This window comes from Ornithorhynchus anatinus, chromosome X1 (assembly GCF_004115215.2).
Source record: "Ornithorhynchus anatinus isolate Pmale09 chromosome X1, mOrnAna1.pri.v4, whole genome shotgun sequence".
NCBI classification, from domain to species: domain Eukaryota; kingdom Metazoa; phylum Chordata; class Mammalia; order Monotremata; family Ornithorhynchidae; genus Ornithorhynchus; species Ornithorhynchus anatinus.
In genome coordinates, this window is record NC_041749.1 from 27205894 (window position 1) to 27339576 (window position 133683).

At 47.0% G+C, this 133683-nt stretch overlaps 2 protein-coding genes across 6 annotated transcripts in view; both read left to right on the plus strand.

Annotated features, from left to right (window-relative positions):
- C1QTNF2 (C1q and TNF related 2) overlaps window positions 1-7972 on the plus strand; it is an 11113-nt gene extending 3141 nt beyond the window's left edge. For both annotated transcript variants that reach the window (XM_007655277.3, XM_007655276.3), the window contains exons 2-3: window positions 3702-3953; window positions 6663-7972. In XM_007655277.3, coding sequence (XP_007653467.1) covers window positions 3710-3953; window positions 6663-7276 — 858 coding nt within the window. In that variant the 5' untranslated portion in view covers window positions 3702-3709 and the 3' untranslated portion in view covers window positions 7277-7972. The remainder of the gene's footprint in view (window positions 1-3701; window positions 3954-6662) is intronic.
- Window positions 7973-22148: 14176 nt separating this feature from the next.
- Window positions 22149-66567, plus strand: CCNJL (cyclin J like). Of its 4 annotated transcripts, XM_007655278.4 has the most exons (7): window positions 22149-22189; window positions 24131-24229; window positions 31576-31686; window positions 48438-48648; window positions 61941-62240; window positions 62652-62811; window positions 64157-66567. In XM_007655278.4, exons 1-7 carry the CDS (start codon window positions 22187-22189, stop codon window positions 64602-64604), a joined length of 1332 nt encoding a protein of 443 aa, XP_007653468.2. In that variant the 5' UTR covers window positions 22149-22186; the 3' UTR covers window positions 64605-66567. The 4 variants fall into 4 exon arrangements, with proteins under 4 accessions (XP_007653468.2, XP_028908046.1, XP_028908049.1 ...); XM_029052213.2 differs by lacking the exon at window positions 22149-22189 and having other exon boundaries at window positions 24068-24229; XM_029052216.1 differs by lacking the exons at window positions 22149-22189; window positions 24131-24229 and adding an exon at window positions 30706-30896.
- Window positions 66568-133683: the final 67116 nt, after the last annotated feature.

The window sequence follows — 133683 nt, forward strand, 5'->3', positions numbered from 1 at the left end:
GGATAAATGAAAGTTGATCACGTGTACACAACGACGCTCTCAACTTTCTCCCATTCAGGCCACCGGCTGACACACCGACACCAGCTGACACATTGACCCGGTGCTTAATGCAGTGCCTCGGTGGTTAGTACGGTGCCTCAGCGCTTAATAATAATAATGTTGGTATTAAGCGCTTACTATGTGCAGAGCACTGTTCTAAGAGCTGGGGTAGATACAGGGTAATCAGGTTGTCCCACGTGAGGCTCACAGTTAATCCCCATTTTACAGATGAGGCAACTGAGGCACAGAGAAGTTAAGTGACTTGCCCACAGTCATACAGCTGACAAGTGGCAGAGCTGGGATTCGAACCCATGATGTCTGACTCCCAAGCCCAGGCTCTTTCCACTGAGCCACGCTGCTTCTCAGCTATGGTGCCTTGCACATAGTAAGCGCTTACCAAATGCCATTATTCTTTTTACTATCCCAGCTACTACAACCCATTCTGTCCCCCATTCTACCACCTAGCTCTCACATTGGAGTGGTGGATGGAGTTCATTCCAAGCGCTTAGTACAGTGCTCTGCACATAGTAAGCGCTCAATAAATACTATTGAATGAAATACTATTGAGTGAGAAGAGTGGCCATTTGTCCAGCTTTACACAATCCAGTTCTCCCCTGGCCTGTCCCCTTTCTGGTAGGGGACAGGACCTAATGCTTTTTTGTCAGATATTAAGCTATGAACCACCAAGCCTCTCCTTCCCCACGGCAGCTCCTGCTACCCAATCCCGCAGTTCCAGGCACTAGAGTTTATGTGGGCCTGATGGGACTCGGGTACGGGGATGGGGCAGGCATCACCTCAGAAAATACTCTCAGATAGGGCAAGTTTCTGACTTATTTCTGCAAAGTGGCTTCCGTGGCACTGTCACGTTCCACCGTGTGTCTGGCGGATGTGTGGAAAGCCCCACGCGTCACCTTGTCCCATATCCATTAGGCCCATTAGTATGGCCCCCCCATCTGAAAACTGTGGCCTACTTAAGTGTTAAACGAGGTGATAACATGAGTCTGGAGCCCCAGGCAGACCAGAGATCCTTGCGTTCTCCACCCTCCCGACTACCCATCACCCAACAACACCCTAGCAGGTTTGGAAGAAAACTGTGGCCTCCGCTCCTTGGCTTTTGAGAACAATTCCCCAGCTCAGCCAGGAGGCCCTCAGTGTCTCTCAGGCCTCCCCTAAAACCACCGGCACCTTTGCGTGTCCAGCTCTGGCACGACTCTCCTCTGAGGTCCCAAAGAAACAACTGTGTGGATCTCTTTGGGAAGAACTGGTTTGCAAGGAAGGGCCAAAGCAAGGAGGCAAGCTGAAGCTATGGTTTCTTTGCTTTTCCATTTATGTGGCGGGGATTCTCCAACCCTCTTATGACTCCCCTTTTCCCCATCCCCTACACCAGCTGACCACTGACCAGTCGTGTCCCAGGCAGAGCCTCCACTATAGCTGAATCTACAGGGAAAGGGAGGTGATAAAAGGGTCCTTCAGGTATTTAGCACAGTGTGAAAATTGGCCGTGCCCACCCTGCAGGCTCCCAAGGGCACCAACATGTTTCCTGAAATTCCCATTCAAACTCATGCCCCTGAGAATCCATCACTCAGCTCTGGCAACAACTCGGGGTCAGTGAGGTCTTTCCACTTCCTTCTCAATTCTGGGGCTTAATAGAGGTCAGTGCAAGTGTGAATCCATGACAAGTTTCTCTATTAGATTTTAAGTGAAGCATCGTGTCCTCTCTCTTCTTCAAGAAATTCTGGACAGAGAAGGAGTAGCATTTATTGAAAGCCCACTGGGTTCAGTGCACCATACTAAAGTCTCTTGGGAAATTCAAATGACAAAATGATGCATTCCCTGCTCGTAAGGAACTCACACACTAACAGAAGAGGCAAACAGACAAGTTTACCACAAAAAAAGATAAAAAAATAAATAATCGAAGTGTACTTGAATGTTAAAGGGGAGGAAATAAGTACGTTTGAGCTAGAATTGGCCAAAGAGATATATTGCAGAGGGTGTTGGGAAATTAATCAGAGAAAGCTTGTGGATGGAAGTGCAATTTTAAGAAGGATTTGAACGTGGAGAGAGCTGCCATCTGTCCAATTTGAGCGGGAGGGAGTTCCAAGCCCGGGGAAGAGTGTGAGTGAGGAGATGAAAGCCGGAAAGTCTCAAGCAAGGCAAGGCCAGAAGGTTGGCTTGGGAGAAATCAAGACAGCGAAGACAGCACACAAGAAGTACTCAATAAATACCATTGATTGATTGAATGACGGAATCTTAAGTAGCCAACAACCTGCTTAGGGGGTGGGGCCTGTTGGGCTACTGTTCCTCCTCCTGGTTCCCATCTGGATCTCTCCTTTTTCTCTTTTTAGTCAAATGAAACTTTTCTGATCCTTGTTCGGTCTGCAGCCTGGCTTTCTGCCAGCAGTAGACACCTGGAAGAAAAGGAGGCGGCAGGAGGAGGCCTTGAGCAAGATTAGGAAATGGATCTAGCACAGTCTGGAGGGAATGAAAGAGGAATGGGGGCTGGGCCGAAAAGGAAGTTCCCACAGGAGGAAATGGAGAGGCCAAGCTCAAAGACAAAGAATGTCCCTGATCGTCTGCCAGCTCAAGCAGCTGGGAAGAGATGACCGAAAGGGAGAAGGCCTCAAGATCCTGCCACCGAGTCATAAAGGAACTTCTTGTCAGAATCCTACCACTGAGCCACAGGTAGCCGTCAGAGGTGGTCTCTGGCCTCTCCTCAGAATGGGGGAGGGACAAAAGAAAAGCCTTGAAACCCTCTCGGAAGATTGCTGCCTTTTTGGCAGATGAGCAAGAAGGGAATTTGAAACAGGGAGGAGAAAGAAAGATGCAGGGAGAGAGATTATTTTTTATCATAGGTATTTATTAAGCATTTGAAATGGGCCAAGTGCTGAGATTCACAATACCATGTGTCTGAATAGGGCTTGGGTAGTTCCAGTGTGCTTTCGCATTAGCCGTCTCATTTTAGGCTCACAGCAGTCCTTGAAAGATAGGTATTATGATCCCCATTTTACAGATGGTAAAACTGAGATACAGAGGGATGAAAAGATCTATTCCGACTCATACTGCAAGCCGGGACAGGGCTGGGATTGGAACCCAAGCCTCCTGACTCCCAGAACCGTGCCTTTTCTATTAGACACCATTGCCTCCATACATATCCCTGGCCCACAAAGGAGCTCACAATCTCAGCAGGGGAGGATAGAGACATAGAGCGATAAGAATTCAAAGTTAAAGTTCGGAAATCAAAATATCAACAGTACCATATGGGAAGTAAACAATATTTAGAGAGTGTGATCCAGCCCCACCTCCGGGAGGAGCAGGGTGAGGGGCCTGAGTGGTCAACTAGCCCAATAATGGCATTACTTGTGGTATTTGTTAATTGCTTATTCTATGCCAAGCCTAGCACAAAGAACTGGGGTAGATACAAGATACAGACACAGTCCCAGTCCCACTTGGAGCTCACAGTTTAAGAAAGAGGGTGAACAGGTACAATGCCTACTTTTTCTGGTGAGGAAATTGAGGCAGAGAGAACTTAAGTGACTCACTCAAGGTCACCCAGCAGGCAAGTGCGAAAGCTATGATTAGAACCAGGATCCTCTGACTCCCAAGCCATTAAGCCGCACTGCTTCCCATGCTGATACTTTCAACTTCTTTTCCTCTGTTGACAGGTGGTGCCATGATCGTGTGGGTGTTCCTAGCCTGGCTCGGTCCATGTGCCGCCAACCAGCTCCTCGGTGCCTTTGCCAAAGGGGACTTCCAGAAGGGCTCCCCACAGCTCGTCTGCAGCATGCCGGGGCCTCAAGGTCCCCCTGGCCTGCCAGGGGCACCGGGGCTTTCTGGGATGGTGGGCCGGATGGGCTTCCCAGGCAAAGATGGGCAGGATGGAAAAGACGGGGACAGGGGTGAGAATGGAGAAGAAGGTGAGTGAGCGACTGCCAACAGAGCAGACCTATTACCAATCCCTGTCCTCAGCTTGAGGAGGAGTGAGTCGGGGAGACAAAGACCCAAAAGGGAAGGCCCCGGGTCCTGTACCCTTCACTCACACCACTCACACTCCCTTCCCCGTCTCCTTTCCTCTCCCCTCTCTCCATTCCCCAGTGACTCCAGGGTGCATTGGGATCCCCGTTTTAAAATGGAGGCAGTTGAACTTGGTTCCAGCCCATTCCCCAGGATCCCAGAGGACAGTGGAGCTGGGGACTGGGATGCATCAGTGTCCCTAGAGTGGAAGGGCTTGGGGAGGACCCGGTCACAGCCCCAGTCCCGAGTCTGGTTTGATTTAGGAAGATGTCGCTGTGAATGGCCACTGTGAAAGACAGAATGCTGGGCTGGTAGGACCGTCCCAGGAGTGGCACTACTTGTGGGCCGATTTCTCCTGTGAATTCCTAGAAGCAACTTGTGCCAACCAATCAATTGTGCCTACTATGTGCAGAGCATTAGTCTAAATGTTTAGGAGAGTACTACAAAAATGAGAGTGCATGCTTTGCTCCTTTAATGCCAACCTACACACTATACCTCCATCTCATCTGTGTCTACCTAGCCCTAACCTTTGTTCACACTCTGGCTGAAACTCCTCTCCCTTCGTGTCTGACAGACCACCGTTCTGTTCATCTTCAAATCCCTACTAAAATCATATCTCCTCTAAGAGATCTTCCCTTACCAACTCTGTTTTACTGTACTCTCCCAAGCACTTAGTACTGTGCTCTGCACTCCGTAAGCACTCAATAAATATGATTGATTGATTGATTAACCTCTCATTTTCCATCCTATTCCCCCGTCCACTGCATCTCTTATGCACTTGAATCTGTACCTCTTAAGCACTTTGTTATGTATCTTATATAACCTTACACTCTACCGCTTCCCCCATCTGTAATTTTCATGCCTTTGTACCCCACTATATTCCAAGCTCCTTATGGACAGGCAATGTGTCTACCAACTCTTTTGCACTTCACTCTCCTAAGCACTTAGTACAGTGCTCTGCACAGAGTAATGGCTCAATAAATGCCATTGGACTGAAGGGATACAGTTCCTGCTCTCAAGAGCTTACAATCTAAAGGGGACCTGAGGCAAATGAAAGGGTCTCGGGCTAAGCTGAGCTGGGCTATGTCTCAGCCCTGGTGTAGGGCCCCAAATGCTCAGGACTTTTTATTATGGTCACCCAAAGATATTATAAAAGTGAAGGTAGGGGAAACACTTCAGAAGTTGCTAAAATGGCTAGAAATAATAATAACGGTATTTGTTAAGCACTTACTATGTGCCAAGCACTGTTCTAAAAAAGCCACCTGAGAGTTCCCCTCTCTGAAGGAAAACTCATATGCTTAAGTACCAGGTACCTAGCTAGTGCCTCTCCCAAATTCTTGGTACAGTGCTCTGCACATAGTAAGTGCTCAATAAGTACCATTGATTAACTGCCTCCACCTGGAACACCAACCAATCTCAGGTCACCGTTGGGAATAGGGGATTCGTTTTCTGGTGGGAAGAATCCCCTCAGTCATTCTAAGAAAATTGGGACCGAGAAATTCCGGGGAAAGGACAAAGGAGAAAGGTTCTCCACATTGAGGTCTGGAGGCTAGGCTCCTTAAGGAAAGTATATACTCTCCAAGTGCATAGTACAGTGCTCTGCACAAAGTAAGTATTCAATAAATACCATTGATGAGGAGGAGGAGGAGGAGGAGGTGGAGTGTTCAATAAATACCATTGATGATGAGGAGGAGGAGGAGGGAAAACTTCTACCCCTGAGTGAGGAAACATTCCGAACATGTGGAAGGAAGGATCCTTAGGTGACAACTTGAAACCTAGGATTCCCCGAGAGAGGCTGAAGGGACTGGACCAGCCAAACAGGTGGGCCAGGATCCTCGCAGGACTGTAAAGGTTCTGGGCTAGAGGACGGGAAAGAGGTTTGTCAGCCAGCCACAGGGTGGTATGGTGGTGGCATTGGTGAAGGGTCGGGGTTTGCTTGGTGGCGGTCCCTCCTACTTCCCCGGTCCTGGGCCCCGCGGAGGCTGTCTGGATTCTGAGCCCTCCTGCAGTGACTTTAGGGCCTATTTCTGCCAGAAGAAGGGCTAAGGAGATGCCAGGCTAACCCACTATCTTTGTCAATCCCTTTAGCGATGGATCTTAGGGGAAACAGTGAAAATTCCTTTCAACTTCTGAAGAGCAAGTATCACTCAATTAGGAGGATTCACTGAGGGCTTCCTATCGTCAGCATAAATTTGTCTTAGGGTTCCAGATAGGAATAATCTTCCCATTTTACAAATGAGGACCCAAAGCTTACCAGCAGGCTCTGGCATACTCCGGTCCAGACCCTGAATCCTCCCATTCTGATGCAGCTTAGACTCGAATCCAGGTCTGGAATCGGAGTGCCTGGTGAATCAGGCTTTCTAGCCACTTTGGATGACTGCTTAGTGGTATTTTCTCCTGAGTGTCTCATGCTGTGGAGCTCAGCGCAGAGCTCTCTCCACCGTTGCTCAAGCACTAACCTGTAATAAGAGCTTAGTACGGTGCAAGTGCTTAGCACAAGGGTCCACACACAGTAAGCGCTCAATAAATATTGAATCAATGAATAGCCATACTCCTCCTCCTCCTCCAGCTTCCATCCACTCCAGGCTGCTCACTCCGTCCTTACGTTCCAGGTGTACCAGGGCGAACGGGAAACCCGGGGAAGCCGGGGCCGAAGGGGAAGGCCGGGGCCATCGGCAGAGCCGGCCCACGAGGACCTAAGGGCCTCCGGGGGAATCCAGGCCGGAATGGAGCTGCCGGGAAGAAAGGGCCCAAAGGGAAGAAGGGAGAGACGGGGCTGCCCGGCCGCTGCAGCTGTGGGGCCGCCCGGGCCAGATCCGCCTTCTCGGTGGCCGTCACCAAGAGCTACCCCCGCGAGAGGCTGCCCATCAAGTTCGACAAGATCCTGATGAATGAGGGCGGCCACTACAACGTATCCAGTGGCAAGTTCGTCTGCGGCCTGCCTGGGATCTACTACTTCACCTACGACATCACGCTGGCAAACAAGCACCTGGCCATCGGGCTGGTGCACAACGGGCAGTACCGCATCCGGACTTTCGACGCCAACACCGGCAACCACGACGTGGCCTCGGGCTCTACCATCCTCTCCCTGAAGGAGGGGGATGAGGTCTGGCTGCAGATCTTCTACTCCGAGCAGAACGGCCTCTTCTACGATCCTTACTGGACCGACAGCCTGTTCACTGGCTTCCTCATCTACGCCGACCAGGAAGATCCCAACGAAGTGTAGGAGGAAAGTGGGCGTGCACTGGGGGAGAGGGAAATGGGATGGGATGGGAGCCTTGGAAACTCTGCTTCCAGAGAGGGAATGATCCTCCCACCAGTCACTGCCTGGGATGGAAGGATTGCCGGTTCTCGCTCCCAGAGCCCTAATCATTAGAGAGATGATCGTCTCCCCGTTCCCTGAACCTTCCAGAAGCTTCCAACCTGTCTCCAGCTACAGGACTACTTGCTCTACCTTTCCATGGACCCTGGTCAGACTGTGGTACACCAGCGATTTGGCACTTTTTGGAAGTCAGAGTCAACCACCGTGCAGTTGCCGTTTAACGAACACTCGTTGCTCTCTGCTTGCCGGCCAGGTGTCATCTCTGTCCACCACGAGGCTTTCCACGCCTGGCTCCCCCTGCTTCGGAGGTGGAGTTGGTGAAAGGGATCATTCTGGGGCGGAGAGAGAAGAGTCTGCAGTGCACAGGCCTGCTCTCGCTTCCTCATTTCTCCTGGTCTGTACTTGATACTTGCAAATCCAGAACTTTTGAAAAAAAGCAAATGTGTTCTGGAATAGGGATGTTTTCATCCCACAGTCTGTTCCAAGGTTGTAAAGAACAGATCCAGATCTGGGGAGCATGCTCAGAGTGGGAGTTTTTAGGATGGGTATGGTGGGGTTGGGGTAGAGGGGAATAAATATTGCACTATTATGTGTGGCCTATTTGTGTCTGTATATCATCCTTATTTACCCTAATCCTTCCATCCCTGTATTCGACTTTCCCCATCCCTCTCTGTCCTCCTTTTTGTCCCTTTCAGTCTGTATGCCCCCACCTTTCTTCCCCTGCCCTTTTTCTTCCTCTCTCCTTCTAGCTTTTCCTCCACTTTCTCTCCCCCCCTTCTTTCCCTCACCCTCTCTCTCTCATCCCCTACTTTCCCTTCCCCTCTTTTTCTTCTCTCTCTTTCCCTCCCCTTTCTCTCTTTCCCTTCCCTCTCTCTCTCCCTCCCCCCTTTCTCTCTCCCTCTCTCTTTCCTTCCCCTTTCTCTTTTTCTCTCCTCTACTTCTGCATACCTCCAACTCTATCTTTCTATTTTACTTGCCTTTTTACCCATCCCATCCCCTGTCTCAAAAATCTGGTCACCTTATCTTGTGTGCCTTTTAATTAGCCAGGCTGCTTCCAGGTAAACACTCCCCAACAGTTCTCCAATTCCCCCTTTCCTTCTTTAGATAGGGAAATGCAGTGCACCTTGAAACTTGTTCCCTTTGTTCTTTCTGCATCCAGAAGCAACCAGAGAATCACACTGCACTTTATCCCCAAAGGGCAATGGTTCTCAAACTGCAGTTACTAAGCTTTTTTTTTTTGCATAGGAGGAAGAATGGGCTCTTCCCATTCCTCTTAATTATGCTCACGGAAGTGTTAACTTTTCTGTTACTATTGTTTGTGTTCTTCCTTCCCCTCCCTGAGAGGTTTAACCCTTCCAGTTTTATTCTCCACCCCCTCCTCTCTTTCCTTTCCTCCCCTCAATCTACTGGGTCAGTCAGTCAGTGGCATTTATTGAGTGCATCTTCTCTTCTCTGCACTGGCAGTGAGGAATAGATCACTAAATGAAAGCAACCAAACCTTCAAGATTGGGTAAAATATGTAAATGCAAAAACAAGACAAGGAAACTATATGGAGAGACTGCTGAAATGCCATCCGCGATCCTGAGGCAGAACTTGGGGCAAAGATTAGTGATACTGTATCCAGTTTACTGGGTGCTAGGAGTAATCGTATTTTTTAATAGTCTTTATTAAGCACTTACTATGGGCAAAACAATGGGCTAAGCACGGGTGAAGAATTCACAGGTGAGAATTAAACATGGTCCTTGGCACTCAAGGGACTCACAATCTCTCTCTGCCACGGCCAGACGGGTATGGACTGGTCCTGGAGATCTGTAAAATCAAAGAAATATTATGAGTCCAGCCAGGCTTCATGACCATACTAAATAAAGTACAACCCAGATGATGCCTTAGCTCAATAAAAAGGAATTGGAAGGAGATCTAAGTTGTATTGTACTCTCTCACATGCTTTAGTACAGTCCTCTGCACACAGTGTTTAATAAATAGGGTTGATTGATTGCTCAGGCTCTCCAGGCATCCCTCTGAGTATTACCTGTGTGCTCAGTGATTGATCATTGAAAAAAAAAATGAATTGGAGGCTTATTGGGCCTTTATCCAAGAAATAGAACAGGACATCTTGCTCTTTGAATGCAGCGTGGCCTAATGGAAAGAACATGGGTCTGGAAGACGACCTGAGTTCTAATCCTGGCTCTGCCACTTGCCTGCTTTGTGACCTTGGCAAGTCACTTCACTTTTCTGTGACTCAGATTCCTCAGCTGTAAAGTGAGCCCTCCTGTTTAGACTGATCCCCAGGTGGGAGAGGCACTGTGTCCCATCCGATTATCTTGCTTAGAACAGTGTTTGGGAATTAATCATATGTATTGAGTGTTTATTTTGTGCAGAGCACTGTACTAAGCACTTCAGAGAGTACAATATTACAGAGTTGATAGATATGTTCCTTGCCCACAATGAGGACATAGCAAGCACTTAACAAATACTCCCAGGATGTTATTAACCAAAATATCTCACTTCCAGCCCAGTTACCTTCCAAAATAGCCCAAATGAAGAGTCCTGCGGGTCAGGAGGTTGTCTCTTCTTGCTTGCCTTCAGTCAGTAGAGACTCAAGAGATGTGTAACTCCACCTACACCCTACCACTGCCGCTAACCTTGGGGTTGTGGTCTCTTCAGTGCTTTTTTCTCCCAAGGACCACATATCCATGTGTGAAACCAATAGGTGAACCATTGATTCATGACAGTATAGTCTCATTGATTATAATATTTCTGGTATTTGCTAAGCACTTACTGTGTGCCAAGCACTGTGCTAAGTATTGGAGTAGATAGAAAACAAGCAGAATGGATGGACAGAGTCCCTCTTCCCAGGGGCCTCACAGCCTAAGTAATAGGAAGGATGATAAATAGATATCGAACTCCCATTTTATAGATGAGTAAACACAGCAGGTAAGTGGCAGAACTGGGATTAATCTACTCTCTCAAAAAAAAACAAACCAGTTTCCTCTTCATTTAATTAGCCCTATCATTTATTTCCACATCCTTCTCAGCTCAGCCCAGGATGACCAGCGTGGCTAGTGGAAATAGCAGTGATTTGGGAGTCGGAGGACATGGGTTCTAATCCCAACTCTGCCACTTGTCTGCTATGCGACCTTGGGCAAGCTAGTTAACTTCTCTCTGCCTCAGTTACCTTATCTGTAAAATGGGGATTAAGACTGTGAGCCCCACGTGGGACAACCCGATTACCCTTTATCTACCCCAGCGCTTAGAACAGTGCTCTGCACGTAGTAAGCACTTAACAAACACCAACATTATTATCTTCTAAACATATCACTTTCCTCACGTGACCACATGTCTTTATTAGGACAGGAAACTTCTCTCTGCCTCTGCCTCAGTTACCTTATCTTTAAAATGGGGATTAAGACTGTGAGCCCCACGTGGAACAACCTGATTACCTTATATCTACCCCAGTGCTTAGAACAGCACTTAGCACATGGTAAGCACTAAACAAATGCCATAATAATGATTATTATGACCACTGACAGCACTCAATCAATCAATCAATTACTGGTAGGTATTGAGCACTTATTGTGTGCAGAGCACTGTACTAAGCGCTTGGAATGTACAATTCAGTAATAATGTCGATATTTGTTAAGCGCTTACTATGTTCATTCAATAGTATTTATTGAGCGCTTACTATGTGCAGAGCACTGTACTAAGCACTTGGAATGGACAAATCGGTACCAGATAGAGACAGTCAGAGCACTGTTCTAAGCGCTGGTGTAGATAGATACAGGGCAATCAGGTTGTCCCAAATGAGGCTCACAGTCTTCATCCCCATTTTACAGATGAGGTAACTGAGGCCCAGAGAAGTAAAGTGACTTGCCCACAGTCACACAGCTGACAAGCGGCAGAGCTGGAATTTGAACCCATGACCTCTGACTCCCAAGCCCGGGCTCTTTCCACTGAGCCACGCTGCTTCTCTAATATAAGAGACTACTGGGAATTGAGAGGAATGTGACATAAACATTATGCTGGGCACACAGTGTAAAGCGGTGATGTCACACGTGTCATTTTGCAGAAGTAAACCAAATTCCCAAGCCTCGATTGTTTCTCCATGGGGAACCCCCATCCTCTAGACTGTGGGCAGGGAACGTGTCTGCCAACTGACATATTGTACTCTCCCAAGCTTAATACAGTGCTCTGCTCACAATAAGCGCTCAATAAATACGATTGATTGACCTCTGATCTTCTCTCCTGGGCCACAGGTCTTTGCATTCCTCTCTCGGTCGGCATGAGTAGGGGGATGTCTTCCGAGCAGCTGAATTTGATGAGAGGAACCAAGGTGGAGGGAGGCTGGGATCTGAAAATACCAATCCTGGACTTCAAGGCCTCTGGTGCCATTAGAGAAGCAGCGTGGCTCAGTAGAAAGAGCCCGGGCTTGGGAGTCAGAGGTCATGGGTTCGAATCCCGCCTCTGCCACTTGTTAGCTGCGTGACTGTGGGCAAGTCACTTCATTTCTCTGTGCCTCAGTGTCCTCGTCTGGAAAATGGGGATTAAGACTGGGAGCCTCAGGTGGGGCAACCTGATTACCCTGTATCTACCCCAGCGCTTAGAACGGTGTTCTGCACATAGTAAGCGCTTAACAAATTTTAGTAAGCGCTTAACAGATACCAACACTGAATGTGGGTTGCCTTTCCCTGTTAGCAAACCCTCGGCTCTTTTTTCTTCCCTGTCCTCACTCTTTCCTGCAGAGGGGGTGCTTTTCCCACTCAAAATATCTACGCACAGTAAGGAGCATTTGGCCCTCAGCATACGCCCTCCTCCTCTTTTTCTACCGCTTTCTTGCCTTCTCTTTGGATTTGCAAAATCCAACACATAGATTTCTGGTAAACGAGCCTGTATACCGCTTGGGAAAGGAAAGCAGAGGAAAAAAAAAAACTACCAGAAAAACTACCATTCTAAATTAAATCATGACTCTTTCCGGGGGTATGCTATTTTAGAGACTGTGCAATTATTATTAATAATAATGATAATCGTATTTAATAATAATAATGGTGGTATTTGTTGAGGGCTTAGTATGTGCAGAGCACTGTTTTAAGTGCTGGGATAGATACAGGGTAATCAGGTTGTCCCACGTGAGGCTCACAGTTAATCCCCATTTTACAGATGAGGTCACTGAGGCACAGAGAAGAGAAGTGACTTGCCCACAGTCACCCAGCTGACAAGTGGCAGAGCAGGGATTCGAAACCCATGACCTCTGACTCCCAGGCCCGGGCTCTTTCCACTTAAGCACTTACTATGTGCCAGGCACTGTACTAAGCTCTGGGGTAGATACAAGCAAATCAGGTTGGAAACAGTCCCTGTCCCACGTAGGGTTCACAGTCTCAATCAAGCAGTGTATTTTTGGAGAATCCAGAAGGATAGCAAGTTACGGTACTAAGAATCCATTAAATGGATGTAGTTTAGGCATCTGTAGCTTAGGGGTGACACGGTGACCATTTCTCAGGCATAGTTTAAAAAGGAGACTGAAATTTTGAAACTTCATAAATTCATGTATATCTGCAGATTTGGTCAGCGATTCTCATCTTTGCAATCTGTCACAGAGCATTTCCAGATTTTGTTTATTCTAATGACAAATTAGCCAAATAGCTTTGATTAATTTGTCTTTAGAATAAACAAAATCTAACTGGTCATTAGAATAAACAAAATCTATCTTCTATCAAATAATTTTGATAGAAGAAGGAGGGAGGATCACATGGTTTTCCCCTGAGCTAGTCGGTTTCAATTAAAGGTGTAAACCCGCTGCTTTCCTGGTGTTCTCACCAAAGATGCTAAGGCAGGTATTTCAGGGTTTGTTTGAGCTGTTTTCTTTTTTTTCCTCTGCTTTCCTTTCCCACGGCCATTTCTCACGTAGATTACTGTCTTGGCAGACTCACAGGGCTCTCTCAAGTAGAAAAGTGAACATATTGTGAATGTCAAAAGGACAGGTCACAACAACAGAAAATAGGTTTGCAATCTGTTCCTTGTATTAACCGAGGTATAGAAGTATGGGTGTGCTACACCCATACAAACTCATACCCCTCCCTGCTCGGTGACTTTTTCAATGTGCTTCTCTCCAGAGAACTCCCCCTTGAAGGAGTCTTACCAGAAAGGCCTTAAGGACAGCTCTCTAAGCCCTCATTTAAAAAAAAAATTAAATACCTTCCTTAGTTTCGCTGCCAACTGCTGAACAGCTGGGATGATTTTATTTTCTTGAGCAGCAGATGGGTTTCGGAGGGCCTGGGCAAACTACAACCTGCTATAAAGCTAGGGGAAATCTAGTCCACCTAGGCAGCTTTGGAAAGAGTCAGCCCCGCTATAAAATTAAGGAAACACCAACCTTCCCTTGAAGCTGGGATTCAGAGCTCCAGTTTCCTTTCTCCAGGTTTAGATTCAGATAGATGAGGTGCTAATCGAAAAGGAAACAACTCTGCACAGCTCTGATTTCCAGCGTTCCTGCTCACGTTCCGGGTGAATTTACAGAATCCTCTTTCGGTCAAAGGGAGAGGCCTTTGAGAGCCATGACGGATAAGCCCAGCATAATTTTAGTGCCTCTCTGGCTGCACCTTTGGGCCCTCCTCAGTCCTGCCAGTCCGTCAGCCGGCCGTAGCTCAAAGGACCTCAGTTGTCTAACTGCTTTTCTGTCTACCCTATGAGATCAGCCCGAAGGGAAAGTCAGAGGAGTTTAATTCATTTGTGGATGGGCAACTGTGGAACAAATTTCACTCTGGGGAGGCAGAAGTTTGAAGTGGTGACCGGCCTTGATCTACACCCCCGGCTCCGGCCCATCCCTGCCCGACGGCTGCCCACTTCCTCCTCCTGACCCCACCTTCCCCGAGGCTCTTTGGAATTTTCATTCCCTGCATCTCCCAGAGGTGAATCTGGAGCTCCCAAACCCACCCCTCCTTCATCCCTATAATCTCCCTGTCCCTAGATCCCACCAGACTGCCCACACGTGGATGGCCCGGGACCTCCCCTGCCAGACTTTTCATTTTTTTAACTTGCCACACCACCTGTTCCTTCCCTGTCTTACTTGGGATGAGGGGCCGAGAGTGAGGGAGGAGACCTGAGATATCCCCCACCACCACCCCAATCTATCCATCAATCAGTGGTATTTATTGAGTGCTTACTTTGTGTGTGGGTGAACTGGGAGAGGATAGTGAACTAAGCACTTGGGAGAATGCAATAGAGTGGGTAGACATGATCCCTGCCCTCAAGTTTAGAGTCAGAGAAGAGCTTGGCACGTTGCAGGTGAGAGGCAAATTTCCCGTACTTTCGGAGACATCACTTAACCACGTTGTGATTTCGTTTCTTCATCTGGGATACAGTATAACTCTTTTGCCAAACTAGCTCCACATAGAGTCATAGAACTGGAAAGGACCACAAGGGATTGGACTAGTCAGTTAATCTCTCTTTGCCTCAGTCTCCTCATCTGTAAAATGGGGCTTCAATACCTGTTCTCCCTCCTACTTAAGGGACGGGGAGAAGCTCCCAGCAACTTTCCAGCACCTAGAACAGTGCTTTGCACATAATAAGCCCTTAACAAATACCATCATTATTATAGAGAGCTAGACGTCTGGCCAGTGGATGCTGCAGAGAGTTGCGAAAGGTAGAAACCCCTTGAGACTGAAGACACCTGAATAAGCTTCTCAGTCCCCATCTTCTAAGGAGTACCGGGCCACTGTCGTGCTTAGACTAAAATACTGAAGCAGTTTTGTGGTCCCCCTGCATGCAAATTTCAATCTATTATTGCATAATAATGTCACCAGGAATTTTCTAACTGCAGATTCTCTGACTCCTGGCCTCTTTTTAACCTAGTATCTTTGTCAGCTTCTCAGAAAAGCTGGTCCAAGTGTTATCCCGTTGATCTGAGGGACAGCCATCCAAATGTTTCCAACCCCAAGTAGGTTTAGACAGAGAGGATGGGCTGTACGAACATTTACAGTCCAGTTTAGAGCCCTCTTCCTGTTCATTGTCTGCTGAGGGGGCTGGGAGGAACAGAGCCTTTGATGTTATGCCGGCTCCTGGTTTAGGGAACTCACTGCCTCCAACCAATTGTTTGTGTTACCTATATTTGTTCAAAGCAGCCCTGCCCAGGCTTCATATACCAAGAGGAAACCAGGGCAGCTCTTCCCTAAGTAGAACTACCGAGGTGTTATGGTGCGGAGTGTTAGCTGGGGATTTGGACGATCCCCTGCAGTGGCACTGTGTTACATGACCTCAGTGTGGAAGTCCTAGAGCTGGATGAGAGGAGGCTCAGGCTGCCCATGGGTCAACCAGTCCATCAATACCATTTCTTAAGCACTCTCTGCATTCAAAGTCCTGAACTAAGTGCTAAAGGAAGTTCTCCGGAAATGCTCCTCAGCATCAATCAATCAAACACATTTATTGGGAGCTTACTATGTGTGGAGCAGCGTAGAAGTGAATCTAACAGTAAGTAAGTAGAGTTGGTAGACCTATTCCCTGCCCACCACGAGCTTAAAGTCAGAAGCCCCCTTGGTGCCTGAGCAGCCTCAGACAAGGGATGTAATAATAATAATAACAATAATAGCATGTGTTAAGTGCTTACTAGGGGTTAAGCACCTTACTAAGTGCTGGAGTAGTTACAAGATAATTAGATTGCACATGGTGCTCACAGTCCAAGTAAGAGGGAGAACAGGCATTAAATCCCCATTTTGCGATTGAGGGAACTGAGGCACAGAGAAGATAAGGGACTTGCCCAGAGGATTTGCTAGTACTGATAGGGCAGGGGGCTAGAAAATAAACCCTACAATACCTATTTTAGGCTGCGAATATAGAAAAGACTTCCTCTCAGGAGAGATTAATCACATGGTTGAAATCCTACCCTCAGTAACATCTTGGTTACTAGGAAGTAGTGTGGCCTAGTGGAAAGAGCCCGGACCTGGAGTTCAGAGGATTTAGGTTCTATTCCCGGATCCATAACATACCTGCTGTGTGACTTTGGGCAAGACACTTAACTACTCTGTACCTCAGGTGCCTCATCTGCATAATGAAGATTCAATGCCTGTTTTCCCTCTTACTTAGGCTGCAAGCACCCTGTGGGACCTGATTATCTAGTACCTACCCCAGCTGTTCGGTAGAGTGCTTGGCACATAGTGAGCACTAAACAAATTCCCCCGATTAGACTGTAAGCCCGTCAAACGGCAGGGGCTGTCTCTATCTGTTGCCGACTTGTTCATTCCAAGCTCTTAGTACAGTGCTCTGCACATAGTAAGCGCTCAATAAATACTATTGAATGAATGAATGAATGAATGAATGAAATGCAACAATTATTATTTTAATCACTGAATACAGTGGAAGCATTGTAATACAGTTGAATACAGCGGAAGCAATAGGATATTGTAAATATGCAAAAGGGAAGGACAGAGGAAAACCCCTCCTCTATAGTATAATAGAGTCAACCTTTCCTTCAACACCTTTTCCATCTTTTAAGACACTTTAAAAGAGAGTATTTTTCTGAGGGTGCTCCTAAACTGATCCAGCTTTTTCCGATTAATAAATGAAAATGTAGATTTGCAGTAAATCTAACATGGGAAATGGGTCAAGCACAGAAACGGGCATAGAAAGCCACATGATGGAGAAACATAAAGCTAAATACAACTTTGCAGAAGTATATACCCAAAGCTTAAGTACTAGGGAGAGGATGAAGAAGAAAAAGAAGAAATACAGCTCTCTTGTAGAAAGAGTCAGGGCCAGTTAAAGGTGGTAAGGAACTGAGGCAGTTTTTTTTTTCAAGATGGTATTTGTTAAGCGCTAGCTCACCTCCTCCAAGAGGACTTCCCCGACTTAGCTCCCCCCCTTCCCCCTTCACCTCCCCCTCATCTGAGCCTCCTTTCCCTCTGCTCCCCCTCCCCACCTCACCCTCTGCCTCTCTACCTCCCCCTTCCCCTTCCCTCAGCAATGTCCTCATTTGTATATATTAATTACCCTATTTATTCTGTTAATGAGATGTACATCCCCTTGATTCTATTTATCATGATAATATAGTCTTGTTTTTGTTTTGTTCTGTTTTACTTTGCTGTCTGTCTCCCCAGATTAGACTGTGAGCCATCATTGGGCCGGGAGTGTCTCTATCTGTTGCCGAATTGTCCATTCCAAGTGCTTAGTACAGTGCTCTGCACATAGTAAGCGTTCAATAAATCAGAGAAGCGGCGTGGCTCAGTGGAAAGAGCATGGGCTTTGGAGTCAGAGGTCATGAGTTCAAATCCCGGATCCGCCACTTGTCAGCTGTGTGACTGTGGGCAAGTCACTTAACTTCTCTGTGCCTCAGTTACCTCATCTGTAAAATGGGGATTAAGACTGTGAGCCCCACGTGGGACAACCTGATTCCCTTGTGTCTACCCCAGCGCTTAGAACAGTGCTTGGCACATAGTAAGCGCTTAATAAATGCCAACATTATTATTATTATTACTATTGAATGAATGTGACAGGCACTATTCTAAGCACTGAAGTAGATACAAGATAATCAGGTTGGACGCAGTCCCTGTCCCACAGTAGGGCTCACAGCCTTAATCCCCATTTTACAGATGAGGGAACTGGGGCACCAAGAAGTTAACTGACTTGTCCAAGGTCACCGCAGACAAGTGGTGGAGCCAGGATTAGAACCCAGGCTCTTCTGACTCCCAGGCTCACTTGCTATCCACTAGGCTACGTTGCTCCCTCTGGGTGCACTGTCAAGGGTGTGGGACCAGAGGTTGAGAAGGCCCTTCCCAAAGGGAAGCAGTTCCTTTGTAAACTCCAAGACTGCATCAACCCTACTGCCAATTGATCAATTTGTCCTTTTAATCTGTCCTCTTGACTCTTCACTTCCCAAACCCCGCTCTCACCCTCTTAACATTCAAACACTAATTTTAGTCTCCGTTACTTTCCCAGCTATAATATATCCTAGTGTCTGTCTCTCATACTCACTGTACCGTCCTTGAGGGCCGAGTTCATATCTAATAATAATAATAATAATGATGTTGATATTTGTTAAGCTCTTACTATGTGCAGAGCACTGTTCTAAGCACTGGGGTAGATACAGGGTAATCAGGTTGTCCCACATGGGCTCACAGTCTTAATCCCCATTTTACAGATGAGGTAACTGAGGCACAGAGAAGTTAAGTGACTGGCCCACAGTCACTCTTCTTTGGCCCTTTTTATGTGGCTCGTGGGATCCTTCCTTTCTTATTTTTTCCAGGCTGCTTTGAGATGCTCTGGCAAAGTGGGACTCATTAAAGTATTTAGCAAATTTGGAAATGCCTGCACCTGACTCTGGAGCCATAAATTAGACTTACAACTTCTAGAAGTTAAATCCATTCGATGTTCTCTCTAAGAAGATGAATCCTCTCTAGACAAGCAGCCAGCACACTGGTCTGGGCGAGTTTTTTTGTTTTGATTTTTTAAGGGCTTTTGTTAAGCACTTACTATGTGCCAGGCACAGATGAGGAGGTAACTGAGGCAGAGAGGTTAAGTGACTTGCCCACAGTCATACAGCTGACACGTGTCAGAGCGGGGTTTCGGACTCATGACCTCTGACTCCCAAGCCCTTGTTCTTTCCACTGAGCCAAGCTGCTTCTCTATTATCTAATTCCGTCGGTCACATTCATTGAGTGTTTAGAGCCTGGGCTTCGGAGTCAGAGGTCATGGGTTCGACTCCCGGCTCTGCCACTTGTCAGCTCTGTGACTGTGGGCAAGTCACTTAACTTCTCTGGGCCTCAGTTACCTCATCTGTACAATGGGGATTAAAACTGTGAGCCCCACGTGGGACAATCTGATCACCCTGTATCCCCCCAGCGCTTAGAACAGTGCTTTGCACATAGTAAGCGCTTAACAAATACCACCATTATTATTATTATATGCAGACCACTACTAAGCGGTTGGGAGAGTACAATATAACAGAGTTGGTAGATGGCTCGTTGTAAGCCCACAACAGAGTTTACATTCCGGAGGGGGAAACACTGTACCTTGGCAAGCGCTGCAGATAGTTAGCTCTCAATAAAAAACGATTTGAACGACTGATGGTTTGAAAAGGGACAGGGGAAGAGGAAAGCAACAGATCCGGAGCAAGGAGGAGGGCCCCTTGGAGAAATGCTGCCAATAAACCCCTGTATAAAGTCACTTTGGTATGCTGCTTGTGTCTGCAGCATACCATGGTGATGTCATAAAGAAAGGGAGGGGCAGTACATTTTTTCCTGCCTCAGTGAAATGCCTGAAGCTGACCCTGATGGAGTGAGTGCTTGTCTCTAGTACTGAACTAGTAGAAAGTCACTATGCCAGCAGCACACCAGAGTGATATCATAGAGAAGCAGCGTGGCTCAGTGGAAAGAGCCCGAGCTTGGGAGTCAGATCATGGGTTCGAATCCCCGCTCTGCCACTTGGCAGCTGGGTGACTTTGGGCAAGCCACTTCTCTGGGCCTCAGTGACCTCATCTGTAAAATGGGGATTAACTGTGAGCCTCAGTTCACTGATTCCCCTGTATCTCCCCCAGCTCTTAGAACAGTGCTCTGCACATAGTAAGCGCTTAACAAATACCAACATTATTATTATTATTATTATCATAACGAAAGGGAAGGACATTACATTTTTCCCTGCCTCAGGGAAATGTCTGTCGCTGACCCTGGTGAAGTAAGCGCTCTACTCTGATACCATAGATCGGTTAGTGTTCTGTTATTTTGTCAGAGAGAGAAGCTCCTGGAGGGGAGGCATTTTTTATCTAGCACCTTTCAATGGATGGTTCTTAATGAACACGTTTCGGAGAGAGACGGTGAAAAGGGGGCTAAGTGATTCTTAATGAACACGTTTTGGAGAGAGACGGTGACAAAGGGGGCTAAGTGATTCTTAATGAACACGTTTTGGAGAGAGACGGTGACAAAGGGGCTAAGTGATTCTCTGTCAGGCCCAAGGGTGAGTCATTGAAAGGAAAATCAGTCGATCCTATTTATTTGCTCATTCGATTGCTTTTTATTGAAGCAGTGTGGCTCAGTGGAAAGAGCCTGGGCTTCGGAGTCAGAGGTCATGGGTTCGACTCCCAGCTCTGCCACTTGTCAGCTGTGTGACTGTGGGCAAGTCACTTGACTTCTCTATGCCTCAGTTACCTCATCTGTAAAATGGGGAATAACTGTGACCCTCACGTGGGACAATCTGATTACCCTGTATCTACCCCAGCGCTTAGAACAGTGCTCTGCACATAGTAAGCGCTTAACAAATACCAACATTATTGAGTGCTTACGGCGTGCAAAGCACTGTACTAAGCGCTTAGAGAGAATACACTATAACAGAGTCAGTAGACACGTTCCCGGCCCACATAGGATTTACGGTAAATTACGATTATGTGCCCAATATGAAAATCCAAGTGCAAGGGCGAGTGGAAGAAGAGGAAATGAGGGGAAGAACCTATTCCACTTTATCCAGTGAAAATAGTGCTCTTCTAGAGAGAAAAGAAATGAGGCAAGGCAGATGGTTGGGAAGAGATGATGGGAGGGCACTGAGCCTCCAGAGATTTGAATAAGACATTTGAGGCCATATGACCCCCCCCCCCCAGCACCTACTTATGAAGAAGCTTTACTAATCATTTGCGAATTTAGGAAGAAATGAATCACACCCCCTCCCTGCCCTCAAGGAATTTAGAGGAAAAACAAACAGAAAAATGTAACAATTTGAGCATCCACAGGAATTGAGTGCTGTAGCGCAGAATAAAGCGTAAAGAAAATTAGGACTTGCCCATGAGGAACTGCCAGATGAAAGAAGGAAGGCAAAATCCTCACAGTCTGAGTCTCTTTGTGCTAGTTTGGAGTTTACATGTAAAATCAGGGCGAAGCATTCACAATGCAGTGGGGAAATTGGTGAGATAGCGGCAGAAAAGAGATCGGAATAAATGTTGCCTTAACTATAATGGCATTTGTTAAATGCTTACTATGTGCCAAGCACTGTACTAAGCACTAGGTGGATACAAGCAAATCGGGTTGATTACGGTCCCTGTCCCAAGTGGGACAATCAATCCCCATTTTACAGATGAGGAAAATGAGGCACAGAGAAGTGAAGTGACTTGCCCAAGGTCATACAGCAGACTTGTTAGTGCTGAGAAAGTCATTACTGTTTTCCTTGGCTTTTCAGTGGGTTTGTCCATTTTGAAATGGATTCCCAACACTCCAAGTTGTGACAATCCAACAACAGCCACCCTCAGTACTTTCATATTCATACCCACCCTCACACTTAAGTATATATATTGCTGTTCAATCGCCATTCAGTTATTTATTCTATTTCACCGTGAGATACTCATATTACTATGGTTTTTTTTTTTTGCTCTTTTTTTTGTTCCCACTAATTGTAATTTTTTTTTAATTTACCTCTCTACTGGAATGAAAGCTCCTGGGGGGTCTTTGCTTCTACTGTACTCTCTCAGGTGCTTCGTACAGGGCTTTGCTCAATAAATAGTATTTTTTTTTTAATGGTATTTATTTAGTGCTTACTCTCTGCCTAAGAGAACTACACTAAGAGCTGGGGCAGATACACGATAATCTGTTTGGACATAGTACATGTCCCATCATGGGGCTTCCAGTCTTAATCCCCATTTTACAGATGAAGTAACTGAGATGCAGAAAAGTTAAGTGATTTGCCCAAGGTCACACAGTAGACACGTGGCAGATTAGAGGTCCCTTGACTCCCAGCCTCGTGCTCTTTCCATTAGGCAACACTGATCCTCAGTTGGGGATGGTTAATGAGTGTAACTTTGTTGTTGCAGGAGTCCGCCTTCTTAAATTGTGCCAGCGTTGGGAAGAACCCGAGATGGTGTGAGATCCTAGAAACAATTCCTTTTGAGATTTTTTCCAGAATTAATAATAATAATAATAATAATGTTGGTATTTGTTAAGCGCTTAGTATGTGCAGAGCACTGTTCTAAGCGCTGGGGTAGACAAAGGGGAATCAGGTTGTCCGACGTGGGGCGCACAGTCTTAATCCCCATTTTACAGATGAGGTAACTGAGGCCCAGAGAAGTTAAGTGACTTGCCCACAGTCACACAGCTGACAAGCGGCTGAGCCAGGATTCGAACCCATGACCTCTGACTCCAAAGCCCGGGCTCTTTCCACTGACCCACACTGCTTCTCCCATAATAATGTTGGTATTTGTTAAGTGCTTACTATGTGCAGAGCACTGTTCTAAGCGCTGGGGTAGACACAGGGGAATGAGGTTGTCCCACGTAGGGCTCACAGTCTTAATCCCCATTTTACAGATGAGGGAAGTGAGGCACAGAGAAGTGAAGTGACAGAGGGATCAATTCTTTAATACCCCCCACACTGCCACTACTCCACTGGCTAAAACATGACAATTGCCTCATCAGACTTCTGGAGGCAGACTGGATGATTGCACAAATATAATAATTATGGTATTTTTTAAGCGCTTTCTATGTGCAGAGCACTGTTCTAAGCGCTGGGGTAGATACAGGGTAATCAGATTGTCCCACATGGGGCTCATTCATTCATTCAATAGTATTTATTGAGCGCTTACTATGTGCAGAGCACTGTACTAAGCGCTTGAAATGTACAATTCGGCAACAGATAGAGACAATCCCTGCCCACATTTTTCACATTTTTTAATCCCCATTTTTACAGATGAGGTAACCGAGTCACAGAGAAGTGAAGTGACTTGCCCAAGGTCACACAGCAGACGAGTGGCGGAGCCGGGATTAGAACCCACGCCTTCTGACTACCAAGCCCGGGCTCTTTCCACTGAGCTATGCTGCTTCTCAAATATAACAAACAGGTGACAGAATCACAATATGTTAAAGTACTCCCATGAATATTAGAGGCATACCAAGTGATCATTTACAGAGCTATACGTAAGTGATAAGAAGTATTCAGCGTGAGTGGAATAATAATAATTATAGTATTTATTAAGCACTCACTGCATGCAGAGCTATGAACCAAGTATGCAGAGGGAGAGCAGAAACATAATATATTAGAGATTAATCCGGGGTGAAGAGCCCGGCTCTCGGACTAAGGAGACTTGGGTTCTAGCCCTGCCTCTACAAGCAGGGAAGTGTCTGCCAGAGCTTTTTCATCAGGGGTGAAGCCTTCTGACTGAAGAACCACTTTGGGCTTGCCTCAAGATGGACAGGTCCAGCGAGGTATGATGAAAAATAATAATAATTCTCATTATGGCACTTGTGAAGCGCTTGCTATGCGCCAAACTGGCTTAACTGGGCGGTGAAGACCACAGCGGCCACCAAATCTGCCTGCCGGATTAGGATGCTATTCCCCCCCCCACAGCACTTAGCTCAGTGGAAAGAGCACGGGCTTGGGAGTCAGAAGTTATGGGTTCGATCCTGGCTCTGCCACTTGTCAGCTGTGTGACTGTGGGCAAGTCACTTAACTTCTCCGTGCCTCAGTGACCTCATCTGTAAAATGGGGATTAAAACTGGGAGCCTCACCTGGGGCAACCTGATTATCCTGTATCTCCCCCAGCGCTTAGAACAGTGCTCTTCAGATAATAAGCGCTTAACAAATGCCAACATTATTATTATTATTATCAGCCCTGTTGCTGCAGTCGCTTGGGTTTCAGATAGGTCCTGCATTTCAAGAAGTGGTGCACCTCGTAATCTGCCATAGCCTCGTTGCACTGTTACCGGGCCATTACAGTCCAAGCCCCTATGGGAACACGACTAACTGCCAGGGACGGGAGAGCGTGAGCACCAACTGCTTTCACTAGAATTCATTTCTCGGTCCCAAAAGATCAGGACAAAGGCTCGTCCGTCATTCGCAATGGGAGACTCCAGACTTGAAGACAAGCAGAGGCCCCCACAGTTCCTGCGTCGCTGGCGAAAGGCACAGGTGAAGCAATCACTTGAGGGTAGAGATAATAATGTGGGTATTTGTTAAGTGCTTACTATGTGCAGAGCACTGTTCTAAGCGCTGGGGTAGATACAGGGTAATCAGGTTGTCCCACATGAGGCTCACAGTGTTAATCCCCATTTTTACAGATGAGGTAACCGAGGCACAGAGAAGTGATTTGCCCACACTCACACAGCTGACAGGCGGCAGAGCCGGGATTCGAACCCATGACCTCTGATTCCCAAGCCCGTGCAGTCATCGACTGGGATGGGTTTGATGGGGATAGATTAGATGACTCTCAAACTCCTTGCAGCCCAAGGATCCTGTAATAGGCTCCTGCCTAGTGATGTGAAACTTAGGGTGATGCCTAAATTGTAGTCCAGTTACACGGTGTAGTCAGTGACAGGGGGAAAACAAGGGAGCAGAACCATATTATCCTCTCCCAAGCGCTTACTACAGTGCCCTGCACCCAGTAAGCGCTTCATAAATGCGATTGATTGATTCGTGTGGATTCAACCTAACAATCTAACAGCCGAAGGATGGGTGGGATCGACCTCGGCATCTAGTCACCTGGCACAATTCACAAAAGATTTGAGAAAAGGAGCTGGGTATCCTCTATTCCACGAGATCACTTTGGCTGCAATAAAAATGATCAAGGAGAAGATGAAACTCAAGGAAAGGGAGTGGTTTGCACATACTTGAATACATATTCACAGCTCATTACAGAGCAACATTAGAACTTCAGTGCCAACACCCTGGTTTTAACACCAGGAATTCAATTAATTCGCACCATTTGTAGGTGGTAGATACTTGAAATCTCACTGAAGTGTGCTAATAATAGATCTGCAGCATGACACGGGACAACTCTTTAGAATCTGGAGTTGCAAAAGTACATTTAAATTTGTGAAATATATTACATATTTAATTGGAAAGATGTAGCGATGCATCAAGAAGCGGAGTGTTAGAAACTTCCGTAGTTTCTTTTTCCTTTAAAATGAGACAATTCCCAATAAAACCAAACACTCAACTGTCAGAGTTGGGTGGGGGGGTGGGGAGGGGGAATCCCTTTGAAAAAGATATGGTTTAGGGAAATGAGAATGCAAACTAGCTGTGAATGATGAAGCTTTTTATCCCTTCACTGCTTCTTTTGTTAAGAGCTGTTCATTATAGCTGGAGTGTGGGGAAATGAAGTTGCTTCCAGAAAAACCCAACTAATCTAAAAAGTTCTCCAAATACAACTGTATATATAATAGACACAGAAGCAAATGCTTCAAAATTAAGGCTTTAATTCAAGTTCCATTATAAACTAATTCAACTTTATGATTAGAATGGATCTTTCCCTACTGGGTGTTCATTTGTAATGACAGGGAATCCAGTAATTCCTTTATTTGCAAAAAAAAAAAAAAAATGACAAAAACACATACGTTCATTCATTCATTCAATAGTATTTATTGAGCCCTTGCTATGTGCAGAGCACTGTACTAACCGCTTGGAATGAACAATTAATTATATATATATATATAACAAATATATATAACAATTATATATATATATGTATATATATAAACACAATATAAGGATAAAGAGACTTTCAGGGACTCTCTGAACCGAATGCATATAGATGACTAACATTTAGAAACAGACCATCTGGCACAAAGGAAAATCAGTTCAACCCTTTATATCTGTCTTCTTAATTAGTGTGTAAGTTGATTGCAGGGAATGGTCACTTCTTTGCAGTAGACAGACTAAAACTAGATTGTAAACTCACTGTGTTCAGGGAACACGTCTACCGACTCTGTTATATTGTACACACTCAAGCGTTTGGTACAGTTCTATGCAGGCGGTAAAGCTCAACAAATATAATTGATTGTACACGCTTCTAAGTGGTTAGAACAGCGCATCACACCTAAAGGGCTCTCAAATATACTACTATTTAATAATCCCTGACCCTTCCCATAGAACCCTTCTGTCTATTGCAAAAGCAAGTGAGCTTGTTCTTGGCATCCTAAAAGATTACCTTTTACTTAATTCATAGGCTTATAACTGGGTCGATTACCAAATAGTGTTATCTTGCTATTATAGCACTAACAAGATGAATGTATCTGTCGGAGAGGTTTAGGATAGGCAGCCCCACCTTCAGCACTAAATTCCCATCCTCAGCATATGTACCTTTATTTATTTTCATTTGTATATTCATTTCATTTGTAATTTATTTGTAATTTCATTTGTATATTATTTCATTTGTAATGATCTATTCAGCGATTTCATACGGATGCATTACTTTCTGTTATATCCTTGTCCTTCCTCTTGCTCCCACTATTTGAAATGTGTTTTGTCCGGCTGTCCACCTCGTTATAATATTCATTCATTCATTCAATAGTATTTATTGAGAGCTTACTATGTGCAGAGCACTGTACTAAGCGCTTGGAATGTGCAAATCGCTAACAGAGACAGTCCCTGCCCTTTGACGGGCTTACAGTCTAATCGGGGGAATAATAATGTTGGCATTTGGCTTACTATGTGCAGAGCACTGTGCTAAGCGCTGGGGGAGATACAGGGTAATCAGGTTGTCCCCATGTGAGGCTCCCATTCTTAATCCCCATTTTACAGATGAGGTAACTGAGGCACAGAGAAGTTCAGTCCCCAAAGTCACGCAGCTGAGAAGTGGCAGAGCAGAGATTCGAACCCATGACCTCTGACTCCCAAGGCCGGGCTCTTTCCACTGAGCCACGCTGCTTCTCTAATGTGTTCCTTTGCTTCTAGTCTCGCAGCCCCTTAATAGTGTTTCATCCTCAATAGGTGCTCAATAAACTACCTTGGGGATCCGTGCAAGTTTTGGGTGTCCAATCAATCATAGTATGCATTGAATGCCTATAGAGTACTGTATTAAGCATTGAGAAGCAGTGTGCTCCAATGGAAGGAGCATGAGCCTGGGAGTCAGAGGAGTCAGATGTACCTATCTATAATTCTATCCATTTAAAATTAATGCCTGTTTACTTGTTTTGATGTGTATATATCTATAATTCCATTTTTTCCGTATTGGTGGGCAGGGATTGTCTCTATCTGTTGCCGAATTATAGATTCCAAGCGCTTAGTACAGTGCTGTGCACATAGTAAGCGCTCAATAAATACTACAGAATGAATGCTATTGATACGCGTTCAATGTTTTGATGTCTGTCTCCCCCTGCTTTTAGACTGTGAGCCCGTTGTGGGCAGGGATTGTCTCTCTTTGTTGCCAAATTCTACTTTCCAAGCGCTTAGTACAGTGATCTGCACACAGTAAATATGATTGAATGAACGGATGAATGACTCGCTTGGTGGCAAGAGCACGGGCTTGGGAGTCAGACGTCATGGGTTCTAATCCTGACTCTGCCACTTGTCAGCTGTGTGACTTTGGGCAAGTCACTTCACTTCTCTGCACCTCCGTTACCTTATTTGTAAATTGGATTAAGACTTTGAGCCCCACGTGGGACAACCTGATTCCCCTGTAACCACCCCAGCGCTTAGAACGGTGCTTGGCACATAGCGCTTAACAATTACCATCATTATTATTATTATTAATCCTTGCTCCACTACTTATTGCCTGTGTGACCTCGAGGAAGGCACTTTACTTCTCCGTGTCATTACCTCATCTGTAAAATGGGGTTTCAGGCTGTGAGCCCCGTGCGGAATGGGGATTGTGTCCACTCTGCTGATCTTGTATCTACCCGGGCGTTTAGTACAGTGCTTAACCAATACCGCCATTATTAATATTCTACCAGCTCTTAGAACGGTGCTTGGTACATAGCGAGCATTTAAGAAATACCATCATTATTATTATTATTATTTGGCAAAGTTCAGTAGCGGTAGAGGAGACCAACCTCGCCCTCAAATCTATGGTTCACAACGGAAAGGGACAAACACGGAATCACTAAAGCAGCGCGGTTTAGTGGAAAGAGCTCGGACTTGGGAGTCAGAGGTCGTGGGTTCTAATTCCAGCTCCGCCACTGGTCAGCTGAATGACCTTGGGCCAGCCACTTCACTTCTATGGGCCTCAGTGACCTCATCTGTCAAATGGGCATGAAGAGTGCCAACCCCACGTGGGACAACCTGATGACCTTGCATCTGCCCCAGCGCTTAGAAGGGTGCTTGGCACATAGGAAGCGCTTAACAAATACCACCATCATTAGAGAAGCAGCGAGGCTCGGTGGAAAGAGCATGGGCTTGGGAGTCAGAGGTCATGGGTTCTAATCCCCACTCTGCCGCTTGTCAACTGTGTTCATTCATTCATTCATTTATTCATTCAATAGTATTTATTGAGCTCTTATTATTGAGCACTGTACTAAGCGCGTGGAATGGACAATTGGGCAACAGATAGAGTGACGGGCTCACAGTCTAGCTGTGTGACTTTGGGCAAGTCACTTCACTTCTCTGTGCCTCAGTGACTTCATCTGTCAAATGGGGATGAAGGCCGTGAGCCCTACGTGGGACAACCTGATGACCTTGTACCTTCCCCAGCGCTTAGAACAGCGCTTAACAAATACCATCAGTATTAGAGAAGCAGCGTGGCTCAGTGGAAAGAGCACGGGTTTGACTGTCAGAGGTCATGGGTTCTAATCCCGGCCGTGCCGCATGTCAGCCGTGTTCATTCATTCATTTATCCATTCCATAGTGTGCTTACTATGTGCAGAGCACTGGACTAAGCGTGTGGAATGGACAATTGGGCAACAGATAGAGGCCATCCCTGCCCAGTGACGGGTTCACAGTCTAGCTGTGTGACTTTGGGTAAGTCACTTCACTTCTCCAGGCCTCAAGCGATCTCATCTGTCAAATGGGGATGAAGACTGCCAGCCCCATATGGGACACGCTGATGACCTTGTATCCCCCCGCACCCCGGCGCTTAGAACAGTGCTTGGCACATAGCGCTTCACAAATACCATCATTATGATAGGGAGGAAAGGAGTCTCCTAGGAAATCGAAGGGCTGAAATGGGTCGTCCGTCCTCCCTCCCCTTGAAAGACTCGGGGCAAACGGGGAAGCCCTTCGCGGATAATCCAACTCTCTCGGAGGGGGAAGCTGCACGTGTAAGGGAGGGCCGCTTCGCAGCTGCCTTTGCTCCTTGCTCCGTACGACGAGGTGCGGGACGGTCCTTGCTCCGCACGACGAGGGGCGGAGGGTCCTTGCCCCGCACGACGAGGTGCGGACGGTCCTTGCCCCGCACGATGAGGTGCGGAAGGTCCTCGCCTCGCACGACGAGGTGCGGGACGGTCCTTGCAGGGCACAACGAGGTGCGGACGGTCCTCGCCCCGCACAATGAGGTGCGGAAGGTCCTCGCCTCGCACGACGAGGTGCGGGACGGTCCTTGCCAGGCACAACGAGGTGCGGACGGTCCTTGCTCCGCACGACGAGGTGCGGACGGTCCTTGCCCCGCATAATGAGGTGCGGAAGGTCCTTGCCTGGCACGACGAGGTGCGGACGGTCCTTGCCCCGCACAACGAGGTGCGGGACGGTCCTTGCCAGGCACAACGAGGTGCGGACGGTCCTCGCCCCGCACGACGAGGTGCGGAACGGTCCTTGCCAGGCACGACGAGGTGCGGGACGGTCCTCGCCCCGCACGACGAGGAGCGGACGGTCCTTGCAAGGCACAACGAGGTGTGAACGAGGCAGCTGGAGAATGTAGAAAAGGGACAGGGCAGGAGCCCGGCCGGCCGGGACGGGAGCGGCTGAATGGTAAGCGGCTGGGGGGGCTGGCTGGGGGGGCCCGGGGGGGGCCGGGGGCAAAGACTACAAACCCCAGGTGCCCCCGGGGCCCGGGCGCGCGGCGCATGCGCCCCCCCCCCGGCCGGTCCCCGGCGTTGTAGCAGCAGCAGCAGCAGCAGCAGGAGGAGGAGGAGGAGGAGGAGGCGGTGGAGGCGGCGGCCGCGTCGGGCGCCGTGCGCGTTGTGCGGGGAGCGGAGCGGGGCGGGGCGGGGGCCGGGCCGGAGGGCGGGGGCTCCTCGGGCCGGCGGCGGCCCCGGCCAGGCCGCTCCGACCCCCGACCCCCGACCCCCGACCCACCGCCCGCCCTCCCTCCCTCCGGCCCGGGGATGCCCGACTTGGGTCCCGGCTCCCCGGCCGGGCTGCGCCCCTAGGACAAAGGCTGCCGGCCGGAGCCCTGCCGGAGCCCCCACCTAACGGACCTGCCCTCCTCCTCCTCCCCCTCCACCTCTTCCTCTCCTCCTTTTCTTCCCTCTCCCCCTTCTCCCCCTCCTCCTCCTCCTCTTCTTCCCTCTCCTCCTCCTTTTCCCTCTCCTCCTCCTCTTCCCTGTCCCCCTCCTCTTCTTCCCTCTCCTCTTCCTCTTCCCTGTCCTCCTCCTCTTCTTCCCTCTCCTCTTCCTCCTCCCTGTCCTCCTCTTCTTCCCTGTCCTACTCCTCTTCCCTCTCCTCCTCCTCTTCTTCCCCGACCTCCTCCTCCTCCTCCTCTTCCCTGTCCTCCTCTTCTTCCCTGTCCTCCTCTTCTTCCTTCTCCTCTTCCCTCTCCTTCTCTTCCCTCTCCTCTTCCTCCTCCCTCTCCTCCTCCTCCCCCTTCTCCCCGATGCAACTTTGAAAAGCTCAGGTCAGACGCCGGCTGGAAAACTCCCCTTCCCTCTCCTCCTCCTCCTCCTCTTCCCTCTCCTCCTCCTCCCCGATGCAACTTTGAAAAGCTCAGGTCAGACGCCGGCTGGAAAACTCCCCTTCCCTCTCCCCTCCCCCGCACCCCTCCCACCCCCAGCCCGGGTCTGCCCAAGGAGGGAAGGTGCGGGTCGGGGGGTGGGGGGTGGGGGGGGGACCGGTGGGCTCTCGGACTTTCCAAGCGCTTGGTCCAGTGCTCTGCACATAGTAAGCGCTCAATAAATACCATTGAATAAATGAATGACCTCCTGTCCTTCTCCCCTCGGAGCGCACCGTCCTAGCGCTCTTTTTGCAAAGTGACTTCCTTTTAATAATAATAATGTCGGTACCTGTTCTGCCTCCTACTTAGGCTGTGATCTGGCCCTGCTACAGCAGGAGTAATAATAATAACGGTGGTGGTTAAGCGCTTGCTATGTGCCGGACACTGTTCTGAGCGCTGGGGGAGATCCAAGGTAATGAGGTTCCACGTGGGACTCTCAGTCTTCGGCCCCATTTTCAGATGAGGTCACCGAGGCCCAGAGAAGTGAAGCGACTTGTCCAAAGTCACCCAGCGGACCCGTGGCGGAGTGTGGATTCGAACCCATGACCTCCGACTCCCGAGCCCCGGTTCTTTCAACTGAGCCCCGAAGGCATGACCTCCTGTCCCTCTCTCCCCTTCTCCCCTCGGGGCGCACCTTCCTAAGGCCCTTTTTGCGAAGTGACTCTCTTTTTCCCAGGTCCACCCCGACAGCTCTTCGGTCGACCTTGGAACGGGGAAAGCGAGAATGGAAGAGTCGTGGTGGGAAGGTCTTCTTGCATCGGATATCCACTCCGCACTGAGAGGGAAGGTAAGAGGGAAGCTCTTTTGCATCATTCCTCTTCTCTCATCAGGGTCCAGTGCCTGCTGGAAATAGGACTCCTGGATTCTGTCCCCTTTCATTCTTTCATTCGGTAGTATTTATTGAGCACTTACTCTGCGGAGCACTGTACTGAGCGCTTGGAATGGACCGTTCGGCAACAGACAGATAGAGAAGATAGAGAAGACAGATAGACAGATAGAGAAGCAGCGTGGCTCAGTGGAAAGAGCACGGGCTTTGGAGTCAGAGGTCACGGGTTCAAATCCCAGCTCGGCCATTTGTCAGCTGTGTGACTATGGGCAAGTCACTTCACTTCTCGGTGCCTCAGTTACCTCATCTGTAAAATGGGGATTAAGACTGTGAGCCCCACGTGGGACAACCTCATTCCCCTGTGTCTACCCCAGCGCTTAGAACAGTGCTCGGCACATAGTAAGCGCTTAACAAATACCAACATTATTATAGAGACCGGCCCGGTGACGGGCTCACGGTCTAAATAATAATAATGATGGTGTTTGTTAAGTGCTTACTATGTGCCAAGCGCTGTTGTCAGCGCTGGGGGGGAATACGAGGTGATCAGGTTGTCCCACGTGGGGCGCCCAGTCTTAATCCCCATTTTACAGATGAGGTAACTGAGGCACAGAGAAGTTAAGTGACTTGCCCGCAGTCACACAGCTGACAAGTGGAGGAGCCGGGATTAGAACCCATGATCTCTGACTCCCAAGTCTGTGTTCTTTCCACCGAGCTAAGTGCTGTGGGGGGGAATAGCACTTCCCTAGCGCTGCTTCTCTAAATGGAGGCGACAGGCAACAAAGCAAAACTGAACAAAACAAGAGAACATCGAGATAAATAGAACACACCTCATTAACACAAAAAAAACTGACCCCTCCCTCCCCCCCAAAGTTTTCTTCTCTTCTGCTTACCCGGAGTTATTAAGCAGTCTCCTCTCCTGCTATTCTTGCTGTCCTCCACCCTTCTGATCAGAGAGTGTTTCTTGAGGCAACTCAGATTGTCCACCTTACAAGTGACCTCCTTCTCTAATCTGTATGCCTTTTCTAGTCATGTGACATTTAGAATTAAAAGAAAAAATAATAACATCACCGTGGGACTTGTAGCCCTCTTGGACGTTTGCCATGCGGGATTGAAGCCACACCCACGCATTTACCTACTAGCCAGTTAAGTCGAAACCAAAGACTGGGATCTCTTTGGGGGGCAAGATATCTAGACCTTAATGAAGAAAACAAAACCCTGTAGCGTGTTGTTGATTTCCTAGAGGTGGCAAAGGTGAGTGTCAGTCCACCGGAAAGCAAACAGGAAGGAATTTGCAGCAAGATGAAATCCGTCCTCCCCTAAAGAAGTTCTTATCAGAATTAGGAAAGTTAGAATGCCGGGAGCATGCCAGAAATACCTGCCTGCTCTTGTCCCACATTTAAAAGTTGTCAGTGATTGGAGGGATTCTTCGTGCTTGATGTTATTCAGTTATTTAGTGATTCAGAAAGGAGAAATCAAATCAACTCACGGCAGAAATTTGATTACCAAAAATCACGTTTCAAAACATGTTTAAAATGTTTTGCTATTTCGGGATGCAGATTAACCTTATTTGGTGGAAGGAACCAATTCCAAACTTATTTTTTCCCCATTAAGGGGTAATCGTAATACCATTAGAGATTATTAGTATACTAGCTTTCCTTTCTGTTTGCTTGTAGTAGATTTATTAAGTTCATTGTGGGCAGAGCACTGTACTAAGCACTGGGAGAGCTTACTTAGGTGGGAATTAGGTGCCTGTCCCTCCTGGAGGCTGACGATCTAAAAGTGTAAGTGGGCAGAAGGGATTGGACACAGCCTGGAGTGAAGAAATATTAGCATACAAGACGAAAAATACACAAAATAGATGCAGCACTTCAGCAGGGATGGAGAAGTGCACGTGGCAGGAGGGATGACGATGGTAGCCTTGGTGTTTTTTTTTTCGACGGGGATGGAGGTGTCTGAGCGCTGGAGCAACTTGTTTATCTCCAGCCCAGTGTGCCCGGAGAGTGCCGGGAGCCAGGACCCTCAGTTTAGTTTGGCGCTTTGTTATCACTGGTAACAATTATACTTTAAACATCCTCCCAGCTGATCCATGAAGAAAACATTTTTCCTTTAGGTGATTTTTATAAAAAGAGATTGTGGAGGCTGTGTGCTTGGAGATATTTAAAGAGTGATTAAAAGTGATAAAGAGTAAAACCATCTGGATGGTTTTAGGCAGTGCCTACCTGAATGATGGATGGGCGCCGGACCAGATGTTGGATAGTACCTATCCGACCCATGGTCATCTCCCAGTCCCACCACATTGGTTATGGAGCAAAAGTTGGGAGGAATGAAAAGACAGAATTGATTGTTTCTACCAACTTGTTATAGTATACTTTCCCATGTCCTTATTAATTCAGTGCTCTGCACACATTAGTTGCTCAGAATGGTCAGCAGGGAGGCTGAAGTAATAATCAAGGCGAGATAGGATCAGGGTAGTAGGAAAGGAGAGGAAAGGGTGGATTTTAGCGATTGTTGTGTAGATAGCCGACAGAATCCGGTGGCAGATTAAATATGTGAGTTAAATGAGAGAGATGAGTCGAGGATAAGACCAAGAAAGACAGGGAGGACAGGTATTACGGCGGCGGGACATCCAAATAGGCATGTCCTGAAGGCAGGAGGAAAGGCTCCTCCTCCTGCAGAGGAGGAGGAAGATCAGGGCTGGAGGTGTAGATTTGGGAATCATCTCCATAAGAGTTGGTAGTTGAGGTTTTTTTGTCTTGTTTTTGATGGCATTTGTTAAGCACTTACTATGTGCCAAGCACTATTCTAAGCACTGGGGTAGATACAAGGTAATCAAGTTGCCCCACGTGGGGCTCACAGTCTTAATCCCCATTTTACAAAAGAGGTAACTGAGGCACAGAGAAGTTGGCTTGCCCCAAGTCACACAGCTCATAAGTGGCAGGGCCAGGATTAGAACCCACGACCTCTGACCCCCAAACCAGTGCTCTTTCCACTAAGCCAAGTGCCAGGCACTGGATTAAACACTGGAGTAAATACAAGATCATCGGGTTGGACCCAATCCCTGTCCCGTCCCACATGGGGCTCAGTGTCTTAATCCTCATTTGTTAAGTGTCTTGCCCAAGGTCACAGAAGACGAGTGGCGGAGGCAGGATTAGAACCCAGATCTTCTGACCCCCAGGTCCATGCATTTTCCACTAGGCAACACTGCTTCTCAATCCCGGCCAGGCGGTGAGGCCACGCTGCTTCTCATAGTTGAAGCTCTGGGAGCGAATGAGTTTTTCAAGGGAGTGGGTGTAGAGGGTGAATAAAAGAGGACCCACAACTGAGCCTTGAGGGACTCCCACAGTTAGCGAGTGGGAGGCAGAGGAAGAGCCCGGGAAAGAGTTGGAGAATGAGCGGTCAGAGAGATAGAAGTCAGCAATTGATAGGAGGAGACCCAAGAGAGGATAGGGGAACGGATGATTTAAGGAGAGAGTTGAACATCTGAAAGAACCAGTAAGGGTAATAGGCATGGGAATCTGTAAGGATGGAGAAATAACATGGCCGGGTTAAAGAGGGTTGAAGCAGGAGATGATGAATTTGAGATGGACAAGGTCAGCCTGATATCTGGATTTCTGCCAGCAGCGCTCATGCACAGGATCAAAGGAAATGGATTATGGAGGCGAGCCAAGGCTATGGGTTAGTGGGACAAGATGGGCGAAGGGATAGGAGAGCAAGTGAGGTCAGGAGAGAGGATGGTGGTGCTGGTGTCAGTGTGTGTTTCAAGGGGAGGTCGTTACTAAATATTGACTTGAAAAAATTGGTGTGGATCAATAGGTCCAGAGGTCTTTGTGGGGGAACTGGACAGATGCTTTGGCTAAAAAAAATGCTTTGGGCTAAAAAAAACATTTTCCTCATATTTAAAAAACAAATGAAATGAGGTCTTTTGGTGGGGGGAAAGTGGAAGGAAGGGGATGGGTGAGAGAGAAGGCAGCTGAGGAGGTTGTAGTCATTTAGAGGGATTTCAGAGTTGGTTAGGGAAGAGACTGTACTAGAAATGATGAGATGAAGTGTGTGGCCAAGTTGGTGGTGAATTGGAGGGACAGTTAGAGACCCCAGTGTGGGTGATTGGTGGGGTTCGCTTGCTTAGGAAAATGCCTGCTTCCAGGAAGGACTAGTATTTACATCATAACCGATCTGAGCTGTTCTGGGCAGGTGATTATTAGTATGGACCAGGAGTATTAGGTATATTTTCCTGGAATCAAAATGTATTGCCAAAGGGCACCACAGGGTACATTTCCTCATTTAAACAGTGTCGGAAGTACTGTCCCCACCAGTGCTGATTTTCACCTACTGAATCAATTTTGAAAGAAGAATAGAGAAAGACTTTCCATGTTCTTTATTTCATTTGTTTTTTAAATATGAGGAAAACTTCTTCTTTTTTTTTTTAGCCCAAAGCATTCTCTTAAAGATGGAAGAGAGAACCAGTCAGTTTAGAGCCTCCACACCTGTGATTTGTGATCAGAAAGTCTTTTCTGCCACTTGGCAGCTGTGTGACTATGGGCAAGTCACTTCACTTCTCTCTGCCTCATCTGCCTCAGTTCCCTCATCTGTAAAATGGTGGGACAACCTGATGACCCTGTGTCTACCCCAGCGCTTAGAACAGTGCTCTGCACATAGTGAGCGCTTAACAAATACCAACATTATTATTATTATTTTATCAGGGTAGTTTTTCTGGATGTTCTCTTTTTCCCCCACAAGGAGCTGAGGCATTTGGCTTGTTTTGGTACAACAGTGCTTGTGTACCGGAGGTTAACTGGTTTCATATCTGGGGAGTGTGGGTGCTACCTACATTGTGGGTGCTGCCCTGTGTGAGTTTGCACTTTAGTGGGTAAGCAGAATAGCTTACTAATGAGCTTTTAATATAGGACTCAAAGATAAGCCAATAGCTTCATAAGAAGCAGCTTTCCCTTCTCTATGCATCAGTTATTTTCCTCACTTGGAAAATAATTAATGTCTCATGGTATCAGGCAAAAAAATGTATTGCCTATCAGCACAAGGTTTGCTTTGGATTAGCCTGTGTTGGGATTATAGTCTCTCTCTCCATTTCTCTCTTTCTTTCTCTCTCTCTCTCTATCTATAACATATATAATATATTCCTATATACTTCTCTCTCTATATAACTATATTCTCAAATGATTTATTCCATCAGTTATTTGCTAATATGTTTTCCTGTACAACCGTTGAAAGGCCAACGCTTTTAACCTTTAAAAGAAACATGAAGGTCTGGATATAAGCAAATTCTGAAGACCTGAGGATGTCCAGATCTGGGTGAAATATCAAAAGGGAACCAGATCATTTTTGAGCTATCATCAGGTCACAAAGTCATCCATAGATCCATGATTGTATTGTCAGTCCATACAGTAATGCCAAACATTAATGCGGATTGGATATAGATAATCGTTTTTACGTCCAGACGGATTCACTTTTGAGTAAAGTTATTGGTGCCTACAAAATGCTGCTCTGCAGCTCTATAAATTATGTAATCAATAAGTTTGGTTGATTGATGAGGTAATCCAATAGCAGTGTTTTCAAGAAAGTACCAAGTCAATAGTACCCTTCTCCCGCTTTCTGTCCAGAGTTCTTAATGAAGATGCTGTTGGGGAAGAGCTGGGCTAAGCATTATCAGGACAAGATAGATTAGACACAGTGTCTGTCTCACAAAGGACTCAAGATGTAAGAGGCAGAGAGAACTGGTATTTAATCGTCGTGTTACAGATGAGGAAACCGAGGCCCAGAGGGATTAAGTGACTTGCCCAAAGTCACACAGCAGCTGATGGGACTGGAACCCCAGTCTTCTGGTCTTTTTATTAGACCACACTGCTCATTTGTCAACACCTTTAAATGATGTACAATCATTTGCATGGCTTGTTTTGTGTGGGCCTCTAGGGCTCAGTCATCTGCTTACAGTAAATCTTGAATGACTATTTGCAGGAGTTTGGGTGATGTGTCATCACGTAGGAAGTTAGTGTCAAAGCTTTATTTAGAACTTAGGTCTTGATTCTCCAGTCCGGAGTTTATTAATTGCTTATGCTTATTGAGTGCCTTCTGTGTGCACAGTACCGTACTAAATGCCTAGGAGAGAACAACAGAAGAAGACATGACTCCTGCCCAATCAGTGGCATAGTATTTATTGAGCACTGACTCTTTGCAGAGCACTCTTGGGAGAGCACAATAGAGTAAGTAGACCAGCGGGGGAAAGGAGACAACATAAAAAATGCACAAATTGCAAGGAATACTCATAGTAGGATGTGTACCGAAGTTCATGGGAGCTGCCATTCCCCCTTGACATCAGAACCCATCCAGCCTTCTCCACTGTAAGGGAGAGAGCGAAGTGACGATGGATCATCAGCCTCTGTAGGATGCTGGGGCTGGGCTGGCTGTGGTTGCTGTTGAACACTTGAGGTGCCCATCGCTATAGACATGTTTTATCCTCAAGAGGAAGTGTGAGATTACAGATGGTGGGGATGGGGATTGGAACTAGTGAGGTAGATTTGGGGGAAATCATCCACATAGAGGAAGTAGCCCAAACTGTGGGAGAGGATGAGCTTTCCTAGGGAGCGAGTGTCAAATGAGACAAGTAGGAGACCCAGAACAGAGTCTTCAGGGACATTCACATCTGTGGGATGAGAGGAAGAAGAGAGCCAAAGAAGGTGCTAACTTTTTACTTAGGGTGCAGGAATTAGGAGGGGGTGCAAACTGAGACAGGGTAGGATAATCACCATCTTTTACATCTTTTTTAACAGTGATTGGAAATTTGGGTCTTGATAGACCTAGGATGAGCGGGTCAGGGAGTCCGCCTCTGGGGATTAAGACTGAACCCCACGTGAGACACCCTGATCACCTTGTGTCCCCCCCCCCCCCAGTGCTTAGAACAGTGCTTTGCATGTAGTAAGCGCTTAACAAACACCATCATTATTATAAAATTCTGGGGGCCAATCACTCCCACGGAGAAGACCCAGTGAGAGGCTAGAGGCAGGAGGAAAACCAGGAGAGGGCTGCAGTAGTGAAACCTAGATTAGATAGCCTCACCAAGAGGTGGGTGGGAGTGATCCAAGGTGCCAAAGTTCACTTTCATGTCATCTCTCATCTAGAGTGGAAAAAGCCAAGCACGTGAATTTGCTGTCCTCGTTTGACGGCTTGATGAGGAATGTTGTGGAAGCTGCTTCTTGGCCAAGTTTCCCAAGCTGTGCTGTGGGCCAGAAACATCTGGGTCCGTCATTGAGCTGCTCAGTACACTTGCACTTGATTTGATCGTCCCTCTTGTTCAACTTGTGGGTTTTCCTGTGGGTGGGGGAAGCAGGCCAACAGTTCTTTCACCACAGTGCTAGAGAGATGCATTGTTGTGCTTTAAGAGAAAAACCTTACCACAGGCAGCAATGCCATTAAGAACTAGGGAGAAGGGGACCAGAGGAAAATCCCATGGACTCTAAAAGATGTAAAGGGATTTAGTGAGTTTAATTAGTGATGTCGTAGATTGTATCTGCCTGGCTGAGTGCTTGCTTGTAGGTCTGAATGTATCTTGGACCGTGCAGTCCCTCTCTCTCTCTCTCTGTGTTTTTCTCCTTTATTCCCCTCTTTGCCTGTCTTTTTGAAGCAACAAGGGTCAGCGCTAGGGCAGAGTTTCCTGAGATGCTCCGATTGGCGTAATGGTTTATTTTGTAATCGAATCCTCCAAAGGTGGATCTTAATTGCCCTGAGGAGGGCACTCCTTGCAGGTGGCTATGCTGGCAGAGCTTCTGCTTTTATCCATAAAACAAATAACCCTTCTGAAGGCTTAGTTCTGAGGGAATGGAATGATTTTTCATATTAGTGCCTCCTCTCAGGGCCTGACCCCTCAAGAGAGGAGAGTTTCGCAGCCCTGTCAGGTATTCACTAACATTGGCAGAGCTTTACCACTGGTAGAGAGGGATCATTTTTATCTTTTCTCAAAATAATGAACCAGATTGTCTTCTGAGCCTTAGGCATTTCTCGGGAGTAAGTTAGGTCACAGTCACTCTTCTGACCTTAAAGTGGCCCGTGAATGCCCTGCAGTCACCCGGAACGTTTAAAATCCTGACAGTGATGTTTTACATGCTTCCTTCATACTTCCTTCCTTCATAAATGCTTGTCTCTTGAGGTACCTAACTTACTATTAGAGGGTATAGAATGCATGGGAGAGTGAAATTTTTTACCACATGCCCTAAGACTCCCAGAGCCCTACAATTCACTGCTGTGCGGGAGAAAACCATGGTACAATCCCTGTGAGATGATCAACACGTCTTTCTTCCCATACCTCAAGTTTCTCTAGTACTAGTATCAAATAACACTATTATTATTATCTAGCCTCCTTCCTGGGATGTTAGGAAATGAGTGAGTGAGTCTGTAGGGAAAGACAGACATAGGTGTCCTTGAAAGTTCAAGCCATCCGCTCTTAAACTGTAAACTGTAGGTAGGGAACACATCTACCAACTCTGTTGTATTAGAGTCGCCCAAGCATTTACTACTTGGTTTGTTTTGTTGTCTGTCTCCCCCCATCTAGACGGTGAGCCCGTTGTTGGGTAGGTATTGTCTCCATCTTTGGTCGAATTGTACTTTCCAAGCGCTTAGTACAGTGTTCTCTGCAAACAGTAAACGCTCAATATGGTGGAAGGAATGAATGAATTTAGTACAGTGTTCTGCACAAAGTAAGGACTCAATATCGCTGATTGATTTTGTTTACTTCTGCTTTGGCAATCTAGTAGGTCTCTGTTTTTGAGCCACTAGAGATATTCCTCGCTGTCAGATTAAGATGGGAATTTGTATTAAGGAGAGAAGGTCAGAAATGAGAACACTACTATCCTGTAAGAGCTGGAAAGTGCTTGGTCTGGTTCCAGGGCTCAGATGCCCGAGTGTATTTTCTATCAGACTGAATGTCAAAGAAAACGGAAGACTTGAGTCAACCAGTCTTGCTCATGGGTTTTAGGTACAATCTATCTAGAGGTGCTGTTGTTTACATCCTCTAAGGCTGGGCTTCCCTGAGTGTGATCTGGGACATGGTGGTCACTGTTTCCGGCCCCCCCAGGCTGTGGTGGTGTCCTGCATTTCTGCACCTACTCCTAGTAGGGGAAGGACGGGAAGTGCCCTGTGCCTTTCCTCACTCTAAAGGGCATCTCCTGTTGCTCCTTTGGGAGAAGCCCCGGGTTAATTCTGTAGAGGAGGTGGGTCATTATTTGGGGAATGCAGAATTTACAGAGAACCATACCCTCCCCGCCCCCCAGCTGCTTCACTGGTAGTTTAGTCCCTGAAGTATAGGAACTTTAAACCGTTAGCAGATGAACCAAAATGTACATGGGGAGTGGGTCTGTGTAGTTTTTAGTTGCTGGTAGAGATCACTCTGTCTTTCTAATGTTGAAATGGGGTCTTCATTCTTAGCCACAGATGTGACTTCCTCCTCCCTTATGTGGCAATCATAATTAGGTCTTCTGGGAATTCAGATGGGAGGAAGAAGAGGGGAGTTGCATGTATTTTGCAATGTGCCCATGGAGGATTTTAACCCAAGATGGGTTAGCTTTTTCCTACCTTTAATCTGAAAGTTTCCACATCCTGTTGGTCATTGCATAGAGTATTTCTTCATATCTTGTTTCTTTCTGGTCTGTGACTTCTTTTGCAAATCCAGCCCAGATAATTTGCCAACTCTTTGTTTTTACTGTAATCTGGATGGTTTATAAAGTGGCTCAGAGAAGAGCTCCAGTGTGAAGGAGCAAGCAAGGGATGAAGGTGGTGGGGGAAGCCTATGGGGAGAGTCCTGGTGAAGGGTCAGAAGCCCGTTGCTTGCCTCTTGTTGCCGGATCAGAAGTCCGATGGTGGCTTATGGTTGGGCAGCCAGGAGACTGCTTCTAATCAGCACTGTTTCTCAGGTTTTCTTCTAAGATGCTGCCTAAGCAATTCCCATTTGCAATGCACTATACCTTGAGCTAGTTCCTCCACACTGTATGTCATTTGACTTGTCCGTTCACTTAGGAGAGGGTTTTGGCCCATGGTGTGCAGCTAATCTATACTCCAACTGTGTGGCAGGGGACCCACCATCCCTGGAAAACATGGGTGGAAGATGGATTGGCAAAACAACCGATCCTACAGAGGACGGTATTTATCGAGCACTTACTCTGTGTAGAAAAATGTAAAAAGTGCTGGCAAGAGTGCAACACAACAGAGTTGATAAGGGGTTCACAGTCTAAATTGGGTAGGAGGATTTAATACGTATTTTACAGATGAGGTAAATGAGGCATAGGGAAGTTAAGTGACTTGTCCATAGTCACAGGGCAAGTTGTCAGCAAAACTGGGATTAGAACCGAGGTTCTTTGACTCCCAGGCCCGTCCTCTTTCCACTAGGCCATGCTACTTCTAAATCTTTGTCATCTTTGACTCGGCTCTCTCGTTCACCCCACACATCCAATCCGTCACCAAAACCTGCCGGCCTCACCTTTATATCGCCAAGATCCGCCCTTTCCTCTCCACCCAAACGGCTATTTTACTGTTACGGCCTCTCATAATATCCCGGCTGGATTATTGTGTCAGCCTTCTCTCTGATCTCCCTTCCTCCTCTCTCTCCCCGCTCCAGTCTATTCTTCACTCCGCTGCCCAGCTCATCTTCCTGCAGAAACGTTCAGGGCATGTCACTCCCCTTTTTAAAAACCTCCAGTGGTTGCCAATCAACCTCAGCACGAAACAAAAACTTCTCACTCTAGGCTTCAAGGCTCTCCATCACCTTGCCCCCTCCTCCCTCTCCTCCCTTCTCTCTTTCTCCTGCCCACCCCGCACGCTCTGCTCCTCTGCCGCCCACCTCCTCACCGTGCCCCGTTCTCGCCTATCCCGCCGTCGCCCCCCGGGCCACGTCCTCCCGCGGTCCTGGAATGCCCTCCCTCCTCACCTCCGCCAAACTAATTCTCTTCCCCTCTTCAAAACCCTACTTAGAGCTCACCTCCTCCAAGAGGCCTCCTCCAAGTGGCCTTCCCAGACTGAGCTTCCCCTTTTCCCTCTGCTCCCTCTGCTCCCCTTCTACCCCCCCCCACCTCCCCTTAGCTAAGCCCTCTTTTCCCCCCCTTTCCCTCTGCTCCTCCCCCCTCCCTTCCCCTCAGCACTGTGCTCGTCCGCTCAACTGTATATATTTTCATTACCCTATTTATTTTGTTAATGAGATGTACATCACCTTGATTCTATTTATTTGCTATTGTTTTAATGAGATGTTCATCCCCTTGATTCTATTTATTGCTATTGTTTTTGTCTGTCTCCCCCGATTAGACTGTAAGCCCGTCACAGGGCAGGGACTGTCTCTATCTGTTAGGGACTGTCTCTATCTGTTACCGATTTGTACGTTCCAAGAGCTTAGTACAGTGGTCTGCACATAGTAAGCGCTCAATAAATACTATTGAATCTTTGGGAACTTTCACAAAGAGAGCAGAGATGTGCTTAGGAGGAGAAGTTCTTATTTGCACCTGATGTCTCTGAATGTCCAGGTAAGGCAGTAGTTCCATTACTAAATCCTGAGCTCCATCAACAATTCCAGTTTGGAGAACCAGAACTTACCAGTGTGTCACCAGCTCTCAACTGTGTGACCAGTGACTTGGCCACTTCAGTCGAGGTCTACCTTGGCCAATGTCCATAATGCCCTCTCTGAGGAGCTCAGATGTGCTCAGATGTGCCCAGTTTGCCCCTTTGATGGGCGATTTGGGGAACTTCAAGTAGATGGCAGAGTACGGCCTCAGGGGAACTGAGGCACAAAGTGGGTATCCAGTGGTTCGGGCTTGGGCCACTCAGAGAGTCAAGACAAGAGCTGGGGATAATTTCCATAGTGCCAAGTTGGCTGGCCTGGGTGTCCCAACCTTGTGATGTTACAATTAGCTGCTGCATTGCGGGTGAACCCCCATTCCTTCATTCTCTCCAATTCACAGGAGGTGGAGAGTAGGGAGAGAGCATTGGCCAGGGCCTAACTTCCATTTGGGGAAGGAGAGAGTAAGTCACATTCTCCCTCCCCCAAAAACATGTAAGGGCAGAAGCTGCTTCTTCCATTGTCCTTGTTCATGTTGGGGTTGGAGCACCAGCCCCAGGTGGGTTGTAATTTCCTGGTCTTCAACTGCCTTTCAAGCACTTAGCCATTAAAATAATCCTCCCTCTGCTTAGGTCCAGTCAGACAAAGCTTTCAGATGGCTGCAAATGTGTTTCTGGAAGGAGAAAAGCTTTCCGGAGGGAGCCCCACCCCTTTTACCTTTAAAGCGTTGCCTGCTGCCTGTTTTTTTCATTGGTTTTTAACCAAAAACCGATTTCTTGAATTTATATAGAACTTTTATGGTTCCTCATCAACCCAGTGAGGCTGGTATCCCCTTTTGTAGATTAAGAAACTGAAGCCCAGAGAAGTTAAGTGACTTGCCTAAAGTCTTAAGGTCACAGTGGTGATTAGATCCTGGCCTTCAGAGTATTTATTGAGTGCTTTCTGGGTACAGAGCATTGTACTAAGCATTGGGGAGAGTTCAAAACAATAGAATTGATAGATGCCACCTTTGCCCATATGAATATTTCAGTCTACATTACTGAGCACTCCATAAAAGGAAGCACTGTGGCCTCATGGATAGAGCAAGGGCCTGAGAGTAAGAATGATCAGGGATCTAATCCCAGCTTCTCCACTTGGCTTCTTTGTGACCTTGGACAAGTCACTTCACTTTCTGTTCCTCCTTACCTCATCTGTAAAATGGAGATTAAGACTGTGATCCCCATGTGGGACATGGACTGTGTCCAAGCTGATTACCTTATATCTACTCCAACTCCAGTTCTGGGGTCTTGTCTTGTTTAATGCTGTCGAGTCGTATCCGACCCATAACTTCATGGACACATCTCTCCCAGAACGCCCCATCTCTATCTGCAATCGAGTTCTGGGTTAGATACAAGATAATCAGGTCCCACTGTCTAAGTAGGAGGGAGAACAAAGCTGGGATTAGAATTCAGATCCTCTGACCCCCAGACCCATACTCTTTTGCATTTAGGCCACACTACTTCCCACAGCAATCAGTAGAGAAATATCACTGATTGAGTAATTTATCAGTTCAAGAAGGATGAAGGGCTGAGGTTAGGTGTTCTTGCCATGACAATAACTAGTTTCCAACAGGGCCTGGGACAGAGTTGCTGCCTTCCAGAGCCCCCATCTCCGGCACACTTGGCAGTGCAGTCCTGCTCGTCACTTATCCAAGCTCGACTGTGCTACTCCTCTCTTGTTTTTTTGTCAGTTTCGCTGCCCATTTCCACCCATGGGGATAGTAAACTTACTACAAACCACCCACGCACTTCGTTCCTCTAATACTAACCTTCTCGCTGTACCTCAATTTCGTTTATCTTGCCACTGACCTCTTGCCCACATCCTACCTCTGGCCTGAAACGCCCTCTCTCTTCTTATCAGACAGGTAATTGCTATGCTCCACTTCAAAGACTTATTGAAGGCACATCTCCTCCAAGAAGCCTTCCCTAAGCCCTCCTTTTTGCTCCCACTCACTTCTGCGTTGACCTGACTTGCTCCCTTCATTCATCCTTCCCCTCATCCCCAAAACAAATATGTATATATCTGTAATTTATTTATGCATATATAAATAACATATTTATCTCTCCCCATCTATACTGTGAGCTCATTGTGGGCAGGGAATGTCTCTGTTGTACTCTCCAAAGCGCTTAGTATAATGCTTTGCACACAGTAAACACTAATAAATATGAATGAATAAATCCTTTTTAGTAACCCTGGAAAGGGATATGTTGGAAAGGAACTTATGCAAGCAAATTATTGAGCTGGGCACTTAAAGAATAACAACAACAAAAAAAACCTCACAAATTGGACACAGCCTATACCTTCTAGTAGCTCACAATCTATGGGAAAGGGATCGTAGGAAGATTTAACACTTCAGCATTATGCATGTAAAAATTAAAAATTAATAACGGTAAAAACAGTCAAACTAGGGCCACTGGATGAGGATGTGCTGGCCACCTCTATAGAATTATAGTAGACAGATTTTTTCCCCGCTAATAATAATAATAGCTGGTAATCAGGTTGTTCACTGTCTCTGTCCTACATGGGGCTCACAGTGTAAGATGGGAGGGAGAACAGATGCTGAATCCTATGTTACAGATGAGGAAACTGAGGTACAGAGAAGTTAAGTGACTTAATAATGGTGGTATTTGTTAAGCGCTTACTATGTGCCAAGCAGGTCACAGAGCAGGCAAGTGACAGACCAGGGATCAGAACCCTTCAACCCAGTTTCTAGTAAAATTGCTAGAGTTCATCTAAGTAACTGATGGCTCAAATGAGATTTTGGAAGTATGTGCATCGCCAAAACTATCCTCTCCAAGACTTTCATTGCCAGAGGCAGGGCACTGTTGGCTGAGAGTTGAAATACATCCCGACAGGCTGTTTTGATGCTTACCTGCCAGCCCTGGGTGTGTTTCCTTCCTTGGTGTTGCCAGGGCCAAGGGAGTGTCCAGCGTGGTAGTAGAAGAAAGCAGAGCCCAGGGACATCAAAGTCGAAAGGCAGAAGCTCCAGTTCCTTCTTGCCTTCAAAGGAAAGGGCATGAGGACCAGGTCGAGAGAGAAAAAGGGGATTTAAGTCTCTAATAAAGTACCTTGGATTTCTAAAGCGTTTTTGTTTTTCCATAGCTCTTTCACATTACTTATCTCATTTTGTCTACCCAACTATCACTGTGAGTTCGAGGGGCAGGTTTTATTATCTCCATTGAGGAACCTGAGGTTCAGAAAAGTCATGACGTACCTGTGGCCCCACAGCAAGCCAGTGATAGAACTGGGACAAAAACTAGGCCCGGTGGGTCCCAGCCTCATGCCCTTTTCACTGGGCCTCTGTGTCTCGGAACCTGGGGGTTTACCCAGCGTGAGCCACTGCACCCTTGACTTTAATATGAGGGTTTTTAAACACCTCATGAATCTCCAAGCCAACGAGCAAACGTTGGGAAACTTTGCCTCCAACCACTATATCGGAGGAATCGTGATGCCCAAAGGTTGTTTGGCTGGAGTTCTGGCAAGGAGCGGCAGGCAGGTGCCACGACCAGGATTGATTGTGTTTTAACCATTTTAACCATAAGCTGCTGTTGGCTGCTGATCTTAGCTAAGCAGTCTGTGCCATTCTAAAAGCAGCATGGCCTGGTGGAAAAAGCATGGTCCTGGGAGACAGAGGACATGGGTTCTAATCCCAGCTCCACCACCGGCTCCTGTGTGCCCTTGGGCAAGTCACTAAACTTCTTTACCTCAGTTACATAATCTTTAAAGTAGGCATTAAGACTGTGAGCCCTATGTCGGACAGGGACTGTGTATGAAGTGTCCCAACATGCTCAGCTTGTATCTGCCCCAGCAGACAGGGACTGTGTACAAAGTGTCCAACGTGCTTAGCTTGTATCTGCCCTAGCGCTTCATACAGTGCCAGGCACAAAGTAAGTACTTGAAAAATGCCATTTTCAAAAAGCATTTTGGTGGCGTTCTCGAACGTTTGGAAGCCCAGGGTCCTACAGACTTGCCAGAAGATGCAGTAAGCTTGCTTTAGGTTTCATGTGAAAATCAAATATAAACCCGTATGTGATGTATCATCTTAATGGTATTTATTGAACACTTCCTGTGTGCAGAGCACTGAACTGACAGCTTGAGAGAGTATACTATAACAGGGTTGATAGGCTGGATATTCGCTGTCCATAGTGAGTTTACAGTCTATAAGGGAGGATGGACATTAATAGGGAGGCTAAGATTCTGAAGTATGATATTTCGACACATGAAAACTCTGCCAAGAAACCAGGCTTTGAGGTCATCTTTGGACACTTTTCTTACCTCACTTCCCCTTTTGTGCTCTCCCTGTAGGAGAAATCCTTTCTCTTCCACTTGTTTGTCTTTCACTTTGAAAATCTGGGCGCTGTAACTCACAATACAGTCGACGTTGAGCAGTGAACGTATGGTTATCGGCTTATGGAAATATTGGGCCTCCAGGTGCTCACCGGGCCAGGTGGCCAGTGTAGGTTCAGGCTTTTGGGTCCTAACTGGGTAAATAACTAGGTAACTAGAAAACTGGGTAAATCACTGCTCACTGTTGGCTTCATAGCTCTCCATCACCTTGCCCCCTCCTAACTCACTTCCTTCTACAGCCCAGTCCATACACTCTGCTGCTCTGGTGCTAACCTTCTTACTGTGCCTAGTTATCGCCTGTCCTCCTGTCGACCCTTGACCTGGAAGACCCTCCCTCCTCAAATCCGCCTAACTAGTACACTTCCCCCACTTCAAAGCCCTACTGAAAGCTCATCTACTCCAAGAGGCCTTCCTGGACTAAGTCCCCCTTTTCTTCTGCTCCCCATCCCCTCCCCACATTGCCCCCGCTCCCTCCCTCTGCTCTCCCCCCCCCCGCCGCACATCACTTATGTGTATACATGTACACATTTATAATTCTATTTTATTAATGATTTGTATATATGTATAATTCTATTTATATTGATGCCTGTTTACTTGTTTTGATGTCTGCCTCCCTGTTCTAGACTGGGAGCCTGTTGTGGGCAGGGATTGTCTGTTTCTTGCGGGATTGTACTTTCCAAGAGCTTAGTATAGTGCTCTGCACACAGTAAGTGCTCAATAAATACGATTGAATGACTGAATGAAATCCCGACTCTAACCTTTTGCCTATTGTCTCCCCTTCTAGGAGCTGAAGTTGCCCGTGTACAGAGCCCGCTCCCCGCTTATTGGGATGCGCCGCTATTTTGCCGACCTCTTGGCTCTGCTCAGCAATCACTGCCAGCTATGCCCCACAGCTCGGCACCTGGCAGTCTACTTGCTAGACCTCTTCATGGATCACTACGACGTGACAACCAAGCAGCTGCACACCGTGGCCATGGCCTGTCTCTTGCTCGCAAGTAAGTGGATGCGCTCATTTGGGCAGAGCAATGGGCCCCAAATATAGTGACCTGCTCCTTTGAGTGTTTAATTCCAGCTGCACCTTTCAGAGAGAACCTCAAATCACTTTATAGGACAGTGGCTAGACAGGCTTTGGAACCTTGTTTGGAGCCATTTCTCATGCACATTGTGGAGAGCGGGAGACAATTGTGTCAAAGGGATGATTGGTTTAGATTTGGGGAGGTGGGGGTGGCCACATGTCACTTAATGAGCAGTACCATAAGGATCTGTAACTTGTTAGTTTTTTTACATGTAACTGGAAGGAGAAATGTTGTGGGATAGAGATGAGAAACACTTGTGACTTTTATCTCCCTCTAAATCCCTCTAAATTACTTTCAAAAGTTAGGATGCGTGCATGCTGTGGGGAATTCTGAGCCAAAAGGTTTTACTCGAAAGTGGTAAATGGATCTTCCAACTTCATTATTGGTGGCCCCTCTTTCCCAGCATACTAATATATTTTTATTACCCTATTTATTTTGTTAATGACGTGTACATCCCCTTGATTCTATTTATCGTGATAATGGGGTCTTGTTTTTGTCCGTCTGTCTCCCCCAATTAGACTGTGAGCCTGTCATTGGGTGGGGATTGTCTCTATCTGTTGCCGAATTGCATATTCCAAGCGCTTAGTACAGTGCTGTGCAGATAGTAAGCGCTCACTAAATACTATTGAATGAATGAAAAATGAAATAAGTTTGTCTTGAAATAAGTGTCGGTGAATTGGGACTCCTTAGTTTCTTGGTAATGTAGTGCTCTGCAGATAGTAAGTGCTCAGTAAAATTGATTGATTGGTGTGAAAGCATCCCATAGTGCATTTTGGATATATAGCCACATGTGCTGAGCCCCAACGATTGCTATGGTTTTGTATTCCTGGCCCCAAATCAGTAGTATTTATTGAGCACCTTAGTGTGTGAAGAGCACTGACCTAAGTGCTTGTGGAATTATAATAGAATTAGTAGTCATGATCCAGGCCCTCAAGGAACTACAATCTAGTTGACCAGGTGGCAATAGTCAAGAGGACAAGTTTTCTTAACTGTCTGCCTGCCTGACTGCCTGCCTGCCAGCTAAGACAGCAAATGGTAATTGCATCTCCAGTGATCTGGAGCAAAACTTGTGCCACAGCTGTCAGCCGGAGAGACTTACAGAGAGATTAAATGTTCTCTTTTGCTCTTGCTCTCTCTCCTGTGTTTGCACTTTCTTTTCCTTGCACTCGCTCTCTTCTGTTCTCTCTCTTGGGAGTGTGCCGTGCCCTTCGCTTAAGGAAAAAAAGAACAAAACCCAAAAAAGCCGCCCTTGGCCTGTCCATATTAACATTTGATTCCCTGAATTCATGTAGGCTAATGGAGGAGGCTTTCAGTCACTTCCCAGATGTCCAATGCCGAAGCCTTTCCCCCTCACCTCTACACCTCTATACCTCTATACATGTACTCAGATGCATCCATTTTTCACTTCATATCAGATCGGCCCTGACTTGGCTGAGTTTAAAAGACTGATTTGCTGATGATCGATGGTTTTGCACATTCTGCAAAACCTCAGCCCTAGTAAGAAATGTCCGTTGAATGGGGCAGAAACACGGCTGTGGTGTGTCAGCCCGGCCCCGTGGGCCTTCCTTCAGGAGTGTGCCTGGGCCTAATCTTTTTTTGACATGAGGAGGGGTGGTGGGGGGAGGCACCCTCCCTAAATGAGAGGCAGACAGAGAGTGCACATGGCTCAGGAAAGAGCAGCGCTGCCTTAGGCAGTATAACTGACTTTTCAGGACACCTGCCATATGCTGCTATTGCCCAGTGAGAGAAAAGCTTCCATGGCAGCCCTGAAATCCCTTTCAGCCGTTTTTTTTTTTCCCTTCCTTAAGCTGCTCCACCACCAAGTGGGTGACAAGCTATTGACTGTTCAGTTTTAGTGAATTCACCTTACTCTTTTATCAAAAATAACAGTCCTTGTTTGGCTCCAAACTCTGTAGACCCAGCACGGACTGACCCAGAAGCCCTCATGATCATTTTCAAGCCACCTTGAAAGGTTTTTTCTCTTGTTTTTCCATGAAACGGGCTTTTTGTTCACCTAAATGAGCGGAGAATCTCCCTTTTATGAAAGTGATTGCGTTTCTGTTACAGACGTTCAAGATTGTGTCTGCAGGGATGAGCTCAGGCAAGAGGGTCAGATTAGAAACTCCCCAGCTGTTCCTGGTGTAACTTCTCCAGGACCAGGTCTTCCCTGCCAGTTGCCTGGTTGAAGATGAAACCAGCTGCTTTTTTTTTCCCCTCCCATTCCTAATTGTATACTCAGAGGCATCCATTTTTCACTTCATATGAGATCAGCCCTGACTCGATTGAGTTTTAAAGACTGGTTTGCTGATGACAGATGCTTTTGTAACTTCCCCAGTACCTCACCTCAAAAAGGGCAGACAAAGACACTCCCTGACTGAGATCGTCCAGGGAGGTCAGGAACTGGAGGCCTTTTACATTTGGTGTTCCTGGGGCCCAGAGTAGTGCTCTGCACGCACGCACACACACACACACACACACACACACTCTCTCTCCCCCTCTCTGTCATTCCCACCGCTGATGGTTTTTTCAAAGACCTTAAGAAAGAAGAACTGGCCCACATAACCGTTCTCCCATTGGTGGCCTTCATGGCCATTCTGAAGGGAACACTTTAGCCACAGTTTTGCCCTGGATAATAGAGAGCTTTTTTACGGGAATTCCCAAAGGTCGCAGAGAGGTCTGGGCCTTGAGGAATGATGAGCTATCTCCCCAGGAAGGGAAAAAGGAAATGAAGGAAAGCCACCCGAGGTTCAGCGTGGCTGGATAAGCAGTGAACAAGAAGTTCAGAGGCCCAGCAGAAGAGATTGCCGCCTCAGGGTGAAAGTGTGTGTGTGGACTGTGAGCCAAAGCCACATCATTTGATTCTGACCAAGAGAGAACTAAAGGCTGCATATGGTATGTTATTTATGATATAGGGCGATGACCACCTAAACACACTTCCTTTGGGTAGGGCCTAAACTTCATCTTACACAGTGGGAAAGAGAGCAGTCATGTGTGCAGATGGCTTGTAAACAGTGAGGTCAGTGTGCATCATACTAATGTTCAGGGAGACTGGCCCTTGTCTGTTTGGGTATCCTTGGGGAAGAGAGAAACTGAGCTTGTGAGACTTCTGTCTTTTTTGGAAAATCGTCTTTCTGAACTGCTCATATACTGTGGTGTTTTTCTCTACTGTTTACTTCTATTCATCTCCATCTTTTTTCTCAAGTCTCTTCCTGTTATTTTATCATCCACTTAAGAGGTCTTGCTCAGCGTTGTGTTTTGCATTTCCTCTTTCCACTGGCCTTCTAGTACCTGGATTGCCCTTTCTGTCAATCATTGACTCTGGCTGAGCTGCAGTTTTACAGAAAGTGGAAAACATTTCATGAAAAAACAACCAAAGGCCAAGTCAGAAATTAAAAGAAAATCAAGGGCTGATCCATTAAAAATATTTTCCCTTCTGACTTTTACAGTTAACCGATAAAGAGCTGATCTCTATTTTACTTTGAATGATAATGGCAATGGCAGTAATGATGGAAAATGAAGTGAAAGAGTTTCAAAATATTTGCCATGCTATGGGTGCTTGCTCTCAGAAAGTGATGGTTGTGATAATATTTATTGAGTGTTTACCCAGTGCACTGTACCAAGTACTTGGGGGAAGTACCACAGAATTCCCTGCCCGTAGGGACCTTTGCACTAATGGGAGAGACAGACATTAAAATATATGCAAATAAATAGTAACCTGGGATGTCTTCAAGACCACCTCTTCCTTTGCCTCTATACCATGCAGCTCTTGCAAGAGCTAAATAGACCGGATCTTTTTTGCGGTTAGTCAACTGCTCCTACTAGCAGATGAGCCTTGAGGGAGTCTTTAAAGTTAATTTGGGAAGCTATTACAGTAGATAGGCAGGGGTGGGCACATCCCAGATGGAGTGATCTGTGGGTCTCATGCCTTTTTCCTTGTTTCCCCTCCCCTTCCCACTGCCTTTTCTGCAGTGTGGAACGAGCCTCTAGCACTGGGCCTCCTGAGCTCAACTTGATATATGCCCTGCTGTTCTGCTCTGGCTTGAACGTGTGCTTGCAAAATGGCAAGCATCCGCGCTAACTGCGCTTTAATGGCCCCTTAAGTAGGGAATGGATGGCCCTTTCTCTCTCCCAGACACCGAGATTCCCATAAAAGTTATTGCCTTTCTGCCTGCTGTACCTTACAGGCTCTTTCTACCACTGTTCTGTGTGGCGATTGAGGAAGGTGCTGCCGAGTTCTTCATGACAACTCCATATACTCCAGTTTGTTTTAAGGCCTTGTGTGCAACCTTAATCTCCCTCTGGTAGACAGAGATGAGCACATGCATCTTCCCGACTTGGGGAGTTAGGTGGGGCTCACTTTTTATGGAGAGTTGAAGGTGGCCCTGCCTCCACTCAGATCCAGGAACACCCCTCAGCAATGTGCCCTTTGTGAACTATTCATTACCACGCTGTGAATTTCGATAGTCAAAGCATTCAAGCACCTAATTCTAATTTGGAACCAAACTTGAGTCCCATCCGTCAACCTTGGGCATTTCTCAAAGCCAAACTGTTCCTCAGACTTCTGCCAGTTAAAAATCCAACCCAGTTTTTCAGATAATTTCAGGAGGGGGAGAGAATGGCCTCCTGCAAGGAAAAACAGGAAGAAAGTTTAAGTAGAAGATGAAAAATTGCAGATTGCAGTAGTATTGCCATATCAGGCTGGCAAAGGAAGCCATCCCTCCCTTCCCGCACTGTGTCCACACATGCAGGCATACACAGATAACACAGGAATGTAGCTTATGCACTGTATGGTAATGAATTGTTGAAGAATTTGGGGGTGGGTTTTTTTCCCCTTTCTTTCCTGTAAGGTTCTCAGCAGATTGGCAGCTTCAAATCTCCTTTGGGGGGATTTTGCTTGAAATGCCTCGAGTATCTTACCAAAATGGAAACTCTAGTTTGTGGGTTTTGCTTTTAGTAAACAATAGCATGGGAGTCCTGTACATTAACGTGCCTGGACTCTTAGCTCAGAATGCTTATTTACATCATAATGTTTTCTCAATCCAGAATTACAAACATGAAAAACAGAATAGATTTTTGAGCTAATCTTTTTTCATTTTGAGAGTGGTTGGAGTGGTTATGTCTGCTCCTTTTTTAAAATGGTATTTGTCAAGTGCCTAATATGTACCTATGATAATCAGGTGTGACACAGTCCATGTCCTTCATGGTGCTCTTAGCCTTAATCCCTACTTTACAGATGTGGTACTGAGGCACAGAGAAGCTAAGTGATGCCCAAGGCCACACAACAGACAAATGGCAGAGCCGATATTAAGGCTTAGGGAAGGCTTTTATAGGCCTGAGCACAGAGAAGAATCAGTCACAATCTCAGAGTGGATGGGCAGGAAAAGGCACTGGACCAGTTCTTCACAGGGATGACCCATGGCTGGTTGGAATAAGAGCCACTCTTAAGCCCAAATGGCTGTCAGCTCCACTCAGAATCTGAATGGTAGTAGGGAAAGGGACTCTTTTCACTTCACCATTGGACTTATCTTTCCTCTACTGGACTCTCCCAAGTACTTAGTACAGTTCCTGACCCCCAGTAGGTACTTGGTAGGCTCTGGATTGATTGATTAGCACAGTGCCCTCAATAGATACTGTTGTTATTGTTGTTATTAATAGTTTATTATTCATTATTATTAACAATAATACTACCAGTAAGTATTGTTAATAATAATAATTGTGGTATTTAAGTGCTTACTACATGTCAAGAAGCACTGTCTAAGCACATGTCTAAGCACTGCAGTAGTTAAAAGATAATCAGGTTGGACATAGTCCCTGACCCTAATAGGGCTCACAATCTAAATCCTCATTTTACAGATGAGGAAGTTGAGACACAGAGAACTTAAATGACTTGCTCAAGGTCAGAGCAGACAAGTGGCTGGTTGGAATTAGAACCCAGGTCCTTCTGACTCTTAGGCCTGTGCTCTATCCACTAGGTTGTGGCAACTGTGACAGGACACAATTTGGACAAAGACAGGAAACACATAGTTATGTAGTGGCCTCAGAGTACCAGAAAAAGAGGGCTTTTCCCCAGGTTTATAAATCACCTGACTTTACCTCCATGTGACCTTCTGAGCACTCAAGTTGGTTTGAGAGGCAGAGACCTCCCAGAATGCCACTATTCAAGGAATTTTGATATTTATTTATTTTGTAAGTTTTGGGGTCTGGATAAACCTCGAGAAATGATTAAACTCCCAACAGACACGTGCCACGTCAGTGTGCCGTTGTCTCCAGAAATCCACTTTATGATTTGTAGCCGTTTCATGTAACTCCAACTCTGACATGGTGACTGGAATTCAGGAGCAGAATGTGGGTCGAGTTCAATGCTGCAGTTAGTGTGGGCCCAGAGTTTGAGCAAAAACAAAGTTCCCAGTAAGAGCCTCAGTGTCATGCTGACTTGGATTTCATTTTCTGGATTACCTACTTAAAAAAGGTGAACCATGGTGTCCTACTTTGGGAAAAAAGTTAAGCGTGATGTAAACGGGAGCAACCTCTGCCTCTTATCAATCATTTTTGTGGCAGTATCAATCATAGGCACATGGATCTATCCAGATCCCCTGGTGCCAGACACATCTATGCTGCAATAGCTTGGCTCTAAAGCGAAGGGTTGCCCAATTTCCCCCGTCCCCTCTCTCCCCCTCTTACTTTGTGCTTGTACAGGGAGAAATAAATGTTTGCCGGCAAATAACTCCCTCGAACTTGTGCCAAGTCCACAGAGCCATTCTTTGTGCAAATGCATCCTCCAGACTAATCCCTGGGGAATTACTTATGTTAATGGATCAGTTACAGTATACTTCTCCTGACCTCTCAGTGACCTGAGCCTAATGAGCCCCTCTAAGACAGGAAGCGACAAAGAGCTTCTCAGGAAGCCAGGCAAAGTTGGAAGGCAGCCCAGGGCACCGATGCCTTTCTCCCAAGCCCACTGCTTTTGGGATTTTTAGAATTTTCTGCATTTCGCAGTTGGAGGCAGAGGAGGCTCTGTTTTTGGATGCAGACCTTCTCTTCAGATTTTCCCAGCGTGGTACAGTTGGTCTCACATTTCCTTCCCGTGATACGCAAATATGTTTCAAACTCTGTGCTCAGAAAAAACCTGGGAACTTTAAGAAAGACCTCTGATCCGAAGGTGATTTGTGACCGAATTAGGGCCCCTAATCTCCATGGCTTAGAGGGACATTTTTCTAATATCACACTCCCACTGCAGAATGGAAATCAACTCCTGCTTTTTGGCAAGTGAGTTTGCCTACCGAGGGTGTCACTCATCTGCCTTGCCCCACTTCCTAGTCAGTAATAGTCATGGTCCTCATCAGTATTTATTGAGCACATCCCACATGGTGGAGAGCATTGAACTAGGCACTTGGGAAAGATGTGCTGCCCTCCAGTCAATCAATCAGTGGTATTTATTGATTGCTATCTTGTGCAGAACACTGTACTAAGCGCTTGGCACTGTACTGAGCCTCCAAGAACTTGAAGTCTCATGACAGAGACAGGCCCAAATCTTAAGAAACAAACAGAGAAGTTGAATAAATTAAATAAATAAATCCATATGTGATGAATGCTTAGAGGCTGAGAGGACGATATGAAGGGGAGGTGGTGATCTGCAAGGAGAATATTCTTGCAGGAAGTGGATTTTTAGGAAAGCCTTGACCTTAGAAATGGGAGTTACTTTGTGTCCTTGGAAAAGGAATGTCAGGGTTGGGTAAGTTGAAGTGTCAGTTATACTTTTCACTTTGTGCCAAACCAGAGGTTTCTTTACATCAAGCAAAATCTTTCTGATGCTTCAAAGCATGGCTTATTATTATTTTTTCATGGTTTGGAGTCATTTTGGCATTCGTTGATGTTCCTTCCCCTTTGCCTTCAAACACACCCAATACCTCCCCATCCTAAATAAACAAAACAAAAAAACAACAAAAAAAAAAACCCTTTTCTGGATCCCACTGTACCCAATCATTTGATCTCCAGCTTTACCTCATATTCTTGTTCTGATACCCATTCCAAAAACCTCATATGGGCTCTGGACACTTGCACAGACCTGTACTTACTGCCTCTCATTCTCCATTGCTGTTTCTGTCCTCTTCATCCCACAGAGATGACTCACTTGGGGGACCTTGACTCCCTGCTTGGCCAAGTCAATCAGGCTGTATTTTAGGACCTCAATTCTCCTCAAGCTGTCTGCTCTAATTGTTTTTTTGGAGACCATTCTATCCTGTTACAGCTCTGAGATCCTGTATCTCACTCCCTGACTTCTCTTTTCATTTTACACTCCTTTCTCTGCATAGCTGATCCACTACCACCTGTGAGCAGATGATTCATTCCTAAATCTACCCCCTTTCTAGCTCGCTTATCTGCAGTCTTGGATTTTCTCATGGCCAAGGGCATCGCCAGATAGATTGCCACTCCTCTCCAGCGACTCAAGCACCATATTACCTGAACTGAGCTCCACACCATTGGGAAATCTAGATTGTAAATTTGTTTTGGGCAGGGAGTGTGGGGGGAATGTAATAATAATAATGTTGGTATTTGTTAAGCCCTTACTATGTGCAGAGCACAGTTCTAAGCGCTGGGGTAGATTCAGGGTAATCAAGTTGTCCCACGTGAGGCTCACAGTTAATCCCATTTTACAGATGAAGTAACTGAGGCACAGAGACGTGAAGTGACTTGCCCATAGTCACACAGCTGACAAGTGGCAGAGCTCAGAGTCGAACTCATGACCTCTGACTCCGAAGCCCAGGCTCTTTCCACTGAACAATGCTGCTTCCCCACGTGTAATAAATACCACTGATTGACTGAAGACCCCGAGCATCAGGGACCACTCATTTCTCCTTTATTAGGACAGTGTTTTTCACACAGTAGATGACACATTCCTTAACCAGTGAAATAGAATCAGGTAAAGGATAAAATGACCAAGGCAAAATGCAAAATAGAAAAGTAGAAGAAGCATCAATTAGGTTATAGGAGAGATTCTCCTTAGGCAGAAGAAAGAGTGGTCTTTGCCATCTGTGAAATGGAGATTACAAAAGATAAGCGGGGCCATGGGCCAGCCCAGGGAGGGAGCTACTCATGTGGCTGGCAGTGTAGCAGAGGGAGGAAATATTGGAAAGAAATGTAATAAAACAAAGGACAGCAATAAGTACAAAAATCTCCAAATTGCCAAGGAAGGAGCCAATACCCTCCCAAGTGCTAAGTACAGTGCTCTGCACACCGTAAATGTTCAGTAATGTTCAGTGCTCAACCACTGTTCAGTACCATTGATTGATCCATTACTGCTGCACGGGGCATTTCCTCTCAACCCCTCCTAACCCCCACCCCCCCACCCCAATCAACTGTAATTATTGGAGCCCTTTGGAGTACTGCTAAAGAGTTGGTAGACTCAATCCCTGCCGAGATGAAGCAGGTAGGGGTGAGCAACAGAATTTAAAGATAAGTGGTGAGGGGGTGGGGTGAGTGTCTCTCAGCTTAGAGTTAAGGACTAGATCTTAGTCATGGAGCATATGATTCTCAGGTCTTTATAAGGCTTTCAGAATGGGGTCTTTTTATCAATGATTCATTGGTGTCAGAATAGACCTTGTATGTTTGCATTTAACTCAGTGCTTAGTGTAGGGTTTGGTAAATGTGAAATAAATATTATGAGTAGCCAGAAGGACCTGTCCTTTCATCTTTACGTAGAGCTCCGCACTACCAGATCCTTAGAGAAAGTCTTAAGCATTTAAAACAAATCAGTATTAGATGGTTAAGATTCTCACTCTTGGGTCAAAGACATTATTGTCTCCTGCTTAGAAGCCAGCGACTTCTACCTGACTACCTGACTTTTTGTGCAAATTATCTTCTGCATGTCAGTGTTTCTCTCAGCCCAGTGACAAAACAGTAAACCTAGTTCACACATCTGAAGATTTATTTTGGTTTCCTCTCTTCCCCCCACACCCTCAGCTTTCTGCTCTTGCTTCACATTGCAGTGCCCAAAGGAAGAAGTAATTAGCATCAGAAAGGGGTCCTTTTCAAGCCCTATGCTGCAAAAGAAAAACCAAGCAGACCCCATTTCAGATTCTAGGTTCTGTGTGACTCTTGGGCCTCCTTCAAAGGGGAGGGAAGTGGGGAGAGGCAGTGGGAAGCACCATTTTAACAAGTGTCTCCAAATCCTCGTGGTCAGTTCTCCGGGACTGCAGATTCCCAATTGCCGTCTGGGAAGAGATAAGTAAGTGCTTGGATCTTAGGAACAAAGGCAAAATGTTGTCTCTGTAGTGTTTCTTTATTCTTAACCTTTGTCTCCCCTTGTTTCCCTCCTCCTCCGGTTTATTATGGGCATTATATTGCTGGAGGCCATATGGTTATTGCAGCTCATTGCAATTCAAGCAGCAAAGCAACATTGAACCATTCAAACTGTTTGAGGGGAAGGGACACAAGGTGGGTTGTTTTAGAGTTGCCTTCTTCCCCCAGGTTCAATGGGAGGGGCAGTTTTCCTTTTTGAAAATTGCTACATGTAGCGAGAACATACAAAGAATTTCTAATCCTGAGTGTTAGTTGGTGAATTGTTTCCTTCTGTGCCCTCCCCACCCCGGAAAAAAAAAAAGAAAGCAATAGTGAAAAGCTAGAGCTGAAAGCAGTCCATTCAGTCTCTTCCCCCAAAATTCCAAAACTAAGTCAAACCAACTCAAAGAATAGTTCCTTCGGTGTAATCGTGAGTGCTCTGCATTTGCCCATGGCAGTGGGTAACAGGTTCACATTAAATATGTTTAACTGTCTGCTACAGCCTCGCATTTATAAAGCTAGTTCACTGATGTGTGGCAGGTTGTGTCAGCGGGTTTCTGGTCCCAGGGCATTGATGATTGGCTGGAGGGTCTGGGGCCAGTCAAGACTGGCCCTGGTACCATTGTTTTTCTGGAGTAGTGGGCAGTTGATGGTTTTTCTGCACTTCCTGGTGACAAGGAGAAAGAATTTTCCCTGCCTCTGTTATCTGTGTGTGGATGGAAGATAAGGCTCAGACCTTCAAGTGGTGGGATTTATGTAGCCAGGACAATGAGGTGGCCACTTTTGCGTGTGCAAAAGAGCGTGCTGGGAGTGTGCAAATCCTGAGCAATTATAAATAGAACTTACTTCAGGCCACACTGATCTTAAAGGGAAATGAGCTGAAATAGGAGCCAAAGCGGGGGCCTTGTTGGTGAGAGCTCAAATTTATACAGCCCACTGGGTTATTCCTCTGCACCAAATTCCTCTCCTAAATAATCATGATATTTATTAAGCACTTGCTATATGCCATGCACTGTGCTAAGCACTAAGATAGGTCTAATACAATCTCATCTTGCAACTTGCAACTTTATCTTTCCTAAAAGAAAGTTAGAAGAAAGCCCCTGACATAGATCAGGCACTGGGATTGCTCAGTGAGGTCAGGGAGGAGGATAATCCATGTCAATTCTGGGGCCCATGCTGCAGAGGGGTTGTGTCAAGTGGTGGGTAAATCCCATCAGCCCCAACCAGCTGAAACAGCTGCCAGTTGCAACCTCTGCCTTCAGGACATATAGACAGAACCTGACTCCTGTTCCTTGCTATTCCTGTTGTCCGACATCTCCCAGGACCTTCCTGGACCACTCCCATCTGCAGCTGTTTTGAGGGATGCCTTGAAAACACAGAAGCAACTGTCAAACAGGGTGGCGGTGTGTGTATGTGTGTGTGGGGGGGGAGAGTAATAGAGGAAGGGGAAGATTACCAGGAAGGGAGGGGGTGAGTGTGCTTGCTGAGCCAAAATCCTATACCCAGCTAAAAGCAATCTCCCAGAACCCCTACCCGGATGTGATCGAAGCTTTCCCAGTGAGAATTTGTTCTTTGAAGTTGTTTACCTTGTGGAAGAAGAACTTCTGCCTCATAGTCTTGTGGTGACCAGGTCCTGACTGGTCCTCTTCCTCCTATTCTAGGAAGAAAAGTCAAGAAGGCATTGTCCTTGACTCCTCCCTCTCTTTAAACACTCTTATTCGGGTGTGTCATCTAATCCTAATCCTATCTGTTTTGCCTCCGCAACATTTCCAATATCTGCCAATTCCTTACTGACCTAACCGAGCTGCCTCTTCATTCGTGCAGGCACTTGTGACCCGGTTTGACTACTGTATCAACCTCCTCCCTGCTCTTTTTTTTTGATTAACAGTATTTGTTACGTGTTTACTGTGCCAGGCACTATGTATGCTAGGCCAGGCCCAGCTATTTAGAAGTTCAGGGAAAGTCCGTGTCCCATGTGGGGCTCACAATCTTACAGATGAGGTAACTGAAGCACAAGGAAAATGACTTTCCCAAGGTCGGAGACCAGACAAGTGCCAGAGCCCAGGATTAGAACCCAGGTCCTCTGACTCCCCAGCTTGTACTCTATCCACTAGGCCATGCTGCTTTCATCTGTTTGCCTCCAGTCTTTCCCCTTGCCAGTCTTCTTGGTTTATGCTCATCGTTAAGTACTTGAAGAAGAAATGAAAACTTAGCTACAGGCCAAATGAACCACTGTGGACTTTGAAGTATTAGGTTAATATTTTAATGTCACAAAATGTTGTCCTGGTGATTCAGAATCTTTTCTTTTTCCAACCCTCCTGTGGTCTTCCATCATTCCCCAAGACCCCCAACCACTCCAAAGTGTTCTCTTCCTCAGTTTTGCCACAGGGTGTTGGTCTCCCCTGGTAGACTGTAAGCTCCTTATGGGTAGGGACTACCAACTCTATTTTATTGTACTTTGCCAAGTGCATAGTACAGTGCTCTGCACAGAGTAAACGGTCAGTAGATACCATTGACTGATCGATTGTGTATATATTGCGGCAAAACCTTAAACAGACCCGGGTTGCGGTGGGAGGTGCGAATCAATCCGAACACCAGGAGTTGGCAGAGTCCTTTTGCTCACGAGGAGCGTACTCTAGAATTAGTTTTTACTCCCTCCAAAGTGCCTAACTTGCTGCTAAACCACTGGGACAGTCGTGTTCAGCTTGGAGCACAGGGTTTCACGCACACTCTGTAAATTCATGTCGTGTCTAAATGCTTCATTAGTAAGATGCATAAGGCTGGGAAGGATCTCTAGAAGTCATCTAAGCCATTCCCCTGTCGCCAGGCCGATGTGCAACCCAAAGCCTGCACCTCCACCCCCTACGCTATACTTCCGGTGACAGGTCGTGCACTGATGTGTCTTCCTTTTCTCTGTTTTGCTGCTACCTCAGGCAAATTTGAAGAGAAGGAGGACAAAGTGCCGAAGCTGGAGCAGATGAACAGCCTGGGCTTCATGTGCAGCCACCACCTCATGCTGAGCAAGAAGGATCTCCTGCAGACCGAGCTGCTGCTCCTGGAGGCGTTCGGCTGGAACCTGTGCCTGCCCACCCCAGCCCACTACATTGACTACTACCTCATGGCCTCTGTCAGCAAAAAAGACCTCTGCAACGGCTGGCCCATCACCTCCGTCGCCAAAACCAAAGCGTTCCTGGAGAAGTACACCCACTATTTCCTCGAGGTCTCCCTTCAAGGTAAGGCCCGGAGGAGGGGGCGGAAGGAAGAGGCAAGCTTACTTACTGGTAGGGGAGGGGAGAAATGCTACCTCTAATTGATGCTAGAGCCTGGCTTAGGACAGAAGATCCAGGGCCGGACCCTATTTCCAAGGCGGGGTGCAGGTCAGGGCACACATGGATCACTCAGTACTATTTATTAAGTACTTAGTACAGTGGTCTGTAAACAGTAAGTGCTCAATAAATACCGTTGATTGATCGATTTGGGACAGGGAGTGAGTAGTACTTTGGATCTCCTCCACTTAGTACTTTGGATCTGTTGCCGAATTGTCCATTCCAAGCACTTAGTACAGTGCTCTGCACATAGTAAGCACTCAATAAATACTATTGAATGAATGAATGAATCTCCTCAACATGGCTACTCTCTTTCAGATCACATTTTCCTCAGCTTCCCTCCATCCCTGGTGGCCGCCGCCTGCGTTGGAGCCTCTCGAGTCTGCCTACAGATTTCCCCGTCCTGGACACAAGACCTTGAAAGAATAACAAACTACTCCTGGGACCATCTCAACTCTTGCGCTGATATGATGCTCGCGTAAGGCCGCTCTACATTGTTCTTTTTAAATGGTATTTGTTAAATAGCAATAATGGTATTTGTTAAGCGCTTACTATACGCTAAGCATTGTTCTAAGCGCTGGGGTAAATACGAGGTCACCAGCTTGTCCCACAGTCTTCTTCACCATTTTCCAGATGAGGTAACTGAGGCGCAGAAGTTAAGTGACTTGTCCAAAGTCACATAGCTGATAGGTGACAGAGCCGGGATTAGAACCTAAGACCTCTAACTCCCAAGCCTATGCTCTTTCCACTAAGCCCTGTGCCAGGCACTGGATTAAGCGCCAGGGCAAACAAAAGATTAGCAGTTGGACACAGTCCCTGTTCCACATGGGGCTCATAGTCTTAATCCTCATTTTGTGGATGAGGTAATTGAAGTACAGAGAAGTGAAGTATCTTGTCCAAGGTCACGCAGAAGACGAGTGGTAGAGCCAGGCTTAGAGCCAGGTCTCTGCGTTTTCCACTAGGTCATTCTGCTTCTCAAACCTGGTCGGGGGTGAGAGATCTCTCACCAGCAGAGGCTTTTCTCTCTGACCGTGGTCTAGGTTGCCTTTCCTGCCTTCCAGCTTTTCTGCCCATGAAGCCACGTGGGCCCAGTACCACCCTCCCTAGCTTGCTTTGTATTCTCCCCACCGCTTTCCGCTCCACTGGGCAGATAGCCTCGAGCTGACTACACTGCCATAGTCTCTTGTTGGAAACAGTACTGCTGTTCTCATAAAGGGGTTTTAAGTGAGTTGCAGATTATAATAGAAATGTGATACTTTTCAGTTTAATTTCTTCTCCTATTTCCTCCTTGTGGCGAAAGACCTTTGACTGTATATTCTGAGGATAGAATAGAAGGATTCAAACTGCCAACTGGAAAGTTGAATGCTGAGATGGGGATGTGATTTAGAGATCCAGATCATGCAAGAAAGAGATTCACGGTTGCCCATTGGGTTTGCAAGGTGGTAGGCTCCAAAGTGACACATGCAGTCAGCAGAAGGATCTGAAGGCAGAAATAGCCAATACAGTAGAGTTGGTAGACACAATCGTTGCCCTCAAGGAGTCCAGTGGGCGCAAGGATCTACCCCGACCCTAATGATGAGGGAGAGTGTGTGTGAGATCCTGTAATGGTGGAGGCCTCGATGGAAAGCATCCGTCGGCTCCTGGTGCATCCTGAGCACATCCTTTCTTGGGGCGAGCCTTCTCCAGGGGTGCTGGCTCCCTCCATGTAATGGGCTCTTTCAGGATCAGATCGAGGTCTCTTCCATCCCTAGGAGTGTGGGTTCCTATGCACGGAGTCCAGTGGAAGCGATTTTTCCTCACTGGGGTCTTTTCTCCCCTCCCAGGGCCTATGAGAGTGACATCAAAGAGGCAAGCAAAGCGAAGAGCCAGCCCGGGGGCCTGCAGCCCCAGATGGTGCTGTCGAGCCCGCACCAGCCTCCGACGCAAGTGCTGTTCCAGCAGCCCCCCTACCCGCCGCTGGCCCAACAGCCGGCCACCCTGTCCCAGTTCCAGGGCCCCGTCCAGGACCTGTGCTCAGCCTACCGTGACTCCCTGCAGACCCACAGGTCCCGGGGCCTCATCTCGGGGAGCACCGGCACCAGCACCTCCTTGCACTCTTACTCCGCTCTGCCAGCCGGGATACAGCCCGCGCTGCGGACTCTACCCCTCCAGGGCCCGATCACCATGCAGGTCACCATCGCCGCCGAGCCCAGGCACTGCCTCTCCTTGAGCTACGGGGGCAGCTATTTCAGCGGACACCACTCTTACCCCACAGGATGTTTTGACAGATGATAGACTAGCAAGAGGACAAAATATCGAAGATCTGGGTCTGGACCGAGGGGGAGGGAGGGAAGAGGGCTCTGGAGGTGAATAAATAGAGTGCTGACTATCTGATAATAAGTGTGAGAGAATTGATGACTCTTGCAGGGGAGGGAGGCACGGGGAGAGGGAGGGAGGGAGCCCTCCTCCGGACTGAAAAAGGGGAATACGTAGAATCACCGAGTATTGGAATTTTGCCCTTCTACAAACATGGAGACTTGGAAAAGAGTGACGAAGATTGCAATGACATACCTCACCAAGAACGTTCCTCTCTAGAGCGACTCTTGCGAACCGTCGGCCGAGGGGGCGGGTTTGCCAGCGCCTTCCGGACCCTGGACTCCGTTTCATCAAGGTGACTCAGCGTCGATGGACAGATGCCCTGGGACGGAGGGGCTTTTGGTTCAAGAACATTTTCAGTTTTAGCATTGAAGGGATTCTGATGCTCATGGCAGCTATGTCACTGTAAACCACTGTTGGAAAGGATTTTTATACTGAAGTTTCCTTGATCCCCTTTGGGAAGGCCAAGGAAAAATGGTGCTGTCCTATCCTGGACATAAAATCACAGAGCGCAAAAGCTATATTTAAAGAACAAAAACACAAAGACACATCGCATTGCCTGACTTGCGGCCGGGTGGAAGATCTTGGTCTCTATGCCTTTGTCAAGCTAAAATTTAACTCTGCCTTTCGATTTCTAAGACTGAGATGCTGCTGTCTCCTTAAGTGACTTAGCTTTTGTTCAGTAAGATTTCTTGTTTACAAGCTGTATCAGGGATTTACTATTACTTGAAGAATTCTGAGGATAATTTTTATATATGTTGGAGGGCTCCCTGTCCCCTTCCACTAAGTATTTTGGACTTACTGTGTCTCACGTCCTACCTAGTAAAAATTGATGACGAAAATTGTTTTTAGTAAGAAGAAAAAGGGAACCTAATGTGAAGTTAGGAAGTGTCACTTTCTCCTGAGCTTGCAGTACCAGATGGCTCATACATTTGTGTTTTAAACCTTGTTAACCTTTCAACTCCCCCTGTAAGTAGCTGTAACAGAGAGATGGTTGAACAGTAGCAAAAGGAGGCTAATCTTTTTCTTCCTCATTCAGTGGCTTGGTTAAAGTGTGGCAGAATTTGGGTGTTTTGTGTTGGTGGGTTGTTTTTTTTATCGCCATAACTGAACGGCAGGATAACTTGGGAGAATGGTAAAAATTCATATTGGGTTAGGATGGAAAATGAAACACTTGATATGTAAGCAATTGGTAAGATTGAAAGCCAGTATTTGAGGTGTCTGCAGCTAAAGGGTTCTCAGGATGACAAAGTATAAACAAGGTGCAATATGTTTTTACTCTGACTTTGTGGCACAGTCTCTGTGGTTGGGGTTTCTGTTTTTTTGTGTGTTGTTTTTTTTTGCATTGGGCAACTTTGTGATATTTTTAAGAGAATTGTTTTAAGCAAGGAATCCGTGGCTTAAAACAAAACAGTTTTCTAAGGCTGCAGTAAACTGAACCTCCTTTACAATGTTGTATTTTGCAACCAGGAGCTCTATTAAATTTGAAGATGCTAGTGCCCTTACTGTTAGAAGGTGAAGTTCAACAGAATCACAGACACAAATCTGAAAAGCAAAGGAAACCTTACAACTTTCGAAGGTAAACAGGCTGCCATTTCTCAAACAAAAATAGCTTTAGGAAACTTAGCATTTAGTGTTTTTTTAATTATTATTATTCTGTCTTATTTGTATTTATGTGTTTGGACTCCTTGCTGTTATACTTAATGCCTGCTGCAACACACGAGCCACTGAGGCTGGCATATATTGAGAGTTATGTGGAGTCCCTGTTTGAACATCTTACAGCAGGCCTTGTTCACCCTCCTTTGGGTAAACTGTGTCCAAGTTGGTACCCGCTGCTATCCTATGCAGGATGTTCCCCAATAAACAGATAACCCATGTTTTCATGTCTATGCTGTCTTTATCTAGAGCTTCTCTTGCTAGGCATGGGAAGAGTCCTCTTGCTGTTTTATTGAAACTGTATTTTGAGTCCTTCAGGTCCCAGAACAAGTTCAGGCTATCTGAATTTTCATCGTGGAAAGCCTCCCCAGCCTCGGCCGATACTTGAGGTGATCTCTGAGCTATAAACCCAGTTTTTGCAGGCCTGAAAGAACAGTAGTCACTGCTCAACCTGAGCCTCATCTTGGCCCTAACTGGGTTTTTCCCAGCAAAGGAGAGGCTGCTGGCCTAGAGAGGAGAGAGAGAGGGTCATAAGAATTGTGGTGGTTTTTAAGCACTAATTAGTCGAGCACGGAACTAAGTGTGGGGGTAGATGTGAGCTAATCAGATTAGATACAGTCCCTCTCCTGCACGGGTCTCACAGACTGAAAGCAAGAACAGGTACTGAAGCCTTGTTTTCCAGAACTTTGGCCCAGAGAGGTTGACTTGCCCAAGTTCACTCAAGAGGCAGAGCTGGGATTAAACCTAGGTCCTCTGGCTCCCAGCCTTGAGCCTTTTCTGCCAGGCCACAGTGGTTTATGGTGGCAGAAAGGGAAGGAGGACCAGGGGGTAAGGGTGAGGGCCCTGGAGCCGGGGAGGGAAGAGCAGAAGCACACTGAAGATAATGAAGTTCTGGCTTTGTGGGATGAATGGAAGAGCTCATGGGTTTCTTGTTGTTTTTGGTTTTTTAACAGTTTTTGTTAAAGGCACTGTGCTGAGTGCTGGGGTAGATACAAGCTATTCAGGTTGGACATTGTCCATGTCCCACAAGTGGTTCACAATCTTAATTTTACAGACTCTGTAGATGAAATAACCGCGGCACTGAGAAATTAAAGTGATTTGCCCAAGGTCACGCAGCAGACAAGTCACAGAGCTGGGATTAGAATCCAGTTGCTTCTGACTCCCAGACCCATGCTCTATCCATTAGGCCATGCTGCTTCTCCATGTGGAAAAAGAGGGGAGAGGGCTAGGAAATGTAGACATAAATTGACAAGGTAATCAGCTGAAATCTGGCGGAGAAGCAGCCAAAGCTATAAAGCCGGGAGCCCCATGTGGGATGTGGACTGTCTTCAACCTGATTATCTCACATTGATCCCACACTTAGTACAGTGTCTGGCACAGAGTAAGTGCTTAACAAATGCCATTAAAAAGAATTCAGATTGAGGACACATGTGAACATGGCGTGGGGTAAGGGTAGAAGGTGGTGGACAGTCAGCTAGGGTGGAGAGGGGCAGCACGCTCTGTGGCAAACCAAGCCCTGGTCAGCAATAATACGTCGGTTTCCTATAGCACTTTTATTGCTAAAGCACTCTTACATTAACCCTGTAGATGTAACAACCCTTTGAGGTAGAGTGGGCATTTATTATCCATTATTTATTATTATTTATTTATTTATTATCCATTTTTACAGATGGGGAATCTGAGGGAATCTGGGGAATCTTCTCTTTAACAGAGAAGTTAAAGTGACTGGACCATGATCACAAGGCAGGTTAGCGGCCCCGCTCAGACCCGCACTGAGGTCTTCCGACTCCGAGTACCCGGGGCCCATTGGATGCAGGCCGCTACCTGGGCCCCGGTGCCAAGTTCCCAAGGACTTTACAATCTCGGGTTTCTTTCCCATCAATCAATTAATCTTATTGCTCTCAGTCCCCTCACCCTTCCTGACTCTAGCTCCGCTGGTAGCCACTGAGCAGGAAGGCTTTGCCTCCTCTTTGGTCAGCAGCTGTCTGCCGAGGCACTCGGCCCCCTCCCGCCCCCGCCTCCCCCTCTGAAGGGTCCCGTTGAACGTGACATCCATTACGGAGATGGGCTAATAAAAGTCTGGCATTGTCCTCCCCCTCTGCCACTGCCGATTTACAGAATAGAAACTGATTCCAGCTTAGGGCCCAGAACACGCTTGCCAGCAGCCAAATGAATAGCTTCCTGGGCACCTGCTATGCTGCTAATATAATTGAAAGCTCCATCCGCATCTTATTTGCTTCAAATTCGGTTCTCTGGCCAGCCTCTGGTCTCTCGGGCTGTCCCCTAAATTAGTATTCCTCTAAATAATGCTCCTCCAGCCTCTGGACTGTTGCTTGGACAGTCGTGGCCATTGCCGTGACCTTGGAGAATGCCGTTTCCGCTGGAGGATGAGGTTAGGCAGCGAAGGCAGTTGTCCCTGGTTTTTATTTACACTGCAGGGTCGCAGATCGCTCAGGGGGGGCTCGTGTTTCCTGGCTTTTTATATAAATATTTTCTCGGCCATTTTTCCCAAGGAAAGCGACTTCCAGGACACTCCTCACTCCATATGAAAGCCCGAGTGGAGCAAAAAATACAGGGCTTGTGTAACCCCATGTGTACTACCGTCAGCGAGGTCACTTTGCATCTCTGTAGCATACCAGCCAGAAAGCCGTGGGGATGAGAGTGCTGGGCTGCTTCTCTAGTGTTCCAGCAGGAAAAAGTGGGATTTCAGAACCACAGTAAGTTAAATTCCGAATCTACCAGACGAGCGCGGATATCTCGTAAAAGCCTGGATAATCGAATTTCTCGGTTGCCCAAGGTCTGCATAATAATAAGAATAATGTTGGTATTTGTTAAGCGCTTCCTATGTGCCGCGCACTGTTCTAAGCGCTGGGGTAGGTAGGTTGTCGCCCGTGGGGCTCACAGTCTTCACATTTGACAGATGAGGTCACTGAGGCCTAGTGAAGTGACTTGCGCAAGGTCACACAGCTGACAGGCACCTAAGCTTGTTGTGGACAGGGAGCGTGTCTACCAACTCTGTTATAGTGAGAGTTGTGTACAGTGCTCCGCACAGAGTAAGCACTCAATAAATGTGAGGGTTTTACTCTAGCTCGAATCCCTCCCAGCACTGCAGACTACCGAATGCAGCGAGTGGGCAGTAATAGTGCACCATCTACTGGTCAAAGTGGGAACATCTGGTCCTGTCCTATGGAGCGCTTACTTTGTGCAAAGCACTGTACTGAGCGCCTGGGAGGGTACAATGCAACAACAAGCCGACACATTCCCTGCCCACGACGAGCTCACAGTCTAGAGGGGGAGACAGATAGTAATACCCATAAATAAATTCGTTACAAACATATACAGGGTTAATAATAATAATGTTGGTATTTGTTAAGCGCTTACTATATGCCGAGCACTGTTCTAAGCGCTGGGGTAGATACGGGGTAATCAGGTTGTCCCACGTGAGGCTCACAATCTTAATCCCCCTTTTAATAATAATAATAATAATAATAATGTTGGTATTTGTTAAGCGCTTACTATGTGCCGAGCACTGTTTTAAGCGCTGGGTGAGATACAAGGTCATCAGATTGTCCCACATGGGGCTCACAGTCTTCACCCCTATTTTACAGATGAGGTCACTGAGGCCCAGAGAAGTGAAGTGACTTGCCCAAGGTCACACAATGGACAAGCAGCAGAGAGGGGATTAGAACCCATGACCTCTGACTCCCAAGCCCGGGCTCTTTCCACTAAGCCACGCTGCTTCTCATTACATACAGATGAGGGAACTGAGGCCCAGAGAAGTGAAGCGACTTAACCAAAGTCTCACAGCTGACAGGTGGCGGAACTGGGGTTAGAACCCATGACCTCTGATTCCTAAGCCTGGGCTTTTTCCACTGAGCCACGCAGTTGCATCGTTTGTCCAGCTTTATCACAAGTAGTTCCATTTTCAGCTGACCTATGCCCTCTGTCCAGTTGCTTCTATGTGTGATTTTAGAATTTTAAAGGTTGAAAGCAGAGTGACCTAGTGGATAAAACACAGGCCCAGGAGTCAGAATGAACTGGCTCTAATCCTGGCTCTGCCAGTTGTCTGCTTGCTGGGTGACCTTGGACAAGTCACTTAACTTCTCCTTGCCTCAGTTACCTCATCTGTAAAATGGGCATCAAACTTGAGCCCTAAGTGGGATAGGGACTGTGTCCAACCTGATTACCATATGTCTACCCTAGTGCTTAGAACAGTGTGGGGCACGTTAATAGGCACTTAACAAATGCCATAAAATATATATTTTTTTAAAGTTATCCCTTCCTCGTCCCCACACTACTCCATGATCTTGCTGCTGAGTGCAGTGGTTCCAACACAGCCTTAGGGCTGATATGGCTCCAAGAAGAAAACGCAGCCCATCTGGTGTAAGTGCTTAGTGTGGGAAGCAGGGGATCGTTCCCCCTGAAGAAGCGCAAACATTGGCCCGATTCGGAATTTCTTCCAAAAAATGGTACCTGTGGTTCCCTGTGGTTCTGGCGTGACACATGTAATACATGCATCTCCTTGTCCAGAATTTGTAAGGTCCTTCAGTGGCCACCCTAGGCATAGGGATCCAGCTCCTTTCTGATCTCCAACTTCCTGTCTTTCCCCATTTCAGTCTGTACTTCACTCTGCTGCCCAGATTATCTTTCTACAGAAACACTCTGGGCATGGCACCCCCCTCCTCGAAAATCTCCAGGCCTATCAACCTTCATATGAAACAAAGCCTCCTCACTGTTGGCTTCAGAGCTCTCCATCGCCTTGTCCCCTCCTACCTCACCTCCCTTCTCTCTTTCTACTGCCCACCCTGCACGCTCTGTTCCTCTGTCGCTCACCTTCTCACGGTCCCCTGTTCTCACCTATCCTGCCGTCGACCTCTGGCCCACGTCCTCCCGCTGTCCTGGAACGTCCTCCCTCCTCACCTCCGCCAAACTGACTCTCTTCCCCTCTTCAAAGCCCTACTGAGAGCTCAGCTTCTCCGGCAGGCCTTCCAAGACTGAACCCCACTTTTCCTCTGCTCCTCCTCCTCTGTCCATCGCCCCTACTCCCTCCCTCTGCTCTACCCCCTTTTCCTCCCCACAGCACTTGTGTATATCTGTACATACTTATTATTCTATTTATTTTATTAATGAGGTGTATACATCTATAATTCTATCTATTTTGATGGTATTGATGCTTGTCTTCTTGTTTTGTTTTGTTGTCTGTCTCCCCCTTCTAGACTGTGAGTCCGTTGTTAGGTAGGGATTGTCTCCATCTGTTGCTGAATTGTACTTTCCGAGCGCTTAGTACAGTGCTCTGCATGCAGTAAGCACTCAATTAATACGATTGAATGAACGAATAGGGGTGACAGAAGTGTTGAGGGATAAATCAGAGGTGCAAGGCCAGGCAGAAGTGGTGAAATACAAGGAGTCAGTTGATGTGTGGGTCCAGTTACATGGATCAGGGTCTGAGTTCCTCTGAGGTCTGAACCTAAGGCAAAACATCTGTCACTTCCCTGCTGTGTTACCTTGGGCCAATTACTTAACTTCTCTGTGCCTGTTTCCTCATCTGTAAAATGGGGATTAAATGCCAGTCCTCCCTCACCTTTAGATGGTGAAACTGATGTGGGGAAGGGACTCTGTCTAATCTGATTAACTTGTATTTACCCCAGTGCTTAGTACAGTGACTGGCACATAGTAAGTGCTTAGCACTTGAAGCAACATGATTTAGTGGAAAGAGAATGGGCTTGGGAGGCAGTGGATGTGGTTTCTAATCACGGCTCCTCCACTTGTCAGCTGTGTGATCTGTAAGAGGGGGATTAAGAGTGTGAGCCCTACGTGATACAACCTGATTACCTTGTATCTACCCCAGTGCTTAGAACAGTGCTTGACACAAAATAAGTGCTTAACAAACACCATAATAATAGTAATAATAATTATTAACAAATACCAAAATTATTATTATTATTGTTGTTGTTGTTGTTGTTGATAACTGGACCGGACTGGGCTGAGCTTGCCCTCCACCACTACCTGCAGAGCTCTGCATGGGCTGGGTGGGGCCCTGTGGGTACCACAGGCCCTGAGCCCCTAGGATTGATCAGCTGAATTTGGATCTGGTTCAGGTGAATGGCCCTCTGGCCCCAGCAGTGTTCCCATTTCAGATTGGAGCAAAATCCCTGAGGGCTATATGTGGCCATATTAAGTTTCTGCCCGGAAAGGCCAGGAGAACAAGTCCTAGCAGTCTAAGAGTCTACAGTTTAGGGAGCCTCAGACCCTGGAAGTGAGGCCAGGCCAGGCTACTTCTAGCTTATCTGGGGACAGGAAAGATCCGCAACCTCAAGTCCTATCACAGCTTTGGCTTTTGGCTGCCCTCCCTTTACTGCAAAGTGTGGGGCTGGTGGTTGAAAAACTGGGAGCCGGCCATGCCCCTCAGTCCAGGGCTGGAGAAGGGGCATTGAACCAATCCATCACACTCTGGGGAGAATCCTGTGCTAAGCGCTTGGGGTAGGTACAATACAATGGAGACGGTAGACTCGATCAACCCCTCTAGACTGTAAACACGTGGGCAGGGAACACGCCTACCAACTCTATTATTATTGTACTCTTCCAAGTGCTTAGCACAGTGCTCTGCACACAGTATGTGCTCAGTAAATATGATTGATCCCTGCCCTCAAGGAGCTTACAATCTAGTCGGGGAGGTGGGCATTTTAATAATAATTGATAGGGGAAACAGCAGGGTGTGAGATACGGTTGTGGACATAAGTGCCGTGGGATATGGTTGTGGACATAAGTGCCATGGGGCAGGAGCTGGAGAGCAGAGCTTTCTGGGGATCAGATCCAGGAAGGGGCCAAGAAGCCCAGCACCTAGAAAAGGTGATTCTGAGGGAATATGAGTGTTTTGTATAATGTATAGATGAATGGGTTTGTGTGCTTGATTCTGCACACACAAATCTGCAGGTTGAGTGTATGGGCAAAAGTGTGTTTGCATGTCCAAGTCCCCACCTCCCCTCTAAAGTTAAACGTCTCTTCACTGGCAGATTAATAACTGAGGTCTGTAATTAATTTCCACTATATAAACAGTTTGCATTTCCCCTTAATTCACAGAAGTGAAAACATTCTCTTTTTATTTTCAGCCTAATTACTGTTAGCTCTCAGTTATTTAGAGACTTATTATCCACCCTCATTATAAGCAATTATTCAATCTTGAGGGGAATAGCAACATTGCTTCTTTAATTTAATGCTTACCTTGTTCATTTGATTAGCAATAAGTTGTGGTAGAACAGTGCAAATAGGGGTGGGAGGGATGATGGGGATTGGGGGGGGGGGGGGGATGAGATTCCTGACCAGTGAAGCAGAGACCCTGGGTAGTCTTGGAGATGATTTGCTTCTTAAAGGGGCCTGCAGGGAACTGAAGATCCTGCCAGATGGCCTGACCCCTGGGACACAATCTACTCAGAAAAGATCATGCTCAACTCCCAGAGATTCAGAAGGCAGCTAAGGAAATTAGAGACTAAAGCCTCTGTAACTGGAAAACCCAGGCTTTAGCCGGGCAAAGATTAGCGTAGCTCTAGTCCTTCCATCTATTCTTATCTTCAACATCACCACCGATATCGCTACTGATAAAGCTTAGTAATCAATCAGTGGTATTTATTTATTGAGTACTTACTGTGTGTTAAACAGTGTACTAAGCGTTTGGGACAGTAGAGTACAGTAGAGCTGGTAGACCCGATCCTCAAAGACCTTACAGTCCAGTAAGAACAATTAATTTCCCTAAGACAGTGCACTTCTTCTGCTCCTCTTAAACTGCTGAGCGCTGAAGGCTGAAATCTAGGTACCAGGCCTACTCTGGCCACTTCCAATCCATCTTGTGGCAGAGTTACAGCAAGTGAACAAGTAATCGTCACTCTGTTTTATTTTTTTATGGCAGTTACTAAGTGCTTAGTATGTGCCAGGCATTGTTCTAAGCCCTGGGGTCGATACAAAATAATCAGATTGGACTCAGTCCATGTCCCACATGGGGCTCACAGTCATAATTCCATTTTACAGATGAGGTAACTGAGGTACAGAGAAGTGAAGTGACTTTTCCAAGTTATACTGCAGACAAGGGGAGAAGTCTGGATTAGAACCCATGTTCTTCTAACTCCCAGGCCTGTGCTCCATGCTGCTTCTCTCTTGGGCAGGGGCCATGCCTTCCAACTCTGTTAGGTTTTACTTTCCCAAGTCCTCTAGATCGTAAACGTATTGTGGGCATAGAATATATCTGTTTATTGTTATACTGTACTGACCATGTAGTGCTCTGCACACAGTAAGTGCTCAGTAAATATGTTTGACTGTTGATTGTTCAGCCCCTGATCTAAACAGTCTGAAGTTGCTGCCTTTATAACCAGAGTTGGCTATTCATTAGCAAGTGGGAAAAAACATCAGAGACCCACTGCCATTTTCTTTTGAACGAAAACCCAAATCTTTTTCCCAGATTTTGGGGCCCCAATTACCACTGAGACCTGGAACCTCTACTGTTGGTTTTGTTCTCTGTTTCCAGAGGTTCTTTCTGTGCTCCACAATGATGGCACTATACAGGGGTTTTAGATGCCCTCCCTTTCTCCTTTGCTCCTTGGGGAAATTCCTGCCATATCTCTGCTGGGCATCTGTGGGTTAAGGAGCCTGGGTCAGCTAGGGGAGAAAGAAATGGGGAAGAAGCAGAAGAGATATAACAATAAAGGACAGCTACAATTCTGAAGCATAATATTAATAATTATCGTGGTATTCATTAAGTACATACTATATGCCAAGTATTGTGCTAAACACTGAAGCAGAAACAGTACAATCAGGTCAAACATAGTCCTTGTCCCACATGGGACTCATAGTCTTAGGGGATGAGAGAAGAAGTATTGAAATCCCATTTTACAGAGGGAGAAATTGAGAAGTTAAGTGGAGGAGCCGGCATTAGAACCCAGGTCTCCTGACTGCCCCGTCCTGTAATCTTGCCACTAGGCCATGCTGAGTCTCCATTTTAATAAGCTGGGGTGAAACTGGCCTTAGAATCAAAAATGGCCTGTTTTATGCAACTATCTCAGGTGGCTCCTGAAAAAATCCAAGTGGGTATTTCTGAACTCTTACTAGAAGTGAGCAGGAAACCAGGTTGATCACAAAGCTGCTAATGACTACGAGGCTTTAGCATCACCACCCTCTCCAAACTCAGTCTCCCATCCAGGCTTCCCCTCTTCCTCCTCTCCAAGTTCTTATTTATAGTTATTATTACTATTATATTTGTAAAGCACTTACTATGTGCCAAGCATTGTATTAAGCACTAGGGCAAATACAAGATAATCAGGTTAGTCCATGTCCACATGGGGCTCACAGTTTTTACAGATGAGGATATGAAGGCACAGTGAAGTCAAGTGACTTGCCCAGGGTCATGCAGCAGAAAAGTGGCAGAATAAGGATTAGAACACAGGTCTTCTGAATTCCAGCCCCGCGTTCTTTCTCCTAGGCCACACCACTTCTCCAAGTCTTCGCCAGATGAAACCTCCTAATCAGAGAACTCCTGGGAGTAAAGCACATGCTAAATATGAGGCTTTCATTATGTTTTATTTCCCACAGAGAGCCAGAAAGACTAAGTTATTCATAAAATTGGTTTTATTTATATTGGCTTTCTCTTTTGAAGGTGTGTGGGCAGACTGGGCTTGACTGCTTATGTCAGCCTCTTGCTGATCCTTTCATATGTCACTCCTCCAATAGTGGAAATCTGGAAAGAAGTAGAGATAAAGCAAGTTAAATTGGGCTTGAATGTGAGGGAGGCGGATAGTAATAATAGCAATGTTGGTATTAAGCGCTTACTATGGGCCGGGCACTGTTCTAAGTGCTGGGGGAGATACAGGATAATCCGATTGTCCCACATGAGGCTCACAGTCTTAATCCCCATTTTACAGAAGAGGTAACTTTGGCACAGAGAAGTGAAGCAACTTGCTCAAAGTCACACAGCTGACAGGTGGCAGAGCCGGGATTAGAACCCATGACCTCTTACTCCTAAACCCGTGCTCTTTCCACTGAGCCACTCTTAGAGAGGAAAAGTGGAAATCAATCAATTAATCAAGTAATCAAGAAGGAGCATGTCCCAGAGGAAATAGCACAGGCCTGGGAGTCAAAGGACCTGGATTCTAATCCTGCTCTAGCACTTGCCTGTTGTGGGACCTCAGGCAAGTCACTTAACTTCTCTGTGCCTCAGTTACCTCATCAGTAAAATGGGGATTTAGACTGTGAGCCCCAAGTGAGACATGGACTGTGTCCAACCTGATCAGCTTTTATCTACCTCAGCACTTAGTACTGTACCTGGCTCCGTAGTAAGCACTTAACAAATGCCATTAAAAAAAAAATCAGTGGCATTTATTGAATCACGGGGTGCAGAGCATTGTCCTAAATGTTTGGGAGAGTACACATGGTAATTGCTCAATAAATACCACTGACTGATGCAATACAACAAAGTTGGCAGGAATGTTCCCTGCCTACAAGACACTTACAGTCAGGGCTTCCTGATCTGGTTTCCGCCTGGGCATGACTTAGATCAGCCTGGCTCCAGCTACGGTGCTGGCCATTGAAGCTGACCCAGAAGTGGCCAGGATCTTGCTTCGGGGGGACTTGCCAGGCTGCCCTGAGGAAAAGCAAGCGGAGCAGGGGCTGCTCATATGGAGCCCTTTCCGTCTAAGTCCTGCTCTGGGCTGGTTGGACCCAGGTCCGGAGCACGGCCTCAAGGTTCCCAACTGGACCGTATGGGCAAAGCCCCTTGTCCTCTAGTCCTCACAAGGGTGGTGAGATGATTGCTGTTTGGGAGGAGATTTTGCATCTCAGATGGACTGCAGGAGTCTTGGATTAGAAACTCACCTGTACAAAATTCCTTTCGGGGGAGTGTGCTGGCTGCCCAGCACAGGTTGGAGAGGAGGTCCCAGAGTGGAGGCTTCAGAAAGAAAGGGGTCATGGGAGGTGGAATTGAAATTGAGAGTGGGTGTCGCAGGCAGCAAGGTGACAACATAAGTGCTCTTTGTCATGGGTCCTTTCATCATCTTGGAACTGAAAGGGTCACATTCATACACATACACACACACACACACACACACACACACACACACACACACTCCATATACATACACCCATATATGGACCCCAGAGACACATCTGGGGGCTTGGGTCTGCAAAGCACTAACAATCCTAGACGAGTGGAAGATCCTTTACAGCCTCCTGGAAAGATCAGAAGGAAATACACCCAGCAGATGCTACATGGCTAACCCAATCCCACAGTGGGCAACAACCCATATTTTGGCACAAACTTCACACATCCCTATTTTCCTTTGCGGGGGCAAGTTTCAGACATGTTTGCACTGGGAAAAATGTGCTTTAAACAGGAGCATTTGAATGCGTATAGAACAATTATTGTTATAGTGTACTCTCCCAAGTGCTTAGTATAGTGCTTTGCACACAGTAAGTACTCAATAAATACGATTGATTGAATGAATGAATGAATGAATGAATAAGTAAATAATTGCACATGTTCTTTTTAACACAGATGCAGTCGGCTACTCTGGCAGCTACACTTGAATGTGAAGAGCATGAGCATCTGAGAAGGGTATTTAACGGCACTGAAAACATTCCTTCCCCATGGACAGCCTGACAGACGGAGAGGATTTCTGAGGAAAGGCAAGAGCGCACTCACCAAGACATTTCATGAATTCATCATAGTTCTTTTCGCTTTCAGTTTCATATTTGCCGTTAAAAGCCATGTCACTAGGAGAGCAGGTGTTCTTGGGATGTAGAAACAGTGATGAGCGGCCAGGCCTTTGGCTTATAAACTCTCTGGTTCATCTGTCCTGCCCCTAAATCATCCCACCCGTGGGAGTGACACTTGTTCTTCTGCTGTGGCAAAGAAACTATCAGTCAGAAATCCTGGTGCCCTTGACCCCCAAGAGAACTTCCGGCTGTTATTCTGTTCCAGCTTGTTGGCCTTGGGAGGACAAGAATTTTTGTTTTGCTTTAGGAATATAGCAGAACACCTTTCCTCGAACCTAAAAAACAATCTGGTCTGCCTCTATGGCCTCTGAGGCTGACAATATCCAAATCTCTGAGGGAATTGTGCAGTAGCAGTCTCCCCTTTTTGTAGTATTTGTTAAGCACTTACTATGTGTCAAATACTGTTCTAAGTGCTGGGGTAGGTACAAGTTACTTAGGTTGGACACAGTCCCACTCCTGCATGGGGTTCACAATCTAAGTAGGAGAGAGAGCAGGTACTTAATTTCCATTTTACAGTTGAGAGAAGTGAGGCACACTAAAGTCAAGTGACTTGCCCAAGGTCACACAGCAAGCAGGTGACAGAGCTGGGATTAGAACCAGTCAGAGGACTTCTACGCCGGTGCTCTTTCCACCAGACCATGCTGCTTCTCCCTGTTGCATTTCAGCTTCAAAAATATGTTCCAGCAGGGAGTTTACAGACACAGAATTTGCTTTGCCACTTTCTACCAGCCTCTGAATTTCTGGATTTTTTTTATGGTTCTTGTTAAGCACTTACTATATAGCAGGCACTTTACTAAGCTCTGGGGTAGACAAAAGCTAATCAGGTTGGACAAAGTCTTTATTCCACATGGTGCTCACAGTCTTAATCCCCATTTTACAGATGAAGTGATGGAGGCACAGAGAAGTTAAGCGACTTGCCCAAAGTAACACTGCAGACAAGTGGCAGAGGCAGGATTAGAACCCAGGTCCTCTGAAACCCAGGCCTTTGCTCTCTATTCACTTGGCCATGCTGTTTCCCGGCTTCTTCTGAGTTCTTTCAGATTTAGGCCTGAGGTAATTTCTAAAAAGATAATTGGGAGACTAAAACAACAAAGAAGAATGTCAGTTCCCAGGGTCAAGTCAGTCTGAAGCACTGCAGTACACTGTAACAGCAGAGATTTGGGATAGACCTAAAGAAACACTTCCAACCCAGCAAGTGGTAGCTCCCTGCTTCCCTGGAGAGCTTTAAGAATAGGAAGGGCAATCATACCTTGTTTGGAGGCAAAGGGATAGACTAGATGACTTCTTCATGCCCTTTCATGTCAGTGATTTTCTGCATAATAGAGGAATAGACAGTAACTCTTCTCTGGAATTGAAAGCATTCTAAATAGTCTCTCTGGCATCTGGTGGGTCTATCAGCATCCTTGCACTCTAGCCTCAAACAGCTAGAGTGTGAATGGTTTTTCCAGAGAGCCAGTCGGTGATTTTCACACTCCTTCCCGGCCCCTCCACAGTGGAGGTGGGCCCAGTTCCCTGAGGCTCGGGCCTGTAACCCTGCAGGTGAAACCTGCAGATGTGGATTGCTGTGAGATTTTCTTTTGAGGGGGCTAGGTGGGTTTTTCAGATGTCAATGGCTTTCCAAGCAGAGACTTTTTCTGTCACATAGTACTCAACTTTTGTTTCGGCCCCTTCACTGAGCTTCCTGCCTCCAGTGGGTTCTGTTCACTGCCTTACAGATCATCTTCCTGAAGCATCACATCACTCATCTTTCCATTCCTTGAAACTCTCCAATGTCTTCCCAACTCCATCCACATCAGTCAAAAATTACTCACAATTGGCCTTGAAACCAATTTTACACATCACTTCTTCTTACCCGCTTACTTCCCCAGCTCATTCTCTTCGTCCTAAGCTAATCTCCTAACTATTATTATTATGTTGGCGTGTTTTGAGCGCTTACTATGTGTCAAGCACTGTTCTAGGCACCGAGGTAAATACAAGTTAATCAGGTCAGACACATTCCCTGTCCCACATGGGGCTCACAGTTAAGAAAGAGAGAGAACAGTCATTGAAACCTTATTTTACCAATAAGGAAACAGGCACAAGATCACACAACAGACAGGCAATAATAGTAATAATAATGTTGGTATTTGTTAAGCGCTTACTATGTGCAGAGCACTGTTCTAAGCACTGGGGGAGATACAGGGTAATCAGGTCGTCCCACGTGAGGCTCACAGTTAATCCCTATTTTACAGATGAGGGAACTGAGGCCCAGAGAAGTGAAGTGACTTGCCCTAAGTTACCCAGCTGACAGGTGGCGGAGCTGGGATTAGAACCCATGACCCCTGACTCCTAAACCCATGCTCTTTCCACTGAGCCACGCTGACAGGTGACAGAGTCAGGATTAGAAACCAGTTCCTCTGCCCCCCAGGCCCATGCTCTTTCCATTAGGCCACGCTGCTTCTATTCTCCCAAGCACCCAGCACAGTTCTCTGCACCCAATAAGCGCTCAGTAAATACCACTGATTGATTCACATCCTCCACAGAAGAGAGCAGAGGAAATCTATCTCGAGTAAGATGTAAGGAAGACATTCTTGTAGTGGTTCAGTCTCTCCTCTCCTGCACCAAATAGAAGGGAAAACATTGCTGTGCTCAACTCTAACATAGACCCTGCAACCTTTTCTTGGTTGACATAGTGAAAAGGACTGATGGGCCAAGTTAGAATAAGCTCCAGGGTGGTTTCAGCTGATTCCTGCTAAGACCTGGTTAGCAGCCTCAGTGTACCGGGTAACTTTTACCCTGCCTTTCTGGAGGCTCCAACTCCCCTTTTGAACCTCCTTCTCTTCAAACTATATCAGTGACCAAGGGTCAATCAATCAGTCAATCAAAAGTATTATTTATTAGGTGCTTACTACTACTACTAATAATAATTGTGTTATTTATTAAGCACTTACTATATGTCAAACACTTTACTGAGTTCTGGGGTAGATAAGAGATTATTAGGTCACACTTGGGGCTGACATTCTAAGTAGGAGGGAATCCAGCTATTGAATCCCCATTTTCAGATGAGGGAACCGAGGCAGAGAGAAGTGAAGCGACTTGCCCAAGGTCGCATAGCAGGTAAGTGGCAGAATCAGAATTAGAACCCAGGTCCTCTGACTTCTGAGGCCCATGCTCTTTCCAGTAGCCACACTGCTTCCCAGTAGCTTACTGTGTGCAGGGAACTGTACTAAGCTCCTGGAAGAGAACAGTGCTTGGCACATATTAAGTGCTTAACATTTACCAACATGATTATTATTATTAATAGTACGACAGAGTTGGTAGACATGTTGGTAGGCACAGGTCAATGAACATAAGCTGCAGCCTTCTATTTACCTGTGATTTAGGGGACAATCTTGGCTAAAACAGTAATGTTCCTCAAGGACAATGAAAACAAGATAAGTTGATAAGGAAAGCATCAGACCTGGGGAGAGCAGGTTGAAAAAATAAGAAGATTGTAAAACGCTGCTTTTTGGCTGTTATTATGGAGTACGTCAAAGGATAGTAATAAGAGTTACAGCTTCTAACAGATGACCTCAAAAGTAGGCTGAGAAACCCACACCTGGGTGGACCTTAACTTCAGGCTCTAAGGCTCATGACATCAGTCAGTCAATAAAATTTATTGAGATCCTGCTGGAGATCCGTATTAGGCCCTCGGGATTCATGTGAAAGAATAGTCCAGAGCTCACATTCTAGCAATATGCTCCTGCTGCTGTTTGTGAGATCCAGGACCTCTTCTCCTCTGACCCCTCACACTTCCCCACCTCCATCCCCATCACATTTGCTAATCTTTTCCTTGGAGAATAGGCAACTTTAATGGAGTGGGTCCACTTCTAGACTGTTAGCTGGTTTGGGGCAGGAAATGTATTTACTGTTGCATTGTACTCTGCCAAGCTCTTAGTACAGTGCTCTGCACACAGTAAGCGCTCAATAAATACGATTGACTGACTGACCCAAATCTAGCCCCTCAGAGAAGAAGCAGCGTGGCCCAGTGGAAAGATACTGGGCCTGGGACTCAGAGGACCTGGGATCTTATCCTGTTTCTACCCCTTGTCTTCTGTGTGAACCGGAGCATCCCGTCCTTCCCTCCCTCCCTCCCGCCCGCCCTTCTCTTCCACCTTTTCGGAGAGGGGCGCTCCACCCGCAACAGAGACAGAAGCTAAGCCCGGTTCTCCGAGCCTGGAAGCGACTTGCTCTGACTCTGCCCGGCAGATCGTGAGGAGTAGGAGGACGACTGCGGCGGGAAAGAGAAGAAATCGGGAACGGGTCCTCCGGCTCTGCTATAGCGTCCTCCCCTGGCTGTTTGGTCCAGTGCCCGGCACATAGTGAGCGCTCAAATGGGGTAAGTCACTTAACTTCACTGTGCCACAGTTACCTCATCCATAAAATGGGGATTAGACCCTACTCCCTCCTCCTTCGACTGTATCCAACCTGATTATCTTTAATTTACCCCAGTGGTGAGTACAGTGTTTGGCGCATAGTAAGTGCCTAACAAGTACCACAATCGTATTAATGTTAGAAAGCCACGACCTCTGGGAACCAGACCACAGTCTAGTGCCCTTTACTGGGTGCACCTGAACCCATCCATTGGAAGGTCGGGAAAGCGAAGTTGTTGCTCTCTTTCAGAGACATCCTGACTCCGCTTTATGTCCTATTTGATGAGGTGAATAGGCTCTCCAGGATGCTCCAAGGATCAGCCACACCAAGCCCTAGGTGAGGAGTCCCAGCACCTGACTGGTTCAGAGGAGCTTCGCAAACGGAAGGGCAGAAGGCCAGACCTTTACCAAATCCTCCCTCTGAATAATCCCCCATTCACGCAGAGTCACCCTGAAAAGAATGCTGTAGACTAAAGCTTGAATTTGAGAGCCTTCTTACACCTCTCCCTGCATTTATTCAGTTTGCCCCTCCACCACACGGGCTAATCATTATCAATTCCTGTGGTATCCACAGCAATCATTCTTAATGAATTCATAATGAACTCATTTGGTGTTAATGTAATGTGTAATTCCATGGGAGTCTCATTATAATTTAGCCTTATTAAGTATCCAGTTATCGGGCAGTATCAGGGCTCTAAATGCATAAGCGGTAGAAAAGTAATTATCCAGAGTATGTGGTTAAATTGCTTAAAGGGCAGGGTTTCTGCAGTCAGAGCATTTCCCACAACACCATCGCCCTTTCTGTCATTTCTTCTCTCGAAGTGTTAGCCTGTGACAGGAAACATGGCTGTCAGGTTAGCCTGCTTGTGCCTCTGTAGGAGGCACAGAACTCCACTTTTTTTTGTGGCATTCGTTAAGCGCTTACTATGTGCGAGGCACTGCAATAAGGACTGGGATAGATGCAAGATAATCAGGTTGGATCCACCCCAAGTCCCCCATGGTGCTCACGGTATTAATCCCCATCTTACAGATGGGGTAACTCAGGCACAGAGAAGTTAAGTGATTTGCCCAAGGTCACACAGTAGACAAGTGGAGGAGCTGAATTGGAACCCAGAGCCTTCCGACTCCCAGGCCAGTGATCTATCCACTAGGCCACGCAGCTGGTTCTTACGGGTCTTTGAATCACCTAGGGAACTTTCAGAGCTGATGCCCACTCTCGAAGATCCAGATGGAAATGTTCCCAAATCCAGATTAGCCCTTCGAACAAAAGCAGATTTTCCTGGATAGATGAACTACCCAGCATCAAGCTCCATCCCCACCAGGGAATCAAGTGAACACCCAAGGGTTAAAATCCTCGCGACTCGAATCCGGAAACACAGAATTAGCGTATGGGGAACCACCCCAAGTGCACTCACATTTGTAGAGGGAAATACAGAGAGAGAGGGATGCCATTTTAAAGATGTAAATCTTTTAAATAATCACCTCGGATTTCTAAATCAACCAAAGTCTGGAGGGGTTAATTACACTTACGGTATTCATCCCCTGCAGCTCTATGACAGATTGGATCCTCTTTCTCTAAAAGAGGAATAAATATAAGAACCACTTCTCTGCCTGCCTGGTTGTTGGCGTGTGTGTGTTTGCCCACACGTGTTGGTTGGGGCAGGCGCATGTGAACGTGTGTGCTTCAGATCCCATCTCACTGATGGTATCTACTTCGGCTCATGTGCTGAGATGGCAAATCTGGCCAAAGTTAAAGATCTAATCTGCCAAAGGATCTTGGCCTTGGGTCAGAGACCTTGGGCTCAGAGGCATGATGACAATCAGCTCTTTTCCTTGGGCACATAGAGGCCGCAATTACAGCCATTACAGGTGTTAGGGTGAATACCTGGACTTTCTGCATTTTTGGCTCTCATGAACTGCCTGAAAGTAGGAAGTCTTGGAGTTTAGTTGTTCACCACTCTGATTTCCACTTGACTCTTAACTGTGAGAAGATTTAGAGAGTGCTCCTTTTTTTTTTTTCTGTTTACTCAAATACACAAAGCTCCATGGCTCCAAAGTATTATTTCCATGGAACAAAGCCATTAGTTTGTCCACCACACCTTTGGGCAGGGCAGACGGGCATAGCTAGCCATCCCTAATCTTGGAACCAGCTAAAATGGCAGCTCTGCTTCTTGCCCCCCCGTCAGCAAGCAGGCTCTTAGCCCAGGACTGCCCCATACACACATGAATCAGCCAACCCCATTCTTCTAAGAGACTCTGGTTCAGGGCTGATCATTTTTATTTTGTCTCCTTCTGGCTCCTTTCGCCCCTGTCTTTTCTCTATCATCATTCTACATATCTCTTAATCCTGTTTGATCTACCTTTATGTTTGATTCTTTAGTGGCCCTGCTATTCCTTCAATTTCCCATTTCTCCCACCTCTTCCTTTTTCTACTTTATTTCTTCTTCTCTCTTCTTCTCTCTTTTTTTTCATCCCTACTACTCTATCAACCTATATGGCCCTTCCACCTTGACTGGCACAACCTTACTCAAAAAATGACACTGCCAGTCAATTCCACCAACCCACCCAACTCCACCCAGGACTACTCCAACTCTCCATTCCTACCCCCTTACCCCTCCCTGCCTCCATCCCCAACACAAACACACACCCACTGCTCTAATGCGGTGTCGAGTTTAAGAGAAGCAGCATCTCTTCTAGGGGAAACAGCGCAGATCAGGGAGTCAGAAGACCTGCCTGCTTTGTGACCTTGGGCAAATCACTTAAATTCTCTGAATCTCAGTTTCCTCATCTGTGAAATGGGGATTCAGTACTTGTTCTCCCTCCTACTTAGACTGAAAGCCCTGTGTGGGACAGAGACTGTCTGATCAGATGATGCCATCTATCGTAGTGTTTAGCACAGTGTTCAGCATATAATAAGAGCTCAACTACCACAATTACTACATCGATGTCAAACTCTGCACCCTGCTCCATACTTAAAGAAGCAGCATGATGTAGTGGATAGAGCACGGGCCTGTAAGTCAGAATGGCATTCATTTATTCATTCAGTTGAATTTATCGAGAGCTTACTGTGTGCAGAACACTGTGGATTCCAATCCCAGCTCCACTTCTTCTCTGCTGTGTGACCTTGAGCAAGTCACTTCACTTCTCTGTGCCTCCGTTACTTCATCTGTAAAATGGGGGTTGAGACTGTGAGCCCCACAAGGAACCGGGACTGTGTCCAACTTGATTTGCTTGTATCCACCCCAGTGCCTGGCACATAGTAAGTGCTTAACAAATATCTGTGAGCCCCTCATTGGGCAGGGATCGTCTTTGTTGCCGAATTGTCCATTCCAATAATGTTGGTATTTGTTAAGCGCTTACTATGTGCAGAGCACTGTTCTAAGCGCCGGGGGAGACACGGGGGAATCAGGTTGTCCCACATGGAGCTCACAGTCTTAATCCCCATTTTACAGATGGGGTAACTGAGGCCCAGAGAAGTTAAGTGACTTGCCCACAGTCACACAGCTGACAAGTGGCAGAGCTAGGATTTGAACTTATGACCTCTGACTCCAAAGCCCATGCTCTTTCCACTGAGCCACGCTGCTTCTCTAGCTTAGTACGGTGCTCTGCACATAGTAAGTGCTCAATAAATACTATTGAATGAATGAATGAATGACATCCCTGGAAAATGACTGAGCACAGAAGTACTGCAGTCGGCCATGATTGCCCTGAGGAGATCGGACACAGTGGCAAACCAACTTTGGGAAGTCTAGTTTGGGTCTCCCTCCCAAACTTTATTTCCAAATTGCTTGTGGGTTAATTTTATTCAGTGGAATCTGATGTTCTTGCTTGGATTCATTTTCTGGGCAGAAATCTCTTAGACCTAATGGGTAGATTCAGTGTTCATAAAAAATTAGTCAATGAACATTTTTAAAATGCCCGCACTTTGAAACCAGGGCTGGAGATCCATCAATTGACCCATCAATCCATGGTATTTATTGAGTGCTTACTGTGTGCAGAGCACTGTACTAAGTTCTTGGGAAGGTGTAAACTTGTGGGCAAGGAACGCATCCATCAACTCTGTTACAATGTTATATTCTACTCTACCAAGAGCTTAGTAGTGCTCTAGTATGTGCTTAATAAATATGGTTGATTACAATACAACAGAGATAAGAGGAGCTGAGGGCCAATTGCATTCTTCTTCTCTTAGGCTTCCAAATAGCAAGGGAAGTCCAATTTGGCTGCCACTATATGCCTGGGGCACAATCAATCAGTCACGGTATTTATTGAGCATTTACTATGTGCAGAGCACCATAGTAAGCACAGAGGAGAATACAGTATGACTGAGTTGGTAGGCACGTTTCCTGCCCACACTGAGCTTACAGTCTAGAGGGGGAGTTGGACATATATAGAAATAAATAAAAGTACAGATGTGTACCAAAGTGCTGTAGAGCTGAGGTGAATAAAAAAAGGGTGCAAATCCAAGCTCAAGGGTGATGCACTCCCCAGGGCCTAGCTGGCTCTATTAGGAAAGCATGGACTGCCCAATTCCTTTCCCTGGGAGCTGGGGCAGTCAATCTATCAGTGGTATTTAGTGAGCGTACACTGTACTGAACACTTAGGAGAGTACAATACAGACACAGATTTAATCTAACCAGTTTCCTTATGTCGAGCTCACCCCTGCAACTCTCTACGTATACTATGTGTGCATACCCCACAAACCCTCTGTGTGTACCTGTATTGTCACCCTTGACCCCATCTGTGTGCTTACTGTGTGCAGAGCACTCTACAATACACAAGACAATGGAGTTGTTAGACACAGGCCCAGCCCAAGAGAAGCTTACCACTCCAGGACCAAATGTATCTTAGCTTTTCTTTTTCCCAGGACCACTCCCAGTGCATCCGAAAGAAGGGTTGGTGTCCCCGTGCTTGTCTAACAAGAAGAAAGGTCCTTTCCTTATAATCCATTGTTGGACAAAATTTAAAATAATAATCGTAGGATTGGTATTTGCTAAGTGCTTACTATCTGCCAAGCATTGTTCCAAGCACTAGGGTAGACGCAAGAACAACACATTGGACAAGGTCCCTCGCTCATCTGGGGCTTACAGTGTAAAGGAAGCTGAGGAAGCAGTGTGGTCTAGGGGAAAGAGAATGGGCCTGGGAGTCAGAAGACTTGAGTTCTAATCCTGGCTCTGCCAGTTGCTCTGCCAGTTTTTCTTCCAATTGCTAGTTATGTGACCTGGGACAAGTCATTTCACTTTGTCTCATTTTCTTCATCTGTAAAATGGGGATCCGATACCTATTCTCCCTCCCACATAAGACTGTGAGTCCCGTGTAGGACGGGGACTGTGTCGGACCTAATCGACTTGTACCTACCCCGGTGGTTAAGATAGTGTTTGACACAGAGTAAGCGCTTAACATGCATCATAAAACTAACAAACAATAAAGGGGAGGGAGAGCATGCATTTAAGCCCCATTTTTCAGGGGAGGAAACTGAGACGCAGAGAAGTCAAGTAACTTACCAAAGGTCACACAACAGACAAGTGGCACAGCTGGGATCAGAACCCGGGTCCTCTGACTTTCAGGCCTCAGCTCTTTCCAGTAGGGCACCTTTTCTCTTAACTACCTATAAACAGAAAGACGCGTGTTTGGCCAGGACATGAGAGAAATGAGGTACTTATGGAAGGAGATTCAGAGACGATGGAGTCTGCCGGTATAAATGGCGCAGCAGCCTCCATTCAGTCAGGAGGATCTCAGGACTGAGCATCTGCGTGGAGGAAGAGGTCAGTGTAAGTGGTTTGGCCAGTGTTAATAATAATGATGGTATTTGTTAAGCACTTACTATGTGCAAAGCACTTACTATTTGCAAAGCGCTGGGGAGGGTACAAGGTGATCAGGTTGTCCCACGTGGGGCTCACAGTCTTCATCCCCATTTTACAGATGAGGGAACTGAGGCACAGAGAAGGAAATTGACTTGATGATCCAGTCAACAACGTGATTCTCTCTGGGTGGTTCTTCTTTCTGAGCCCAGCCCAGCAGGCAATTCCCTTATTTCTGGCTGTTTCTCTGACCCAACCCCAGGGAGTCAGGTGCTGTAGGCCCCTTGCCGTGGGGTGGTTTGTCTTCGTTTGGAACGGTGGCTACTGCACACAGTAGTAGCTGGTAGCAGGCCTGTCATATCTGCCCCGAGACAGGACTTGATCAGTCCCGCTGGCCTGCAAGCTCACTGTGGACGGGGAACGTGTCTACCAACTGTCTCATATTGTATTCTCCTAAGTGATTAGCACAGTGCTCTGCACACAGTAAGCCCTCGATAAAGATGATTAATTTGTTGGTCTAGGGCCATCCTGCCCCCTGAATCAGCTACCCTTTCTGCACAAGCCCTGACACTCCGATGTCCCCTGTTCGTTGACTCGGACCTGTGGGTTGAGCAAAAGCACCTGGAATCTTCTGTCTGGGTTGGTGTCTCGTTTCTTGTTTTTGCTTCTCTTCTGATTGTCCCAAGATTGTGGAAAAGACACCCCCTTTCCCTCTTCCAACCTTTCTTTGTCACAGTGAGTCACATTTAATGGCTAACAAAATGGGTGAAGACATAGTGCTGTCTGCTGTAGACTGAGGGGGTCCCGAAGATATTCTAAAGAGGTCTCAGAGATATTCTTTTTCAAGAGCACAGAGTCCATCTGTTACCCCTACAAACTGACTCACAATGCGTGCCTCTAGGCACAAGGGGGCCCGGTGAAAACATCATTGTTATGGGCAAGATAATGTGGATGATTCAGTATGAACCTTCACTGCTTTGGGCAAGAGAGTGTGGATGACTCAGTACAAACCATCACTGCTAATAAAAAAAATGAGCAATAAAACAACCATAGCATATGGCCTGCAGGAGGTAGGGCCTACCTTTCCTTTCTTAGCCATTTGCATCTGAACAATACTCACCCTGAATGGCAAGAGACTAGAAAACGTGCACAACTGTAGTTCCCTGGACAAAGTAAGTGTGCAAGAGATTGCAAGTATGTAATAATAATAATGGCATTTATTAAGTGCTTACTATGTGCCAAGCACTGTTCTAAGCGCTGGGGAGGATACAAGGTGATCAGGTTGTCCCACGTAAGGCTCACAATCTTGATCCCCATTTTACAGATGAGATCACTGAGGAGCAGAGAAGTTAAGTGACTTGCAAAGTCACACAGCTGACGAGCGGCTGATGCGGGATTTGAACCCGTGACCTCTGACTCCCAAGCTCATGCTCTTTCCACCGAGCCACGTAGGCAAGTGTGTAAAAGATTAGTAGTATGCAAGTTATAAGGGTACAGGTGGAAAGGAGAATAAGTGCTTGCCTGACTTAACAACATTCCTAAAGGAATGTTAAAATCCAATCCATGCATGTGAGGAGGCAGAGAAGGTCAAGAACGGGAAGAAGATCATTTGAGAATCCATCAGGCCTTCTAGAATAGATTCGTGACCCAGGATGGCACCACAGTGGATCTGAGCAAGAAAAGATTCTAGAGCAAGGGCCTGAAGATCATGCCTTTTGACAACTGGGGTATTTGTAAAACACTTACTGTGTAGACTGTGAAACTCACCCTCCGGACTGTAAGCTTGCTGTGGACAGGGAATGTGTCTACCTACTCTATTGTTCTCTCTCAAGTGCTTAGTATGGTGCTCTGCACACAGTGAGTGCCCAATAAATAACACTGAATGAATGATTGATTTGTGTAAAGCACTGTACTGAGCTCTGGGGTAGATAGAAGATTTTCGGGTCACACATGGGGCCCAAGTAAGAATGGTGGTATTTGTTAAGCACTTACTATGTGCAAAGCACTGTTCTAAGCCCTAGGGGGATACAAGGTGATCAGGTTATCCCACATGGGGCTCACAGTTTTTAATCGCCTTTTTACAGATGAGGTCACTGAGGCACAGAGAGGTTAAGTGACTTGCCCAAAGTCACACACACCCATGACCTGTGACTCCCAAGCCCGGGCTCTTTCCACTGAGCCACGCTGAGGAGTACAGGTATTCATTCAATAGTATTTATTGAGCGCTTATTATGTGCAGAGCACTGTACTAAGCGCTTGGAATGTACAAATCGGCAACAGATAGAGACAGTCCCTGCCCACTGTCAGGCTTACAGTCTAGGGAACTGAGGCACAGACAAATTAAGTGACTGGTCCAAGGTCACCCTGCCGACAAATGGCAGCACCACATTAGGACCCGGGTCCCGTGACTCCCAAGCCTGTGCTCTCTCGCTAGGCCACGCTGCTTCTCGTGTCCCAGGAGTTCCGGGTCCAAACCCCACACCCAGTTTCTACAGGATCTCACCTGGCTCACCTACGTACAGAAATCATTTACAGGAGCAGGGAGCGTATAGGATTTTCCATCCTGGCCTGGGACAGGATGGAAAAGGGGGTGGTCTTTGAGGTTTAATGGTTAGTGCTGTGTTTTACTCCTTCCTTACTCTTTAGCTTGGGAGTCCCTTCTATATGGGGGCTGTCTTCAGTTTCTATCTTCTCTGTATAATCCCCAATTCCTAGAGCCGCCTCCAGAGTAACCGCTCAAGGAACTTTAGTAGCAATAAATAAATTTACTGGTGCAACAGGTAAGTTTAGCAGGGTGGGGTGCTGCCACCTGGTGGCTGAACCCCGTCCTCTTCAGAATTGGCAGTATAATAATAATAATAAATAATAATAATAATAATAATGTTGGTATTTGTTAAGCGCTTACTATGTGCAGAGCACTGTTCTAAGCTCTGGGGGAGATACAGGGTCATCAGGTTGTCCCACGTGAGGCTCACAATCTTAATCCCCATTTTACAGATGAGGTCACTGAGGCACAGAGAAGTTAAGTGACTTGCCCACAGTCACACAGCTGACAAGTTTATTAATAATAATAATAATAATAATAGTAATAATAATGTTGGTATTTGTTAAGCACTTACTATGTGCAGAGCACTGTTCTAAGTCCTGGGGGAGATACAGGGGAATCAGGTTGTGCCACGTGAGGCTCACAGATTTAATCCCCATTTGACAGATGAGGTCACTGAGGCCCAGAGAAGTGAAGTGACTTGCCCACAGTCACACAGCTGACCAGCAGCAGAGTCGGAATTCAAACCCATGACCTCTGACTCCTAAGCCCGGGATCTTTCCACTGAGCCATGCTGCTTGATTTGGGTGAGGTGTCTGGGGTCATGGTTGGTTCCTAGAGATGGAGAAGGCTCCCATCTCTCCCTTCTTCCAAAACCTCCGACAGTTAACCACTTCCCACTGCATCTTGCAAAAACTCCCCATCTTGGGGTCATGCTCTGCACTAAACCTCTCTGTGCTATCTACCCTCTTCGGGCGATTCCCCCGTGCTCATTCTGCTCCTCCTATGCAAATCCTCACACTATCTATTCTCACTTCTATCTCAGCCCATTCCTCATACTCACCCCCTGTCTGGAAACTCCCTTCCCGGTCAAACGTGCAAAACCACAGAGCTCTCCATCTTCAAAGTTCTTCTGAAATCCCACATCCTCCTGGAGGTTTTCTCCATTTCATTTTCTCCTCCCAAATAACGCCTCTGTGAAACCACAGAGAGAGGAATTTTCCTGCATCTGAGATGCCGAATTAACACCGCCCGGGAGAGAGGCTCGTGGCGGTGATGGAAGTGATGAAGCAGGCCAGCCTCTGGGACTCCACAGCAGCTCCCACCCATCCCCTGGGGGTGGCGGAGACCAGTGGCCAGTGGCCAACTGACCTGGGCCACCAGCACGCAGGCCACAGCTGCTTCCGGGTCAGTGATGACACCTGGAGGATTCTCAGCCTCTACAGGGAACCCTCTGTCCCCTTGGAGGCTTGGACGGTGTCAGGATTGTGCTATTTGAGGCGGGGGGATGATCCTTCTAAGACCCAGTACGCCACCCTTATTTCAAGCTTGCCTATGGTGCGTCCGTGGAGGGCTCCCCGCACTGGTCCAAAGCCGGCGATGGGAGCAGCCTGGTCCAAGGATCCCCTCGAGGAATGGACTTGGCCCTTTCTGCCAAAAAAAGGTAACACTGCAAGGCTGGGTTTGTGGGGTTGAGCTTCAGTGGCCTACTAATGTGCATGACAACCTGAAGTGGAAGGAGAGAGCTGACTGCTCAGTGTCCTCTATCTCTGCTGTTGTGCCTAATTTTGATAGGCAGCTGGGCTGGATTTGGGATGGGAAGGGGGAGAGGCACAATTGAGAAAGCTATAAGCGCTTGCTTTGGGAAACAAAGAGTCCTCTTCCTCACGCCTCATCCACCGGGGAGGAGTTCCTGCGTGATGTACAACCCCACAAGCCCCCAAAGCCCCCATTGCACCAGATATAGTGAGGACAGTGGGTAGTGGACACCCCCACCCCTTCCAGGAGATTGCTGGTAGAGTCATGCTCAGTGATGGTCCATCTGTTCAAGAAGAAACAGGAGGAGACTAATGCCCAGAGGGTAAGACATGCTCAAAGTGCTGTTTGCAGGTCAGTTACAGGCAGGAAGTGATCCCCAGTTTATTATCCAAAGTCCCAGTAACTCTCCCCTCGGTGCACATCGCAGAATTATTTTCCGACAGGAGCTGCAGCATCAACTGTTTAGGACCGTGGCCTCGGGCAGGCTGGAGCAGGGGAAGGTTCTGAGGAAGATTATCTGAGGAATGAGGACCCAGATTGAGAAGTATTAATAATAATGATGGCATTTTTAAGCGCTCACTGTGTGCCGGGAAGTAGTTTGGCCTAGCGGAAAGAGCCGAGGCCTGGGAGTCCGAGGACCTAGGTTCTAATCCCAGATCTGTCACTGCCTGCTCTATGACACTGAGCAAGTAATTTAGCTTCTCTCTACCTCATTTCCTCCTCTATAAAATGGAGATAAAATAGCTGTTTCACATCCTACTTAGTGATACTTACTTGTGAGATAGGGATTGTGTCCGATTTGTATCTACCCCAGGGCTTGGTAGGTAGTGAGTGCTGGTTGATTAACAAATACCACATTTTTGTTAATCATTTTTTAATTAATATTACTATGAAAACAGTGGGGGAGGCGAGAGGAAATAAAATAGAGGTTCATGACTCCCTCTCATCCCAACCTCTTATCCCTGTGCAATTAAGCTGGAAGCTGAATGTGTGCTGAGAGGTGGGTCAAGGAGCGCATCAGGACCAAGGCCATTCCTTATCCATGTTTGATCCCAAAGTAGGAGTCCACCAAGGTTGAGGAAGGGATCTTGGAAGCCCCAGCACTCTAGCTAGTCTCTTTGGAGTCCATTAAAGGGAAGGAACTTCTACCTAAGCATTTAGCTTAGGTTTAACCTTGCTTGTTCAAGGCTGGCAAATGAACCCGGCTGTCCTCTCCACCCTATTAGCCTACAGAGAGTCAGAGGAACAAAGCAAACCTGCTTCAAATCATCCACCATGGTTGCTGGTTAGTGCGCTGCCTCAGGACACATGACCCCATTGTATTTTTTATCTGAAAGCCCAATGGCCAAGGGAAGGTGGTGAGAAATGGAAAAGAAGGAATGGGGATAGATAAGAAGGTTAATCTATCAAAGATATTCATTCGATAGTATTTACTGATCGCTTACTATGTGCAGAGCACTATACTCATGGGTTCGAATCCTGACTCTGCCACTTGTCAGCTGGGTGACTGTGGGCAAGTCACTTCACTTCTCTGGACCTCAGTGACCTCATCTGTAAAATGGGGATTAAGACTGTGAGCCTCTCGTGGGACAACCTGATGACCCTGTATCTCCCCCAGCACTTAGAACAGTGCACTGCACATAGTAAGTGCTTAACAAATAGCAACATTATTATTATCATTATGCTGGAGTTGATAGACATGACCATTGTCCTCCAGGAGTTTACAATCTAGCAGAGGAGAGAGAGAAACTCATATAAATTACAAGCAGCAGGGAACAATAGAGTAAAAAGATTTGGATTCCTGTGGCCCAATAATAATAAAAATTAATATGTGTGATATTTAGACACAGCGTGGCCTAGTGGAAAGAGCACAGGCCTGTGAGTCAGAGGAACTGTGTTCAAATTCCAGCTCTGCCTACTGCTTGCTACGTGACCTAGGGCAAGTCACTTCACTTCTCCGCACCTCAGTTTCTCCAGCGCAAAATGGGGATTAAATACCTGTCCCCCCTCCTACTTAGACTGTAAGCCTCATGAGAGACAGGGATTGGGTCAGACCTAATTATTTTGTACGCATGGCTTAATGGATAGAGCACTGGCCTGGGAGTCAGAAGGACCTGAGTTCTAATTCCAGTCTACCACGTATCTGCTGTGTAACCTTGGGTAAGTCACTTAACTTTTATGTGCCTCAGTTACCTCCTCTGTAAAATGGGGATTCAGACTGTGGGGATAGGGCCTGCGTCAAACCGGATTAGCTTGTATCATCTCCAAGTTTTAGAACAGTGCTTAGCATATAGTAAGCGCTTACTATTATCATTTATTACTACTACCACCCCAGAGCTTAGAACGGAGTTTGAAGCATGGTAAACGCTTGACAAATGTTGTATTATTATTGTTGTTGTTGCTTCTTGTTGTTGTTGTGGGGAGGATACACTCAGTGTGGCTTAGTGGAAAGAGCCCGGGCTTGGGAGTCAGAGGTAGTGGGTTCTAATCTCAGCTCCTCCACTTGTCAGCTGTGTGACCTTGGACAAGTCACTTCACTTCTCTGGGCCTCAGTTATCTCATCTATAAAGTGGGGATGAAGCCCGGGAACCCCATGTGGGACAACCCAATTCCCTTGTATCTACCCCAGTGCTTAGAACAGTGCTTGGCACATAGTAAGAGCTTAACAAATACCAACATTATTATTCAAAGCCCTATTGAGAGCTCACCTCCTCCAGGAGGCCTTCCCAGACTGAGCCCTCTCTTTCCCTCTGCTCCTCCTCCCCTCTGCATTCCCCCTTTTCCAGTCCTCTGCTCTTCTCCTTCCCCACCCCACAGCACTTGTGCTTCTTTGTATATATTATTTATTACTATATTTTGTTAATGATGTGTATATGTCTATGAATCTATTTATCTGGATGATATTGATGCCAAACTACTTGTTCTGTTTTGTGTTGCTGTCTGTCTCCCCCACTTTTAGACTGGGAGCCCCTTATTGGGCCAGGATGGTCTCTCTCTGTCACCCAACTGTCCATGCCAAGTGCTTAGTACAGTGCTTTGCACCTGGTAAGCACTCGATAAATACGATTGAATGATGAATGAATATTTTAAGTGACCTGGGAGTGCCAAAGTGGCAGAGGGAGATGAGAAAGTAATCGGGAAGGCCTCCCGGAGGAGATGCGTGTTTTGGGCCATCGGACGGGAAGGTTGGCACCTGGTTAGATCTCTAGCGGCGGTGACCAGAACTACGACCCCGGCCCAGCCCATCCTGCGGCGCGCTTACGGTCTGCTGAGCCCTCGAAAGAGTAATAGTAATGATTACGGTATTTGTTAAGCACTTACTGTTCTAAGGCACTGGGCTAGATACAGGGTAAGCAGGTTGTCCCACGTGGGGCTCACAGTCTTAAATCCCCATTTTACAGATGAGGGAGCTGAGACACAGAGAAGCGAAGTAACTTGCCCAAGGTCACACAGCTGACAAGCGGCAGAGCTGGGATTAGAACCCATGACCTCTAACTCTCAAGCCCAGGGCCTTTTGACTGAGCCACGCTGCTTCTCATTATGTTAGCCTCCTCTCTGATCTCCCTTCCTCCTGTCTCTCCCCTCTCCAGTCCATATTTCATTCTGCTGTCCGGACTATCTTTCTACGGAAATGTTCAGAATATGTCACCCGCCTCCTCAAAACTCTCCAGTGGTTACCTACCTCCAAATCAAATAAAAACTCCTCACTATTGGCTTCAAAGCTCTCCATCGCCTTGCCCCTCCTAACCCCACCTCCCTTCTTTCCTCCTACATCCCAGTCTGCACACTCCGCTTCTCCGGTGCTAACCTCACTGTGCCTCTATCTTGCCTGCTCCGCTGTCGACCCCTGGTCTGCATCCCACCTCTGGCCTGGGATGCCCTCCCTCCTCAAATCCACCAAACAATCATTCTTCCCCCCTTCGAAGCCCTACTGAAGGCTCACCTCCTCCAAGGGGCCTTCCCAGAGTAAGCCCCCCTTTTCCTCAGCTCCCCTCTCCATTCAACGTCTCCTCGACTCACTCCCTTTTGCTCTTCCTCAACTCTCCCCACCCCATAGCACTTATGTATATATATAGATGTCTATAATTCCATTTATTTCTATCGATGCCTGTTCATTTGTTTTGATGTGTATACACCTATCTTTCTATTTATTTATATCGGTGTGTGTTTTACTTGTTTTGATGTCTATCTTCCCCCTTCTAGACTCTAAGCCCGATGTGGGCAGGGATCGTCTCTACTGTTGAAGTGTATTTTCCAAGCGCTTAGAACAGCGCTCTGCACACAATAAGAGCTAAGTAAATATGATTGAGTGAATGAATGAATGACAGGACGGTATTGCTGGGGAAGGTCTTGTGTACCCAGGAAGCCCACCCTATCAGTCATCCGCAAGTAACTCAGCTCTTTGACCCGTCCGCCCCCATGATGGAACCCACTCCACTAGTGTCCGCCCCAGGGCCCCAAGTCCCACGCCCAGGAAGCCCAGGGCTGGGGAGCGGAAGGACAGAGAAAGTCTCCTGATGCTAGAGGCTTTGGGTTCCCCACTGGCATTTTGGGATGAGGCCAGAGAGGAGGCTCCGGTCAGATATTGCTGTAGCCAATTGGCAGGGAGAAGGCTGATACCAGACTGAAGTCTAGGGTCGCCTCCAAAGGCACTTGAATGCTGATTATTGAAACTGCTCAATGTCACCCACGTTACAGCGGGCACACAGCATGATGTGATCGATCAGTCAATCAGTGGTATTTATTGAGCATTTTGATGTGAGGAGATCCCTGGACCAAGTGCTTGAGAACAGTGCTTGGCACATAATAAACGCTTAAAAAAATCCCATCGCTATTATTCATCAGAGTTGGTAGCTACCTTCTCTGCCCACAACAAGTTTACAGACTAGAGATGAGGCTATGTGACGGGGTTATAGGATCCATTTTATGGAATTAGGCTGAATTCACCTAGATTTTAAGCACTTCTCCCCTAGGGGTCCCCTGCTTCGGGGCTGTTGTGTTCTTGTGTTAGTTCCCTGTGAGCACAGGCACCACACCCCATTCATGGAATTGGGTGGCAGGAGCTGGGAGCAGAGGGGGCTGAGGGCAGGACAGAGAAATAGCAGGAATAGCAGGAAGCAACCAGTGTCGTTTCCATAGCAGACAGGGGAGAGGCCAATTGAAATAAATCTGGTATAAATCTGGACAACTGCCATCCTACCGAGGGCCCCCTCGAGTGCCTGAATCTTTCGCTGGCTTAAGCTATGGTGTTCATAGAGTAAGAAACGAGGAATCCTAAAATTGAATCTAGTTCTATCGTCTGTCTTCAGGGAGGTGAATTCTTGAGCCGTCCAGAAAAGATGCTGGTCCGTTCGGAAAGCGATCCCCATCCATGTTGCTTTACAGTCCCCCTGAGCAATGAGGATCACAGATTCAGAGGATTCAGTGGCCCAGTGTGAAACTGTGTAACACAAGCTATAATCTAGCCTGTTGACTCCAGCTACCACCCCTGTGAGTTAAGGGCTGTGGTTTCTTCTATCCTCTCTTATCTCTATGTAGTAGGGCCCCCCCCTTTGCCCCCAACACACACACAGGGGTTGGGGGGGCAGGCCCTCAGTGAGCACTCTGTCCAAATTGGTTTATGATTAGCCTGGCCCTGGTGAGGGATTCTCTGTTCCTGTCCATGCCTCACTGTGCTTATCTTCCTTCAGTGGTCTTTTGCTCTCTGAGTCTGTGTGTGAACCCTCGACCCCTTCTGAAACCAGAAATGCTAATGGACACTAATGCCCAGTGACCATAAGAAGCGCAGGTTGCTTCCCCCAAGGGGGCAAACTACTATCTCAGTAGGGGCTGGGCTCCAGAAGCAGTTTGGCCTAGTGAAGGAGCACAGGGCTAGGATTTAGACTGGGGTTTCAATTCTGGCTGTACCTCTTTCCTTTATGTCTTTGGAAAAGCCACCCACTGTCCCTGTGCCTCAGTTTCTTCATCTGCACGCCGGAGACTAAGTCCCTGTTTTCTCTCCTCTTCAGACTATGTGCCCCGTGTGGGACAGGTACTGTGCCTAATCTGATTGGATCCACCTCAGAGTTTAGCACAATAGCACATAGTGAGTGTTTAGCGAAACCACTATTATTACTTTTAGTGGACTTGAGTCGATATTGGCAGAGTTGTTCCAAGGAACTCTGAGGCCCAAGGGCCTGGGACCTACCTTGTTTGACTGCCACCCAGCCACTTCCACCTCCCATCGCCATGGAAGAAACGTGGGCTCAGCACCTGAAGCAAAGGCAAGCATTTCTCACTGGCCTGGCCAGCCTGAAGGGCCACCCGAGCTTGCTTCCAGCCCAGCCAACTGCTGCTCCTAATTTGGCACTACATCAGATTGCCTCATTGATTGATCAGCAGAGAGAAGGAGGCTCTCTCCCTCCCCTGCTGGTCTCACTCCAGATCATCTCATTGAGGGGGTGGGGAAGACAGTCAGGCAGGCGATAATGTTTCAGAGGACACTGTTTCATGCAGGGCCTCTTGGAGTTGGGCCATTGCGGAGAGATCTCATTCTTTACAGAGAGACTTTGAAATCACATCTCCTCCAGGAGGACTTCCCCATGAATTTCTCACCCTCCCACTCTCTTCCTGATCTCCCTCCCCACCCGCCACCCTGCCAACTGCCAATGCAGCACTTCCTATTCACCTGAACTCCTGGAAACTCCCAGCCTCTATAGCACTCATGAGCATGTCTTTATTCTCTAATACTCCCTCTTATTTATAACTCAGTGTAGTGTCTGTCTCACCTGCTGGAAGGTCAATTACTCGAGGACAGGGAATCGGGTTTACTCATTCCACTGTACCCTCCCAAGTGCTTAGTACAGTACTCCGCACCCAGGAGGTGTTGAGTAAATACTATTGTTGATCAATTTGACTCATATCAGAACATCTGCTCCAGTGCCGAGGAGAGGAACAGCAACTCTGTGGCCTCGTTCCTAGCCATGGCTCCAGGAAAAGACCCTGGGGACAGTGAGGATGGTGAGGTGAGGCACGGTCTCTCAGCCTGGGGTTTTAGTCCCCTCTGGTGAGCATACCCACTTTAGCCATAGTGCTGGGTCCGTTCAAGCCAGTCAGTTAATCGTATTTATTGAGCACTTACTGTGGACAGAGCACTGTGCTAAGCATTTGGGAAAGTACACTACAACAATAAAACAAACACATTCCCTGCCCGCAATGAGATTACAGTCTAGAGGGGAAGACAGGACATTAAGATAAATGAATTACAGATATGTACATAAGTGCTGTGGGACTGGGATGGGGGATGACTAAAGGGAGCAAGTCAGGGTGACGCAGAAGGGAATGGAAAAAGAGGAAAGGAGGGCTTAGTCAGTGAAGGCCTCTGGGAGGAGATGTGCCTTCAGTAGGGCTTTGAAGAGGAGAGGTTGGGGGAGTAATTGTCTGTGGGATATAAGAAGAGAGGGCAGGTCATAGGCAGGATGTGGGTGAAAGATTGCAGGCTCAGACGGAGGCAGCAGAAAGCCCCTCAGTCCTATCTCTTTAGAGGACCACATCTGGGGAGGCCCCCTGATCTGCCCTGACTCCAGGGCATCCTGTTGTACTCTGCTCACATTAGAAGAGGACTGCCCTCTTTAGCATCTGTGTCTGTCTCTCCCACTAGACTTTAAGATCCTACAAGGAAGGGTTAGCGTCTACCAATTCCATTGTGCTCTGCCAAGCATCTAGTATAGTGCTTTATATGCAATAGGTGCTCAGTAAATTAACTGGTTAATTGATTAAACTGCAGGGCACTGGGCCACTTCCACCTCAGCCTGAGGCTTTTAAATGTGTTTTAGAAGTCGCCCCTGGCTACTGACCTGCTGCTTTTAAAAACTTTAACAATGCTGAGGCCTCAGACTGGGTTAGTAGCAGTGGGCTCTGAAGCCCCGTAGCTTAAAATAGACACAGTAATCTGCCTGGATCAGAGCAGGGAGCCAGAGGGACGGCTGAAATGCCCTTCTTCAGTATTACTGTAGGGAAAGAGAGTGAGGGAAGATCTGAGGAAGAAGGAGAAAAAGAGGCCGGGAGACTGAGGGAGCCATGAGAGTGAGAGGAATACAGAAGGAAGGAGATAGACAATCAATGAATAATATCTATTACGAACTTACTATGTGCAGAGCACTATACTAGATTTTTCGGAGAGTACAATAGAGTCAGTGGACATGATCCCTGCCTTCAGGAAATTTACAATCCAGTGAGGAAGACAGATCCCCAAATAATTTAGAGTGCCCAGTCAGTGGCGAGAGCTCAAGACAGGGAGATCAGGATTCTAATCCTGCCTCTGCCACTTGCCTACTGGGTGACTTTGGGAAAGTCACTTACCCTTTCTGTGACTCAGCTTCTGAATCTGAAAATGAGGATTAACTTCTGATTTTCCCTTCCCCATAGACTGGGGGCCAAGGATTGTATCTGATGGAATTATCTTGCATCTAGCCCAGGCTTAACCTAGTAAGCTCTTAACAAATACCACAATTGTCATTGTTATTATTATAGGAGAAAGAAGGTGATAGGGTTAATAAGTAATAACTGGGTTTGTAAGATGATATGTATAAAAGTACTTTAGGTGGTTGTTGAATGAATGTATAGGGGAATACATCAGGAGGGAAGAGAAAATTAATCAGGGTAGGCTTGGGGGTGGAGATGGGGGCGGGTGAGGGGGGGAGTGTTGAGAAAGAGAGAGATTTAGGTGTAAACACCTTAAAGGCAGGAATTGTGTCTTTTGTTTCTATGGTAAATTCCAAATGCCTGGTACTGTTATATGATTGACTCTGATACTGAGAGAAAGCTAGGAGGGAATGTTAATAATTATAATTATGGTATTTGTTAAGCGCTTACTATGTGCTGAGCACTGTTCTAAGCGCTGGGTAGATACAGGGTAATCAGGTTGTCCCATCTGGGGCTCACATTTTTAAATCTCCATTTTTACAGATGAGGTAACTGAGGCCAGAGAAGTTAAGTGACTTGCCCAAGGTCACACAGCAGACAAGTGGCGGAGCCGGGATTAGAACCCACGACTTCTGACTCCCAAGCCTGTGTGCTTGCCAGTAAGCCACACTGTTAGGGTGAGGATCAGCAGAGACAGTGAAAGGGAGGCGAATAGAAGGAAGAGGGTAAAAGGAAACCAAAAGAGCAACAGAGACCAGCCACTAAAACGACTGGATAATGCATATCCCTTGTAAGTCTATTGGCAGCAGTGATTCATCTCTCAATTATCTGAACTTGCCTTGGTCCCAATTAGTTTGGATAATTGCCTTTCTCCTCTGCCTATTTTAAAATTTTATTGAAGCCTCGGACAACATAAAAACAAGTTCCATTCTCTCTCCTTTCTCGATCTATCTCTCTCACACATATAGTCCTGCAGGGTATGGCAGGACTATGAAAAAGCTTCCTGCAGAGACAAGTGTTTGGGCAGGCTGGAAACGAGGCTCCAAAAGGCTTCCCTTCTGCCTTCTCTCCCTTTTTTTCATTCTGGTTGGGTTGCTCACAAAATCATTTTGCTCAGACAGGCTGAAGTGGAGTCTCAGATGGGCTGCTTCTGTGTCTGTGCTCTGCTGGTGGGGTTGCTAAGGCCAGAGAAGGTCTCTAGATGAGTGGAATTATCTCAGTGTCTGTTGAGCTGTGTCAGGGAGATGGGCTCCTAGCAACCAGAGAAATAGGACCTGTGACTAGTTATGAAGGGGTTGGTTCAAGGCACATAGGCCGGAGACTGTGAGCATTTCTTGCTCCTCTTTTCTCCTTTTTCTGTTCAGGTACCCTCCCCACAACGTCCCTTCTAATCTTAAAAAAGCACAACCCTGCTCATCACCCAACACTCAGTGATTCCTTCAGTCTGTTTCAAATAAGATCTGCTCGTTTGACCTGAGCTACCCTTATTTTCCCCCGAGCACTCTGACCTGCAGGCCGGAACTCTCCTAGCACTGCACTGAGACACATGGAGGCACAGAGGAGTCACTGGTCGAACCCCAGCTGGGAGATCAGAGAGGAGAGCATTGGAGAGGCTCCACTCTACTTGGGAGAGTATTTGTCAAGTATAGCACACCCAGATTACCTGGTGTTTTTGCCACCACCCACTGACTTGACTCTTTTATTCTGCACTCTCACCGTGACCAATCCTGGAATCAAGGTCGACTTGACTGGCCCATCATATTGACTATAAAATAGGTGCTTCCCTGAAAATCCTTTATTCCTTTGCCCAGTAGTATGGTCGCAAATGACAATGTGGAAACCCAGATCACCAGACTTGCAGGCATTTCCTTACTAGTTAGGAAGTATTGCATTAAATCAAGGGGAGTATCAAGCTAAACCAAGACCTATGAAATCCTATTCTAAGCATTTAACTGTAAGCTCTTTGTGGGCAGGGAACACGTCTACCAACTCTATCATATTGTACTTTCCCAATAGTATGGCGCTCTGTACACAGTGAGCGATCATTCAATTCGATTGATTAAACACCTTTCCGCCTCTAGATTAGACTTTAGACTGTGAGCTCATCTCTAGAGCGTAAGCTCATTGTGGGCAGGGAATGTCTGTTCATTGTTGTATTGTACTCTCCCAAGAGCTCAGTACAGTGTTCTGCACACCGTAAGTGCTCAATAAATACAAAAGAATGAATGAATAGTCTGGCCTGAATTCAGACTCCACAGCCCAACCAAGACAAGTCGAGGTCTTTGGCTATGTGACTTTTCTAGATCTGTTGGCTGGGATTCCCTCTCTCCCTCCCCTCCTCCGTCACTGACTGCCCTGAAGTTGAGCTCTACCAGAAGAAACAGCTGCAGTAATAGTAATAACGCTATGTAGTGGGTGGCCACTGGGAGTAACGCACTGTGCTGAGTGCTCAGGAGAGTGGTCCACCAGGAGATCCTAGTATGTAGCAGCTCTTCCTCTCTGGTTTAACAGGTGTCTCCCAGGTCTGTGGAGAGCAGACACATCAGCCAAGGCTGTCATCATGGAGCTGGCCACCCGCTCTGCATTTAGGTATTTCACACAGAAAGAGCAACCACTTTTCTCATCGCAGGAGAGAGACGAGAAAGCAGTGGAGAGACATCATCAGCCCTTCGTGCTTGTCCAAATGCCCTTGGCCACTCAGTTGGCCGTTTGTTCCAAGAGATCCCCTCCTCTCAGCCTTCCCCCAACCCCCACACTCTGCATGATCATCATTTCTCTCTCACCTTGCCGCAGAGGCAGGCTCTGTGCTTGTTTGGCTTTCTCTTTCTTCTCCTCCTGGTTACAGCCCAGTAGGGATCCCTCATCACCCTGATATGCATAGAAATGAATGTTGAAAAAGTCAGGGCCATCCTCAGAGGGGCCCTTGTGTTGCTACAGGTCTTCACGTTTATTATCCTAATAGAAATTGGGACTAAGTACTGAGGTGGTGGAAATGGGCCCCTGGTGAGACAGAAGCTGTGAGCAGAAGATTTGGGCTGACTGCAAAGCAGACTGAAAAAAAAAATCATAACACATTCCTTTGACCTTCGCCCCTGCTTCGTCCCTTGTCCTTGGCCTTGAGACCAGGAAGGACTAACAACAGCCTCTACCCCTGAAGCCCCACTATTAGAGGCTGCATTTCTTTCTGTCTACGGCAGCCATCTCTGCCGGCACGATGAATTGACTCGTCCTTTCCTGCATCTGGGACCCATTCCAGCCCTCCGTGGACCCCAGCCAGAGCTGCCTCCCACTGTGGGGGAGGGGGGAGGGGGACCGGGGAAACTAGATCCAGATCGAGTCCAGTATGTGGTAAGGAGCTGATGTTGCCATGACCTCCTCTCCAGCTCTGTCCTGGGGAGGGGGAAGGGGGAGAGACACTTAGTCTCAGACCGGAATGAAACATAACCTCTCTGAGGGGTCCTCCAAGGGAGAGTCATTTTCAGGGGTGCTGGCCAAGCCCAGCTAGGTCAAGGGCTTTCATGGCTTCGATCCCCAGGTTTGAGGCGTTGGTCTTAAAATGTGCACCTTAGCTGAGAGAAACAGAAAAAGGAGAGTGGACTAGAGCCATGGTTTAGGTATGGAAAACTGGGCATTGCTGTGTCTGCCATGGATACCACCCTAGAGGCAGACAAAAGCGATATTCCCAGCTGCTCCTCTCTCTTTGGAAGCAGTCGGAAGTGGGGATGGAAGTGGAGAGGATATCGCTTAGCTGGGCCAGCTGGGGATTCCTCATCTTCCCTGGTGCGGCCAGCTGGGGAGAAAGGGGGACAGGAAAGCATCAGCAAAAGCACCACCCGACTCAACCAGATACAGAGCTTCCTTCAGACTCCTTTCTTGTTCTGTTGCTCTGAGTTGGTTCTGGTTCGAGCGCAGATTTCTGTCTGTCCGGTGGTGCCGTTAGGATGATTCTCTTTCATAAAGGAAATCCTGGCTCATCCTATGGGAATTAGCACCTGGGTAAAGCTTCTGTGCTACCGGGCTGCTGAAAATCCTTGGCGGCCACCTGGGCCTTGGAAACATTTCACTGTCTTGTGGCGGATGGGGAAGGGGGAGCGTGGGGAGGGAGGCCGACTGGCTGGCTGGCTGGCTGAGAAGAGAGTAGCTCACTCACTTCCTGCCAGGGCGTTTGCAGTGAGCCAGAGGAAAGCAGCTTTCCCGGGCAGCCGCTGGCAGCCTCAGCTCTCTGTCAGCCTGAACACAGCCACCCCAACCTCATCAGATATCAGGTTCCCCTTCATTTCCACCCACAGAAACCTCATCTGCTGATGCAGCCACGTAGCCCAAGGGAGGTCTTGTGTAGAAGCCGTATCTGAGGCATCAGGGCTTGGGTGGTATTTCTACCAAGGCTGATCCACGGTCAGAATTTATGAACGTAGAGACATCAGGGTATCCAGCAGGGTCGAGAGCTCTGGGGGGTGGTCGTCAGGCAGGGAGATGTCACAGATTGGAGCAGCAGAGTTCAAGCAAGCGGCAACAGCAGGAGCCATCCGCTGCTCGCAGAGGGCCATCCCGTGGGAAGAAGGCCACCCTGCCTCATGCCGCCAGGTCTCCCATCACCTTCTGCCTTGGCCCAGGAAGGACTCAAAACAGCAGCAACAGGAAAACATGGGGAAGGCTATCACTACTAAATATGATTGATTCATGAGTCAAGGATAATGCTAAAATTTTGGGCTTGTGACACAGTGAAAGTGGTGATGTTGTCTACAGTAATGGTAAAGTCTTGGGGAAGACATGGTTTTTATTTGGGCTTGTGACAAAGGAAGGGTGGTGATGTTGTCTACAGAAATGGTAGAGCCTTGGGGAAGACATGGTTTTTATTGGGGCTTGTGACAAAGGAAGGGTGGTGATGTTGTCTACAGAAATGGTAGAGCCTTGGGGAGGACAGGATTTTCATGGGAAGATGAAGAGTGGTAAATCCGTGGTAATTATTTTGCCTATACATCTATACTGTGTGTAGAGCACTGCACTCGGTATTTGCCATTTGTGAGAGATCAGTAGAAATGACAGGCATGATCCCTGTTCTCATGGAGATTCCAATCTAGTTGGGAAGACAGGCATCAAAACAAATTACAGATAGGGGTGTGAGGGAGTATAAGGATATGCACATAAGTGCTGTGGGGCTGGGGTTGGAGTGAATATCACAGTGCTATACAGACCCAAGTGTATCTGTGACAGAAGGGAGGGTGAAAAGGGAGGGAAAATGGGGATTAGTCAGGGAAGGCATCTTGGAGGTGTGATTTGAGCAAGGCTTTCGAGATGGGGAGAAAGGTGGTGTGCCAGATATGAAGGGGGAGGCTTGTGCCAGAGTGTGGGCAAAGTACTGATGAGGAGAGAGGCAAGATCAAGGCACAGTAAGTAGGTCGGTGTTAGAGGAGTCGTCATCCGTAGTTTAGTTTCATCTTTTCTTATAGTTCCGTGCCAGCACTGTCACCCTGCCACCTCTTTCTCTTCGATCGTGAGCCCCTTAGAGAACGGACGCAGTGGTTAAATCTCATCTATGTACTTTTCCCAGCAGCGAAAACAGTGCTTTGCACATGGAAGGTACTTACTGGATGCTATTAGTATGACTAATCAAAACTGCTGGGTGGAAGTGAACAGAGCTGGATGAGGAGATGAATTGGGCTCCTTTTCCTCCTGGGCCCATGATTCTGCTGAACCCCTAGGGATAGAGCAGAGGTGACTGGATCTGAAGAGCTCAAAGTGAGTGGGAAGCAGGGGGAGCAAGACAGAAAAGACTGATGGAAATGTACAGACAAAGGGAAAGAGAAAGATGGCTGGGAGAAAAGAAAAAAGCAAACCAAGAACAGTGGAAAAGAAAGAAGAAGGAACAAAGACGAGAGTGGGGAGGAAGCGAAGGGGATAGGGAGGACAGAAGGGGTTGGGGGGTGAGGGAGCAAGGGCAGAGACAGACACAGACTCACACAAACCATCATCATCGTCCTCACCCTGGGCTGGCAGATTTTCTCACCACCATACAAGCTCAATGCAGAACTTTGTCCTTGTCAATCAATCAGTGATATTTATTGAGCCCTTACTGTGTGCAGAGCACTGCACTCAGCGCTTGGGAGAGTTCAGTAGAATTAATTGGTAGACGGAGATTCCAACCTCGATGGGAAGACAAACATCAAAATAATTGAAAGATAGGAGAATGGGAGAGTATAAGGATATGTACATAAATGCTGTGGGGCTAGAGCTGGGGTGAAAAGATTTCCGTTATTTGAGCTGGCAGCAGCAGCAGGTGGGGGTGGCGGCCAGAGGCTGGCATCAATCCCTGCAGCTGCCTGACTGCCCCAAATCGGTCTTTTCAGGCTGGAGATACATTTTTCGTTCTTCAGTTTCTTTACCTGGGGATGGTAGAACTAGGAGGGTCAAATCCCTATCTCTTGGGCAGGTTGGGAGGGCAAACGTGGACCCAGACTGGGCTCGAGCTTCAGAGAGAGAGTGGCATCAAAAGCCTGAGCTTCTGGGGTCTGAATAAAGCCCTAACACAAATTTACGGTTGGAGCAGCAGTAAAATGTGAGGTCGCTGACGGGCAGCTTGCTGCACTGTGGATTCTCTGGGCGGGGTCTCTGGCCTTGATGAGAGGCCCCTTTTGTTTGGTTCCATCTGACTGAGCGGAAAAATTTCCTGGCATCTGGTATAGAGCCCTAGGCAAAAGAGAGAGCAGGAAACAGGAGAGGAAGAGACAGGGACAGGGAGAGAGGGATGAGAGAGAGAGGGGAAGAGATGGGGTGACAAGGAGAGGAGATTGGGGACAGAGATAGAGGAAAAGAATGAGAAAAGGAGAGAGGGAGAAGAAGGGAGAGGGAGAAGAAGAGATGGGAGACAGAGAGAGGAGGAGGCAGAGAGACAGGGAGAGGAAGAGATGGGGATAGTGAGAGGAAGAGATGGGGAACAGGGAGAGGAAGAGATGGGGACAAGAAGAAAGGGAGTGGAAGAGACAGGGAAAGGTGACTAAGTAAAGGAAGAGATGGGGGGACAGGGAGAGAATGAAATGAAGGGACAAGGACAGAGGGAAAAGATGAGAAAAGAAGAGGAAAAGATAGGAGACAGGAGAGAGGGAGAGGAAGAGATGGGGGACTGGGAGAGAGGGAGCGGAAGAGACAGGAGAAGGGGGATGGAGAGGAAGAGATGAGGGGACAGGAAGAGGAAGAGACAGGGAGAAGAGGGGACAGGGAAAGGAAGAGATGGGAGGACAGGGAGAGGGTGAGACAGGGGCCATGGAGAAAGGGAAAGGGTGAGAAAGGGAGAGAGGGAGAAGAAAAGATGGAAGCAAGGGAGAGGGAGAGACAGGGGACAGGGAGAGGAAGAGATGGAAAGAGAGGGAGACAAAGAGATAGAGGGTGAGAGGGAGAGGAGGAAATTGACAGAGGGAGAAGAGAGGTGGCTAGAAAGGAAAGAAGACCAGCTTGAGAAGATCCCAAAGCACAATCTGGGGCCAGATGGGTTTCCTTTCCACTTAATTATTCATATGCTGCTTCCCTTCCACCCACAGAACTAAACTAGCGCCAAGAAGGGCGGGGGAGGGGAGCCAAAGAGGAGGAAGCAGAAACTTCATGGTTCAGAGTTTCCCCTTTCTTTTGTCAGATGCACCAAATTTTCTCCCTTCCCATGATTCCCCCTCTCCCAAAGCTGCCTCTCTCTCTCTGATACAGATTGAGCAACCCGTTCGGGAAAACTGTGGTGTCTATAATCCAGAATGCTCAGGTGAAAAATGGGTTCTGTGGGCCTTGAAATAGCTTAAAAAACTAAGGTCAAAGGTGAGGTGTTCCCTCCTAAGTCTAAACTAGCAAATTACACTGAAGTATATCCTCTGGAAAATTTGATCAGGTATGCCTGGCCTCTAGAGTGGTGATATTACAGTGGAGTCACAGACACCCTGATCCAGAGGCCAAACTTTGAGGGGGGTGATGAGAAACAACTCCAAGAATGTGTCTCCGTTGGGAAGAGAGAGAGAAAAAGAGAGAGAGAGAGTGAAAGAGAGAATGGAGGTGAAAAGTAAGGAAGCATTTGTTGGGCCAGGACCCTCAGGATGGACCAAGCTGTGAACGCAAAATTGGGGTGGAAATGTGTGAGGTTTTAGATGCTAAGGAGTACGCCTGGACAGATCTTTGCTCTCAAATCAATCTTCAATACCCACGTGGCATCCCAGAAATTCAGGCTGCCTTAACAGCTGCTCCGAGCCCCCAGTCCCTAGGGAACAAGTCAGAGAATGAAGAAGGCAGTGAAGGGGACTCCAAGAGTCAGAATGTGCCATCCAAATCAGACGAACCATCTTGCGGTCATAAGAGGTGCTTTCTGGGTGCTCTGATGCTTCTGTCTTCAAAAAGATGTCTGTCACCCAGCTCAGTCCTGGACAGACTCCCCACTGAGTGAATTAACAGCCCCTCCTCCAGCTCCAGGCCTTTGGGTGCCCTCTCCCCACATATCCTCCCACAACAAGCTCCCCTTACTGCATATCCTGTAAGAGCTAAGGCTGAGTTAGGCCTATGGGTAGGTGCTTTTGGAAATGTCTTTAGGCACAGGTACTGTATCTCTGAAAGTTATATTTTTATAGTGGCTCAGTGGAAAGAGCCCGGGTTCGGAAGTCAGAGGTCGTGGGTTCTAATCCCAGCTCTGCTGCTTGCCAGCTGTGTGACTTTGAGCAAGTCACTTCACTTCTCTGTGCCTCAGTTACCTCATCTGTAAAATGGGGATTAAAACTGTGAGCCCCACGTGGGACAACCTGATCACTTTGTATTCCCCAGCGCTTAGAACAGTGCTTTGCATGTAGTAGGCACTTAATAAATACCACCATTTATTTATTTTTTATTTTTATATGGGTCTTCCCCTGGGTTTTTGGTCAGCTTTTATAATCTGTCCCTTGTTTTTTTCTTAATGGTATTTTTTTAATTACTATGTGCCAAACACTGTACTAAGTGCTGGGGTAGATATAAGTTTTTCAGGTTGGACACAGTCCAGGTCCCACATGGGGCTCACAGTCTTAAACCTCATTTTACATGACGGAACTGAGGCACGGAGAAGTTAAATGATTTGCCCAAGGTCAAGTGGCAGAAAAAAGAGGAACCAGGATTAGAACGCTGGTCCTCTGACTCCTCTTTCCACCAGACCATGCTGCTTCCCCGGTATATCCTGCCCTTTTAATGACACGCTGAGCTCCTTGAAGGACTAGGTCTGAGGCTTGTAACTCCCAGAGCCCTTCACGTGGTGTTTAGCACACCGTAAGTACTCCCTGTACACTGCTAATCGACTGACTGTCCGACTGTGAAATCTTTCTGATTTTCCTGCCGTTGGCCCCTAGCTCTTTTCAGAGATAGCTTGGCTGTGTACCTCAAGCTGGGATTGAATAGAGCAGGTTAGCTGAAATCCAGTTCCAGAGTCCTTCCTGAAGGAGACAAGGGCCAGCTGAATATCCACATCACAGGAGAAGTTTGCAGACTCTGCAGTTGGAAAGCTCAACATCCTCCTTTGGCTGGGAACGGAATTTTCTGGCCTGGAAAGCAATGGGACTCAGGGATACGATTCTGAGGGTCATTTTCCTCAGTGAGTTCCTCTGAACAGCCAGGCGTCCCCATAGTTATGACCCCACATTTTGCACAGTCACTCACCAAAGCAGGGAGAGATTGTGAAGGTTTGCCTGGTCTCCCAAAGCAAATCATGGTAGTGGCTGGAAATTCAAAGCATGTAGATTTGAAGCAGGAAGGAACGTAGGGGACAAAGGGAAAATGGGAGGAAGGGAAAGAAAGGAAGAAGTATAACCTAATGGAAAGAACACGGACCTGGTAATCAGAAGACCTGGGTTCTAATTTTGACTCTGCCATATCTGCTGTGTGACCCTGGACAAGTCACTTAAATTCTCTAGACCTCAGTTACCTCATGTGAAAAATGGGGATTATGACTGTGAGCACCAACTGGGACATGGACTGTGTCCAACCTGATTAGCTCGTGTATACCCCCAATCTTAGTACAGTGCCTGGCACATCGTAAATTTATAAAAAATCCCATTTTAAAGAAAAGAACAGAGGAAACAGAGGGAAGTGAGAGAAATCATTCAGACCTGGAGTCAGATGAAGAGATATTCCAGGCGGTAATCGGGATACTTGCATTTTAAGAGCAACCCTTAAGCTTATCAGCTTTGAGACCTATACTCATTAGGTGCGTCAGTTAAGACCTGTGTTCTAATCCTGACTCTGCTACTTGCTGCAAGGCCTTGGACAAGTCACTTGAGTTCTCTGTACTTCAGTTTCCTCATCTGTTCTACCTAGTTAGATCGTGAATCCAGTGTGGGAGAGGGACTGTGTCCAATCTGATTATCTTCTATCTACCCCAGCTGTTAGCAGAGTGCTTGGCACACAGTGCTTTAAAAATACCATTTAAATTATTATTATTGCTATTATTGTTATCATTCATTCATTCAGTCATATTTATTGAGTGCTGATTGTGTGCAGTGTTCTGTACTAACGCTTGAGAGAGAACAATAGAACAATAAAGAGTCACTCCCTGCCTGCAGTGAGTTTACCTTTACCGTCTCATCATCAGTTGTCATCATCGGAAAGATGGGGCTAGTATAGGATCCTTCGGTGGGGGAGAATGAGTTTGGCTATTCTGCCACATAAACTTGGGTAACTATTATTAGAATCTTGCAGGAAACTGTTCATTTTTCAGAGGTTCCCATCTCTGCAGACTCCCAACAAAGCCCTGCCTTTGGCTGGCTGCCTGCTCAGAAAGGCTTCTGCTCATCAATCACTCTGCTTTCTGCTATCTCAGGAGAAAGACAAGCAAGTTAAAGACACGAAGGGGAAAGCGCTCGGGGGAAGAATCAAAGTCATTGGAGGATCCGGGAAAACCAAAGAGCTGCAGACACTGCTCACGGAAAACCACTGTGGTGATTGATTCATAGAGCTAAGGAGGATCTATAACGAGAAGACAGGGAAGGATTAGCTTTTGCAGAGCTGACAGGGAGGGGAAGCGAAGAAAATGGTTGAAAGGGGTTGGTGCGTTTCCATTTATCGGGAGCCTCAGCTCCAGAAATTCAACCTCTCCCCGGGTTCTCTGCCAATTCCTCCTAGACCCACGGTCCTGAGTGACGGCATTTGGAACAGGGTCACGTTTTATTTGTTTATCCACCCCGGGCCCCTTTGGCAATTTGAAGTTCTGCACACTGTCCTGTTGTCGGTGGAGCCTTCCCTCTGCCCCTTCCCCCTCTTTTGTGACTGACTGGATCTGCTGGGTGTCCTCACCCCCACCCCCTGCATTTCTGTGTCCTCCTGCGCCTGCGTCTTGGAGTTATCGAATACTGCCAGAGAATTTGGAGCTGCCAGGCAGAGAGAAGCACGTTACACTTTCTCAGACCCTTTCCAAACTAAGCCCTCCCAGCTCTGTAGAAAGGCGAACGATCTACCAGAGAAGCAGTTTGGCATAGTAGATAAGGCATGGGCCTGGGAGTCAGAAGATCATGCGTTCTAATCACAGCTCAGCCACTTGTCTGATGGGTGACCTTGGGTAAGTCACTTCTTTGGGACTCAGTTACCTCATCTGTAAAATGGGGGTTGAGACTGTGAGCCCACGTGAGAGAGGGGCTGTATCCAACCTGATTTTCTTGTATCTACTCCAGTGCCTAATACGGTGCCTGGCAGAGAGTAAATGCTTAACAAATACCACAGTTATCATTATTATTTTTATCTATCAAGGCCTCCCATTGCTCCCATCTTGATTCCTCCAGGGTGGCATGTGGTACCTGCATCCCTCCTCTCTATAGAGCCACCACAAGGTTTGCCCATGCACAGAGGGGAAATCCTCAAGCCAGAGTTTGGCCCAGCAGGTCTTAGCCACGGGCTAAATGGAGAAGGGAAGGGATCCTGAGACTGAACTTAATCGTACCCCTCAACTAAAAGCATGATACACTCCTCTGGGCCCGGGAGTCTGAGGTGGAGTGCAATGCAAGGGGGTGGAAAGCACCTCAAGAATTCAATGTTGAGGACCTAGGAAGGGTTCAGTAAATTACCACTGATTGATTATTTGGGCCAGGCTGGGAAGGGTTTGGGCTCAGCTGAGGCAGGAGGAATGCTTTCCCAGAAGTAGGGCGGGAAGGAAGGGCTGATGGGGCCGGGGCTCTGAGGCCAGCTGGCAGCTGGGCCAGTGTGTCACATCACTGCTCAGCCCCTCTAATGGGGTGTCTATATCCTCCTCTAAGGCCCACCACCATCACCCCGCTCCCTCCCCCCGGCCCCAGCCGCTGATATCCCGGGCAGTCACGCATTGCCCAGTGTCTTGCCACCTCAGTCCTACCCGGGGCTTGCTGGACTGAGGCAGCTGAGCGGTGGGATCGGACTGCAGTTTCATTCATCAGCACCCCTTTCCCGCCCTCCCCCCCCACCTCGGCCTGGCCGGGCTTCCCTCCTGCTGCTGCTGCTGTGGCGGCTGGCTCCTGGCCAGAGCCTGCCTCATCCTAAAGCTTCCCGGGCGGCTGACTCTCAGGCTCCTCACAGCCTTCTATCCGACCTGCTCAAAACAGTTGGAGACTGTGTGATTGAGAGTTGAAGGGAGGGAAGGAGGCGGAAGAAGAAATGACTTCAAATGAAGCCCCATCATGGCAGAGGGCTCTCCCTTCAAATACGATTATAATGCAGAGGAAGGGGGTATGGGCAGGCTGAAACTGGCATTTCAACAACACGCTCAGGGATGCAGTCATGCTGCACTGTGCTGGGTGACTGCAACACAAGGTGGCTACGTGGGCATGGAGGTTAAACTGCAGTCTAATAATAATAATAATGTTAGTATTTGTTAAGCGCTTACTATGTGCAGAGCACAGTTCTAAGCGCTGGGGTAGATACAGGGTGATCAGGTTGTCCCATGTGGGGCTCACAGTCTTCATCCCCATTTTACAGATGAGGTATCTGAGGCACAGAGGAAATGAAGTGACTTGCCCACAGTCACATAGCTGACAAGTGGCAGAGCCAGGATTCGAATCCATGACCTCTGGCTCCCAAGCCCAAGCTCTTTCCACTGAGGCACGCTGCTGCTTCTCTCTAGTCAGAGAGGCAGATGGGCACAGCCCTGCCTCCAAAATCCTGGCTGGAGTCTGGATTGAGCAGGATGGAACCTGGACACTGGTTTTTGCGGGGGGTTTTAATGGCATTTGTTAATAATGACCATGGTATTTGTTAAGCATTTACTATGTTCATTTATTCATTCAATAGTATTTACTGAGCGCTTACTACGTGCAGAGCACTGTACTAAGTGCTTGGAATGTACAATTCAGCAACAGATAGAGACCATCCCTGCCCAGTGAGGAGCTCATAGTCTAAACGTCTGAGCACTAGTATGGATACAACTAGGTAATCATATTGGACACAGTCCCTGTTCCACATGGGGTCACAGGCTTAATCCTTATTTTACAGATGAGGTAACTGAGGCACAGAGAGGTTAACTGACTTGCCCACGGTCACACATCAGACAAGTGGCGAAGCCGGGATTAGAACGTAGGTACCTTCTGACTTCTGGGCCCATGCTCTATGCACTGGGCCACAGTGATTCTCCGTGTACTGGAGCCTGAAATAATAATGGGGGTGAATGAAGTGTGAAGAAGGAGCATGGCCTATGGATAGATGCCATACAAATGTCAAATGTCATAAGAAAAACAAAAAACAACAATAACCTGCGCCCCCCCCCAATATTTCATTCCCATTTTACAGATGAGGAGACAGAAGCCCAGAGAAGTGAAGTTACTTGCCCAAGGTCATGCACCAGGCAAGTGGCAGAGCTGGGATTACAACCCAAATCCACTGACTCCCAGGCCAATTCTCTTTTCACTGGGCCTCAATGCTTCATTAATGAGTGTCCTTCATTATCTTTCTTGACTTTATCACAGCACACCTTTTGCTAGTGGCTATTACTCTGTTGATTCCTTTCTTTTATTTGTTTGCAAATTATAGTCTTTGTTAAGTGCTTAGTATGTGACAAGCACCATTCTAGTGCTGGGGTAGAGCAGGTTGGACACAGATCTTGTCCCACATGGACCTCATAGTCTTCAGCACTTATGATGTACCTAGCAAAGGTGTTCAGCACTGGAGTAGAAATAATGTAACCAAATCAGACACGGTGCCTTTATATCCACAAAGCGTTCGTGTTCTAAGAAGTCAGGATCGCCGGGATGTTAGCCCAGGTTTTGGATGAGGACAGTGGGGAAGAGAAGTTCAGTGACTCGCTCAAGGTCACACAAGTGGGTCAGTCGTGGAGCTTGGATGGAAAATCTCTGTCTTCTGACTCACAAACCCCATGTGCTTTCCAATGTGAATTTGGTGATGTCTGCATTCATCAGGAGGGTTTCCACGATATAGTCTCTGATGAGCAATGGGATTGGTGTATTGATGGAATGCTTTCCCACAATCATTATTAAACTGGGGAAAACAAAGACCAGAAAGCAATATATTGCAGCAAAGGAGGAAACTGACAATATAATCACTACTATCTCTCGGTAGTTTACCAGAAAATGGCCCTTCAAGATCACTTTAAAAGAATGCCTTGACCTAAAGCACCCAACTGCATCCTCTCCTGGGGGAAAAAAGTGTTTTCAAGACAGAACCTTAGGTGTTGGTACTTCCCTACTGATTTTTGTTTTAATCGTTGTATTTTTTTCATGATATTCATAATAATAATAATTGTGGTATTCATTAAGCGCTTACTATGTACCAAGCACTGTTCTAAGCACTGGGGTAGATACAGGGTAATCAGGTTGTCCCATGTGGGGCTCACAGTCTTAATCCCCATTTTACAGATGAGGTAATTGAGGCCAGGAGAAGTTAAGTGACTTGCCCAAAGTCGCACAGCAGTGGAGCCAGAATTAGAACCCATGACCTTCTGACTCCCAGGCCCATGCTCTATCCACTACGCCATGCTGCTTCTCAAGCGCTCACTATGTGCCAGGCACTGTACTAAGTGCTGGGGTAGGTACAAGATAATTGGGTTGGGCATAATCCCTGTCCTACATAGACCTTAAAGCCTTAATCACCATTTTACAGAAAAGGTCACTGAGGCCCAGGGAAGTTAAGTGACTTGCCAAGGTCACGCAGCAGATCTTGGATTAGAACCCAGGTTCTCTGAATCCCAGGTCAGTGCTCTTTTCCACTAGGCTAGGCTGCTTCTCATTTGTATTGCTCCCTGCTTTATTTTTTTCGTTTTTCCTTAGGTATCTGATTCCAATCTTTTCCTCTCCCTTATATTCTTAAAACCCTTGAGGGCCAGGGGCCATGTCTTACTCCCACCTCTGTATACTTTCCCAGCACCTAGTAGAGTGCTCTTCACCCAATAAGCACTTAAATATGTGCTATTACTAATTCCTTATATCGGCAACCCATTTAAAATAACAATACGGTTTGAATTGAGGCCTGATTAACGAAGGCCGCTGCCTGCTCATGTGTGCATACACAACTTGTTTATGATCATTTGCACACCTACAATTTTGCTCCTTTTTGTGTGTAAGAGTCAGTCTGCTTCTTTTCAAATCCTAATTAGGCAGGTTTGGCTGGTTTGGTCCAGATCTGGCTGGAGATGAGTGAGGGGGAACCAAAAATAGCAGAAAGGCAATTTCCTAGGAGCCAGATTAAAACTCAGAGTTATTTTTTTCTTGTATTTGTTAAGTGCTTGCCATGTGTCAGGCCCTGTTCTAAGTGCTGGGGTAGACTCAGACTATTTAGACCGGATACATTGCCTGTCTCACATGGGGCTCACAGACTAAATAGGAGGGAGGACAGGTTTTGAATCTCTATTTCGCAGTTGAGGAAGTGGAGGCACACAGAAGTTAAATGATTGCCCAAGGTCACACAGCAGGCAAGTGGAGGAACCAGAATTAGGCCTCGGGTCCTCTTGCTACCAGGCCTACACTCTAACCATTAGACCACGCTGCTTCCCTTCTGTCCATGAAGGTTTACCCTACTGCACCCATTCTCTTTTAAAGCGATCAACTATACCTCTATAATGGGATGGTCCATAATTTGGGGCTTCCGACGGGCCATTCAAAAATCCTCCAGTGGAATCAGTCTGTGTTCTAGAAAACGTCAGTATCACTTCCAGTGTTTGGTGTTGGTGGCTGCTGTGTCGGCGGGGAGATCCCTGGCCAGCAGGCAGCCGGTCTGCAGCAGTAGGTGGGGATGGGGACAGTTAACGTGTCCCCTTCCGACAGACCATTCCAGAAAACGGTGTCGGTGACGGTGATGATGGCGATGATGATGATAAGAGTCTCCCGTCCTATTCAACCAATAAGCTGCAGGCCTGAGGCTTAAGGATTGAAAACCTGAGCAAGGAATTGATTCTAATGACGTGTCTTCCTAGCGCCCGTCTCATGCTCTTGTCTCCCAGCGGTCACGCTGCCACAGCGATCAAAGGGCGAGGGCCAAGCGGGCGGGTGGGCAGAGGGACTGGGGCGTTGAAAAGACAGGCCTTCGTTTGCAACTGAGAAGACCAGAGCATAGTGCCGCTGCTGGGCTGAGCTCCGTAAGCCAGCTGGCGGTTGCCTTGGCAGCCACTCTGGTCTCTGCTGCTCATGTTAGCCAGCTTTTATTCAGGATTCCTGCTGGGCCATTCCATCTTGCAGAATACGCTGACGGGCGGGTCTTCTGTCCCGGTGGACATTCCCCTACTTGCAGACCTGGAGCTAAAACCCAGATCTTTTGGTTCCATGAGGTGTGGACTTTGCCCTAGCAGGGCTGGAACATGGAACAAGGTAATTAAATAGGGACAATCCAGTATTTCTGCTCACCCTCTCCTGTTCTCTTACTCCTACTGTCCTCCTCACCAGCACATTGTCTTAGCTACCAGGCCTTCGAGGCAATCTTGCTCTCATCCAGCCTTCTTTCTCTTCTTCTCCTTCCTTGGGGATTGGAAATGTCATATGAGACTCTAGATCACTTCCTCATCTGCATCTTGCTTGCGTGATTTTTTTTTTGTTTGTATGTTCATTTTTTAATCACATCTGTTAAGGGCTTCCTATGTTCCAGGCACTGTACTAAGCCCTGGGTAAATACTGACTAATCAGTGTGGACGTAGTGCGTGTCCCACGTGGTCACAGTCTTCATCCTCATTTTACAAATGAGATAACTGAGGCACAGAGAAATTAAGTGACTTAACCAAGGTCATCAGTGGTGAAGCCGGGATTAGCACCCAGGTCCTTCGATTTGCAGGCTCATGCTCTTTCTACCAAGCCACACTGTTCCTTAGGGTTGGCATGGCAGTGGGTGGAAAAATGACATCACAGAGAAGCAGTGTGGTCTAGTGGATAGAGCACGGGCTTGGGAGTCAAAGAGACCTGGGTTCTAATCGCGATTCTGCCACGTGTCTCCTGTGTGGCCTTAGGCAAGTCACTTCACTTCTCTGTGCCTCAGTTACCCCATCCTGTTAAATGGGGATTAAGACTGTGAGCCCCATGTAGGGCAGGGACTTCATCCAACCTGACTACCTTGGATCGATCCAGCGCTTAGTACAGTGACTGGCACATAGTAGCACTTAACCAATACCATAAAAAAAGGAATGCCAACCTGGAGAGACATAAAGAGATAATTAGAGATGGAGGAATGCCAACACCCAGAGATATTGAGACACATGGGAAGAAAGGGCTGCCTGGGGAGGGGTGGAGTGGGCAATGGCAGCTGTGGAGCCGGATGACATTCTCAGTCACAATCTGAGGGCAGGGAAGTGGGGGGCTCCCCAATCCTCCAGGGGTCAGGGGCCAGGGTCTTCCTGCCTTCACGTGGAAAGAATCTCACACACTCTCCCCTATGCCCACCTTAGCTCCTACCAAGCAAGCTCACGCAGCCTTCTGCAAGCTCTCTTTCCGTCAGGCTCCCTAGATCGATTGGATCCCCGTCACACCATCACCTCTGCCCTGCTTCCATTAGCTCCTCTCTTTTCTAAGAGTGGGTCGTCAAGAGGTACCCAGCAGTGCTGTCTGCCATAGCCTGGATTTCAGTTGCTTGCTAGCAATTAGCTGCAATTATTTCCCCAAAGTATCAAATCTAGTACAGGGTCCTACTGGTGGTGATTTGAATATTGGAGTTTATATTCATCACTCCACTGCTGGAGAGATGGTAAATGATACTCACAATCTCACAAATGCAAGTGCCCAGAGACAAACCTTTGGACAAGTGACCCCATTAATAATAATTGCAGCATTTGTCAAGGGCTTATTTTGAATCAAGCATTATGCTAAGCCCTGGGATAGATAATAATAATAATAATAATAATGGCATTTGTTAAGCACTTACTATGTGCCAAGCACTGTTCTAAGCACTGGGGGGTACAAGATAATCATGTTGTCCCACATGGGGTTCACAGTCTTAATCCCCTCTTACAGATGAGGGAACTGAGGCATAGAGAAGTTAAGTGACTTGCCCAAAGTCACACAGCTGACAAGTGGTGGAGCCGGGATTCAAACCCATGACCTCTGACTCTCAAGCCTAGGTTCTTTGCACTGAGCCACGCTGCTTCAGGGAATGTGTCTGTTTATTGTTATATCGTACTTTCCCAAGCACTTAGTACAGTGCTTTGCCACACAGTATGGACTCAATAAATACGATTGAATGAATGAATGAATATAAGACCATTTATTCATTCATTAATATTTATTGAGCACATACTATGTGCAGAGCACTGTACTAAGTGCTTGGAAAGTACAATTCAACAAAAAAGGGAGAAAATCCCTGGCCACAATGGGTTTACAATCTGGGGGGCGGGGATGACAGACATCAAAACAAGTGGACAGGCATCAACATAAATAAATAGAATTATAGATATATACGTATATAAATAAGTGCTGCGGGACGGGGAGGGGGGCAGAAATCAGGTCAGGCACAGACCCTGACCCACAAAGACTCAGGGTGAGGGGAAGGGAGTCCCCATTTAGGAAACTGAGACAAAGAAACTGAGGAACAGAGAAGTCAAGTGACTTGGCCAAGGTCACACAGCAGATGAGTAGTCCTCCTGGCTCCCAGTTCTGTGCTCCTTTCTCTAGGCCACATTGTTTCCATTTAGTGCAAAAGGAGGCAAGAGTCAGAGGTTGAAATTTGCACTCTTAAATGAATATTCATTTTCTAAAGTCTTCTCTGGCTTAATTTTTCACCTGCCCTGGGGTTAAGATGAAGTCAGGTCAGAAGCTCCTATTGGTTAATTGTTACAAAAATATCTGCCCCAGGTCAGGAAATGCAAGGTTGTTTTACAACAGAGAACAAAAGACAATTACTTCCAAGACAGGAATTGAAGGGTCTTATTATCTGATTGACTCATTCTTGCAGCCTTAGCCTAGGCTCAGCTGAACTGCTTTTTTGTAGCTCACAACCGTCATCCAGAGAAGGTAAATAAATGCAGTTTGATTCGATTTAAGGGATCCTCATTTTCTGTCTCATTGAAAACTGTGCTTTTTCTCATAGCTTACAGCTGTAGCTGTTTCCCCAAAAATCTATTATAAATGATGTGCTATGGGAAGCTGTAGGTTTTCTATACTGCTCCGGATGGAAGGGACCTTGTTTTTCCTGCATCCTGAAGAGTGTCTAGCAAAGCATTAGGATCCATATCAGGTTTCCTCATCACTCAATCAATATAATATTTATTGAGTGCTTAATAATAATTATATTTGTTAAGTGCTTACTATGTGCCAGGCACTGTACTAAACACTGGGGTGGACACAAGCAAAATCAGGTTGGACACAGTCCCTATCCCACGTGGGGCTCACAGCTCAATCCCCATTTTACAGATGGTAACTGAGGCACAGAGAAGTAAAATAACTTGCCCAAAGCCACACAGACCACAGGTGGCAGAGCCAGGATTAGAACGTATGACCTTCTTAGTCCCAGGCTCATGCTCTATCCACTGCACCATGCTGCTTCTCAGGTACACCATGTTGCTTCTCAGCTTATTTTGTGCAGAGCTCTGTACTAAAAGTTTAGTTAAAAGACATGAACCCTGTCTTCAGTGAGTTTAGAATTTAGTATTCTAGAGAAAGCAATATGGCCTAGTGGAAAGAGCATGGGCCTGGTAGGCAGAGGACCTATGTTTTAATCCTGGCTCCCCAATTTACCTGTTGTGTGACTTTAGGGAAGTCACTCAACTTCTCTAGACCTCAGTTTCCTCATCTATAAAATGGGGATTTCAAAATCTGATCTCCCTCCTCTTTACCTCTGAGTCCCATGAGGGACAGGGATTGAGGCTGACCTGTTTGCAATGATGATGATAATGATGGTGTTTTTTAGTTAAGTGCTTACTAGGTGCCAAGCACTGTACTAAGTGCTAATCGTCTCCCCCGATTAGACTCGTCTCCCCCGATTAGACTGTCGTCTCCCCCGATTAGACTGTAAGCCCATCAAACGGCAGGGACTGTCTCTATCTGTTGCCGACTTGTTCATTCAATAGTATTTATTGAGCGCTTACTATGTGCAGAGCACTGTACTAAGCGCTTGGGATGAACAAGTCGGCAACAGATAGAGACAGTCCCTGCCGTTTGACGGGCTTACAGTCTAATAGGGGGAGACGGACAGACAAGAACAATGGCAATAGAGTCAAGGGGAAGAACATCTCGTAAAAACAATGGCGACTAAATAGAATCGAGGCGATGTACAATTCATTAACAAAATAAATAGGGTAACGAAAATATATACAGTTGAGCGGACGAGTACAGTGCTGTGGGGATGGGAAGGGAGAGGTGGAGGAGCAGAGGGAAAAGGGGAAAGTGAGGCTTTAGCTGCGGAGAGGTAAAGGGGGGATGGCAGAGGGAGTAGAGGGGGAAGAGGAGCTCAGTCTGGGAACGCCTCTTGGAGGAGGTGAGTTTTAAGTAGGGTTTTGAAGAGGGAAAGAGAATCAGTTTGGCGGAGGTGAGGAGGGAGGCTGTTCCGGGACCGCGGGAGGACATGACCCGGGGGTCGACTTGTTCAACCCAAGCGCTTAGTACAGTGCTCTGCACATAGTAAGCGCTCAATAAATACTACTGAATGAATAAGTGCTGGGATAGAGGCGAGATTATCAGGTCCCATATGGGGCTCACAGTCTAAGTAGGAGGGAAAACAGGTATTGGACCCTCATTTTGCAGATTAGGTGAACAGAGGTACCGAGGAATTCAGCGACTGGCCCAAGATCACCCAGCGGGTAAGTGGCAAAGCCGGGATTAGAACCTGGGTTCTCTGATTCCTGGGCCCATGTTCTTTCCAATAGGCCGTGCTGCTTCTCGTATTTGTCCCAGTGCTCAAACAGGGTTTGGCCCAACAAGAGCTTAACAACTATCAGTCAACCAACCAGTGATATTTACTGAGCACTTATTTTGTGCAGGGAACTGTGCTGAGCATTTGGGACAGAATAGAGTTGGTAGGAATTATTATTATTATTGTTGTTATTATGATGATGATGATGAAGACTAACATTAAAAAACTGCTGGATTTCTGCTAAATCCTTCCCTATCTCTCTGCTCACCTGTCATAGAAATTAGAGTTTAGTTCTGGCAGGAAGTGTGGGGCAGAGACCAAGAGCCAGGTTTGGAGCCAGGGTGCAGGTCTTGAGATAAAGATCAACAGAGGGTACTCGCTTCAGAGGAACTGAGGGTGAGGTTGAGTCAGGGATGCTGTGGCAGGGCTCTGAGAGAGAGCTGTGAGAGCAGAGAAGCTCAGTGGTGGCTGGAAAGGCAGCTCTGAGAGGAAACCACAAAGGACAATCCAGGCACCTGTCCCCAGGGCTTCTCCGCACAGTTCGCAGGGCCCCGGAGGTGACGTCACTGTGGGGGAAGGGTTCTGCTTAAGTTCCCTTAATAAAACTTCCACTGTGCTCTGTATTTGCAAACCTCAGTGGGTGGGTTTCCGTTCTTCCACACTCTGTGGTTGCCTGAATGCCCTCACCCTCTGAATTGGGCGGTCCGCCACAAACTGAGCCTCTGGTGCCTCTGCCAGTGTGTCTGGCCAATCAATCAATCAATCGCTCAATCGATGATATTTATTATATGTTTACTGTGTGCAGAACCATTTTGGAAAGTAATAATGATAATAATTGTCTTTGTTAATAATAATAAAAATAATAATATTAATGGCATTTGTTAAGCACTTACTATGTGCAAAGCACTGTTCTAAGTGCTGGGGTAGATACGGGATCATCAGGGTGTCCCATGGAGGGCTCACAGGCTTCATCCCCATTTTACAAATGAGGGTACTGAGACCCAGAGAAATCAAGTGACTTGCCCAAAGTCACACAGCTGACAAGTGGTGAAGCGGGGATTATGAACCCTCAACCTTGACTCCCAAGCCCAGGTTCTTTCTACAGTTAAGAACTGTGCTAAGCGCCGGGGTAGATACAAGATCACCAGGCTCAGACCAGTCCCTGACCTCTAGAGGCTCCCAGTCTAAGGAGGTGGGAGAACAGATTTTCAACTCCCATCTTACAGATGAGGAAACTAAGGCACAGGGAAGTTGCCACTTGCTCAAGGTCAACCAGCTGGCCAGTGGTAGACCTGGGATTAGAACCCATGTCCTTTTTTTCCAGGCCTGTGTTCTTTCAATTAGGCTGCGTTGCTTCTCTAACTACAATAGTCGCGTTGGTAGACATGATTCCTACCCACAGGGAACTTACAGCCTACAAAGTGAGAGTCACACTTGCTCTGTAAGCCTGCTATTCTAATCCCTGTGGCTCTTAGTGATTCTACCCCCTCGCCCGAAAAGCACAAGGCATCTGAGCTCAAGGCATCTGACCTGAGTCTAATCCTAGTACCACCTTTGATGTGAGCTTGCTCAGGGCCTTTGTGTCCAAGTCCTTTAGTAAAATCTAAACCAGTGGCGACTGATTACTCACCAGGCCATCTTCCTCAGATCCCCTGGGCCCTGTCTTCACAGTGCGGAGCAATCTATCCCTCTGCCGGGATCTCAGTCCTGGAGTCTCGGAGAGAATGTGGTATAGCAGTTCCCTTCTTTCCTGCCATGGGCGATGTGTGAGGGGGAATGAGAAAATGTCACCGATACTTCTGAATTGTTCTGGGGGAAGAATCTCATAAATAAATCGTCATGGTGATTGATAATGATGGAATGTTCTGCAGCAAAAGAAGCCAGTCCCTCTCTTGACAAGGTTTATGGTTTTAGGGGGAGAATTCATCTTCCAAGACAGCCCGTTCATTTCAACAAGTGGCTGGAAGGGACTGGGTTGGATGAGTCTAAAGGACAAAGAAGGTGTCTCTGAGGGGGAATGAGAAGTCCTGTGGGGTCCATCATGTAGCGGGTTCTGCCTGTAACCCACGGATTTCTTGATAGAAGAGGTCTTTTATGCCAGATTGTTGGCGGGACTCTTCCTTTCACCTCTAATCTGATCCTGAGGGAAGCGGCTGACTCTGTCAGTAATCAATCATTTAATCAATGGTGGTTTTTTAGGGTACTTGTTAGGCATTTACTATGTGACAGGAACTCTACTAAGCTCTGGGATACATAGAAGCTAATTAGGTTGGACACAGTCCATGTCCCATGAGGTGCTCTCAGTCTTGATCCCCACTTTACTGGTAACTGAGGCACAGAGAAGTTAAATGACTTGCTTGAAGTCTCACAGCAGATTAATAATAATAATAATAATAATGTTGGTATTTGTTAAGCGCTTACTATGTGCCGAGCACTGTTCTAAGCGCTGGGGTAGACATAGGGGAATTAGGTTGTCCCACGTGGGGCTCACAGTCTTAATCCCCATTTTACAGATGAGGGAACTGAGGCACAGAGAAGTTAAGTGACTTGCCCACAGTCACACAGCCGACAAGTGGCAGAGCTGGGATTCGAACTCATGAGCCCTGACTCCAAAGCCCATGCTCTTTCCACTGAGCCACGCTGCTTCTCACGCTGCTGCTTCAGATTAGCGGTGGAGCTGGGATTAGAATCCAGGTCCTTCAGACTCCCAGGCCGGGGGTCTATCCACTAAACCATGCTGCTTCTCAGCAGCAGTAGTAAACTGCTTCTTATTGAGTGATTACTGTGCAGAGACTGTACTAAGCATGTGAAAGTGTACAATATAACAGAGTTGGTAGATATCATCCCTGTCTTTAAAGAGTTTACAAACTAATGGGGAAAGACAGGCATTAATATAAATTACAGATAGGGGAAGCAGTCAGTTTAATGTATCTTGATTTCATCTATCTCACGGCTGACCCCTTGCCCATGTGCTCCCTCTAGCCTGTAACTCCCTCCCCTTCATATACGACAGACTACCACTTCTCCCCACCTTCAAACTCTTAGCAAAATAATGTCTCCTCCAAGACGCCTTCCCTGACTAAGCCCTCATTTCCCCTACTCCCTCTCTCTTTTATCTCAACCAAGCACTTGGATTTGTATCCTTTAAGCAGATGACATTCATCCACCCTCACCCCTCCAGCACTCTACATACATATCTGCAATTTATTTTAATGTCTATCTCCCCCTCTTGACTGTGAGCTCCTTGTGGGAAAGGAATGTGTCTACCAATTTTGTTATATTTTACTCTCCCAAACATTTAGTAAAGTGCTGTACATACAGTAAGCACTCTATAAATGATTGATTGATTGATTGATTGATTGAGATGGACATAAGTACTATAGGGTCAGAGATGGGTTGAGTATAAAAGTGCTTAAGGGGCACACACCCAAGTACATAAGTGTAGCAGAAGCAGAGAAGCACCATGGCCTAGTGGGTAGAGCATGGGCCTGGGACTCAGAAGAACCTGGGTTCTAATCCTGGCTCTACCACTTGTCTGCTGTGTGACCTTGGGCAAATCGCTTCACTTCTCTGTGCCTTAGTTACCTTATCTGTAAAATGAGGATTAAGACTGTGAGCCCTATTTGGGACAGGGACTTTGTTCAACCTGATTACTTTGTACCAATCCCAGCGCTTAGTACAGTGCCAGGCACATAGTAAGCACTTAACAAATACCATTAAAAAAAGCGGGGGGGGGCGGATTCTAGCAATCAGTCAGTGGTATTTACTGAGCACTTACTGTACGTCAAAGCACTGAATTAAGCACTTGGGAGAGTACAATTCAACAGAATTGGTAGACAAGTTCCTTGCCCACCATGATCTTACAGTCTAGAATGAGAGAAAGACATCAATACAAATAAAACTAACTCCAGAGTGAGATACAGACATTAATACAAATAAATCTAACTCCCCTTTTCCCAGCCCCCGTCTCACTGTTGGGGGTCAAGTCAGGGAACAGCATCTCAAAATCACCAAGTGGTTCACCAACCCTGAGAATGAAATAAAATATCATAGAGATAACAGCCTACCCCAGCTGGGCAAAACATTCCTCATAATATCTGGAGGCCTCAAATAATGTTCTGCCTTGTGTGCTTCTCGCCTCAGGGAGGAGAAGCCTTTGACATTTACAGTCTGAGCGTTCTGTCCCTTGGGTGAGTGTTGTTTGATTCTAAGGGATTGTTTGATTCTAGGGCTGCGGATGTGGAACTCTCAGCCCTGCTTTGCTAATCTCTCTAAATTAGTTTTACAGACCCAACCTGGATCTCTCTTCAGCCCCATCTTTACCTTGGTGCTGTTCTCTGCAGCCTCTCACCTCACTTCTCAGATTGGAACTCTCCCACCACCAGTTTATGCTGAATCCAGCTCTCGGGCTGTGGCTGGAGTGATTTATGTACAGATCCCTCTCTACTCAGGGAGCTAACTAGGCTTGCATCCCAGCTGCGAACAGGAAGGGCAGACCTTGGTGAAAGAGGAGCTAGAAATAGACGGCGAGTGGTTTTTTTGTGTTTTTTTTTTGAGCTGGAGAGATACTTGTAACACCCCTATGCACTGTGGGTTCCTTAGCTAGAAAGTTTTAATTGGATTAAACTGACAAGTGGCTAAGTGAGAATAGTCCTTCAAACTGAAGTACACATTAACTCTATCTGAGATAAGAAGAGGAAAAACAGAGATGGGGAGAAGTGGAGGGAAAGGATAGAAATGGAGGAAATGAGAGCAAGCAAAGGGGTAAAAAAAGGAAAAATGAAAGAATGAAGGCTCTTTGAAGGGGTGCCAGCTTTCATTGTAAGTGTGGGAGCAGAACCTTGAGAGGTGGAACTTCAAAGGGGTAGAATTTGAGAGGTGCAGCTTTGAGGTAGAAGCTTGTGGCCTATAATGGGGGTTGAAAAAGACTGGGAGGGAATGAAACTTCAGCTTTAGGTCTTAACAGGGCCTGGCCTTCATGGGAGTTGGGAAATAAGGAGAAGGAGAATAGGAAGAAAAGACAGAAGAAGATGGGAGAAAAAGAAGAGGAAGAGGAGAAGAAGGAGAAGGAGAATGAAGAGGAGAAGAAGGAGAAGGAGAATGAAGAGGAGAAGGGAAAGAAAGTGAAGGACCACTGCCATGTCTTTTCCACTGCCTTCACCCACAGCCAAGTGGCAGCAACTTCAATGCCCAACTGAGGATGGGCTAGCTGAACCTGGGCAATCAGGAGATGTTCTGGACCTGTGTTGGCAAGTGGTTACTCCTAGCAATCAATCGGTGATATTTACTGAGGGCTTACTGTATGCAGACCACTGTACTGAGCAATTCTGTGACAGAGTTTAAGCTCCTTGAGTCAGAGAACACATCTTGGGCTTCTGTTGTGCTTTCCCAATTACTCAGTAGTCGGAACGCAATTAGTACCACTGCTTCTAGTACTACTAGCAGGATGGCATAATGGATAGAGCACAGGCCTGGGGCTCAGAAGGTCATGGCTTCTAATTCTGGCTCCCCCACATGTCTGCTGTGTGACCTTGGGCAAGTCACTTCATTTCTCTGTGCCTCGATTACCTCATCTGCAGAATGGGGATTGAGACCATGAGCCCCCCATGGGACAGGTACGGTGTCCAACTTGATTTGCTTGTATCCACCTCTGCGCTTAGTATAGTGCCTGGCGCGTAGTAAGCACTTAATAGCATCATTATTACTACCGTTCTACCACTCACCTTCCCTCTCTTTGAGGGAAACAGTCTAGTCAGTCAGTCATACTTATCTAGCACTTACTGTGTGCACAGCACTGTATGAAGCTCTTGGGAGAGTACAGTATTGCACTAAACAGAGGCATTCCCTGCCTCCAGTGAATTTACAGTCTCAGGTGGGGGTGGGAGGTGGAAGAAGAGCCATAAAAGATGAAATATGTGTAGGGTTTAGACAAATCCTCTTCAGTAGGAGGCAGTGGGGAGCAATCCTCACCCTCGAACATCCAGGAGCTGCCATCAGTTGAGGTACAGTGAAAATGTGAGCTCTAGAGGACCAAGTGTGCCGGCTGTGTGGAACTAGGAGAGTAGGGTGGTGAGGTGGGAGGGGAAAAAGTGTTTAAGAGCTTTAAAGTCAATTGGGAGGAGTTTTTGTTTGATGCGGAGGTGGATGGGCAACCACTGGAGTTTCTTGAGGAGTGGGGAAACATGGTCTGAAAATTTTCGAAGGAAAATGGTTTGGGCAGAAGAATGGAGTATGGACTCCGAGTGGGGAGAGACAAGAGGCAGGGAAGTCAGCAAGGAGGCTGTTACAGTAATCAAGGCGGGATAGGATAAGTGCTTGCATTAATGTGGCAATACCACCTGTCTGCTGTGTGACCTTGGGTAAGTCTCTTCACATACCTGTGCCTCAGTTATCTCGTCTGTAAAATAGGGATTGAGATTGGAACAGGGGCTGTGTGCAACCCTATTTGCTTGTATCTACCTCAGCAGTTAGTACCGTGCCTGGCACAAAAGTAAGCGCTTAACAAATAAAACAATTATTATTACTATTATTATTATCTCCTCTGCTGCTGTTACTCATTACTCTCGCTACTCTCCTACTACAACCCAGCCTGCCCACTTCATTCCTCTAATGCTAACCTTCTCACTGTACCTCGATCTCATCACGCCACCGACCTCTCGTCCGCATCCTACCCCTGGCCTGGAACTCCCTCCCTCCTCATATCCGACAGGTAATCGCTTTCCCCCACCACAAAGCCTTATTGAGGGCACATCTCCAAGAAGCCTTCTCCGACTAAGCCCTCCTCTCCTCTTGTTCCACTCTCTTCTCCATCTTCCCGACTTGCTCCCTTCATTCATCATCCCTCCCATCCCCACAGCACATTATTAATTAATGTATATTAATTTTCTCATTCCCTCTCTAGACTGTGAGCTCGCTGTGGGCAGGGAACGTTTCTGTTGTTGAATTATACTCTCCCAAGCACTTAGGACAATGCTTTGGACACAGTAAGTGCTTGATAAATACTACTGAATGAGTGCTATGGCTGCAGTCTCCCTCCACTCTTCAGTGTTGCCATCAGCACGCCCAACACTTTTTCAGGACACAACAGTCACTGCTGCATCCCGGCTCCAACAGTTCTGACCTGGAGAGTCACTGCTGCCCCTCGAAGTTTGGGGCAGAGAGCGTAGGAGGCTGGGATGGGCAATGGCAGGCAGCCGTCTGGCCGTAGCAGAACCGGTCTTCCGGGGCCGTTGATTAATGCCCCTGGTCGGCCAGATGATGAGTTTCCCATGTACTGGAAATGCCCGTTGACAATGGTGACAGCAGTAATGGCAGCACTTGCTGTTTCCACTCTGAAAGGCCATTTTCCCTCTAGTATGTAAGCTAGAGGGCAGGGACATCAAGGTGGGCCGGAGGAGGTGGTGGGACCCCTGGGGGGTCGCCAGTCAATAGGGAGGAGGGCGCGATTACCCCTCCGTGACCTCTTTCCCTCTTCCCCGCTCTGACCTCCCCCTCCACCCCCGGCCTCTGCTCTCTCCCCAGACCCCCATAAAGTGGATGGCCCCAGAGAGTATATGTGCCTGTTTACTGATATATCTTACTCTCCCAAGTGCTTAGTACAGTACTCTGCACACAGTAAGCACTCATTAAATATGACTGACTGACCTACTGACTGAAGAGCAGGAGAAGGAGGACTAGACTGGGTGCTTCCTCCTCCACTTCTCCTCTTTCCTGGTGCCCTACCACTGTATTGCCACTCTGGCTGATGGGGGGCCCCTGACAGCCAGGTTCCTGTGGGTCCTGCCTTAGGACTTTCAAGTGGCAGGATAGAACCCAAAATCATGACCAGCCTTCCATATCCAGTCTGGTCCCATTAGCAGGGGGAGGCGGGGAGCGGTGACGGGGGCGGGTATAGTCAGAGAGACCTCTCAGCCTAGGCAGGGCACATTGAGAGAACAGATGATGCAGAGAGGACATGTGAGAGGCCCAGACAGAAAATATCTGGAGCTGCCAGACCCTTCCAGAGCCGCCCCGTCGAGCTGTAGAGATTCCCGCCCCCTCACTGCTGCTCCTTCTCTAAAGTTCCCCAGGATCAGCTCCCTCCTCGACCAGCTGCTGTTTCTGGGGGAAATAGCAGAACATGTTGGTAGGTCCCAAACTCTTGAAGCTGCGTCCTTGGGCTTTTTAACCCGTCACTCAACTCATTTCCAACACTAAGCTTTCCTCTGGTCACAACCTTGGCTAGGTAAGCAACCACTTACAAACCCCTGAGCTGGAGGCCTGGTGACCAGCCATTTTTGGGGGAGAGAAGAAAGAAGAGTGTTTTGTTCACCTGCCCAGACTGCTGCCATCCAGGGGGCCAAAATCCCAGTTCAGGGACCAGGCCTTTTCAGTTTTTCCATGGGCTTCTTCTTTTTTTTAAATTGGGTTAGATTGAATAACAAATATTTCATTAACAGATGTTCCTCAAAGAGAAGAAAAAACCTCATTCCCCAGCTGAGGAAAAACTTGCTCCCTTCCAGGTGTATGATAAGCAGAATACTCACAGTACTTGTACCCGCTAGTCACCTCAGGGGATGATATCAAGTTGGCACAGGAGACAACTCTGCCCAAAGCCAATCCCAGGGAATGAACACTGAGCTTGCCTGTAGTTCCTCAGCCTTCTGCTCCAGGCCGCCTCTCTCTGGGACTTTATGGTCCCGGTTAGTCTGAATTGAGGCACAGGGCGGCTCATTGGGTGGGGTACAGTGTCTAAGAGTGAGTGTGTGTGTTTTGTGTGTGTGTGCGCGCGCCCATGTGAGCCTGTGGAGGAAGGTTCTGGGTGTAATCCCAGGATGGATTCTAAGAAAGGGCCTGGGTCAAGGGTGCCCCTCCAGCCATTTACAGCTGTCCACTGGCTCTGTTTCCCGTAGGGGGAGAGGCTGTTTTGTGGTACTTTGACCTTAGATGGACTTCAAAGCATTTCTGACACCATTTAGAGATGTGGGAAATGAGACCTGAGAGATTCCAGCTCTTTGGATAGATCCATAGGACCCCCACCCCCCATCCACCTTTGTAGAGGTTTCTAGAGGCTAAAAAAAGTGCCTAAAGCCCAAAGTGTAAGCTCTTTTTATAACCCTTTCACTAGTGCCATTTACCTCTTTAGATGGGGCAATAAGGACTCAAAAAAAGGCCATCGAGGACCTCATGGGCTTTATCTTAGACGTTTGGCTAGCAGTAACCCTCCAGATCAGAAGCTGGGTCTGGCAGGAACAAAAGATTAAATGAATTCCGACATTCAATCCTAAAACATGCTTGCCAGTTTCCACGGACTGCAGGGTCAAGAGTGGCCTGACAACTCATCTATGTCCGTGGCCATATGAACAGGAAATGCAAGATAAATATTTGCAGATTTCTAATTTCTCTTGTATTAATCATGTCTCTTTCAAGCCCCGACTAAGCGTTAATGATCATTCAGAAAGATCTAACAGGTGTGATTTTCTCCACAAGCAATTTTTCTCTTTGATGTATTTTCTCACATTTTGCAGAATAATAATAATAATGTTAATAATGTTGGGATTTGTTAAGTGCTTACTATGTGCAGAGCACTGTTCTAAGTGCTGGGGTAGATACAGGGTAATCAGGTTGTCCCACATGAGGCTCACAGTCTTAATCCCCATTTTACAGATGAGGTAACTGAGGCACAGAGAAGTGAAATGACTTGCCCACAGTCACACAGCTGACAAGTGGCAGAGCCAGGATTCAAACCCATGTCCTCTGACTCCCAAGCCCATGCTCTTTCCACTGAGTCACGCTGCTTCTCTAAATAAACCATGTTCATGGTTGGCTCTCAATGCACCTAGGATGATAATACTAACCCCTTAAATTCATTCTCTTTTGACTAAAGATTCCTATGGCGTTTATTCATTTCTCTCTCTCTTTCCCTTTCCTGTTCCCTCTATATAAAGTTTAGAAATCAGCCCATGTCACTATCTCCTTGCACTCTGCTTGGCTTGGACCAGAAGGCCATACTAAGCGCTTTGGATAGTACAAGACAAAAGAGTTGTACTCCTGTCCACGAGGAGCTTATAATCTAGTCCGGAGATGATCATTGAAATAAATTGCAAAGTATAAGGATATGTACGTAAGTGCTGTGGGGTATGGGGTTGGGGTTTGTATGGAAATACTTAAGGGATGCAGACTCCAAGGGCATAGGTGTTGTAGAGAAGAAGGGCAGTCTGTTTTCAGCATTTACATCTGTATTGTTTTTATTTTGTGTGTCGATTTTATTTTCTTCAGTGTCTTCCTTTTTTTTTAAACGGTATTTGTTAAGCGCCTGTTATGTTCTAAACCCTGGGGTAGGTACAAATCAATCAGGTTAGACACAGTCCTTGTCCCACATGAGGCTCAGAGTCCAAGTAGTTGGGAGAACAGCCTGGCCTAGTGGATAGACCACGGGCCTGGGAGTCAGAAGAAACTAAGTTCTAGTCCTGGCTCTGCCACTTGTCCGCTGCGTGACCTTGGGCAAGTCACTTAATTTATCTGTGTCTCAGTTATCTCATCTGCAAAATGAGAGTTATGACTGTGGGATATGGACTGTGTACAACCTGATTACCTTGAACTACCCCAGCACATGGAACACTACCTGGAATATAGTAAGTGCTCAACAAATACCAATAAAAAAAATCCCCTTTTTACAGTTGAGGAAACTGAGACACAGAGAAGCAAAGCGACTTGCCAAAGATCGCCCAGTGACGGAGCCAGGATTAGAACTCAGATCCTCTAACTCCCAGGCCCGTGTTCTTTCCACTAGGCTACGCTGCTTGCCTCCGCCATAGAGTCTGCTGCTGAGTTGTGCGGCTTGGATGTGGCGCTCTAGTCTCCACATCCTTGCGATGGTGCTGGGATTGTGGAGGGTTTGGGGGTCCCTCCGGAGAAGCACTCTGCGACCACCCAAAATGGATGTGCTTCTGCAAAATGGCATGTGGGATGTCATTCTGCTGGGTTGCCCGACCGGCGTAACGTGATGTCACAAATACCTGATTGTCCAGCATCTCCGAGAGCCATGAGGGACCATCCTAGTTTGGGGGAAGCTCCTGGCAGTGATTTGGTAGGAGAACTGAACCCCTGGAGGGGCAGAAGTGGGAGTGGATGAGAAAGAGGGAGGAGAACAGAGGAGGCCCTCCTTCTAGACCGTGAACCCGTTGTTGGGTGAGGATTGTCTCTATCTGTTGCCGAATTGTACTTCCCAAGCTCTTAGTACAGTGGTCTGCACACAGTAAGCGTTCAATAAATACGTTTGAATGAATGAGTGGAAAAAGCACTCCCACATCACCCAAGCACTTGGATACTCAGTCAATCAATGGTATTTATAAGTATATTAGTTTATTAGTATAACATACTAAGTACTTGGGAGAGTACAGTACAAAAGAGTTGACAGACCTGTTCCTGGCCTATCTAGGGAGAGGAAGTACGTATATTTAATACTCTACTGTTCCCTCCTACCTGTAATT

Coding starts and splice junctions, on each gene's coding strand:
- CCNJL (XM_007655278.4), top strand. Junction 48,649..61,940: donor GGCCTGTCTCTTGCTCGCAA/GTAAGTGGATGC, acceptor CTGCTACCTCAG/GCAAATTTGAAGAGAAGGAG. Junction 62,241..62,651: donor CCTCGAGGTCTCCCTTCAAG/GTAAGGCCCGGA, acceptor ACTCTCTTTCAG/ATCACATTTTCCTCAGCTTC.